This window comes from Euleptes europaea, chromosome 12 (genome assembly GCF_029931775.1).
Source record: "Euleptes europaea isolate rEulEur1 chromosome 12, rEulEur1.hap1, whole genome shotgun sequence".
Classification (NCBI taxonomy): domain Eukaryota; kingdom Metazoa; phylum Chordata; class Lepidosauria; order Squamata; family Sphaerodactylidae; genus Euleptes; species Euleptes europaea.
The window spans coordinates 42,549,245-42,692,471 of NC_079323.1; the positions used below are offsets into that span (position 1 = coordinate 42,549,245).

At 43.5% G+C, this 143,227-nt stretch overlaps 1 protein-coding gene across 1 annotated transcript; it reads left to right on the top strand.

Annotated features, from left to right (window-relative positions):
* The first annotated feature begins 40,267 nt into the window (after window positions 1-40,267).
* On the top strand, window positions 40,268-111,658 carry PTGFRN (prostaglandin F2 receptor inhibitor). The gene is made up of 9 exons (XM_056858193.1): window positions 40,268-41,246; window positions 45,982-46,359; window positions 47,942-48,355; window positions 50,460-50,843; window positions 55,032-55,457; window positions 82,980-83,399; window positions 96,881-96,988; window positions 109,111-109,416; window positions 111,286-111,658. Exons 1-9 carry the CDS (start codon window positions 40,268-40,270, stop codon window positions 111,450-111,452), a joined length of 3,582 nt encoding a protein of 1,193 aa, XP_056714171.1. The 3' UTR covers window positions 111,453-111,658.
* Window positions 111,659-143,227: the final 31,569 nt, after the last annotated feature.

A 143,227-nucleotide genomic window follows, 5' to 3' on the forward strand; every position in this document is an offset into this window, starting at 1 on the left:
TTCCCCATCCGGATTCTCAAAACTCTGCCCGGGGGCTTACTGGCCATTTATGCACGGGAGGTTTTGCCTTGGATTTGCCACTTTTATAGATGCACATTTTCCCCATCCGAATTCTCAAAACTCTGGGGGCTTACTGGCCATTTATGCACGGGAGGTTTTGCCTTGGATTTGCCACTTTTATAGATGCACATTTTCCCCATCCGAATTCTCAAAACTCTGGGGGCTTACTGGCCATTTATGCAGAGGAGGTTTTGCCTTGGATTTGCCACTTTTATAGATGCACATTTTCCCCATCCGAATTCTCAAAACTCTGGGGGCTTACTGGCCATTTATGCAGAGGAGGTTTTGCCTTGGATTTGCCGCTCTCTAGATGCACATTTTCCCCAACCGAGTTCTCCAAACTCTGCCTGGAGGCTTATTATTGAGCTCTGAGAATTTGGCTGGGGGAAATGTGCATTTGTGTGTGTGTGAAGTGCCGCCAAGTCGCTTCCGACTCATGGCGACCCTATGAATGAAAGTCCTCCAAAATGTCCTATCTTGGACAGCCCCGCTCAGATCTTGCAAATCGAGGGCCGTGGCTTCCTTCGTTGAGTCCGTCCATCTCTTGTTGGGGCTGCCTCTTTTCCTGCTGCCCACAGCTTTTCCAGCACGATGGTCTTCTCCAGTGACTGTTGCCTTCTCAGAATGGGACCAAAACACGACAGCCTCGTAGAAAAGGGCAAGAGTCCAGTAGCACCTTAAAGACCAACAAAAATATTTTCTGGCAGGGTATGAGCTTTGGTGAGCCACAGCTCACTTCCTCAGATGCAGCTAGAATGTGAATCTATCTTTAAGTAGAGGAGAGTGAATTCAGACAAGCATTAGTATGTAAATGTTAACAGTATGTAAATGTGAATAGGAGGCGTGATGGCATTAGGTGTGGTATGCAGAAGAGTCTGATGCCCTGGGGAGAGATGGGTGTGGAGAAACCCTCTACTTAAAGACCGACGGATTCACATTCTAGCTGTATCTGAAGAAGTGAGCTGTGGCTCACAAAAGCTCCTACCCTACCAGAAAATATTTGTGTTAGTCTTAAAGGTGCTACTGGATGCTTGCCCTTTTCTACTAAAAATATTTTCTGGCAGGGCATATTTTTGTTAGTGTTGAAGGTGCTACTGGACGCTTGCCCTTTTCTACTACTGCAGACAGACTCACACGGCTACCCACTGCGAATCACGACAGCCTCGGTTTAGCCATTTCAGCTTCTAGGGTCAGCTCCGGCTTGATTTGATCTAGAACCCACTGATTTGTGTGTGTGTTTTTTGGCCGTCCTCGGGATCCGTAGCACTCTCCTCCAACCCCCCATTTCAAAAGAACCCACTTTCTTCCTATCCGCTTCCCTCAATGTCCAGCGCTCACACCCATGCCCAGTATGCATACACAAGTCCATTGATGCACGGGAGGTTTCGCCTTGGATTCGCCGCTGTCTGGATGCACGTTTCCCCTACCCGAATTCGCAAAACTCTGCATGGGGGGGGGGGAGGAGAGGCTCATTGTTGAGTTTGGAGAATAGGGATGGGGCGGGGGGGGGACCGTGCATCTACAGAGCGGCGAGTGCGAGGCGGCCCCTCCCGCGCGCCTTCGCCCTAGGCGGCCGGGCGCCAGCCGGGCTTGGGCTGCAAGGGCTGCTCGCGGACGGCGCAGGGGGTTCCCGCGGGGAGCTGTCGGAGGCCGGGCAACCCCCCCCCCCGGCCACCAGTCCGGTCTCCGCCTCCCTTTGCAAGGGGAAGGGGGCCGGGCCAGGCTCTCCTCGGTACCTGCGGGAGGGGGAGCGGGGCGGGGGCAGGGAAAGTTTGTGGTTGGCTGCGCGGCCGGCTTGAGGAGGGGGACGGCGGCAAGGGGGGAGAGGCGGGCGGGCGGGCGGCTCCCACCCTCTTTCCCTCCGTCCCTCCCTCCCTCCCTCCCTGCCAGCGCCGGCGGGGAGCGAGCGAGCGAGCGAGGGCTGCTGCGGGTCTCGCTCGCGCTCCGGCCGCCTCTGCCCCTCCTCGGCCCAGGCGCCGGCTGACCCCCGGGGGGCCCCCTCCCTCCCCGCCCCGGGGCTGGAGCCGGCGGCATGGGGCGGAGCGCGCCCTGCCCGCTCCTCCTGCTCGTCTTCCTGGGACTGTCGGGTGAGTCCGTGGGGGGAAGGCCGGTAGGGGCCGAAGGTGGGGCGGCGGGGCTGCGGCGGGGTCGGGGGGGGGGACGCCCCCTGGCGACGGGGCCCGGGGGTTGTTAGTCCGCTGCCCTCAAGGCTGCTTTTGCCTTCGCCCTCCCGGCGCGCAGGGCTGTTGCGCTGGGAGTTGTGTCGGCTTCGCTTCCGAAAACAAAGGGGCGCTCCGGCTTCCTCGGGAGCCGGGTTCTCCCCCCCCCCCCGCCTTGCTCTTTCCTCTGGAAGATAGCCTGGGAGGGATGGTGTAGCGTTCTGCTTATGCTCAGAGGCTCGAGAGCCCGGGAGCCAATGAACGCCAGTCGGGGACTGGTGATTCCCCAAATGGGAAGACCAGACCTTTCGCCTCCAGTTCATCACCTCCCTCTCGTTGTGTATATGCATTCCTTGAACGATGCTTTGAACCTTCGCTTTCTAAGGATGTGCTAGAAGGGGGGGGGTTGGGGGGTGCGTGTGCTTTTTTTGCCCTCTTTAGCCTTCTAGCTGGATTCGAGATGACTAGCCGAGAGGTCTCTAGATCTTTCTTCCCAGTTGTGTTGGCTGTGGGTGAACGAGGCAGGTTCAGAATGAGTAGAAAGGAAGACTGGCTTATTTACTTGCCCTTTAGGGTGTGGGTGCATTACCTTTATTGTGAACTTTTCAGGCTGTAGTTTAGTACTGCCTTGCTTTGAATGCCGTGACTTCTTCTGTGGTTCATTTGTGGATCACAGTGCCTTGAGTAAACCATCTTTAGTTTCTGCTAATGTCTTTGATTGATTTGGTTGCTTTCAGAAGCTGCGCTGGCAGTCACCAGCAGTTGTTTTCACTTCTTTCTCTCCCCCCCCCTCCAATAGTATCTAGATCACTGGTTCCCAACCGGGGGTCCGTGGACCCCCAGGGGTCCACGAGAACTAAATTAAGGTCCGCGAAACAAAGTTATAAACCCATAATAAATTAATATTTTCAGTTAAAACTTCTCTATTATAAAAATATATATTCAAATATTATTCTAAGTTTAATGCTTAACTAACAGTTATGATTAAAGTTTATTTTCAAATTCTTGGAATTTTTATTTTGAACCTTGGGGTCCCTGCACCGAACAAAAAAGTCCTAGTGGTCCCTGGTCAAAAAAAGGTTGGGAACCACTGATCTAGATTAAAGGCACCGTAGGTTTCTGCTGGAATCCAGCAAGGTAACTCTTGAGCACTAAAGAGCTGTCAAAACAGGATTGAATTTCAATTTGCATGAGGCTTGGTGGTGCGCTGGCATTCAGAGGTGCTCTGGCACTAATTTTAGCTTTGTTAATTTGAGTTCTGAGTATACCCTACTAATTAATGCATGGCACCATCTATAATTGCTGAAAGTTTTAACAGCTGTATTGGTGTTGGTTCCGGTGCTAGACAAGACAAGGTGTGTTCCGTACTGGAGCGTTGGCCTTTTTAGAGCTTGGGGTACTCTTGTAACAACACTTTTTAAAATAAGATATATGTGTGAAAGTGCCAGTATCTAGAAAACATAATATGTAGGAGGGTTAAAAATAAATAAAATTGAGGTTGTTTCTTTACTTCAAAGATCCTGAGTTTAATCAGATGTAAAATATCAGATGTAAAGCATATTGTGTGTTTTGTGTGTGTAAAATTCAGCCAGTCTTTACAGGATTTAGAACAACTTCATTGGTTTCAGCTAAATCTATAGCAATGTAATGCTTTTGAGGCATGGAATAACTTCTAAGTATCGTCACAGGTATCTAAGAACATTGCTGGACTACTTTGATTTTCCATCAGTATAATATCGTGGCGTATTTTGAACACTTGGAAGTGCTACAAAAATATTAATTCTCATTTATTTCTGTACTAGCTATTTCCATGTGCAAGGTGCTGGACATACTGTGTTTAATCACCTGAACCTGCTTTGAAGATACTGTAGGTTTTTAAATCATTCTGTAATATAATATTTAGTGGAGTTAGTTTTAATGTTTAAGCACAAAAATAACAATTCTGTCCTTCAGAGAACACCGTCTCAGATGAACCTGTTCCAGTTGTACATAAATTGAGAGAGCAGGAATACTAAACCACCACCCTCTCCATGTTAGCCTCCATGTGGGGTCTCTGCCTCTGTCATTCTTTCAACCCCCTTGTCCACATCCCCCCTCCCCCCACCGAACTAAAAAGTGGAAACCTCCATAGTCACTTTGTAAATGCCCCAGTGGAACAAGGTTTAAATAAACGTCTTTATTTACAGTCAAGTACAGTTTGAGCTCAAGTGTAGAAATTCAAGCACTTGCATGTGCCTGTGGAACTCCTCACCTGATACTCCTCCATCCCAGGATGCTGTGAGGGATTGCTTGTTTGAAAGAGCCCTAATGCCAAAAATTTCCCTGTCCCTGAAAAACTAATATGTTAGGGAAATATGCTGCCTTTGAGTGTCAAAAAATGCTCTGTTTTCTTCATCTCATTTTGCATCCTTGTGCAGTGTGGACCTCATAAATAAGCCTCACCAACTTCAGTGAAAGTTGCTCTTCAGCAATCATGTTTAGAATTAGAGCATTAAAACTGTCAGAGGTTTTCAGTATGGTTGGGCCGGACTTGAGTCTATGAATATGAGGATATAGTGACTTTAGAAAGGTGCTTAATTAGAATGCCGTATACCTAGGTGCGATAATGCACATCCTGTGGTAAAGGTGGCCAAAACTTCCCCCCTGTTTCATTAGGAATAATTCTCTGGTTATTGATTTACTGGATCAGGAAAGTATTGAAGGAAATGCTTTTCACTTTTTCTGCTTCAGAAGAGCAGCTCTGCCAGGTATGGTTTCTCATGAAGAGGCCTCAGTTTGGTACTGAGGATTGAATTCCAGATACTGCATACTGGGATTGAATTCCGGATCACTGCATAATCAGATCCTCAGTGGTTGTCTTGCCAGTACCCTTTAGCAGCATGATATCATCTCCAAAATCAAATACCCACAACAGGGCAGAGTTTGCAAATCCACATGGAAAGTTACTTTGCAAGTTCTTATTGTTGTTAAAAGTGGAATGTGTTTAATCTGTAACCTGAGCAAATGTCAAGCTTTCCAGCCCTAATTAAGATAAGTACTGCTATTTAATTAAGAGGCTGTTTTTTTCTTTTGGTGGGAAAAGACTTCAGGGAATCTAGTGACTCATGTTCTTACTGAAGTATATTCCCAACCAACTTGCAGAATCCCCAGGTAATCAATATTTGCTTTTCATGCCTCAGAGGGCTTTGCATTGCTTTTTCTGTCTAATCGCCAGTTTTTGGCTAGCATTTGGGATCTTTCAGAGAGTGTAATTTCATGTCCATTGTTGTTATGCCGTGGCTCGCATTTCCAGCTGTTTGATTTCTTTGATGCTACAACAGTTAGTAATTTGAATCAAGGTTTAATTCAAACCCTGCAGTTAAAGGCTTCCAGTAATTAGTTGCTTGTCTGTTTATGATCATGAACCTCATGAAACAATGTTCTTTGCAATGCAATTATACCAGAAAGACAAAACAAGATGAAGTTTAAAGGGCTGTCCATTTGGTATAGTTTATACTTGATCAGTAATAGAATAAAATGGACAGAGGAAGACTATGGGGTATTGCTGTTGCTTGAGCTGAGTAGACAAGCGCTGAGTTACCTTTTCATTTCCAGCTTCCAGAACGCTGTTGATCTTTATCACAGAGGTATTAGGAGAAATGAATTTCTCTTCTGTTCTGCCATCACAAGGTGGGGTTTGTACAACTCGGCACAAAAAAGTATGGCTCCATTAGGGACCCTTTAGGATGACAATTTTTTCTTGCTCTTTCAATTGTCCCATATAATCACTTGCTTTCAGGAGTATTTCAAGTCTTTGCAAAGCAGCTCCATGCTGGCAGATGGCCACCATTTTTCTTTCTCAGTTGCGTGAGTAGTAAAGTCCTTACTTTGGACAGACAGTTGACAACCGTCTTACCTGGTCTTTTGGTGTCATTTGTGTTAGCTATGAGAGTAGAATGTATGTGAGAAAACCTGCTGTTTGAAGATAGAAGTATTGTTTGGGGTTGCATTGTAGAATTAGTGGATATTGTATACAGTTGCAAAGGCCCAGAAAAATTTAGTCAACATTTTTTTCAGAGGAGTTTTTTTAATTTTTCCAATGGAAAATTTAGAGCACAAAAAAAAAAAAACACCCTCCGATTTTTTTTCTTTTGGAATGTCAGAAATGCTTTTAAAGGTAACAACATGAAAGTCTGAGTACTTTGCTTTGAATAAAAAAAATGGGACACCATGTAGTATCATTAAAGCAATACATTGAGTATCCCATTAGCTACTCTTCAGAAGCAGTACAAGAAAAAAATATTTATATTTTCAGTATGTGGGCCTGTAAGGCTGGGTCTCAGACGGCAGCTGATTCTATGGGGCCAGAGCACAGGAGGTCCTGATCCAAGTTCTATCTTGTCCCTTGATTGAAAGGGACTTTGGACTGGGAGCTGCAAGAAACTTCCTTATTGGTTAATAACTTCTAGCTATTGGTTCTTGTAGGTTATCAGGGCTGTGTGACCGTTGTGGGCCTCTGCTCCGGCGGAGGCCTTCGTTGGCCTCCTAAGGGCTTTGGGTGCACCCACTGGTGCGCCTCAGGAATGGGCTGTTAGTGCCCGTGTCATTGAATTCACAGACCTGCTGGAGAACCCTTACTGCCAACTGGTCTTGGAACCCAGTTTGAGACTGTTAAAATAGGGAGGAGGTGGTAAATGGTTTCTTTCCTTGCTGGGAAACTCCTTTACACCAAGGGTTCCCTGAAAAATATATTGGCAACTGCCACCCCTTAGGACCTCCTGAGAACATCTAGACTAGGGGTGTCAAACTCATTTGTTACGAGGGCTGGGCCATGCCTCGCAATCCCTGATAGGGAGTGGGGATTTCTCCAGTCCCTCGCAAATCTCCATCTCAGAGGCTACTGTTACCAACTAGAGCCATATGAAATATAGTCCCACCTCCATCTAGCATTTGGTAATGGCTCAGAACTTCCATAACAAATAGGTGGTCTGGTCCAAACCAGATTGTCCTTTGTCCAAAAGGCATTATGTCTGCCAGGATGGTCCACTGTTGAATGGAAATGATTGGGGCATTCTAATGGAACCTCCAGGGGTCCAAGATCCCATAAACTCTTGCCCTAGTAAAGTGTTAGGGTTTCTGTCACAGAGATGCACTTCTCAGTTTAATGTGAAGCAGACACGTGATGAAGCTCTGGGGCCAAATGAGCCTCTTTGTGGCATGAACACAATTCAGATATTTTAGGTATGTGCAGTCAAGTCACTTCTGTCTCATAGCGACCCTTTGAATTAGTGACCCCCCCCCAAATGTCCTATTATTAACATCTTGCAACTGAGGCCTGTGACTACCTTTATTGAGTCACTCCGTCTCATGCTGGGTCTTCCTCTTTTCCTGCTGCCTTCAACTTTTCCTAGTGTTACTGTCTTTTTCTATGACTCTTGTTTTCTCATAATGTGACAAAGTACAATAGCTTCAGTTTAGTCAGCTTAGATGCCAGGGAGAGTTCAGGCTTGCTTTGATGTAGAACCCACTGCTTTGACTTTTTTGGTGGTTCATGGTATCTATAAAACTCTCCTCCAGCACCACATTTCAAAGGAATCAACTTTCTTCCTGTAAGCTTTCTTCATTGTTCAACTTTCATACTCACACTTAGTAATAGGGAATACTATTTGGATTCTGGCCATTCTCAATTAGGGCCCAAATCCCATGTCTCAGATATCTTAGAATAAGAGATAGAAAGTTACAAAAATGAAGCTGCAACAGTTTCTCAAGTACTGGATCATTACCAGCAGCTTAGTTCCTACTCACTATATGTCCTATCCCTGTCTTGAAGATTGAGCGGCTGACTACCAGCCATGAGCCAAGTTGAATACTAAGGACAGGCACATTGAAGAAGAGTGTTTGTATATGCCGACTTTCTCTACCACTTAGGGAAGAATCAAACAGGCTTACAATCACCTTCCCTTCCCCTCCCCACAACAGATACCCTGTGAGGTAGGTGGGGCTGAGAGATCTCTAAAAGAGCTATGACTAGCCCAAGGTCACTCAGTTGGCTTCATGTGTAGGAGTCGGAAACCAACCCGGTTCACCAGATTACCACCTGCCGCTCATGTAGAGGAGTGGGGTAATCAAACCCGGTTCTCCAGATTAGAGCCCACCTCTCCTAACCACCACTCATAACCACTACACCAGGGGTGGGGAACCTTTTTCCTGCCGAGGGCCATTTTCACATTTATAACATCGTTCGGGGGCCATACCAGGCATAGATCTCCCGGTGTGGGGGAGGGGGGGGAAAGAGGCTAGGGTTGCAAGATCTCCAGCCACCACCTGGAGGTTTGCAAGAAAGAGAGAAAGAGAGAGAGAAAGAGAGAGAGAGAGAAAGAAAGGAAGGAAAGAAAAGAAGGGAAGAAGGGAAAAGAAGGAAAGAAGGAAAGAAAGAGGGGGGAGGGGAAGGAAGGAAGGAAAGAAAAGAAGGTAAGGAAGGAGGGGAGAAGGAAGGAGGGAAGGGAGGAAAGTAAGAAGGGAAGGAAGGAAGGAAAGAAAAAAAGGAAGGAAGGAAAGAGGGTGGGAGGCTGGGGGAGGCTGCGGCAGCACAGCAAGAGCGCAGGCTGGGGGAATGAAGCACAGGGAGGGCTGGACCCTTTGGCGGCGGCGGGAAGGGAAAGGGGGAGGGGAGGGAAGGAAGGAAGGACAGAAAAGGGAGGGAAAGAAAGAAAGAAAGAGGGGGGAGGGGAAGGAAGGAAGGAAAGAAAAGAAGGGAAGGAAGGAGGGGAGAAGGAAGGAGGGAAGGGAGGAAAGTAAGAAGGGAAGGAAGGAAGGAAAGAAAAAAAGGAAGGAAGGAAAGAGGGTGGGAGGCTTCTCCCCCCCCCCACACACAAGCACTCACAGGCAGCCCGGGGATCTCCGCACACACACGGGGAGGGCTGGGGAGGGGATCCTCCGGCGGCAGCGCAGCAAGAGCGCAGGCCGGGGGAATGAAGCACAGGGAGGGCTGGACCCTGTGGCGGCTACGGCACGGGAAGGGAAGGGAAAGAAAGAGGGAGGGGAGGGAAGGAAGGAAGGAAAGAAAAGAAGAGAGGGAAAGAAAGAAAGAAAAGGGAGGGTGGGAGGCCTCCCCCCCACACACCCACACACTCACCAGCGGCCCGGGGATCTCGCGCGCACACGCACATACACAAGCGTGCAGGCCGGGGGAATGGAGCACGGGGAGGGCTGGCGGGGAACCCTTCGGCGGCGGCGCAGCAAGCGCGTTGGCCAGGGGCTCAAGCAGAGGGAGGGCTGGGCAGGGACCCTCAGCAAGTGGCACGGCAAGCACGCAGGCGGCGGGGGGGGGGGAGATGGAGGCAGGGGCCTCTGCCGCCCCAAGAACTCGAGGCCGTGGTGGGGCAAGCGCGCAGGCAGCGGGGGGGGGGGAATGGAGGCAGGGGCTTCGCCGCAGCAAGAACTCGAGGTAAGCCACTCACTCGCCTGGAAAAAGCTGGTAGGACACGGGTGAAGGGGAGGGGGCCAAGGAAACACAGTTGGGCTGCTGAGAGAGCTGGCCAGGCACGTGTTTTCTCTCGCGCGCAAGGAACAGGAAGGAGGGAGACTTGGAGGAAACGCCCCCACAATCACTCAATCAACCTCCAGCTTTGTGTGCACGCGCTCCGGCTTCCCAGTGAAGCCCAAAGTGCTGCGATGAGGGCCTGGCTAGCGATAGCTAGCTCCGTGGAGCTCCCCGGCCTCGGCAGGTGGGCCGTGGAGTTCCCGGCCTTGGCAGGCGGGCCGGGGGCCGGACAAAATGATCTCGCGGGCCGGATCCGGCCCGGGGGCCGGAGGTTCCCCACCCCTGCACTACACCATGCTCTGATTGCAGCTTAATTCTAGAATTTCTTCTTAGGTTCTCCAGAATCCAATCTTAAATTACTTTGGAAGATTATGTAGGATTCTTCCAGTTAAATAAAATGTTGCACAGCCTCATTTGGAATGCTGTAAAGGAGGAGCACACGTATTCTGAATCAAATTTATTCCAAAAAAGAGGATCAAATGTATTCAGCAGCTGTTAGCCATGGCAGCTAAAAAGAACCTGCACTCTACTCTCTGAGTGAGTATACCTCTTGACCTTGAGATGCTGGGGAAAACAGAAAAAAACTCTCCCCATTCATTACTTGAGAGTGTCCAGAGACAGGTGGCTGACCAGTTTTGGAAACGGAACTCCATACAAGATAGTCCTTCGGTCTGATTCCATCAGGTAGTCATGGCAGAACTATTTTTAGGGTTTAAACTGTACATTTTATATAATGCTGATATTCTTGCTTTCATTAAAGTTTTGTGTTTTAAAACCCAGTGGGTGGATGTCAATAAAATAATTCCTGCAATTTACATATTAACATGGGGTGTATAACATGGAATTTCTATGTCCTTAGGCTGCAAACCTGAGGACACCTTCCTGGGTTTAAGCACTACAGAATAATGTGGAGCTAAGTACTGAGTAGACCTTCTTATTTGCTCCGTAAATATAGATCCTTATTTTTCTCAGTGCCATCTAGAGAAGGATGGAGCTATTTAAAATAAAGCTAAGAATGGGAAAACAATGACTGCATAACAATAAAATTGATACAGTTTTTTTTTTGTAAGACTTTTGGAGAGGGCATGGTACTTCTAATGTGGAAGAAAGTTGAATAGAAACTATAAATTGATGAAATCTTATTCAGTTCAGAAGATCTCTGAATGGAATTATGGGATTACTAAACACAATTCACATTTTAACTTAGCTGTCTGGCAAGTAGGGGACTGGTCTGAAGTGTTATAGGAGAATTGGGTGGAGACAGAGATCTCCAGTGACCAGATAATAGATTTATCATTGATTAAGTTGAAGTGATGGGTTTAGGCTGTGGTCTCTTTTCACCATCTCAGTGGAACATCCAAGAATCTTTAAAACAAAACCACGCAAAAGCAATTACAGGCACTTAAAATTGCATTGAGTTATAGGATTGCTTGTATGTGCTAGGTAATACCTAGGAGACTATATGCACTCCTACAATCAGTTTGTTTGGAGTCAGCCACATTAAATAGAGTAGACCTGCCTAGGATTGCTGTTGAGATATATCCCCTGGTGTCTAAATCCTTACTCTGCCATCATTGTTGTGGTGAGTGAGCTGACCTGAATTCTTACCAACACCTTTGTCTATTCTTAGTGGTAAAAAATTGAATATAGAATATGCAGGAGTCCGTGGATATAATATAGAGTATGTATGTAATGACTGGTACTGGATTAGGACTAAGCAATATTAGATAAGTATTATTAATCTTTTGATATAACCATAGGTTTAAAAAGGTCAAGGTCCCCTGTGCAGGCACTGGGTCATTCCTGACCCAAGGGGTGACGTCACATCCTGACGTTTACTAGGCAGACTTTGTTTATGGGGTGGTTTCCCAGTGCCTTCCCCAGTCATCTTCCCTTTACCCCCAGCAAGCTGGGTACTAATTTTACCGACCTCATAAGGATGGAAGGCTGAGTCAATCTTGAGCCAGCTACCTGAAACTGACCTCCATCGGGATCGAACTCAGGTCGTGAGCAGAGTTTGGTCTGCAAACCATAGGTTTAGTAAATTAATAATAGATCAATAATAGATAGGAATTAACAAGTAGTGTTATAATGAGCTGGTTGAGATAAGAGTTGATGATGGATGCTCATATGTATTGTTTTAATGTTACTTGGACACAGATACAATGTTTTTATTAAAAAGGTAAAGGTCCCCTGTGCAAGCACCGGGTCATTCCTGACCCATGGGGTGACGTCACATCCCGACATTTCCAAGGCAGACTTTGTTTTATGGGTTGGTTTGCCAGTGCCTTTCCCAGTCATCTCCCCTTTACCCCCAGCAAGCTGGGTACTCATTTTACCGACCTCGGAAGGATAAAAGGTTGAGTCAACCTTGAGCAGGCTACCTGAAACTGGCTTCCGTCAGGATCGAACTCAAGTCGTGAGCAGAGCTTTTGACTGCAGTACTGCAGCTTAACACTCTGTGCCATGGATGTTTTTTTATCATCCCCTTTTCTTTTCCCTGTCTTTTTTCTGTACCCTAATTATAAAAGTAAAAATTATTTAAAGAAAAAAATGAATTAATATGAAAATTTATTGGTTACCTCATTTTGTGTGTGTGGTAGGTACACGTGTAGTTTTATTTAATTTATTTAGAGAATGTATAACAGCACTGGCAAAGCTGGCAGCACGAGTTGTTTCACAACACTGGAGTTGTGTGTTTCTCCAGGGCAAGAGAAAATGAAACTTTTCATTTTCCTAGTGGAGATTGAGAAGAAAAGCACAAAACCATGAATGGACTTTCTGGTAAAAGATATTGCAAATTTGTGTGAGTGTAGATTTGCATATAATTTGGTAAGGAGGTAATTTGTTCAGCAGGTAAGGAGGATATTGCCTAATTCAAAGGAAATATAAGGGCTGTGAGTCACCGCTGGTCGGATTTCAGTTGCAGTAAATTACAATGTAGACTATCCCATCTAATGAAATAGATATTGAGGAAGTGAGTCTAAAGAAATCGCAAAATTCTTTGTACTTGAGAATGAGGAAATAATTGTTTGAACAGGGAATGCTATCAATGAGGTGAGAATAGATACTGGAATACAGATAAATGGCTGGAGTGAGATGATTGTGTTCCCAGTGAAAGCCTAAAGCTTGAGTTTCCAAGATTTATCCTAAACCTTTGCTAGTTGGGGCAAAAATGTGTTTAATCTATCTAATCTACAGCTGCATTCAGATGTCAGGGCAAGAGAGGAACAAAACAGCTTGTTATTGTGGTCATGAGCTTCTCTCCTGCTGAAGTATGTGTCTGTGATCTTCCCTCCCCCCTGGATTGCTTGCTATCTGAATGCTCGGAAACTTGCTTTGTGTATTGGACCCGTGCCTGGAACTTGCATGGATATGTAGCTATAACCCTCTGTTTCGCCCTCTTGTGTTACCTTTCTGTTCTTTTGCCCTCCTTTGTACAGTGAGTTGGGGGTATTTGGAGGGCCTTCTCGGTTGTGACACCAAAACTGTGGATTCCCTCCCCATGGAGATTCATCTGTCCCCCTCTTTCATCTTCTTCTTTCAGCAGGTGAAGACTTTTTTGTTTTGTTTTGTGTTCTCTTATTGACCATCCTTCCTGCTTGTTTTAATTGCTGCTTTATATCATATGTATTGTTTTAAAGTGGATTTTAATGCTTTTTTAACTGTTCACTGCCTTGAGGGCCCTAATTGGTTGGAAAGGCAAGTACAAATGGTTTAAATAAATCTCAGTGTGAGCATTCAGATGTTTGTTGCTGTATGTGTGATATTATCATGGCTACTTGAATTTGCTAATTATGCTCCTTGCCTTCTCTGAGGCAATCAGAGGGTGCTGGAGACATAATAGAGGAATGGTCCTTTCTTGATCTCTTCCCTTCTTCTCTACTTCCTCATGTACCTGTAGATTGGTCTCTTCCATTCTCTGACAGCCATGTTCTTAAGAGCTAAACTCCACACTGTCTCCAGATAAATATAAATGGAGCATCTGACCGGACAGATATTTGGATGAATTTGGCATCAATAATGTTGCAGTGGCTGTTCTTGCTGTTAACTTTATCTATGAGCGCTCGGTTCACCATTGCCTTTATGAGGGCATTCTGAGGATGATTGGGACTTCTACAGTACAGCAATATACCTTGTATGACTGGGTCCCAAAGGAACTAAAGTTCCATATGAAATAAACTTGAAGACTGAATCATTCACCATTGTACCATTTTTTCCTTTAAATATTTATATAGTTTTTTGGAAACAAATGGCTTACAAAATGCAATGCATGACACTCATTAGCTATTTCTTTTATAATATCGAGGGACAAAATAGTAGTTTGAGTCTCTCCAAGTAAAAATGCCTAGAGTAGGTACCAACTGGGGTGCCTTGCAGCATTGTAGAACTGTGACATTATTCTGATGGTATAGACAAATCCATCTGAGGAAATGCTTGAGATGCTTTCAGACTGAGATCAGTTTGAGAAAATGTGAAAAAAAGACTTTGCTTTCTAACTTTGGAAGCTATCCTCTGGATCAAATATGTTAAGTAGTAAAGAAATACTTGATGAAGGGGTTTTGGAGCCTAATTAACTGATAAAATCATATTAGTGTGAAACATTTTATTGCTTTAAGAGATCTATCGAATGTGCAGTGATTTTTAGATTGGCAAAGGTAGTTATAAAGGATTCCAAAAGACCAAGGCATAATTTAAAAGCTAAATAGCAAAGTGATGGTATTAGTTCTACTGTACAAATATCAAACAGTATTCCTTGTTCAAGGGCTTTAAAAGAGTGATGCTGTGTGATCGGAACATAGTATTCTGATAAATTTGAACTACCACTGCTATTGCATTGGCTATAATTGATAGATGATGTAAGGCAAAGTGGATGAATGAAGAGGTGGTAAAAACACCTGAACAAGTGCTCTACGCAGCCGTCATATAAGTTTCTAAGTCTGTACTTTATCCTATACTGCTGCTTTATAATCAACAATAGCACAGTCCTGTTGCTGATGCAGGTTCAGCTAGTACATGGGCCAAGACCCTTTTAAATATTAAGTAAGAGTAAGTGCTCTTCAGTGTTTTTTATGAGGCTGCTGTCATGTTTATGCTGGCCTTGAGTTAACTAGAGGAAATGTCAATATTAATAAGTCACTAAAGTGGTACAACCAAGGAACCATCTATTAAGGTATCTGATTCTAAGAAATGGTAAATATGTACATTTCCTTCTGTCAATCAGATATTCCTTTCAGGTTCAATGTCCTTTTCACTAATGCTCAAAATGGCTAATGCAGGCCTGTACATTACTGCTTTGCCTGGCTGTCTGTGGCGATTAAGAATCTCCTCTAGGTGACCAAGGCAAGGGAATTTGCAAACATTGGCAGTTCTTTTTCAGGTCACAAATGACAACTATAGGCATGTGAGGACAGGCTGGTTACTAATAGTTTTTGTTGAATGTTGATGAATTCATAAGGCTGGGCTAATAGCACAGTGCTGTCAGATGTCCAGTTGTGGAAATAGTGGGTTTCTGATGGTTGGGTCAGTCCATGATATAGTTTCTCTCTCATTCACACACACAATTTTTTTTAATGGATTCCTATTTTGTAAAAGGTGTGAAAAACATCCCATGTAAGCTATGAGCAGCTGAGGTCACTAAAGAAATTTAAAATAATAAATGACAATAATTTTAAAATATATATTATGTGCTTTATTGGTCATTCCTGTTTGTTCCATAAAAAAGAAATATGATCTAACTTTAATCAAAGTTGTGTGATGCCTTTTAAAAATATTGCATTTTTACTTACAAGCAGAACCTCCATATCCAGGTATTAGGGCCAAATAAGATGGCTGTCTCCTTCATCCTGTTTGCAATTTTCTCGAGGATGTTAGGCTGCTACTGTTGAACAGAGAGAAGGGTTATGGCAGGGATGTTGAACTCAATTGCTACAAGGGCCAGATATGACATAAATGTCACTTAGTCAGGCCAGGGCATGCCTTGCCAGCCCAGATTTAGAGGGGAGGGGTGGTTGCCTTGGCTGGCTCACAGGCCAGATAAGAGCTCTCAAGGGGCTGGATCTGGTCCATGGGTCTTATGTTTGACACCCCTGGGTTAGAGGCTTCTTTGGTATGATCTAGCAAGTCTTTTCTTACATTCCTATGGCTGAAATTGGTGGATGGTGCCAGCAATTATATGTGAACCAGGGCTGTTCTTGAAGTCAGCTGAGGTTACGTGTGAGTATTTGAAACTGACTCCCTCCTGGAGCTTGTCCTTAAACTCGGGAGTGGGAAGGAGCTTTCCCCATATTTCTGTGAAATGCCATGTCTAGCTGTAAGATTCAGCATGCTTAAGAGTGAAATGGAAAAGTTCTGTTAGGTCTGAAATACTGTCACTGTGCATAACTTCATCTGGTGTGGTGTTTGTGCAAATCTGAAATGGACATTTGTGAAAATGTGAAGCGTCTTTAAGTATTTCAGTAAAAGTAAGGTCTGAGGTTGACAAATGATATATTTAAATCCTCAAATTGAATTACTAATTGTTTTTTAAAAATGATGCTTCCTCTAATAGTGTGGGTCAGATGACTAAGGACTCTTTGAGAGATGTAATTTGATGAGGCAACTGGATGATGGGTGTGGGAATAGAGACCGAGTTCAGATTATTGCTCGTTCTCTGTTTCACTGTTCAATAACTATTAAAAGATTTATATACCATGACTACTTCTTCATTGAGAGACTCAAGGTAGCTACTTGTAAGATTCTTGAGAATGAAATAGAAATTCTGATGTGACTGGTGGCCAGGCTCTTCTAATCTGCAATTGACATGAGTAATAATGTTTTTGAAATGGGGAGGTGGTGGTGTCTAAGCATTGTGTATTAATACCAGTGGTGTGTCAGGTGCTGAGCACAGCTTATGTGCCTTGCCCAGTTCAGAGTCTTAATGGCCTTTGTAAACAACTCTTTGCACCATAGAACAACGTTTGAAAAGTCTCCTCGTGCCATGGAATCCATTCCTCTGAAAAAAAGTTGACTCATTACTTTGCTGGTACCCAATACTTCACAAGTTGGTATTTTCATAGTGGTCGCCTAATTGTGAATAGTTTGCCGAATAGGTTTCTGGCCAGTGTGTCACCTTATGGTTTAAAGCAAGTAAGTAAAATGCTTCAATAGAGCTAAGAAAAAGTGATGTTTGGGCCAGGATTTCTAAAAAAATAAATGAGTTTGGATTAAGAAAGGGGCCTAAATCATACTGTTTTTTTTTGGGGGGGGGGGGCTTATGCTTGTGAAATGATTAACACATAGAGACTCCAAAATCCCTCTTTCTGTGTCATGTCCCAGTACCAGTGGTAGTATAAAATAGGATAAATGCTCCAATTATAGGTACTGTACCTTTGCATCCTGAGTTCATTCTTTGTAACACCCCTCTCAATTTTTGACTGGGACATAAGGACTCAGATCTCCATTCTGACTTGTATCAGTCAGCATTTACTCTTGAAAGCTTATACCATGAAAATCTTGTTCGTCTCTAAGGTGCTACTGGATTCAAGTCTAGCTGTTTTACTGCAGACCAATAGGGCTAACCCTCTGCAACTAGGCTCCTTTATGGAACTTTGACACAGCAGAAATTAAGAATAAAGAATAACTGATGTATCTGTCCCGGGACGGGCCTCCCGGCCGGCTCCCGGGCCGCTACCTCCCCGACCCCGAGCCCCCGGGCCCCGGGACACTCACCGGATGGGCGGGGGAGGCGCGCTGAGTCGGCCGAGCCTGGGGGGGGAGTCGGGGGGGGCCTCAACGCCGGTTCCCTTCTCTCCCCAGGCCACCAGCGGGACGAGGCGCAACGGCCCGGGGGAGAAGCGGCCCGGCCAGGAGCGGACAGCCCCGACGCGGCCGGAGCGACGCGGCTCGGCGAGCCCCGCCCCTCTCACCAGCTGATGGTCGGGAGGGCGCGGTCGAGCCGGGGGAGAGCCGCCGCAGCTGCGGGCGAGCTCGTTGGAGCCGCCAGGGGCGGCTACCCAGCGATGAGGTGGGAGGGGGGAGAAACGGGGGCGGGAGCGGGGAAGGGGCGGGGCCCCTCTGGCCTGAAGAGGTTAAGAGGCGAGAGGGGAGCCGAGGCCGAGGAGGAAGCCAGAGACAGGTTGCAGTGAGGCCGAAGGAGGTTTTTGGTCAGCAACCTGGCAACATCCGAGGGGGAAGAAAGTGTAGACGTCCCCTCGGACTGGTCTGAGGCCAGGAAGGCTCCTCCGCTTCCACCCCTCTCCCGGGCAGAGACCCCAGGGACTACTGGGGGCCAGACGCGGCGCGACAGTATCAATCTTGGAAATGTTGTTGCCAGAGCTTTATTTGTTCAGTATCCTGATTTTTGTCCTTAGTTTCTCCCACCGGACCACAATATTTATCCAGGCATTGGTGCGAGGAAAACTTGCTCACAGCAGCAAAACAAATAATTCAATATTTATGCTAATATGCGTTTATATATTGAGACAGAGGAGTGGTTTCCTGCGAAAGTCCTTCAACTAAATGTTTTTTTGTGAGCAAGTAAATAAAATTGCTTAAAAGGTTCTCTATTTTGTTCTGTCTATGTGTCTGGAAAGTGTGGGGAAGAAGCCTGTCTTAGTACATGGTCTTCCGATAGCAGTTCTGGATGTGTTGTATGCACTATTGATTAAGCCTAGGGTGTAGATAGACAATTATATTGACAGGTTCATGTCAGGCTTATAAAACAGCTGACCTGTGTGCACGTGTGTTTGTGTGTGAGAATGAAGACTGATAGCAGCAAAGCGTGGAAAGAAGAAATGGACTGTGGTAACCATAGGGCAGGTGTTAAAATCAGTTGAAAGGGTAGGGAAGTCATTCCTACCAATAATGATTTTGTATCTAAATGCTGAGAAGTGGCATGCTTTAAATATAGCTGTGTTACATTACATTATGGTAGGGGCTGTATGATCTATGCTAATTTAACTGGACTGGAGGCTAAGGCAACAATTCTTCCAAGTAAACATGTTTAGAATGTAAACGCTTCTTTGAATGTCAGTTTGTAGCTCAACCAATGTTACCTATTTGTTACACAGAATCAAGGTGTTTTTCCCTGAGGGTGGAACTTCTGTTGCAAATACACAGTTGGCCAGCGCTCAAAAGTACATTATCTGAGGTTGCAAAATCCAATTCTTCTTGCAGCAACCACATGTAAGGAACTAGGAAAGCACACATTTCATGAACCTTAAAAAAACAAAGACTCCAGCCCGCTTCTTATACTTGCACAACAGTATGTTATCCCTTGAAGCAATAGTACCTTTCCCATTCATTGTGATATGGGAAAGTTCCTTTCCCTTGACTGTTGAACCCTAGTTTGTTTGTGCCCGCGCCCTCTTTTATCTGTATAGCTAGTGTAGGTAATTATCTTACACAATGGTTTGGAATGTTCTGGGGGGGGGGGAACTTAGTTAATTTGGGGGGCAGTTTTCCCAAGTTGGACGACAGCCAGTAAGAAACTTCTCTGAATCTGCATTGCAGTTTACATGCTATAGAACCCAAATAATCTTGATAATCTGTCTATCTAATTCTCATGTTCTCCCGCCTGCTGATACTTATATCTGCAGATAGGGGGCACACTTCCCCCAACAGGTTTTTCTGCAGACTTCAGGGACGTCCTGGGTCTGCAGAAAAATCCGAAAAGCTTATATATATATATATATATATATATATATGTGTGTGTGTGTGTGTGTGTGTGTGTGTGTGTGTGTATGTGGCAGGCCTGTCCAGCTGCTGCAGCAGGGCTGGAAGTGAGTGAGGGGAAGGAGTAGATGGGACCCCCCCCTCCAGGTTTTGTGGGCTCCCACTTGCTATTGTGGAAGATTACAGAACTGTCAAATTGCAAGTTTTTGGGCTTGGATTCCTGTTTTCAAAGAGATAATCTAGAGTTGCTTAATTAACTGTTGCTTGATTTATTTATTTAGTCATTGTTGCCAATGGGAAATCATTTTTCAGCCTCTATTTACTGCTCTGTAGAGTAGCTGTGTTGATTCAAAGGGAAAACAAACAAACGAATGCTAGGCAATACCTTTTATTAGGACCAACCAAAAAATTCCATAATAGTATAATTCTTAATAACATGAAGGGACCTGTGTTGAGAAGAGAGGTCAGCTGTTTGAAGCCACAAATTCAATTCCAATTTCTTGCTTGACAGTAGGCCTTTAGCCACCTTTAAAGAAATTTCACACAGTGTAGCCACTGAGGCTCCATTCTGCCAGCAGAGGGAGGGATGATGACAGCAAGGGGGGAATTTCTGGGTCAGGAACAAGGGACTGAACAAAAAAGATAGGTGAATTCCCTTTGTAGCAGGTTTGAGCGTAGCATAGAATCATAAGAGTTGGAAGGATCCATGCAGGCCATCTAGTCCAACCCCCTGCTCAATGCAGGATCAGCCTAAAGCATCCCTGAAAAGTGTTCTTCCAGCTGCTGCTTGAAAACTACCAGTGAGGGGAAGCTCATCATCTACCTAGGCAGCTGATTCCACCGCTGAACTACTTTTACTTAATAAAATTGTCTTAATATCCAGCCAGTACCTTTCTGCCTGTAATTTATACCCATTATTGTGAGTCCCATCCTCTGCTGCCAACAGGAGCAGTTCCCTGCCCTCTAAGTGACAGCTTTTCAAATATTTAAAGAGAGCAATCATCCCCCCCCCCCAACCTCCTAGGGCTTGGTCTCCAGCCCCCTGATCGTCGCTTTCCTCTGCACCTGCTTTTTGAGTGAGGCCTCCAGAACTGCACGTGGCACTCCAGGTGCAGTCTGACCCATGTGGTGTACAGCAGGACCTGACATCCTGCAATTTGGATGTTATGCCTCTGTTGATACAACATAAGACTGCATTAGCTTTTTTTGCCGCTGCATCACAATGACTGCTCACATTTAGCATACTGGCCACCTGTACCCCAAGATCTTGTTCACACACACTGCTACCCGGAAGTGTGTCCCCCATCCAATATGGGTGCTTCTCATTTTTGCTACCCAGATGTAGAACTTTGCACTTATTCTTGTTGAATGGCATCTTGTTCACATTTGCCCACCCTACAATGCTCTTCAGCTCCATGAAGATGAAGCCGAATGGGTCAGAACCGAGACACAGCCTTGTATCCCAAGGCAGCACTCTGCAGCTTTGCACATTTGTTAACATTGCTAGGCAGCTGAATGCCTTGGGTAAGACAGGGATACTGTCAGTGTCAATAATAACCAGAATACAAGACTCGGAGTTCTCTTCTTGTTCCCTTAGGTCCCAGAAAGGTTATCTCCTCTTGAATGTTTATTGTGCAGAAAAGTGCACCCATTGTTTGTTATTGGGAATTATTATCATTGGCATGCTACTGGTGTAATGTATGGCTGGGATCCAAATAACTGCATATTAAGACAAAACTACATCATTATGTATAATTCTGGGATAATTTTATTAACGTAAAAAAACCTATAAAGAGCAACCACTCGAATTTATAAACTAGGTCAGTTTTGTCTACTCTGACTGGCAGTGGTTCTCCGGGGTATCAGATAAATCAAGGTTCTTCCCACCACCTACTGCCTCAGATGATGAAGAAGAGGAGTTGGTTTTTATATGCCGACTTTCTGTACCACTTAAGGGAGTCTCAAACCGGCTTACAATCACCTTCCCTCCCCGTCCCCACAACAGACACCCTGTGAGGTAGGTGAGGCTGAGGGAGCTCTAACAGAACTGTAACTTGCCCAAGGTCACCCAGCTGGCTTCGTGTGTAGGAGTGGGGAAACAAATCCAGTTCACCAGATTAGCCTCCACTGCTCATGTGGAGGAATGGGGAATCGAACCTGGTTCTCCAGATCAGACTCCACCGCTCCAAACCTCTGCTCTTAACCACTACACCATGCTGGCTCTCAATGTCCTCCATCACTGAAACATAGGGGACTGGTTTGGGTTAGGGCAGTACTGTGCTATTTAACTATTCCCCTTGCCCTATTTTCTCTGTGAAAATTGCTAACAGTGTGCTCTGCCCACATATTGGTTCTCCCCTTAAAATCAGAGCCACAGTGGCTACACTATGTGAAACTTCTTAAAAGGTGGCTAAAGGCCTACCATCAAGCAAGAAATTGGAATTAGCTTCAAATTTGTGGCTTCAAATAGCTGACTTCTATTCCCGTCAAACTGCTTTTGAAACCCCTCCCTGTTTCAAAAGGAAAAGCCTTTGGCATGATTCTTTGGCTTGTGATTAGGACAGATATGATCATAACATATTAGGTTATATTTGGAATATGAGCCCTACATCTGAACTGGCATATGGAGCAACTTTACGTCTGTTCAAAAAGATGATGGAAATCAAATAAATGGTTGTGTAAGTAGAGACTAGGAGCTCCTCGTCAGATATGACCTAATGTGGGCATCCTAAGGTACTATATATAGTGATCTTCTGAAGGAAAGCCATCTTGTCTTAGTTCTTGCTGGAGCTCCAGATAAACCGTCTTTCCTGGGTGTGTTTTGACTTCCTAGTTGAGCTCAGTCTGCCTTTCCTACTTGAAGCATTTCCCCAGATAGTGCTGGAAGAAGTGTGAAGTAAGTGGCTTTTATCAGTTAGTTCAGGGTTTGTGGTAGGACTTTCAGGCAATTGTAGTTGGCAGAAGCAGCAGAATTTTGACACTGTTTGATGTGGGAAGTCAGTTTTTTAAATGCTAATGTATTTAAGTTTAGGAATTAGGAGTAACTATATGGCTTTTATTCTTCTCTCTCCAGGTAAAAAGGGTGAGATTGCTTTGTTTTTGCATTTGGAGAAGTATGAAAGTTCTTGCTTGTTCTGGCACCAAGTGGATACAGAAGTGTGTCATGCAAATGCATGTTATTGATTCTTTGGTGCCAAATTTTTAAGAAGAGGAGCAGCTTTGCGGGTAGGAATTTTGGCTGAGGAAGTGGTCCTCAGCTCTTTCCCTGCTCACCTTGTTCATTTCCTCATTACCATTTTCCTCAAGTTGTAGGTCAAGTTGGAGCAGATAAATGAACAGGGAAAAGGTTGAACACTCTGTCCTTCCTGCTGCTCCTCGTTCGAATCCCCTCAGTTAAAGTCACACCCACTTGAGGCCCATGAAATGCTGTTTGGGGCCTTTTGCTCAGATCAGAGGTTGAGAACCACAGGGAGGGGACAGGATATGGTTATTTCCAGCTTGGTTGTATAACTCCCTGGAAAACAGACAGCCCATAATGCTATGGACACCCACCAAGCACCAAGGTATTTAGGCTGTTAATCAGGACTTCTCAATAGGGTTGCCAGGTCCCTCTTTGCCACCGGCGGGAGATTTTTGGGGCAGAGCCTGAGGAGGGCGGGGTTTGGGGAAGGACTTCAATGCCATAGAGTTAATTGCCAAAGCAGCCATTTTTCTCCAGGTGATCTCTATCAGCTGGAGATCAGTTATATTATCAGGAGATCTCCTGCTACCACCTGGCAGTTGGCAACCCTACTTCTCAACAATTAATCAAGGTACATCTTGACACACAAGCTCTTGTTACATTAACATTTCTTTCTAGCAAAAGGTTTTGGTTATATCAGTTTTGGTTATATCAGTGCTTTCAACTAATAAAGCTTTCTCCTCATGTGGCTTAGGAATGGACTGTTTGGGCCTACCTCTTGTGCTCCACTTATTGGTTATGTAATTAAGACCTCCTCCAGTATGCCTCCTTCCAACCCCAAGACTTTCTAGCCTTACCTTGTGTAGAGAAAGCTGCAAGAATCCAGGAACTCCCTCCACCTTGCCTCTCACCAGACAGGGAGCTCTCTTCTGAGCTCACCTAGAGCCAGCGTGGTATAGAGGTGAAGAGTGGCAGACTCTAATCTGGAGGACCAGGTTGGATTCCCCACTCCTCCATGTAAAGCCACCTGAGTGACCTTGGGCTAGTCACAGTTCTATCAGAACTCTCTCAGCCTCACTACCTTACAAGGTGCCTGTTGTGGGGAGGGGAAGGGAAGTTGATTGTAACTTTTGAGACTCCTTATGGTAGATAAAAGTGGAGTATGAAAACCAACCTTCTTCTATCATCCTTCCCTTCCTAAGTCTGCGAAAACAGAATATTTTATATCATATTCATTTCCTATTATTAAAGCCAGAATCTACACCCAAGTGTGCATTTCTGCTTGCTTCCTGTTCCTGGCAGGAAGCATAAAAAATGCAATATTTCTAATTTCCAGGGTAACATGTTAGTGTTTTTGAATACAATGCTGAAGGAAAGACAGCAGGAAACTTCTTTGTTTTTTCTATATTTAATGTAGCGTCTCTTCTCTATTTCTCAGTTGGATGATAGATGCAATTTTACAGCTTCCTTCTGAAGGGGCTATGCCAGTCTCATTTTCCCCAACAATACTGTAGAACAGCCTGTAGTGGTTATGCAGGGGAACGATACTGCACACCTGGGTAACTATAACCCTGCAGTGCAGGATTAGATGGGCGAGTGATGAAGACGTAGTGTACTAGCAGGACACAGTGTTATCTGCCCTTAATTTGAAAGCATTACCTTTTGCTTAAAGTTAAAAGAAAAAGTATGAAAGAGCAGCCACAGGGGGAAAAACAACAACAACAACAACAACAAATAAGAACCTTCAGTATAAACAAGCCTGGTATTTTCTATTAGCATTTTAATGGTGGTTATTATTATTTTTCTTGAGATTTTCTTCGGTACACTTTAGCAAGCCCCTGTAGCAACTTCCTGGAAGGGATGGAGAAGACCCTTGGGCCTGTATTTCATTGCTGAGCTTGCAATTTGAACCCAGTTGTTTTATTAAGGCTTTCCTAGTGGAAAGTTGCCCTGACCCAAGCTAGCCCAATCTTGTTAGCTCTCACAAGGTAAGTAGGGTTGGTCCTGGTTAGCATTTGGATGGGAGACTACCAAGGAAGACCAGGGTCGCAGTGCAGAGGCGGGCATTGGCAAACCACCTCTGAATGTCTCTTGCCTGAAAAACCGTATGGGCTTGCCGTAAGTCAGCTGTGACTTGACGGCACTTTTCAGCACCAGTGGAAAGTTGACATAATGGAGATAAGCCAGATTTGTACCTGGCTGTTGGGAAGGACTGATCATCTGTTTCTTTTGGAAAATAAAACTTGTACAAGGTTCCACTGATCAGGCATTTGAGGCTTGAGTGGTGAGGGGAACAGTCCTTGTCTAAATATTGTCGAAGGCTTTCACAGTCAGAGTTCATCGGTTCTTGTAGGTTATCCGGGCTGTGTGACCGTGGTCTTGGTATTTTCTTTCCTGATGTTTCGCCAGTGCTTGTCTAGTTTGAAACTGTGCAGTTTGCTTTCTTCTGGTACTGTGATACAAATAATGGCATTGGGATGGGGACCATCTGATAAAAAGGTGGGACATAAATCTTTACTGCAGAAAAAATCTTTGGTTTTGTGATTTTAACTTTTTTTGGTTTTGTGACTTGCCTTGAGCTGTCTTGGATATAAATGTTTAAATAAATAATTTTTTCCATGGTAGTACAATGTTAGTATAACTGCCTTGGGGTGGGGGAGGTTCTGTTCAGGGTCCTTGAGGACTTTTGAAAAAGCGAATTGAGTTTTTGCAGGCACTCCGGTCTGATAGATGTTAATGGCTGATTTTCAGCAGTTGGTTTATCTGCTGCTGCTATTTTTGAATTTATCATGTAATGAGTTGATGTTTGTAGTAACCTGCCTTGAATTCATCTTTCAAAAGGGAAGTGGGATATTAATGTCAAAAATAAAATGAAGATGCCTCTATTGACACATAAAACTCTTATATGTGTTCTTTGACTTTTGGAACAAGGATTAAAGCTAGTCATAATAGTGCTTGGTTTTCTATTCAATATTTCTTTGTTTGAAAATTGTGTTTGGTACAGTGTGACAAGGCTTTCTCATTCCCTTAGAGATCGAGCTCAGTGAGAACTACTAAGGAGAACTAGTAATACATTGAAGCTGGAATTCAGTGCTTGATCAATTAATTCACTAGAATGGCGAGCATATAATTTTTGTCTTGTAAAGAAATAGGGTATTGAAGATGTGAAACTTCTTGGTTAACGTTGGGCCTGCCAATGTTGGTTAACCTGACCTTTCTCACAGAATTGTTGAGAATATAAAATGGGAGTTAATACTGTATATGACTGTGTTCTTTCCCAGAAGACTGGGATAACTTTTTTGTTTTATTTGTTATTCCCTCAGTGATCCCTCCTTCCTGACTACTATTTTAATTGCTGCTTTGATGTCTTTGAACATATTTTAACATTCTTAATTGTTTTAATGATGTGTGTCTTTCTAGGGGGTTGATATTAGTGGTTTTAAACTATGATTTAATCTTCTATGTTTAAGTTGCTAGCTACCTTGGGGAGGGCAGAAAGGCACATAAATAAATGTGGTTTCTATTTCTTTGGTTATTTTTTTCAAATCATTACTCTATATTGATAGGCCTTTTGTGAAAGTCAGCAGTATTCTAAATAGTGGGTTCCTCTGCAGTAACTAAAGCCGTTATCTGTGCCCAAATAACCACGTTTTGTTCTTGTTAGAACTGGGAAAAATTGGGAATAAAAGAACTGGGAATAAACTTTATTTAGCTTCCTCTTTGGTTTATAAAACTTATCCCATAAAGCTAATAGGATCAGGCAGAAGTCTACCCACATGCATACTCTTCTCTAGTCATGGTAAATATGTGAGTCTCTCTTGCCAAGAGGAGCAAGCTTTCTCTTTGTCACATCTAGTGATTAATATGTTTGAGAGTGCCATTTGGTGTTGAATGACCTGAAACAGACTCCCGAAGAGCCGGTAGCAAGTTGGCTAATTGCAAGAGACTGCATCCAAAGCCAAAAAAAAAAAAAGTTACTTTGAAAGCATTCAGCATACAAAAGTTGCCGCATTTAGTTCCTCTTACTTCCTTAGAGATACAGTGTGAGAATAAGAGCTATCATGAAACAGACGGAATACACCATGAAGCTGAAATCTGAGTTGTTCACCAGGCTGATGAGTACACAGTTCTGGTCCTGTATAAAGAGGAAGGCTCTTGATTTACTAGATATGTCTGTTAATGCAAATCTAGAGTAGCCAATGATGATGTGTTAACAATCCTAAAGGGGGTGAAAACCCTTAGGAGGCGGCATGACCCCGGCGCCAGTGTAAATGCCACATGCAGCAGCGAAATGGACATTTAATGCCAGCGAGCAGCATGGCAGTGCATCTCTGGCATAGGACTCACACCAGAGCCAAAGGGGGCATTCCTGGGGGGGGGGGCTGACATTAGTGGGCTCCCTGAGCCCTTTTGCCCTGGGGACGCCCACTTTTGCTGGCACAAACACTGGCAAAATTGGTGGTGCAGCCTGTGGAACTGCATACAGCAGTTTCATGGGTGTTGGGGGAGCTCAGGAGGCAGCTGGGCTATGCCGTCCCCAGCTGCAGCGCAACTACTCCCCCCTTAGGATTGTGCTGTGAGACTTCTTGAAGGAACAGACTATTCTTCCCTTCTTGTGTCCCTATTGATGCCTCATGGAATTGGGGAGGGGAGAAAGGGAGCCATAGACAGGATTCTCAGTTCCTAAGGCCAGTTCCCAGTTCTACTAAAGAAAATGTGTGGTTGGGACAGATAGCTGCTGTTTATTAAAACAATGTGTGCAGTAATACTCAAGGGTAGAAGATCTCGGCATGTATTTACTCATGTCATAGAATGCAGTGCTGTGGTAGAATGTCATCATGCATGAAGAGGAGTATCCGAACTTTCTTAAGAGCAAAGTGGGGAAGCTGTCTTTACTGTGTGTGTGTTTTTAATATGCATTGTAATGGAGCTTCTGTTGTCTTTTTCATGGCAATGCGATCTTATTTATGGAAGTTCCCTATGAAATTGTCGTTGATATTTGGCACCTTAAGCTAATAATAGCAGTACTTGGCATTTATTAGAATGCAGGTCACAAGCTGAGAAATACATAGACAGTAATGATATTAATGACCCTGTATTATATTGCAGAATGAGAGCTACAAGAATGATACCTAAGGCTACCTACTGAGTTTATGATTAAGGTGATATTTCAACAGGGGACTTCACAGCTCTCATTCTCAGCTTGTGTTTAGAGAATGTGAGCAAACTGTAGTTTGCTCATGACAAGTACAAGCCTGGCTTAATTAATTAATTAATTTTTATAATCTGCCTTTCTCATTGAGGCTCAGGGTGATTACAGGAAACAGTGCTATCAAACAGACTAGGAGCGCAATAATGAACGAATAGTATGAACTAGGAATTATAACTAGGAATTAGAGAACAACAAGCTATGTAAGGCAAGGTAAACTAAGAACAATACATCCTATTCCATTCTGAAGGTGCCCTCCCGGACTATTCTACTACAGCTGTGATCTCTTTTTTAAAATGCCCTCCTGAACATTACTGTTGTTCTATCATTCTGAAGAATGTGAAGTGTGGGAGCCTTCCTGACTTTTTCAGGTAGGCCATTTCACAAGGTAGAAGCCACCACTGAGAATACACCTGACAAAGCAGTTGCTGATCCTTTCCCTTTTGCAAGGTGGCAACTTTAGTAGGCATTGCTCAGATGAGCGAAGCCTTCATAGTGGAGCATAATGGGGAGGAGGTCCTACAGGTATGTGGGTCCAAGGCCTTTAAGGGCTTTATAGGTAAAAGCCAAAATCTTGAATTAAACTCAGTAACTGATCTGCAACAAATGGAGTGACTGAATGGAAGAGACATGCATGTTCTGCTTAGTGACTGGTGGCAACTGGGCTGTGGCATTCTTCACCAGTTAGAGTTTCTGAGCTGTCTTTTAGGGGTAGACCCATGTAGTCTAGTCTCAAGGAAACCATAGCATGGATCCATATGGCCAGAGAGCCAAATCAAGGTAGGAACCTTCTTTTTGGGTTAAAAGAAGCTGGTAGAATGCTGTGTGTGTGTGTGTGTGTGTGTGTGTGTGTGTAGCTGCATTAACTTGCTTCTCCAGTTTTAGTGCTGGATCCAGTATAACCCCATGGCTCTTAAAAGAGTCAGTGAACACTAGCCAGACCCTGTCAGATGTGGGGAACACAGTGTCCCTCAAGAACTTAACCTTCCCAACTAGCATTACCTCCATCTTGAACCCATGAACACATGAAGTTGCCTTAATCAGACCCTTGGTCCATCAAGATGCTGGGGATTGAACCTGAGTCCTTTTGCGTGCCAAGAAGATGCTCTGCCACTGAGCCACAGCCCCTCCCCATTCTCAAGTTTCAGCTTCTTCAGCCTTAACCATAGCAGTGAGGCACTGGTTCAGGATACCTACAGCATCATCAGGTGACGAGCTTTCATCAGTCTATTGACCACATCGTATTCCTAATCTTCCAATGATTTCTCATAAAGGTTTTGCACTGAGCTTGAGTAGCATGGGGTAGCATTGAACCCTGAGGAACCTCACAGAATAAATCTCATACTGATGATAGTTGGTCTCCAGCAGCAATCCTCTGAGACCTGCCCATAGGGAATGATTTGAACTAATCCAGGGCAGAACCCTTAATCCCTACTTCTACCTCCAGACGTCTCAACAAGATAACTTGGTCCAAAGTGTCAAACACTGCTGATAGATCCAATGAAAATAACAGAGAGGTACTGCCCATCTACAAACAGGGATCATTGATTAAAGCCACCAGCACTGACTGTCTCCTGTATTCTGGCCTGAAGCCAGACTGAAAGAGATATAGAGCAGATGAGTCATCCAGGAGGTTTTGCCACTGCTGTCTCTATCATCTTGTGGTGGAAGGGCAAATTGAGGACTGAGCCGTAATTGGCCACGTTTGTCTCTAGTGAAGGTTTTCTCAGTTACCAGGATTCTAACCCATGGATTAATCCTCGTTACTGGGAAAAACCAGTAAGAAATCTTCAGTTTGTGGCTCTCTGCTTGGGGATGGTAGTGTATAAATATGAAATAAACTGTCTGTGTGTCCAGCCCTAGCAACTGCCCGGAACATATGTGAATAACCAGAATGTAGCCTAGTGCTACGTGGTTAGGGATGGATAAAGTGGGGAATGCAGTACCTGCTTCTCCATAATTGAAGTTGTGCTTGGATTAGAACAATCTAGCACATTTTTGAGGCTTTGCTTAAGACGCGATATGCATCCTTCCAGCCTGATGGTGATAATAGGTTTTAAGCAATTACACCCAGGCTAATTCCTTTGGATAAGCACTTCACATTATGAGTTTTTTTAAAAAAACCACAGCCTCCAGGGAGCAGCCAGTGTTTTTGTATTTAATATGTATTCTCCTGTTTGCCCTTTACCAACATTCTGGGATGATGATTCTGTAGATCTCTTGGGACATAAATCACCAAGCCTTGTTGGAAGGCAGCATCACAGTTGGAAGGCAGCCCTGTGCTGGGCAGGGGCATTTCGAGCATGGCATGAGCTGATGATGCTTTGCTGCTTCTAGGCTGAGTGAGGTTTAGCCATAAAGATTTTCCAGTTGGGCTCATCTAATGAAGTAGCATTCTCCCTGCACGGTCTCTCTTGATGATAAGGTGGCAGGTTTCAGTGCTGCTGTATCTTGGAAGGAGTGGAAAGGACCTGCCATTTCATTTAGGATACACTCCACCAGGTCTGCTGAAGGGAAGGGAATTAAAATTTAGGGCAAAAGAAGTGGGAGAAGAAACATGTGGGGTGAGGGCACTGCATATTTCCTCTAATTAGATTTACGTAATTGTATTTGAAATAGCTAGCAGAATTTGACACTCTGAAATTCCTTTCAGACTGCCTAACCTACTTCTTACACAGTAGGAAATAAAGGTTGTAATTGGATAGATCCTTTCTGTAAATGATACTGAGGGTGTAAACATGCCATTTTCAGCAATTTTAGAAAAACTTTTAAAAAGCTCTTGAACTTTTTCCTTTACGAAAAAGTGTCAAGGACTCAAATTAACCATTTCAGACTTTAGAAATAAGATTGCAATGCTAGTGGTCACCTGATAGAATTAGTGTTCAGTTTTATCCCAGTCTTGGTTTGCATGTACTTGTAACAGTCCAGAGTCCATTGTTTTCTGTGTGTGCATGGTTTGGCCTTGTGTGTACAAATACACGTCTTAGCTGTGTGCTTTTTGGATACTCCTGCAACACTTCTTGGCACTGAAAGAGGAATTGTAAGCATGATGTTCCGGTACATTTCTGAAGTGTTAAAAGTGTAGGCACGGCCTCCATCTTTGATTTTGGGGGTGTGCGTGACTACATTAAACTAGGGCTGTTGAAATTTTTTTTGGTTCGATTCAGAATTGGCTGAATTCGGCCCATTTTTATTCAGGAAATGCCGAATTCCGAACTTCCCCTGTTTGGATTCAGGGAATTCGGCTTGAAATTTGGCCTTCGCGAATAAATTTGGTCATTTAAAGACATTAAAAACACATTCACGCCTTTCTGCGGCTCTGGGGAAGGCATTTTTGGAGGTAGAGGTCCCAAACATTCAGGGTAGCTTGGAGGGACCCTACTTTCAAGAACCCCCAAGTTTGGTGAAGATTGGGTCAGGGGGTCTCGAGTTATGGGGTCTGGAAGGGGTCCTCCCATCTGCCCATTGGAATGAATGGGAGCCAGCAATCCTTAATGTGCATCTAGAGAGTGGCAAATCCAAGCCAAAACCTCCCATTGTTTCTCATTGGCTATTTATGCATGGGAGGTTTTGCTTTGGATTTGCTGCTCTCTAAATGCACATTTTCCCCCGCCAAATTCTCGAAACTCTGCAGGGGGGCTTATTGTTGAGATTTGAGAATTTGGATGGGGAAAATGTGCATCTAGAGAGCGGCAAATCCAAGGCAAAACCTCCCATTGTTGCGGACTGATAAAAGGTGTTGTTGTTTACAATTCGCTCTGCTTTACCATGGGAGCAAAGCCCCACCGTGGCTTTTATTTCCGAGTAAGCAGGCCGGAGGATCAGGACTGCCCACCCTTTCCTCTACATTTCGCTTCCTCCTGTCACTGCTTCCTCAGCCCCAGGGACACCAAAAACAACAAAGACGGGTGGGGGCTGAGCTGTCACTGTCAGGGGAAAGGAGAAATCCTGAGCAGGGACACCTATGGGGGACCAGGGAGGGGGGAATAAGCAGGATGCTGCATTGTACGGCACATGACACCACTGACACATACATACATGCACGCCCGCTACACGCCATTCCCTCCCCCCCATCGCTCAAAAGAAGGCAAAAGCTCAGATTCTATGGACACAGCCCGCAGAGGCAATCAACCCCCCAAGCAGAACAGCCCCCCCCCCGCAACAAGAAGATGCAAATTCCGAACGAAGGAGAATGGGGCAGCCAGAGAGAGAGACTCACCAACCCACACTGACCTCCAGGCAAAGGTGGCAACCAGTGAAAACAGCAAAAAAAACACTAGCACAGAGGCAATCACCCCCCCAAGCAGAACAGCCCCCCCCGCGACAAGAAGACACAAATTCCAAATGAAGGAGAACAATGGGGCAGCCAGAGAGAGAGAGAGACTCGCCAACCCACACTGTCCTCCAGGCAAAGGTGGCAACCAGTAAAAACAGCAAAAAAACAACACTAGCGCAGAGGCAATCAACCCCCACCAGCAGAACAGCCCCCCCTTTGGCTTCCCCCCTACACTCAGAGAATCTCACACACACACACACACAGGAAAAAAGTTATAGAGAAAAACCCCAAAATGAGTCAAACTGTGGATGTCTTCTTTTCCAGCAGAAGCAGGGGTCAGGAGGAGTAATCTAATCTGATTCCAGCAAGCAGCAGCAGGTCAGCTCAGCTCAGGATCTCTCATGATCAGCACAGGAGCAGCAGCAGCAATGGAAGGAATATAGACACACACACACACAGATTCTCTGGCCATTTATGCACAGGAGGTTTTGCTTCGGATTTGCTGCTCTCTAGATGCACATTTTCCCTGTCCAGATTCTCAAAACTCTGCATGGGAGTTTATTGTTGAGTTTTGAGAATTTGGATGGGGAAAATGTGCATCTAGAGAGCAGCAAATCCAAAGCAAAACCTCCCATGCATAAATGGCCTCTCCCCCCCACCCCCGGGCCGCACAGCAACCCGGGACCACGCACACGCACCCCCATGCACACACGGGGATCTCTCTTTCACACACACAGACTCTCTCTCCCTCTCTCTCCCTGGGCCGCACAGCAGCTGGGTTCACACACTCATCCACAACTGATTGGCCAGAAGAAGACCCAGCTTGGCCACGGGAGAATGCTGATTCGGGGTCGCCGAATTTGCACGAATTTATCCGGCGTCCGCCCAAACTCGCCGAGTTCGGCTCGTCATTTTTCTGCCTTTTTTGACTTTGGTTCTATCTGAACTAAAAACCGCCGAATCGGGGGAAATTCGGCTGTTTTTCAGTTCGGATAGAAGTGAATCGACAGGTCTACATTAAACACTTGGGAATTACTCTGGAAAGCAAAACAATAACTGGGGAAGGCAATTAAGAGCATTTCTCATAGGCTCCTGCAGATACCAATTGCAGGCTTAATGTGTTTCACATATTATTGTAATAATCTGATAGCAAATGCAATTATGGATGTTATTTTTGCGATGGCTAAAGGATAGGTAGTATTGTAAATAATGATGAGCACAAGACAGCAATCTATCCTAAATAATTGGTCCAAAGGGGCCTATTTCATGTACCTGTTATAACAAAATGAAATGCATGGTTGTAATTTCAGAAACAAAGCACATTGTTTACGGTTCTTGATAAGTAGCATTTTTGTAACTTGAAGAGTAGGGTGGGAAGTTTGCTGTTGGATAAAAATCAAAGGTTCCAATCTCTGTGTTACTGTAGAAAATGTGAAGGAAAATATTTGTTCTTGGTTTTAAGGAACATGTCATATACCCTACCTTGCCATTGGGGAGGAAAGGGGGATTGAGTCATCTAGTACTCCTTCCCATCTGTTGCATTCGGTCTGGCCTCTGCACATGGCAGGGAGCCCAACTGGAAGTGAATACATAGGAAAAGAGGACTTTGACTTGTTTCCTGTACCTGGAGTGGCAGTTGCTGACTCAGCCTTTTCTGCAGTCATCTACTTCTGGCTGGCTAGCTTTTGAAATATGGCCCTCCTGCCAAGGTCAGTGACCTTGTGTGTGTTGTGCTGGCAGGGCCTTATTGTCATTGTTTAGTGTGTGGGGATTGAGTGGTAGGAGACCTGTATCTGGATAGTTGTTGTTGTTGTTGTTATTTAGTTTGGGGGAGGGAAAACATCTTTGCTGGCTAGTGCGGGTTATTGCCTGATATAGGGGGTTGGACCCTGTTACTCAGTTCAGCAGAGTTTGAAGCCTTTCTTTCGCTTTCTTCCAACTTAAGTGGCTTACCATAGCAGTTTGGGCCTTCTGTGATCCAGGCGGTGCATGGGATAGGGAGTACGGTGGCGGAAATAATATAGGGAGATGCAAAGAGATGTGGAAGAGCTGGTTACACATCCAGTCTGTGTCTGCCCTGTCTGGAGAAATGTGTGTGGTGAGGTTTTTCTACTGGGCTGCTTTTCAGCCTTGGTGTTCTGCAATGATAGGCCTGTGAAAGATAAGATCTTTGTAATAGCTGACCTGTTGTATGAAAAGCAGGTAGACCTGGCATGTTTGATCAAAATGTGACTGGATTAATCTGATGGGGTTGTTTTTGTCACAGTTGCTGCCAGCTGGGTATTGAACTGGAGAACAGGGATGGTTAGCAGTTCTTTGCTGTATGTCATTTTTGATCAGTAGATAACTGGTGGAGGCAGAAGCTGGCCATGATTATGTGTATCTTGTGCTGGATATCATGGACAGGTTAGGGATCCTGCTGGTCTACCATCTGCCTAGCTTGCCAGCAAGCTCTCTAGCAGAGCTGGATGGAGTTGGTCTTGAAACTGGCGTTTAGGGCCCCCACGACAATAATCTTTGGAGATTTCAATATACATGCTGAGACCACCATGTCGGATCAAGCTTATGACTTCATGGCTGCCATAACAACCATGGGGCTGTCTCGGTTTATGAAAAAGGGAAAACTCCTCCTTTTCTGCATTAAGTGGGTTGCTGATGATCTAATTAGGAGCTTGGAGGTTCAACCCTTGTGATCAGATCACTATCATCTGAAGGCATGGTTGAACTTCCTACCTCCTTGCTGCAAGGACGGCAGGCCTATTAGGCTGGTCTCTCCCTGGAGACTAATGTATCCTATTGGACTCCAGGGGGCTCTGGCAAATTTTGAGAGCCTTACTGGTGGGAGGCTTTTTTGGCACAGGGCCTTAGACAAGATAGCTTCTTGGCATTCTGTCTTGCTCTCTGGTAGGCCAACCGCTCCAAGTGGATTGGGAGACAACTCGAACATTGTTGTAGAAGACTTACGATGAAGCAGCAGAGCATGTCATAGAATAAAGCTTCTTAAACTGTGGGTTGCGACCCCGTATGGGGTCACCTAACTGAATGTGGGGGTCGCGAAAAATTTGGCAACAGTAAAAGGTTTCTGAACCTTTTATCAGTAAATGTTTGATTTGTATACCTATTTTATATACCTATATACCCAGGTTGCATAAACCTTTCTCGGGCAAAAGGGGGTGGCGATTGGGGAAAGTTTACAAAGCCCTGTCATAGAGCACGTTTGCAGGTCTATGAAGTGAGCTGTGATAGGAGCAAAGGGCTCACCATTGCATCAGCTGAATCTCATCCAGCTCAGGTGTTTAAGGCCATTTGTAATTTGATGACACCTAATTCTGATCCTATAGTTTTATAAATTGCATTGGGATGTTTTTGTGAAGACTGGCATGTGAAGCTGAGTCTCGTGGGGGAGTACATATAGTCAAGTGCAGCCTTCTGGTGTTGCTAAGTCTTAGCTTCTTGTGAAAGCAGATAAAAAACAGTTAATCTGCTACACAGCTTTTAGATCAATAACTGACCTAGTGGTCAGCCACAACGTTGTTTTTGCTTTGGGGTTCAAGCCCTAATTGTAGTAGTTCAGGCTTGGTTTCAGATCAAATCATTAAAGGCTATGGCTTTGAACAACCTACCGGCTCAGTTCCTGTGGGAAATTCACACTGATGGTGAATAGATAAAGTATTGTCTAATGTAAGTGATGTTAATTAGGTATTAATAATGTAGTTGGTGACGTTGGGAGTAACACCATCATAACTTTTCAGTTGAACACATGTCTGAACTAGTAACCTTTTAATTTTGGAAAGTTTTGTTCTGATTTGTATACAACACTTTCAAATAATAGTTCTGATTATATTCCGGTTCTGTTTTTTTGTTTGTTTTGAGTAAATACCTGTGTGGTTTAGGATTCAGGTTGAGTTTGATTTCCTGTCACTTAACCCATGTTGTTGAAATATGGGTAGAGTGTATACTTAATGTAATGGACCACTGAACAAAATCACTGTACCATGAAGGTTGGATACATTTTATGGATGGTTAATTCATCTCTTTATTTGATTCATTTCAGAATAAATTTCTTTCAAATCCTTCAGAAAGTTCTTACAAGCAAACATTTCTCCCATTTCCTCTTCTGAAAGGTAGAATAACCTTTGACATTTCCCACCAGTGCTTCAGTTAATGCATGGACAAGAGCCATGTTGACCTTTAAAGGAAGGATGAGTTGAATAGAACCTGGTAATCTTTGTACAAATATGCAGACCTTGACAAAATAATCTCTTTTGATGACTTCATTTTGGATTATTGTAGCTTTGGGTATGAGCAACTAGATCTTTAGACCAAAGAAAAATATGACTTCCAGTTTGCTTAATGTGTGAATCTGCGGTGAGAGGTTATATTTTTCTCTGTACCATTTGTTTTAACTAAATGTATCTGTTCATCCGCTATTAGGATTGTGCTCGATTGCTACCCTTTTTTATATTGGATTTCTATTAGCAGGGCTGGTGAGGTTTTTTATCATTATTTTTTCCAAATTCTGCACACCACCTCAGCCAAGTACTGGCTTGGGGGAAGTTTTATAGTAAGTAGCTGAACTCCCCCCCCCCCCACCCGCCCAGTCTCTCCTGAACATTGTGAGGTTCCACGACAACTTCCATCTGACTGTTGGCTCTAGGGAGGCTGATAGGAAGAATCTGTGCTAGTTCTTCACTTGTGTGTCTCAAGTGATAGCTGCAGAGCCAAGGTTCTAAAATCTTATACCTGTCATTTTAGGGTGTTTGGATTGAGATTTGAAGTTGCATCTTTGGTCCTGTTTAATTTAGCTTTAATTAGATAAGGTGAAATATAGTTAGTTGTATCTGGAATAACTGTTTCTTAGGTATATCTAAGATGTCCCTGCTGCTTTTAACTAAATCCAGATAGGGATTCTTTACACAGGATGGACTTCCTACAGTATTACTTCTGCATAGAAACCTTACATGCCCTCTGCCTCATATGATGGCATAAACAGGCATATTCTGCATTTTGTAGTGGGCACCTGTGCCCAGTAGGTGACTGCTACCAGAGATAAATGAAGTGCAGCAAACACGTGTGTGTTGCCTGGTACAGTACATGTAATGTACATGGAGTGGATATTGTGTAGAAAGCCTGTATGTGTGAAATTGCCATAGAGGTATACTTGTGTTCTTGAGAGACAAATCTCAGAGTGCTAGAATTCTAGTGGTATCATAAGATATTCTAGAATTCTTTCAAGTTTGGGAGATTTCACTTTGAGCTTGTTAAAGTTAAAGGTTCCTTTTAAGTTTCATATCATCTTTTCCTTTTGAACGCATGCAAAGCACTTGGATTATTACATCAGCAAGGTTAAAAATATTATGGCTTATGAACTGGAAAGTCATCTCTGCTTCCCACAGCATTAATCCTGCAGCATTATGCAGATGCAAAACAGAAGTACATGTCTTTACAAAATGTATTTCTCTGTCTATCTGGATATGCCCTGAGGAAAGTGCATTACAAGAAATACTGTAGTAAAGATTATGTAACAATCTGTTCTCCTCCGAGGCAAGGGCATTTTCAGCTGTGGGTGTTTTCCCGCTCTTTCCAGGAGGCAGGACCAAACTTTACTTCCTGTCTCCTTGGCAGGAAGACTGCCCTTGATCCCCAGTTTCCGTTCTGTCTTTGATAGGAGAGCAGTGAAGAGTGGGAAAACCTGGCCTCAAGCAAACAAATCCCCACTGGCATTAAGAATCTCTACACCTTAGCACCCCACGCCATGGATCTTCTTAAGATGCCATTAGTGGAGGCCGCGATAATTGACTTGCAGACCCTTGGCTTGGCACCAGAGGACGGAGCGGGTTCCATAAGGGATCAATTGGACAGGAAAACCGAGTCCCTAACTAGGAAGGCTTATGAGGCGGCCGCACTGGCAATCCAGTCTAGCGCCACTATTTCCATTTTCGCCAGAGCCTCTTACCTCTGGGTTAAGAAGCTTATCCAGCTGGTACCAGAGGAGAACCGTAGGGTTTCCGCAGGCCTGGAAAGGGTTTTCAGAGCCACCACCTTGATGGTGGATCCCACCCTGGATTCTATATCCTTCACGGCAAAAATCCATGGCATCAGTTACCTTGGCAAGAAGAGCCCTATGGCTGAGGGCCTGGCCAGCCGATTTCAAAGCCAAAACAACCCTGATGGCCTACCCCATTCAGGAGGGGAGATTATTTGGGGATAAGATCAACAAAATTCTAGTGGAGACTAGAGACAAGAAGCATGTCATGCCCAGACAGCTACAAAAGGATAGTCGCTCAGCCTCATATCAGTCCTTTCGGCCCCCCAAAACACCCTTTAGATATAGGGCTGATTTCAGAAAGGGTACCTGGAATAATAACAGCCGACCCTTCCGCAAAGGTGGAAAGTTCAACAGACAGGGCCAACAGCCCAGGTCGGACAAGCCAGACAAGTTCTCAAAGCCCAGTGCCCAGTGACATCAAGTCACAACAGTTGGGGGGAAGGTTGCAGGCGTTCACAAACAGGTGGGAGGAGTCCAATCCGGACAGTTGGGTTTCTCAAATAATATCCAGGGGATACCTTCTGGAATTTGTTTCCCTACCACCTGACCAATTTGTGCCTTCCCCACTTCCCTCAAGTTGGAAAAAGCACTCCAGAACCCGCCAGGCCATCCTACACCTCCTACAGTGTCCGCGATAGAACCTGTACCACAGTTGGAAAGATTCCAGGGAGTCTACTCCACATTTTTCATGGTCCCCAAAAGAAATGGGGACTGGAGGGCCATCATCGACTTAAAATACGTCAACCAAAGGATGCAGAAAAAACACTTCCGAATGGAAACTCAGCGTTCCGTCATGGAATCCCTCCTCCCTGGAACCTTTATGACGGCAGTGGACCTCAAGGAGGCCTATCTGCATATACCGATACATACTCTACACAGGCAGTTCTTCTGCTTTGCTTATTCCCAGGAGCACTACCAATTCAGGGCCCTCCCTTTTGGACTATCATCAGCCCCACGAGTCTTTTCAAAGGTCTTGGTTACCATCATAGCAGTTCTCAGACAGGAGTCGATCCAGGTACATCCATACCTGGACAATATCCTGATCTGTTCCCATTCACGGGAACAGTCCCTGTCGCACACCGCAAGAGTAATTCAGCTATTGCGGGAGCACGGCTATCTGCTGAACCTAGAAAAGAGCTCTCTGGGACCCTCCCAGATTGTTACACACCTGGGAGTCCGGATAAATTCTTTAGAGAACTCCCTCTCCCTACCCCAAGAAAGGATCGGGAAAATAGTAGGCCCTAGCAAATTCAACAATACTATGCAGGAAATCTCGCCTTATGTCCCTGACTAAGCTCATGGGACTCATGGTGTCCTGTATTGCCATAGTCCCTTGGGCAAGGTTTCACTCAAGACCACTACAGTGGCTCCTCCGTCCCTTTCAGAGAGACATTACCCACAAAAGGGACAGGTTAATTCAGGTGACATTCAGAGTAAAACACAGCCTACGTTGGTGGGCCAGTCCCCTGAACCTTGGGAAGAGTCAGCAGTATATTCACGAGGACCCTCTACAATTATTCACGGATGCAAGCCTCGAAGGCTGGGGCGCCACCTTCAATGGGAAAGTAGCCCAGGGCCTCTGGTCCATGCAGGAGAGGAGGCTCCACATCAGTCTTCTGGAGCTCCGTGCTGTGAGGCTTGCTCTGCTGTCGTTTACCACAGACCTCCGGCGCCATCATGTGCTAGTGAGATCCAACAATATGATGACCAAGGCTTATCTAAACAAGCAGGGCAGCACCAGATCGTCTGCCCTTCATCTGGAGGCCTCGTGGATCTTTCGGTGGGCACAGCTCAATGTGAACTCGCTGAGGGCGGAACACATCAGGGGAGTTTTAAACATCCAGGCAGATTGGCTAAGCCGCCAGACCTTAGAGGAAGGCGAATGGGCCCTGGATCAACAGACCTTCCAGACCATCATGCGCAAATTCGGAGCCCAGCAGTCGACTTATTCGCATCAGCCACCAACCACAAGGTACCACGCTTTTTCACAAGGTACTTCCCTCCGCGGGCAGAGTGTGCAGACGCTATTCTAAACCCCTGGCCCCAGGAGTTACTGTATGCCTTCCCGCCACTGCCCATCCTCCCCAGAGTACTTCGCAAGATCCCACAAGAGAAGGCCAAAGTCCTGGTAGTAGCCCCATTCTGGCCCCGCAGACCATGGTTTACCACATTGCGCAGACTGTCAATTTAGGATCCATGGAGAATACCAATCACCGGGAACATGCTACAGCAGGGTCCACTAATACATCCGGAACCCCAGTGGTACTGTTTGACCGTCTGGGTCTTGAACGGAGGAGACTCCTAGATTGTGACTATTCAGAGAAGGTCATGAGCACCATCCTGGAGGTGTGCAAGCTGGTTACTAGACGCATCTATACCATGTCATGGAAGACCTTTGTACGATGGTCTCACAGGAAAAAAGTGGACCCCCTCAGCTCAGGAGTCAACAAGATCTTAGAGTTCCTCCAGGAGGGAGTACGCTTGAAGTTGTCTGCATCCACTCTCAGGCGCCAAGTGGCCGCCATATCCACCGTCATTCCCTTCTCGGAAGGTGTTCCTACCTCGCAACATCGAGACATCATCGCCTTCCTAAAAGGGGTCACTCAAATCAGACCACCTATGGTACACCGTTTCCCCACATGGAAACTTAATCTAGTCCTAAAGGCTTTTATCTCAGAACCCTTCGAGTCTCTGAGAACGATATCTTTAAGGTTCCTTCGCATGAAGGTCCTATTCTTGACTGCGATCACCTCAGCTCGCCACGTCTCAGAGCTACGAGCACTGTCAATCAACAAAGGTCTTTGTGTATTCCTCAAGGAGAAATTGGTCTTAAGACCAGACCCTACCTTTCTTCCGAAGGTGAATTCTACCTTCCACAGATCCCAAGAGATATCTTTGCCTTCATTTTGTCCAAAACCATCATCCCCAACTGAGAGAACCTGGCACTCATTGGATCTTAGACGGGCTATTCGAATTTTCATCACCAGAATGGCAGAGTTCAGAAAATCAGACTCTATGTTCATCAATATCTCCAACCCCAACAAGGGGTTAAGAATGTCAACAGCCTCCATCAGCTACACCCTGAGGCAGTGTATAGTGGAATATTATAAAGCCTCCAAGGTTCTGGTCTCTGGCGGTATTACCGCTCACTCATTACGTAGCTCAGCTACATCGGCAGCATTTAACAGACAGGCTCCAGTCAAGGAGATCTGTCGAGCTGCCACCTGGTCCTCCATTAATACCTTCGTTAAGCACTACAAAATTAATACCAGGTCTTGAACACAGGCGGCATTTGGGCGCAGGGTCTCCAACATGTTGTGGACGAAGGGAACTAACCCACCCAGATAGGGAGCTCTTGAAAGTCCCACAGCTGAAGATGCCCTTGCCTCGGAGGAGAATGGAGCCTTGGATACTCACTATGAAGGCTCCTTCTCTCCCGAGGCGAAGGGCATCTTGCCCACCCTTGCTAAAACGAACAACAGGAGGACCAGGACTCGTGATCATCTCAGTTTAACTGTTATCACCTCAATTTACCTGTCATGGTAGTAGTTTACCTGCCAACCTTACAGGTTCAGTCAGTGTATACGTTATGTATAATGCACATTGGTTCCTGTTTCCTAACCTTACCTTGTTTGTACAGTGTTCCGAGTTTAATGTTTTTACACTTGTACAGTGTTCCCAGTTTAATGTGTTTACACTTCTTTAAGTACCTGGGCAAGCCTGTAACTGGGGATCAAGGGCGGTCTTCCTGCCAAGGAGACAGGAAGTAAAGTTTGGTCCTGCCTCCTGGAAAGAGCGGGAAAACACCCACAGCTGAAGATGCCCTTCTCCTTGGGAGAGAAGGAGCCTTCACGGTGAGTATCCAAGGCTCTGTTTTATTGGTTATCCAAATTGTTAGAGAAAGTACTCATGGATGCTGTGTGCTTTTGTTTTAATATTGGCTAATGTTTCTGATGGCTAGCAAAATAAAATCCTGTTAATATGTTCAGAAGAAAAGAAATCTATTACTGGAGAAGAATGGATTTTGCAACATGCATTTAATAATGTTTGCAGTAGTTTGATTTTTCAGGTGAGCGTTTAGCAGGAAGGATTGACAGGAGAACAGCTGGAACTTATTTTAGGAAAAGAAAGATTTCTCTAGCTCACAGAGCCACACTGGGATGAGAACCAAACCCATTTTCCCATTAAAGTACTTGACAGTGCTTTGCTTTGGCATGAATTTATGGTTTCACAGTTCTCTTGCCTTTGCAGTAAGAAGAGGGTAAGCTTATACTTGCAGTGCTGAAGCACCTGGCCCTTGCTTCTGTCCCAGAGCACGAACAATGACCAGTAAAGCAACACGTACAGACATACTTTGATTAAAATGGCTTACTAGGCACAATAAAAGAAACATAAAAGCAAAACTGTAATACATGAAAAAGATGGAAAGTCTCATGGACAGAGGGAAGAAATTAAAGCAAAGAATAACAATAAGATACAGTAGCCCGTTCCTATAACCACTTACAGCCCATCTAGTTAAAAGCTAAACTAAGCCCTCAAAATTACTCTTAAATTCCAAACAGTTCATAGTTCAGTGATCCTAGTAGCTTAGGGGGAAGGGAGGGGAAAGAAAATCGAAAGCATTATTAAATAGGACCCAGGACTTAAAGGAGGGTAGCTATCCATTCATTTTCTTTGAAGTGGGAGAGGAACATGACCAGTATTGCCCACAAAAATTCTCTTCCTTGTCCATCTTGTTCTCATTAAAAGGAACTCTCTTAGTTGTCCGGCCTGTCTTTGGTCATTTATGCATGGTTGCTTTAACCTCCTTTGTTCCCTGTTTCAGCCAGGATCAAATTTTTCAGTATGCACGCTATCTCATTCCTTGAAAGTTCAATGCTGTTTCGATGCAAAACGAACCTGGCTTTTCCCATTCCTCTTCTGGCCTGAATTAAACCATTCATCCTGGCTCATTTCAGAGTCACAGAGTGTGCATACTGCATTAGGGGGAAACACAGAAGATTGGCTTCTCTCACAGCCAATCACTAAGCAGTGTGTAAAGAGGTGGGGATTCAAGTGCTTCCTGCTACCTCGGAGCTCTTTCTGAGCAAAAGAAAGGATTTTTAAAAACGAGGCTTGGATTCCCCCCCCCTTTTTCTTTCAGGTAACTCCATTTTTTGTTTTTTGTTTTGTTCTTAAAATGCTTTTTTATGTGGCAGTTAGGTTTGGGGGTTAAGGAAAACTTCTCTCATGGTAAGCCAATTACAGAGCAGCATTTAAAGGGGTGGGACTTGATTTGAATTTGAATTTAAGAGACTGCTTTTCTGTATTCATGGTTCGATTAGCACACAGTTTCGTCCCTGATCATTCAAGCCAATGCATACAGTTTTCCCCAACCTGGGTTACTTTAATGTGCAATGAACCCAGGTCCAAGCAGGGAGATCCAGCCCATGCATAAAAGACCTTTATCTACCTACCCAGGTGCATGTAAAAGTGTTCTGGTTCATTGAACAATCAACTCTTCAATTCTGGGTGTGTTTCAACTTTATTATATTTATGTCCCTTTAAATATAATCTGAACTATAGTCTTCACATGGCAATCTTCTTGCCCATCATAACTGGGCCTATAGCAAGCCAAACTTGGGGTTCTTAATTACAAATCAGATTTCTTCAGGGTTCAATGACCAGGTTTGGGGACCCGATTGACACAGCCTATTTGTGCTGGGATACACTTGGCTTTGGGGTATATTTTTCAATATTTGATCATGATCAAGTCACGTTTGATTAGCCAGTTGATAATGCATTTTTCCCACTGTGTAATAGTAGGCTGCAAGACTTTTACTGTATGGCTTCTCCAGCACTAATGGGGAAGTAAAGCAGCTTGTTACTGTTCTTCTCCCCACCCCGTCTTTGAGCTGACTTGAATTATGGTTTTAAGCATATGTTTGGGGAGGGAATAATGAATGCTGCCCCCCCCCTTTTTGTGGTGCTAAGAATTTGGGTTGTCCTGGAAAGAAAAAAGTCAGCATTCGGGGCTGCTGAGGTTGCACTACTGCAAAAAGTTAAACATATAATATACAGAGGGAGGGCAGGGTGGAGGGAGAATGGACTATGATGGAGCAGGGTTATACATTGTTTAAACAATTTTGTTTAGAGGTTGAAATTTGAAGAGCGTCTCTGCGTCTGAAACAGTTTTCCTTTTATGGAAAGTATTGAGCTGTGCATAAAGGCAGTGCTTGCTTAGCGTTCTTACTAAGTGAGAGGTCCTGCCAAAGCCAATTCATAGCTGCAGAAGTGATCTGTGCTCCTGAGCAAGCCCAGTGAAAGGCAGTGGCTAACTTTTCATTCTGGACCGTATGCTCCTTTCACATATTTATGAATATACCCACCTTCCTCCCAGGGCCCAAGGCAGGTGGTAAAAATGTTAAAACAATGCAAAGCAATTTAATAAACACTAGAAAACCACATTAAAAGCAAAGCTAAACTCAGCTTATGCTCCAGCCATGGAACTCCACAATTTTCTCTGCAACACACAAGTGTCCGTCAAGACCCCTGGTTTCAAGAGACTGTTCATATGTTCTGTGCTGTTTTTCTTGATTTAGTGGGCCTTCCCTCGTTTGAGACATTTTACTGTTGTGTTAAAAGCTAGAGCAAGGAAGCAGTGGTAGATTTTGCACATGGGATTTAAATTGCAGACATATGTGTCTTCACAGCTGAGAAGGCATACAAGTATGTACGTGTGTTGTGGGGCTCAGGGTAAGGAATAGGTAGCATTGATTTGAAATCACTTAATGAGTTACATTAATAGCCTTAAGATTAGTGTGATACTTGTATTTGGGTGTATATCTTATGAATGAAATCAAAGCTACCTTAGCATTGTCTGTGCTTTCTTGTTTCCTTCCTCTTAACTGTGCTGCATTGCTGGGTGTTTAACAAACCTGTCTAGGGAACTGTGTTGTGTTCCCACATCCTTCCATTTGGTGCCTTTGGAACCTTAATACACATAAGGCTGTAAGAAGGAGGCTCATTCCCAAAACAGAGGCTTGATGGTTGCCTTTCAAGGGTTGCAAGGAGCATTATGCTTTCCTACATGCTCTGTCTTTCTAGTCACATATCAGAAATTGACATGTTTGGAAAATCTAAAGTATGAATTATAATACTGCTATCCTATTATAGTTAATAATACTTCTTTGACTACATCAGTTTGAATTTTGTTTACTGTGAACGGAAGCAGGAAGCAGCAGTTCAGTGTCATAATTCGGTTGAATCTATGTTTCTATTGACATGAAATAATTGCTTGCATTTCTATCTTCACTACAGTCATGATGTTGCTAGAGATTGATCAAAATTGTCTAAAACCTAGTTGATAATTTTCTTTATAGTTTTTTTAAAATAACACAAAAGCTAGGGGGGGGGATCAAATCCCCATTTTTCCAATTTCCCCCCAAATAAGGCATATAGTAACTGCTTTACTGAGAAGGCATTATAATTTCAAACTGTTGTTGAATCTATAATTAGTAGCAATCATTTTTCTAGCAGAGTGATAGCTCAGGTTTACTTACTGTCAAGTTTAGGCACCACTCATCTAAGTTATATGAAGAAATAGGAAGAAGATTTACAAATTGGTTTGAGTTTACATGAATGGAAATGGATCTGGGAGAATGTTACTCTGAAATTAATCTCGATTAATTTGAGAGAGAAATGTTATAAAGTACTGTTACAATGGTATCTTACCCCTCACAAGTTAGCTGTTATACATAATCTATCAGATGCATGTTGGAGATAAGGCTTGCAACATGCAGATTCGATGTATGTGTTGTGGCCATGCCAAAAAATTAGTTTATTTTGGCAAAATATGATTCAATTTATTATTGTCTCTTTTTCTCATCCAGCTTCCACCATTGGGCGTATTGTGAAGGTGCCAGCTGGCCCCTTAGTACGAGTTGAGGGCACAGAAGTGAGGATTCCCTGCAACGTTACTCAGTATGATGGACCCAGTGAGCAGAACTTTGATTGGGAGTTCTCTACAAACCCTGCTCAGGGCTCTAATTTAGTAAATGTAGTAAGTACTTGGGATCCTACATTCACGTCTCAGGAATATCAAGACCGAGTGACTGGTGGAGACATCATGTTGAGGCGCAACAGCAACAATGCTGTGGAACTTGTGATTGGAAGCATTCGTCCTACAGACCAAGGGATGTATCGTTGCACTACACCCAGCACTGATTCTGTCTTTCATGGAAATTACAATGCTGTAGTCGAAGTCAAAGGTATTTCTACAGGGTGAGGGGTATTTACAATTGGCATTGGGTCTTAGCATAATTTTACAAGCATTACTTGGCCTGTCGGAGGAGACCTAACTTAGGTGTTTTATGCATGGTTGCTCTTACCTCCCTTATTCCCCATTTCTGCCAGGATCAAATTTTTCAGTATGCACGATATCTCATTCCTAGGAAGCTCAATGCTGTTTCGACGCAAAACGAACCCGGCTTTTCCCATTCCTCTTCTGGCCCGAATTAAACCATTCATCCTGCCTCATTCCGGAGTCACAGAGCGTGCATACTCCGTTCTCAGGTTGAGCTTCCCCATGCCATCATGCCCTACCCTTTTCCAACCCCCTCCTCAAAGCAGCATGCAGGGAAAACAGAAGATTGGCTTCTCTCACAGCCAATCACAAAACAGTGTGTAAAGAGGTGGGGATTCAAGTGCTTCCTGCTACCTCGGAGCTCTTTCTGAGCAAAAGAAAGGCTTTTTAAAAACGAGGCTTGGATTTCTCCCCTCCCCCTTCTTTCAGGTAGCTCAGTTTTTTGTTTTTTTGTTCTTAAAATGCTTTTTATGTGACAGTTGGGTCTGGGGGGGGGAGGAAATCTTCTCTCACATGGAGCTAATTACATAGCAGCATTTAAAGGGGTGGGACTTGATTTGAGCTTGGGAGACTGCTTTTCTGTATTCATGGTTCGATTAGCTCACAGTTTCGTCCCTGATCATTCAAGCCAATTCATACAGTTTCCCCCAACCCAGGTTATTTTATTGTGCAATGAACCCAGGTCCAAGCAGGGAGATCCAGCCCATGCATAAAAGACCACAGTCTGTCTTATGGTGTGCATTTTTTACTTCTTTCTTTGAAAGGAGGATTTTTTTCCCCATTCAGATCTACAAAATATGTTACAAATGTTTGGAAACTTGTTATCATTGAGTAGAAAATACTAACCTGTCCTCAGTCTAATACACTTTAAAGTAAGGTATTAAGATTTGGGGTGCACTCCTATTTATGCCTGTCAGGAAGTCCTGTTGAACTTCGTTATTCTTGATCCTGTGGAAATGTACATGAATTTTTGGAGGGAGTATGTAACAGCTGTACCTTGCCTTACACAGCTGCCTGCATATTTAGTAGTACATGTGCCCCAAGAATGGCATGTGCCTTAGCTTTGCATTGTGGTCAGCTATTCCTCATAGAGCCCGTGAAATTATTTGACAGGTTGAGTTTAAAATCATCTGGTTGAAAATGCCTCCTATTGCATTTGGGTGTTTTTTTTTTTCCTCAGTGATTTTGTGTTTGTATAAACATAGTGTAGTGGAAGGCAGGGGGGAAGCAATTTATACTTGTAAAACAGATGGTCCCTTATGGTGGTGGAACAGTTGATTGAGATATGAAGAGTGTGGTGTTAAGATTTGCTCGTGTTTTCTGACATGAGTGATTTTGTTTTGCCTCTGCATAGTCATTTGTGTAATTAGTCATCTTTTTTTTCATAACAGGCTACCACAGCTTGACTCAGTTCCAGCGTCACCTTTACTGTAAAATCATTTATTATTATGAACAGCAAGCCTGATAACTTTCTCTTCTCTAAATAGTGATTGCAGATGGCTTAACTGTGATTGGGTCAAAAGCACGGTCCGCTTGGAACTTATCAGAAGGAGATCCGTTTCAGTTGCGCTGCTCAGCTTCCACCAATTCCTCGGAACACACCCATCTTCATGTTTCTTGGGAATTCAAGAATGGCCTTGTGTGGCAAGAAATCCTTTCTTTGACGCATGAGAGCAAGTTGCAGCCTGGCCCAGAATATAACGAGCGCTATATCAGTGGCGACGTGCGTTTAGATGCCATGGCCAATGACATTTATCGCTTGTCTGTGTCTCAGGCTCTTCCATCAGATGAGGGTGCCTACAGGTGTCGAGTGAGTGAGTGGGTTAAAGATGCTGATGGTTCATGGCAAAAGATCCAAGAAAAAAGTGTGGCTGTAGCTAATGTTGTGGTGCAGCCAACAGGTGAGTGTGCATGAAATGATGACTGCCTTCAACCCTATCTATGACTTGATAACAAGGGGAGGGATATGAAGGGTTTGTGGAACATTTGTGTGCCATCATAGAGGGAAAACAACACCGTATGAAAGTTGTTAGTATTTGGATGGGAGACCCCCAAGAAATACCAGGGTTGCTGTGCAGAGGAAGGCACAGGCCAACCACCTCTGTTAGTCTGTTGCCATGAAAACCCCCAAAAGGGGTCACCATAAGTCAGCTGCGACTTGATGGCACTTTACACACACACACATGAAAGTTGCAAGCTCTGCTTCTCTGTAGCTCAGCATAATATAACATAGGGCGAAAACACATGGTCGCTTTAGCCTCCTTTATTCCCTGTTTCAGCCAGGATTCAGCCAGGATTGAATGCATGCGTTTCGCCAAACGTGCATTCGATCCTGGCTGAAGCCTGGCTGAAACAGGGAATAAAAGAGGCTAAAGCGACCATGCGTTTTCGCCCAGAGCTCCCACTCTCCTGGCTTTCCGCAAACTATGCACAACTGAACTATTCAGGAGGGCCTTTTTGTGCAGGTAATAGGGTTGCACTTGTCAAAATGGTTTTACAACTTGCTTGGATAAATTATTAGGGACTGTGGTCTATATTGCTGTGTGTAGCTTATTGTAAGTAGGATCCTATTTATGTAATTTCTGTACAGCTTAATGTGTCATGTGAATATCTATGCTTCAGTTCTTTCTGGTGGTCCCAGACTTCTAAAATCCTAATGCACTGGCTCCTGAATGTCCCATTTGGTTGATTATACTGACTCACACTGTGTAATCCACCTTGAGTCCCTGTGAGAAAGGCAGAATATAAATAATGGAAATAAATAGTGACACAGGGATTTGCTGTCTTAAATGTGTAATATATCACAAATTATCAACCCAGGTTTACTAGTGAATATGAAGATCCTCAATGGAAAAAAACACCCTACTGTATATTAGGATATTCTTGCATAACTATTTTTGGACTCCCCGGTGGTGGTACTTGTTTCCAATTTGATGTGTTATTGTTGATATCAGTTTTATAACTTCTTCCTAGAGGTCTCCTGTTTCAGTAGCCTTTGCCAGGGTATTTGTTCAGAACAGCTTTAGAGATTGTTCAGGGCTAAAAGATAAACAGAAATCTGTCTTTAAGTTGGTGATGTTCTCTTCATTTAGATGACATACCTTGTGTGCTGGTTATATGAGTGTCCAAGCACATAGACGGCAAAAGATATAAGCAGGCAGTTGTAATTTTGTGGAAAGAACAAGCAAGATGGCCCCTTGTCAAAGTAAAATTATGATCTCCTTTTGGTAGTGTTTTTTGACAAAGTCTAATATCCTTTTAATCACCATAGAGAGAATTTTTGTGAATACTACTAGGATAGGTAATTCCAGTGTTATTAGGTCTTGATCAACTTGGGAAATCTGAGCAGATCAACTTGCTCCTTCTTTGAAGGTATGTATCAGCAAGACAATAAAGTAGCCTTCTCTGTTTCTTCTGTGTGGTTATATTTCTTGCATTGCTTTGCCAAGTTCTTACGTTTATGGTGAAGCATGCTTTGTTACACCGTGGTGTTGGTTCAAAGCATTGATTGGAAACATTTATTTAAGAGAGAGGTAGGCCTGTGAACTCTTGTTGTGTCAGGAAGAAGAAACTATAGCAAGCCACACTATAGTCTTTAGTGCAGCACTTTCCAGTCAGAAAGGAATCATACGTATTTTGTAGCTGAAATCTAAGATATCTTTACGTTGGCCTGTTGATGAATTTCAGTAGAAAAGGTGCAAGTGGATTAGGCCTTTCATATCCTGACATAAGCAAAAGTAGGTTTTTAATTCCAAAGATCTGAAAAAAATACTGGAATCTCTCTAAGCTCAAGCAAGGAGGGATTAGTAGCACTTGAAAGAGTCTGTGTTTTGCTGCCTTTGGTTCTAATACTGAACAATATGCACCTGGAAGCACTTTGCATATGAATAGAAAGGTGTACATCTTAATAAGCAGACAGTGGGAACTGACAATCACATAACTTGCTAAATTATGAGGTTAAAAATAACGATGTTTTGATATTGAAATCTCCCCCACCCTCCACAGCTTTAGGCGTCTTCATCACCAGAACTAATGTGTCTGTGACAGAGAGAGACTCCCTCTACCTCACCTGCAACTTCACAACGGATAGAAGTGGGATTTACCAAGCAGAGGTCACATGGTACTACAGTGAGTCACCTGATGGCCCTATGGAAGATGCTCAGATTTTGCTGAGTGCAGACCGTGACTCTGTAATTAGTGACTCTACTCTCATCAGCCTCAGCCATGTAGACCGAAGTTCTTACCACCTGTTGGTACGCGACATGAGCATTGAAGATTCTGGCTACTACTTCTGCCAAGCAGCTCTGTGGGTGCCACAGTACAATGGCAGCTGGCACAAGGTAGCAGAGAGAACCTCTGTGCCAGTCCCTGTGGAAGTGACTGCATTAGGTAAGCATCCTGATAAACCATTGGTCTTATGGCTTTTTTAATGCTAGTGATCTCCAGCGTGGTGCCTGTGGGTGCCACTGCATTCATTGATGTGTGTTTTCGATGCCCATTTTCTTCTTTTCCAAAGCATAGAGCCAGTCCTGGCTTTGCTGCACTTCACTGGATTGGGATGGGCTTCTGACAGGTCTAGAATGGCACCATTGTGTCTCCATGGAGTTCCTGGCTCCCTTATAGCAAGACACTTGGCTCAGAGCCTCACAGTGTTTTGTGATTGGTCCCCTCCCCCCAACGATGGTAGCCATTTTGGTGTGGTACCCAGTGAATCATAGAACCATAGAGTTGGAAGGGACCACCAGGCTAATCTAGTCCAACCCCCTGCACAATGCAGGAAATTCCAAACCACCTCCCTCCCCACACCCCCAGTCACCCATACTCCATGCCCAGAAGATAGCCAAGGTGCCCTCCCTCTCATGATCTGCCTAAGGTAATAGAATCAGCATTTCTGACAGATGGCCATCTAGCCTCTTCTTAAAAACCCCCAGGGAAGGTGCACTTACCACCTCCCGAGGAAGCCTGTTCCACTGAGGAACCACTCTAACTGTTAGAAAATTCTTTCTAATGTCTAGACGGAAACTCTTTTGATTTAATTTCAACCCGTTGGCTCTGGTCCGACCTTCTTGAGCAACAGAAAACAACTCGGCACCCTCCTCTATATGACATGCATGCTCTCTAAACTCTAAAAGTCTCCAAATGTTGAACATAGTTGATGACTCCTGGTTTATATCATTTAAATACACAAGTGAATAGAATGTGTGTCTCACTGGGGATGCCTTTTCTTCTCTACCGAGTATTCCGCGAGCCCTGAGAAGTTTGACAGGTGACTCCTTTTTTCTTCCTAAAGCCCATACCGGGAGGGAAAAGGTCTTTCCTTTAACAAAATTAAACTGCAAGTTGCAAGCTCATAGTTACAAGCCTAGTCATTTTCACGATAGATTTCAAGAATGTCCTCTAGTGCCATCGTATCATTTCCACAATGTTAACAGGAGATCGAAAACAGAAGAGAAGCATTTTGGAACTGAATGTGAGTTCTAATCAATATGGCTCTTCCAGGAGAATTACAAACACACGGAGCTTCAGTGTTCTTAGTGTCACTTGTGAAGATGCCTTCTGCCTTTTGTAAAGCGGGGACACTCAGAAACTTTCCACAAGTGTGAGGGCTTTTGTGATACAACTTGTGCAAAATAATAAGGCTAAAAATGCCTTATTTGAGTAATGTGCATGAGTTCCCCCACAGGAACTCCCATGCTTTACTTTGAGTAACTTTTAGTGGTCCAGCCTTATTTAACAGTCAATCAGCTATACAAACTGCTAATAGAAAAGAGCAAGAGTCCAGTAGCACCTTAAAGACTAACAAAAATATTTTCTGGCTGGGTATGAACTTTGGTGAGCCACAGCTCACTTCTTCGGATACAGCTAGAATGTGAATCCATCTGTCTTTAAGTAGAGGAGAGTGAATTCAGACAAGCATTAGTATGTAAATGTTAACTATATGTAAATGTGAATAGCAGGCGTGATGGGATTAGGTGTGGTATGCAGAAGAGTCTGTGATGTCCAGGGGAGAGATGGGTGTGGAGAAATCAGCATTGATAATGAGCCATGAATGCTAGGTCTTTATTCAGCCCAGGTAAGCCCATCACGCCTGCTATTCACATTTACATATGGTTAACATTTACATACTAATGCTTGTCTGAATTCACTCTCCTCTACTTAAAGACAGATGGATTCACATTCTAGCTGTATCTGAAGAAGTGAGCTGTGGCTCACCAAAGCTCATACCCTGCCAGAAAATGAGGTTTAGCTAGATGTGCTTTTTCATTTTTTCCTTACTATGATATGCTGTGGTCTTATTATCATGGAGCACTGTGTCTTCAGTAACTCTTGCATTGTTTTCCTAGCTGAACTCTTTAGCTAGTGACATCCTGCTTTTTATGCACATATTCTGAAAAATGAGCATCCAGGCAGCATACGAAAAATTGAAACCCAAGCACAAATTTCTGAAGAACCATGTTGTTCTGTAGAATCTGCCTTGATGTGTCAGCATCTCTGAAAGGATAATTAAAAAAATCAAGTTTCTGGCTTTTGACTTCACAATTAGGAGCCAGATGATTTTTGACAGCTTTTCAAACAGTGGAAGCAAGCATTTTACTTACTCTTTGGTACAATTCCAGTGTTGGTGTGCATATGCTTATGAATGGCAAAGTCAGAGGCCAGGTAGGCAATGACTTAGTCCTTGTCTCTTAAAGTGAAGTGCAGGAAGCCTCTCGACAGGTAGTCAGCCACCTTGAGAGCTGAGAGAACTGCTAAATATATTTTTGTAATATTTGTGCAGGGTGATTTGAAGCATGTTTATTCAAAAGTGTCACTGAATTCAGTGAAACATGCTCTCCCTAGTAAGATAGCTTAGGATGATAGCTTTAGAGGACTGAGTGCGGGGGGGACCTTTTAAGATTTGATGAAAGAAATCAAAGAAGAAAATGGCATCATTATTAGCATCCCACTTTCTCCTGTTTTCCACTTGTATAACTATGGGAATGATCATGTCTCTATTGTCTAGATGTACCCACAGAGCTCATCGCTGAATTCTTGTTCCCAAACTGCCTGTGCTTGCATAGAGGGAAAAGCAACTGCTTTCCTAAACCTTTGTTTTGCATATAATCTTGATAGTATCCCCGGCCTCAGAAGCTGGCTTGAACAGGGTGCCCTTTTCTGCATTGAAAGCTTTTCATGAGCTGCTGGGAATTTCCTTCCCTTTATATTCCCAATTAGTAATTACTTTGGTGCAGGTGAAGAGGGGAGGATAAAAGTGTTCTTCAAATGATCTTGTGTTGCCTGGGGTGGTGGGGGTGGGAGGGTAAAGCAGAAGAGGCGTTCTCATCATCTGAGGTTCATAAACTGCATCCAGAATTCAACACCAACCCCCTCCCGCTTGATTGAAGCTTGAGAGCTGGCAGAGTATTAAGCCATTGAACTGGCAGCTAGGCGGTTCTTTGACAGCTGACAAAGTGCGGGAATGAGGCTTATCCAGCAAGCTTTTTATTCCTTCCTTCTAAATCCTCTGTCTGAGAGTTGGTGTGAAGAGCCTAGCTGGAGCGTTCTTGTCAAAGCCAAAACTTTCCCTAGCAAGCCACCTCATAGGGCCTTCCTCAAGCTGCAGTAATTAGCTGAATCCTCATTTCCCTTCAGCTTTCCTCTTTTAAAAAAAATCAAAGCAGAAAACAGTTATTCATGCTTCTCTTTTGGAAACTAGCAATAAAACTGCGTCATATCTACTACCTCACCAGTTCTGTGATTTTTTTAAAGATCCGGGATAGGACTTAATAAAGTATTCTAGGATCTCCATGTAGTTACAAAGTGCAGAGAGGGGTCCTTCAACCGTGTTTATGATATTGTCAGAAGAATTTAATAAGGTAACTTGAAGTTCATCGACAGTTTCTACCTCCAGTGCTGAATACTGGGAGCAAGTAAATGAGGGCTGCTCCAGTTGTAAATACTTTATTGGCATTTTCCTTAGCTTAACATCATTGGCCACAGAGTGTTAAAACAGTGAAAACACCAGGTATAGAGACCCAAAATCCTATGGCATGCTTTTGCAAAACATTGAACTTGGACAGTTGAAAATTCAGCAACTCAGTTTGCAATTTGAAATGTTTTCCATGACCCAGAATGCTGGGTGAAATCACTACAAAATAGCTCTACTTACTGTGTTTCTACCTTATTTGCCTTGCGTATTTTGTGGGAGATGCCAGTGGATAATGCTGTGAAGACGGCAAGATCCACTTATTGGAATTAGCTAGCCCATTGCTGCCCTGGCTAGCCTGAGTTGCTCTGTCTCAGGGTACACCTAGAAGGTAGAGGATACAGCAAACATATTGAAATTAAGCAGATATGGTCTGGTCTATGCCTGGATGGTAAATCTCTCAGGAGCTTATGAACACTGCCTTGAGCTTCATAAGAGAAGAGAGGCAGAGTATAATGTAATATGTTATGCCATGACTGGCAAGGTACTGCATGTATTCTGAAGTCATCAAATGATATGTGGATACATGGCTTACGCTTTATGTATGTCTTCATTTCACTCTTGTGATTCATTTTCTTGGTTTCCTTTCTTCTTTTCCAAATTCTGCGCAGAGCCGAATTACCATGTGTTTCTTAATGCTTCTAAAATGCCAAAGTTTGCAGAGGATCCCACAGAACTGGAGTGTAGGATCACTGAAGTGCAAAACGGAGAAGCAAATGTACGTTACACTGTATCTTGGTACTACAGACTGCCTTTACGTAGTGACGAGGTGGTGAAAGATGAACTTCTCGCCACCATGGATGCAGACTGGATGCTGGTAGTTGGGGAGAGGAGCAAACAGCGAGCCCAGAATGGGGAAATAATTTTCTCGAAGCCAGCCGTGGACACTTTCCGCTTGCGAATCCAGTGGACCTCAGAGGCAGATAGAGGAGAGTATTATTGTATAATATCTTCATGGAGCAGGCAGCGCAACAACAGCTGGATAAAGATCAAGGACGTGGCTTCTATGCCTGTAAGCATTTTATGGTCTACGCAAGGTAGGAATTTTGCCCTGTCTCACTTTAAACCTTGCGATGCAAATTACTGATGACTCAGTGGCTCGCCTTAATAGATACATTCAGATGGAAAAATTCTCAAGTTCCTCATAAAAACATATAGGACTGTCATAACCATATTTAGAAAGAGGAGAGGTGAAGTGGCTAAACAGGAATGAGATGTATGGTGTCATCTAGGCAAATATACAGGAAAAATAATATCGTATCCAGCACTAATGTTGGGTTAAGGTTGCTAGGAGCTGTGGGCAAAAAGAAACATTTTGAGTCAGTGTTGGGTATATGACTGTGGTTTTTTGGACATGGCACTCCAGGGATCACTTGGTAAGATACACATGTCTAGTGGCTCCATCTTTACATTGGGATTAAATGTACCCGCAAAAGAAGTAGCTGCTACCCTACTAGGTTACAGAGCAGCATCCAACTGCACTACAAAACAACCAGTTTTAACTTCCAGTTCCTAACAACCTGATTCCTTAAAGGGTGACTATATACTCTCTAGGTGACCTGAGAAATAACTACAGTTATTTCTAAAGCTAAGTATATATAGTTTCTATAGCGTTACTTGCATTATTATTATTCAGTTCCAATACTTTTATTGGCATATTGGTTACAATAGCAATTGTATAAAAATGGGTGTCCAATAAATAATACAACTAGTAAAATAAAGTTTAATTCATGGTTGCCTTCGGGTAAGTTGCGCTTAGTTCCTCAGATACTCGTGGCAGCTAAAAGAAACTTTGCTACCTTCTCCGTGGTACCAGAGTGCTGGCCAGCCAAAAGGAAAGCTGCTTTGTCTTTTACAGAGAGATATAAGATGCCTTTTATCAGCAGTACAATGTAAACTTCCTGTAAAGAAGCATAATAGGCACAATGGAGCAGCACATGGGTCATTGTCACCGGAAGGTTCTGTGGACATGGGCAAGTCCAATTGCAGACAGGGATGTTCTTAAATCTGCCCCACAGGATTTCAGATGGAAAGATGTGTGACAATGTGGTAGAAAGCAGCCAGCAGTGCATCTAAAGGGTGGGTGCAATGCCTGATCGAAATAGCAGCCTCGAATTAAGAAACTGATTCTGGCATCAGGAGTTGTCCAAATCACTGAACGTTTAGGCTGGCTGTTTTGAGATTTCATCAGGCACGGTCTGCACATTCCCAAGCCTTTTTCCATGCTAAGAAGGCAGGAAACTTTTATTTTAATTGACAGGGATAAGTAGGGCCACATGGGCGCAGGTTAGAGGGGCCTCTCATAGTTGTCCCAATGTAATGTCTCATGTAGCCTTGCTTATTAAAATGAGAGGGAAGGAATGAAATCAATTTAACTTTACATGTTGAAGAAAAGTGCTCTAGAGTTCTTGTCCTGAGAAACATATGTCCAGACAGCAGCTTCTGACGCTCCTGGTTGAGCACAACAGCACACAATGTGGAGTGCAGGAAATTACTTTTCCAAAGATGGCTGCCTTTCCCCCATGCCTTTGCATTTTGTACGAAATGAGTAGGGTTGCCACGTCCCTCTTCACCACCGGTGGGAGGTTTTTGAGGTGGAGCCTGAGGAGGGTGGGGTTTGGGGTGGGGAGGGACTTCAGTGCCATAGAGTCCAATTGCCAAAGCGGCCATTTTCTCCAGGTGAACTGATCTCTATCGGCTGGAGATCAGTTGTAATAGCAGGAAATCTCCAGCTAGTACCTGGAGGTTGGCAACCCTAGAAATGAGCACAGGGTTTATGAAAGCTCTGTCAGTCCATGCTGGCCACTGCTTAGAAGTACTTGCAAAGGGCTGGAAAACAAAACTGCACTTCTGTGCATTAAGAGCTGTCGTTATGTCTTTATGAGGTTTTTGCAGGATATAACTTTTTGCCTGCGGTGGTGATATTGTTAGATTGTACTTGAAGGGCTGACTTGAAAGTTAGTGTGGTGAGCAGATATTTTGAAGCCCAACTTCTACCATGAATTCAGAGAACGCCCTGGACTTAACCAGAGTTCCTTGTATCGATAAATGGTAAAACGTGACAAAATAACATGATGCAAATAGTAGACTTTCAGTACAATCCTGCACACCTACCCCAGTCTAAGTCCACTGAAGATAATGGTTTGTGCTGGTTTAATAATCAACCTTCATTGGGCTCAATTGTGAGTGGATTTGATTGACTGATATACCGTATTTTTCGCTCTATAGGACGCACCGCTCCATAAGACGCACCTAGTTTTTAGAGGAGGAAAACAAGAAAAAATCTTGTTTTCCTCCTCTAAAAACTTGTCTTATGGAGCGAATGCCAGCTGGGCGCGTGTGCATCGGGAGGGCGCAAGCCGGCGTTCCCCGCCCCGACGGCCAGCTGGGAGGCGGGCGGGGCGCACAGAGCCGGCTGGGCGCGCTGGAACAACACGAGCCGTCTTTCCCCGCCCCGATGGCCAGCTGGGAGGCGGGCGGGGCGCACAGAGCCGGCTGGGCTCACTGGAACGGGGCGCACAGAGTCGGCTCGCATCATTCCAGCGCTCCCAGCTGGCTCTGTGCGCTCATTCGCTCCATAAGACGCACAGACATTTCCCCTCACTTTTGAGGAGGAAAAAGTGTGTCTTATGGAGCGAAAAATACGGTACCTAAACACAGACAGGGTTTAATCCAAGCATTTGGCCAGAATTAGAAACTGCACAGAATCCAGCAGCCCCACGTCTCATTCTTTCACATATTTTGTTACACTTGCTTCCTTGTCCATCTAAGTGGCAGCCAAAAGCGGAGGAGGAGTGGTGAAATTTGGGACGTGATGACATTGCACCACGTTTTGTATTTTTGGCTGTTATGGTGAAGAGAAAGAAAAAGGTGGTGTTCTCAGCAGCAGACGTATATCTTATGTAGTACCTAGATTTTGCAGAAGATTAAATCAATGGAGTCTGTAGCTTACGTAGCTTGTGCACCTACAGTAATTCCTTTTTTTTTATGTCTAGATGATGCTTATTAAATCTAAACTTCTTATCAGGAGCATTATGTTTCTGGCAGGAACATTATGTGAAGTTTTGTTAAGTTCAATCTTGAACGCTTTAGTTGTTGTTGGACAATGTCCTTCTATGCAATGTTCTTCTATGCAATCCTTAGGAACATGTTTTGTCAAGGTTATGCTTTGGCCCACAGGCATCATTGTCTTCCACAGAAATAGAGAACCAAACCCATATGTATAGAGTGCATAATGCCAGACAAGCATGCTTAAATTAGCTGTCCGGACTTCCATCGCAAACTCTGCAACTGGTTCTCTGCACCCCTTTCAGGGTCACTGGGTTGGTATTTGTGGCATTTTTAAAACTGTTCATGGGCTGGCTGATAAACTTCAAAGTTGTTTGTAGCTGTACTAGTCCAAAATCCAAAAACAAACCACAGTCCACTTAATACCAGTATTGGGACCAGCTGCAACGACACAAAAGGGTACGCAAGTTTTCATGTTTGCACGAACTCTTCCTCAGGCTGGATGTTACAATAAAAAAAATAAAAAGGAGGTGGGGAGGAGAGAAAAGATGGCCTGGAACAGCTTTCTTTCCCTGCCTCGTTTTAATTTGTTGGGATTTTTAATATTGTAACATCTGGCCAGACCTGGGTGCCCCAGGCTAGCCCAATGTTGTCAGATCTTGGACGCTAAGAAGGGGCAGCCCTGGTTAGTACTTGGATGGGAGACCCCCAGTGATGGTCAGGGTTGCTGTGCAGAGGCAGTCAATGGCAAACCACCTCTGTTAGTTTCTTGCCTTGAAAACCCCATGAGGGGTTGCCATACGTTGGCTACAACTTGAGGGCGCTTTACACGGTCACCCTGAGGAAAAGTTCTAGCAAATTTGAAAGCTTGCATACACTTTTGTGACATTGTAGCTGGTTACATGGATTGTGGTCTGATAAACTGGAATTTGCTGCTCACTGAGGAAACATTGCCTCTCAGTGAATGCCTAACTGCGTCTGTACCATACTGTCTGTTGCTTACCAGAGAGCTGCGTGCGCTGCCTTGACTGTGCTGTTAATCCACTGCTGTAGCATTTCAGTGCATGAAGCACACCTAACAGTGCCGTCCTAAAAAGTTACACCCCTCCCTTTAAGTCAGTGGACTTAGAAGGATGCAACTCTGCTAAAGAACAAGTAGCTCTTTGCAAGAGCCATGCTGAAGGCATCTGTACTCCGCTTATGTGGTACTGAAACAGATGCTTGTAATGGAGCTCTATTCTAACCTCAAGTTATTTGTAGTGTATTCAAAAACTGATTCCCCGCTCCTCCACATGGTGAACCGGGTTTGATCCCCACTCCTACACATGAGACCTGCTGGGTGACCTTGGGCTAGTCACACTTCTCTCCGAACTCTCTCAGCCCCACCTACCTCACAAGGTGTCTGTTGTGGGGAGGGGAAGGGAAGGTGATTGTAAGCCTCTTTGAGACTCCTTAAAGGTAGAGAAAATCAGGGTATAAAAACCAATTCTTCCTCCTCCTCTTCCTCTTCTTCCTCTTCCTGCTGCTGTATGGCTGCTGTGGTAGTGGAGGAAAGGGTCCCAGCACAGGCAAAGGGAGCTTGGGACATGGACCTCCTTAATAATCTGTGTGCATTACATGTACCGGTAAGTTATTATATGAAAAGCTAAGTCTTTTAAAGGAAAATGATTTAAAAACCCTTATTACCCCAACGTAGATTTTTCTACAGTACCTATATTCCATGCATTAGGGTGCTTTAGAATAGATCATGTATGCTGTTATGATTTTTTTGGCAAAATGTCAGTTTTATCTTGGATCCTCCTCACGTTCCCAGAGTGTAACCATTTGTGAACCGGATTCACAAAGGATCAATTCAGAAATGTGCTGTGTCCCCTTCCATTTGTGGCTTGTTGTGACTGTAGCTTGTCATGACATCCATAGTGGGGCTAACTGTGGCTGGAGATAATCACGGTTGCCCAGAAACCCAACTTCAAACCTTGGTTTCCAGGCTATCCTTCTTCACTGTAACTATGGCTAGATCTCATTGAAGTATTATCATAAACTATGGGTACAGAGGGAAGGAGGAATCTAAGAGTAAGAAGGAAGTAAAGGAGCTCGTGAGATCTGACACATTTACAGCCTCCAGATTACAGTTTGGAGCTCATACATCAATTGAGTCTTTGTGTGTAGCCAGTTCACAAAACGGTTTGCGCATATGTATATTATTAAAATATTGAAATCCCACCTTTTCTGGTGGCTTGAGGTGGCTTACGAGTCCCAATGAAAACGTTACAAAACCTACATATGAATTTGGGGAGTGCTTCCATTAGTCTTCAAAAAAGTAAGATTTAAAATCTGCTGTAGAATACTTAAGCTAAGGGTTTTTCCCCCCTCTTCCAGGCTTATATAAAAGCTGTTTTTTGGTATGCAAAATATAATGGGGAACTTTCTTGCTTCTCATGTGAGGCTTTTTAGCTGCTGAGCCTCTTGAGGAAAAATGTAGCATAAACAATGTCAATGGCTGCTCAGACTTCAGTCTTATTTGTGAAAGATAGTCATTTGTTTTTTTTTTGTTGTTGTGAAAATCTGTTTATACTTCTTTTGGATCAGATTTGTGCAATCTGAAAGACAAAGTGGTGGCGGTGTGTGTGTGTTGAGGGAGGAAAATATTTCACCTTCTTAGTAACTGCAATTTATTTTTTAAAGTTCTGTGTGCTGCCAGATGTATGAAAGCTGGTGAACCTGTATTTTGACAGCTTGGCTTTGTTTTAATGGTGCTTTTTTGCATTTCAAATACTTTTTCATCTAACCAAGTGATAAGTTGGTCTTGGGTCTCATGTTCTGCCTCAGTGTTACTTCCAGTTTGAATCACACAATGCATAAATAGTTTATTAAAATGCAGATAGTTAACAGAATACATATATCTCTGTAGGCATTTTAATTTCATTTTGAAAGAGCTAGGCATTTAAACTAAGGCTTATTTATTGTGATCTTCAGTAGAACAACTTTCTGCAGGCTAGGCCTTGGCCTTGGGCAGGTGATGTGTACCAGATGGCAGAATTTGTTGTTTCCTTCCAGGTAGTCCTTACCTTAGGCGGACCCAATGGCTTTTGAGATTTGTTGCATGAGCAGATCCCTGTTGACTCACTGCTACCTTCTCTCAAGATCTCAGAGGACAGTAGTGTTGATAGGCTGTTTGCTGATGCGATCTCTGCTATGCAAGAACACAGTCCAGAGAATTATAGGAGCACTTCAATCCCATTGTAGTTAATATGATTTGGGTGTATAGGTGTGAAAGTGAATTGATCTTTTTTTTTTAATTGGACCCAATTTCCTTTGAATTACCCTCAGCTCTTAAAGCTAGACTGTGCTACTTCAGTGTTCTACAAATTCCAGACACCAGGTTGTCATTGTACCTAGGAATTTCGGCAATGATTTTATTGTAGCGTCTTTTGGCAGTCCTCAGTTTTTACCAAGCACAAAGTTCATTTCACATCTGAATATTTTGTTGTATGACATACACTTTTTTATGTGCATGAAGTTCTCATCATTGGTTGTTCGTATGTTAACTTTATACCCTTCCATGGTGGCAAATTAATTCATATCTTAACCAGTTGCTTTCTGTACTGCTCCAGTATTCAATTAAATGGAGCTTTTTAAAGCAGTAATAGAATTATCAAAAGTGGCTAGGATTAGGCTTTCTGGTAGCAATAATTAAAAAAATATGGTCATTAAAATACAAAACCCTGAAGGCTGAGAAATGGGTCTGGCTCCTAAATTTTTGTGGCCGGTTCCTCAAGCTAAAGAAAATTTGTCAAGGCCTGTGCTACTTAATTCTGTGGCGATGCTCATGCTGTTTTTTGTCGCTCTCCCCACCCGAACTGACAGGTAAATCAGCTGCCTATATTGGAATGGGGTTCCAGAGCTCAGTTCCAGCCTGTTGATGTCTGTTGCAAAATGCCCAACCTATGCTATTTCATTTCACTTCTACAGTGAGAAGAATAGTTTAGCTCTGTCTGTTTTCCTTGCTTATTGGTTTTAAGGTAGTTTTAAATTTTTGAATTCAGGTGGTGTGGTGTTCCCTACACATTCCAGCTCTTAGTAGTCCAGTTAATCTTTGGCTTCCTTTCTAATACCAAGATCATCTGTAATTTTGTGGATGGGTATGCTGATAACATGTAGCATATCTCATTGACTACGTCTCCAGAAGCTGCTGTCTGTGGCTAATGGATGGCAAGCTGAATCCATACAGGTCAGGGGAGATGCTAACTGGACAAGCTGCTAGTCTAGAATGAATTGCACTACTTAGTCTTACGTAAATAGCTTTATCTCTGGCAAATAGTGTGAAAAGTCAACTCAGTGCTGCTGCTAAAATGCCTTTGCTCTGGTTTGGTGACTACCTTTTCTCCTAGAATTTCCTCCTAGAACTTTGACCATTTCTGTTGTAAATCTGAGACTAATTATTGCAGTCTACTAAATGTTAGACTGCCCTTCAAAGGCAGTGCAGACACTTCATGTGGTTCAAAATGTAGTGGCCCATTTGCTTCTTCCATGTGATACCTGTCCTGGAATTGATTACATTGGCTACTGGTATGTTTCTGGACTTGGCATAAGGTGCTGATTTTGACCTTCTGAGCCTTCTGTGGCCTGGGACCCACATATCAGAAAGACTGTTTCTCTATGCCACTTAAATTCAAACCATTTCTCCCTGTTGGAGCCATTGCCCAAATATCTTCAAAACTACCGTATCTTCTTTTTGTTCCTTCGCATAGGGAAATTTGCCCTGACCTGGATAGCTTAGGCTAGCCCAGTCTCATCAGATCTCAGAAGCTAAGCAGGGTTCGTTTTTAGATGGGGGTCCCCCAAGGAAGTCCAAAGTTGCGATGTAGAGACAGGCAATGGCAAACCACCTCTGAACATTTCTTGCCTAGAAAACCCTACAGGTTGGCTGCGACTTGACAGCTATAGGGAACTTCCCACCACTATAGGGAAGTTCAAAGTATTGCTATGATGCTTTTTTACATTTTACCTGTTTTTACAGTTTACCTGATTTTTTTCTATTCTTCTGCAACATGAATCGTAACATTTTTAACTTGGATGTTTTAATAGTAATACCTTCTAATGAGTCGAGCTGGCGTAAAATTATCTAATAGCTAATGTAATCTGAGCCTGCAACAGTCTGTGTTTGAGAGAATGCCTGGGAGATACTGAAGATACTGAGACAATGATACTTAATATTTGAAAAGATGTAACAGGCAGCTAGTTAAAATGCAAATCTTGACCAAATATTTTCTCTTTTATGTGAAGATTTGCATCTAGAATTGAGAATTAAATTTGGCACTTATCTGATTTTAATGCTACCAGTGAAGACTTGTGAAATGAGCATTCTTTTAAAATAATAATTGTGATGGCTATACTCATTTTGAGTTCTTGCATGAGAATAATTGCCTCTGAGTGTCCATAAAAGTGGCTGCACTGTGGTGTGTACCCTTAGCAGGATCTCTTCTCTATATACATTGTGTCTCTAAACTGACATTTCCTTCCCCTAGGAATTAGGAAAGTATGGGAACTTATGGGAGTGAAGGCATCACCAAATAACTGAACTATTCTTGTGGTTTTCTCTATTCAATCCATTGTTGTTTATACTGTATGAAACAACTATGATAATTGTGTAAGACCACAGAACAGTCAGCCACCCCGAAGCTATTTGGAGTGACTGTTTCTAGGAATTGTTAACAATTCCACATGGGTACCTAAAGCAGGAGACCAGTGGCACCATAGACCAGTGATGGCGAACCTTTTAGAGACTGAGTGCCCAAACTGCAACCCAAAACCCTCTTATATATCGCAAAGTGCCAACACGGCAATTTAACCTGAAGAATCCCCCTGAAGGAACCATGCAAAATAACAGCGGCGGGTTAGCTATGCACATGCTAATGGCTATGCAAACAGGAACAAAGGAGCAGGCGAGTGGGAGGGGTGGAATTTCTCCTTTTGCTTCGAGACCGTGAATAGGCAGTTTTAAATTCACATTTTAAAAAAGAGCTTTTAGCGAACATCAAAACTGACCATGCATAAATGGCCAGGGTATCTGTTGTGGGGAGGGGAAGGTGATTTAAAGCCGGTTTGATTCTTCCTTAAGTGGTAGAGAAAGTCGGCATATAAAAACCAACTCTTCTTCAAAGTGAAACTTGATATTTGTAACTGAACCATCAGGAAAAGAGGTAAATGATTGGGGTAGAGACACCTGGCAACCCTAAGGCAAATATATGAAGCAAAACCTGCTCTATATTCAGAGGGTTCCGTCTGGAAAAAAAACTCTGCAGGGGGGCTTATTGTTGAGTTCTGAGGATCTGGATGGGGAAAATGTGCATCTGAGTGGCAAATCCAATGCAAAACCTCCCATTCATAAATGGCCAATAACCCCCCATGCAGAGTTTTGAATCAAACATTGCTTTCCCCACCCCCACCCCCGAGCCCCGACCTCCTCCTCGCCGCCCGCCTTGGCGCTGCCGGCCCTCGAGCGCGCATTCAAAACCCGGCCGCGCTGTGAGGGGAGGGGGAGGGGGAGGGTGGCGCTTTACCTCACACACCACCTCTCTTGTGTGTGTGGGGGGGAATAAACCAGAAATGGGGCGGTGAGGAGAGGCTTCGTGGTCGACATTTGGTGGGGGTGGAGCCTCCTCTGCCGGCACGCGGGTAAGTGGCTCGGGACGGGACCGAAAGTCCAGACGGGCGAGGCAGCGACGGATGGAAGAGGTGGAGAGAGAGCAAGCCCGCTTCCCGAGGGACAGGGCGAGGAACCGGCAAGCCGACAGAAGACGGAGCGCAGAGACGCGACGGAGCGCAGAGACGTGGCGGCGCGCCGCCGCACCCCAGCTGTAGCCCCGCCGCCCGGTCGCGCCTGCGCCAGTCAGAGGACTTGGCTGGGGGCGTGGGGAGGAGGGCAGGATGTTTCAGCCCTAATAAGGTCTTGGGGGCGGGACTAGAGGGAGGGCTGAAACATCCTGCCCTCCTCCCCACGCCCCCAGCCAAGTCCTCTGACTGGCGCAGGCGCGACCGGGCGGCGGGGCTACAGCTGGGGTGCGGCGGCGCGCCGCCACGTCTCTGCGCTCCGTCGCGTCTCTGCGCTCCGTCTTCTGTCGGCTTGCCGGTTCCTCGCCCCGTCCCTCGGAAAGCGGGCTGGCTCTCTCTCCACTTCTTCCATCCGTCACTGCCTCGCCCGTCTGGACTTTCGGTCCCGTCCCGGGCCACTTACCCGCGTGCCGGCAGAGAGGGCTACGCGTGCCAAGTCGGGCACGCGTGCCATAGGTTCGCCAACACGGCCATAGACTAACAATATATTCCAGCATAAGCATATTTCAATGGAAATTCACTTGATCAGATGCACCGAAGTGTACATCCGATAGGCTGATGCTTTTACATCTCTGATGAGGTGGGGCAGGCTGCTTTCAACTATGATCTGATAAAAATTCAGCAACGCATCCCATACACAGTGCACACAGAGTCCTTAACACCGTACTCTGAAAGGTATGTTTTTCTTCCCACTCCCCTTCTTCTTCTTCTTTCACACCCAGCCTGATGAAGAATTCTGGAAAACTCCAAAGCTTGCACAATCTGTTCTGGTGGTTTGTTTGATAATAAAGTGATTGCTGAAAAACTAAATGAATTCTTCTCATCTGTCTTCACAGTTGAAGATACAGGGCAGATTCCTTCTCCTGAACAGAGATTTTGGAGAGGGGAAAATGAGGAACTGAGCAAATAGTGGTAACAAGGCAGTAAGTCATAGAACGTCTAGACAAACTGCAAACTAACAAGTCACAGGGATCAGACGGTATTCATCCTAGAGTTCTTCAAGAACTCAAATGGGAAATTGCTGAACTTCTAACAAAGATATGTAATATGTCCCTTCGATCAGCCTCTGTACCAGAGGACTGGAGAATGGCCAATGTAACACCCATTTATAAAAAAGGTTCCAGGGGGGACCCAGGAAATTACAGGCCAGTTCTGGGTAAATTAGTGAAAAGCATTATTAAAGATAGAATTGTCAAGCATATAGAAGGGCAAGGTCTGCTGGGCAAAACCCAACATGGCTTCTGTAAGGGTAGGTCCTGTCTCACTAACCTATTAGAGTTTTTTGAAAGCGTCAATAAGCATGAGGACAGGAATGAGCCTGTGGATATTGTGTATTTGGATTTCCAAAAAGCTTTTGACAAAGTCCCCCACCAAAGACTGCTAACTTCATAGTCACGGGATAAGAGGACAAGTCCTCTTATGGATTGAGAGCTGGCTGAAAAATAGGAAGCAGAGAGTAGGAATCAGTGGTCAGTTCTCACAATGGCGGGATGTGAGCAGTGGGGTGCCTCAGGGATCTGTGTTGGGACCCGTGCTTTTCAACCTGTTCATCAGTGACCTGGAGTTGGGGTTAAACAGTGAAGTAGCCAAGTTTGCAGAAGACACCAAATTATTTAGGGTGGTTAAAACAAAATCGGACTGTGAAGAGCTCCAGAAGGATCTCTGCATACTGGAAGAATGGGCATTAAAATGGCAAATGAGATTCAGTGTGAGTAAGTGTAAAGTGATGCATATTGGGACAAAAAATCCCAACTTCACATCTACACTGATGGGATCTGTGCTGGCAGTGACAGACCAAGAAAGCGATCTTGGGGTGGTAGTGGATAGCTCAATGAAGATGACAGCCCAGTGTGCGGCTGCTGTAAAAAAGGCAAATTCCATGCTGGCTATAATTAGACGAAGAATAGAATAAAACTGCTGATATCATACTTCCCTTGTACAAATCTATGGTGAGATCACACTTGGAATACTGTGTACAGTTCTGGTCACCACACCTAAAAAAGGATATTACAGAGCTTGAGAAGGTGCAGAAAAGAGCAACCAAAATGATTAGGGGACTAGAGCAAGTGTCCTATGGGGAGCGGTTAAGACGCTTAGGGCTGTTTAGCTTAGAAAGAAGGCGGCTGAGGGGAGACATGATAGAGGTCTATAAAATTATGCACGGTTTTGAGAAAGTGGACAGGGAGAAGTTTTTCTCCCTCTCCCATAATACTAGAACACGGGGTCATCTGCTAAAGCTGGAGGGTGAGAGATTCAAAACAGAAAAAAGGAAGTATTTTTTCACACAACGCATAGTTAAATTGTGGAACTCCCTGCCCCAGGATGTGGTGATGGCTGCCAGCTTGGAGGGCTTTAAGAGGGGAGTGGACATATTCATGGAGGAGAGGGGTATTCATGGCTGTTAGTTAGAATGGATATTAGTCATGCTGCATACCTATTCTCTCTAGTATCAGAGGAGCATGCCTATTATTTTGGGTGTGGTGGAACACAGGCAGGATGGTGCTGCAGCACTCGTCTTGTTGGTGGCTTCCTAGACGCACCTGGTTGGCCACTGTGTGAACAGACTGCTGGACTTGATGGGCCTTGGTCTGATCCAGCAGGGCCTTTCTTATGTTCTTATGTTAAAATGTATCACATAAAGGTATTTTAAAATGTACTGCATAGATTCAGGTCAGTCAGAGTGGGTGAAAATGCTTCCTAACTGTTGATAGAATAGATATAACCTGGTGCAAGATAAGCAGATACAATAAAAAGATATATGTCATTTATGCACGGGAGATTTTGCCTTGGATTTGCTGCTCTCTAGATGCACGTTTTCTCCATCCACATTCTCAAAACTAAAAAAATAAGCTCCATGCAGTTTTGAGAATTTGGATGGGGAAAATGTGCATCTAGAGAGCATCAAATCCAAGGCAAAACCTCCCATGCATAAATGGCCATAGTTGAGCTAATTGATATCTGTAATGAATGTGACATGCAGAACATTTGCACCTGTAGTGAGAGTGAAATCCCAGTTCCCTGGAATCTTGGGGTTAAATATTCTTGAATTTGTTAATGAATTCTAAGTCAGCAATTTACTGTGGCTGCTTATCTTGTACAAGATTTTATGTGGGACCACTTTCTCCCATATGAACTTACCCATCCACTCTTGTTTACCTTTGGAGACCTTGCTTTGGGTGCTCCTGCTGGATGGGCTAGATGGGTGGTAACCCAAGAAAGGGCCTTTTCGGTCTTGGTGCCAAAACTTTGGAACCGCCTCCTCAGGGAGATTCGTCTACCTCCCTCTAGCTTTGTCTTCTGCCAGTGGGTGAAAACTTTTTTTGTTTTGTTTGGTATAGTCCCAATACCTGTTGTTGGCCCTCCTCCCTGGTTGTGTTCTCTGTGTTCTGTGTTTATAATATATTTTTTATCAATCTGTTTAAGTATTTTATGTGTACTCCATTTTAAATGCTGTTCTAATGTCTTAAAGGCTTTAATGTTGGAATGGTGTGATGTTCACTGCTTTGGGGAGACCCTATTTGGGTAGAAGAGTGGCATAAAATGCTTTAAATAAAGAAATGTTAATACTTATTGCCCATCTATAAACAGTTGGATGTTATCCTCATTAAATCTGGCCCAACTCTGTTTATTGTACCGCATTTAAATTTGTCTCTCTGTGTACATCCCCCCCCCCCACGGTTGTGAATTACTAAAGCATTGACCTAATGGATATAGACTTCAGCGCACCAGATGCTGTAAACTTTTGACTCATAAAACCTTATGTTGAAATAAATTGTGTTAGTCTTCAAGATGCCACTGGACTCCCGTTTCATTTAGGGAGTGTTAATAAAACTCATTCCTAAACTTTCAGACGCGATCTACTCTTAAGCTTTTATCTTATTTGTCTGCTAATTAAATTGGCTGAGCATCAGTAATATGGATTGAATTGCTGTTCTTTTACCATATATAGTAAAGATCAAAATAATGTTTAAAGAATTAGATTACCACATTGAATTTTCAGTTGGTGGGTCCGTCCCATACCAATTGTGTCAGTTTGTTAATTTAGAATATATTTTTTTAAACCAGGAGAATGATGGGAGGAAGGGGAGAAGGAAAGGAAGGAGAAAGAGTTAAGAAGGGTGAAATAGAGGAGGAGAGACTCTCAAACATGGGCAACACTGAAAGTGGATCCCATATTTCAATCTTGTGTTTTTGTAGGTTTCTAGGTCTGAAAAAGCAGAAGGCCACTGAATTACAAGAATTGACTATTTCAGATTCTAAACTATAGATTTGGACACAGTAGGAAGACAGATGCAATTTTAAGTAATAGTATGTCTATTAGCTTATAGGGGACTGAACTGTGGTAATATCTTAACCAATCTTATATGTAATTCCAGAAGGCAATTGTTCTCACTCCATGGCTTGTGGAGAGCCACATTCACAATTACCATCAACCAAAAGAGCCACATTTACTTCCATCCCTGGCATGAGCCTGCACTTCAAGGAAACACCTGCCAACCACAAGCCCAACAGGACAAGGGCCTTGCCCACTTTTCTGAAACATTATGCAGTTGCTGCATTGCAGAACGGGGGTCTGAAGAGCCACGTACAACTCCAGGGTCACTGAGTATCACTGTCATAAAACCAGTTCACTTCCACCTTTAAATATATTCCTTTTTCTTTTCAATGAGGGTCTTCACATCTTTGAAGAGCAACCCATCTCCATGTAGAGCGCTTTGGATTAAATTAAATGCAGAGTACTGTGCAGAACTAACACACTGAAGATAGATACAGTTCTTGTAAGGTGATCGATTATAAATGGAAGCTGAGAGCTAAGAGCAAAATCACGGAGTATTTCTTAAGATCATGTCTGCCTTTCTAAGACAACAATCAGTAGCTTTTTACTGACAAGCTTCTGCTATCTCTTATTTATATTTAATGGCCCTTGATCATCAAAGGCAAGTTTTTAGAATGGCAAAGAGGAGATGGAATAAGGAATCAGAGGCTGGTTTTGGAAGAAGTTCAATAAACAAGACACCATTAACAACCTCCCTTGTTGCTTATGTTGGTAACTTTGTTTTAGCAGTAGCTTTATTTGTCAGTTAAGGAAGCTGGTTTGATTTCACCTTAGGGCAAGTAAAAGGAAAGAGAAAATGGAAGATGTTAGGACTTAAAATTTAGTAACACTAAAATGCTTTTCACCACACACACAAAAATATGTATCTTTAACGTATTTAGCTTTTAACATCCCATAAAATATGAGCCCCAAATTTGATGGCAAATGGACAATATGTAACTATCTCATGAAAAAATATAATAAGTGCTAGCAGGGGTCTGACAGAACTGGTGGGAGGAGGTTGAGAGGAAATCTCATCACCCTGATATAGTCTACTTCGTATACTCTTCCTTAACTCCTTGGTGTCACCTTTTTCTCATCCCCTCTATAGTCTCTTATCTACCACCTTCTGTTTCTCCCCACAGCTACTTCTTGCTTAAAAAAACAAAAATGCTGCAGTTGAACAGGGTTGCTAGGCAGATCTCAGTCAGCATTTTAAAGTTTTGTCTCTCCCATATACTTCTGGGGTACCTGGGGGATACTTTTTCTGTACCTGGCCCCATTGTTTGTATTTTTTGATCAGCACACTAGGGCCAGATTCAGAAGCTTCTCTAAATCAAGCAGTTCCTAAAGCCAGGCTGTTTCTTTTGGGACATCTCTATTTGAGTAATCCAGTATATTCTTTGCTGCCATGATAACCATAAGAGTCCCTTTTGCCTTGAATAGGGCTGTTGAAAAAAAAATTCAGGAAAATTCAGGAAACAACTCTTGGTAAAATGGTCTGTTTAACATAAAAGACATTATGACAACTTCTTCTGCATTATCACACATGCCCTGGCACAGAATCTCACAACCTGATAGGTGGATTCCAAGATGGCGACCAGCACATAGCTGTGTTTTGATTTCATCCGGCTTTAAATTCAGGATTCCCAAAATATTCGGCCATTTAAACCCATTAAACCCATTTCGCAGCTTTCTGCAGCTCCTGGGGGGTGGCATTTTTGCAGATAGAGGTCCCGCATTTTCAGGGCAGCAGGAAGGGACTCTCCTTGCAAGAACCCCCAAGTTTGGTGAAGATTGGGTCAGGGGGTCTGGAGTTATGGGATCTAGAAGGGGTCACCCCATCCTCCTCCTTTGAAATGCATTGGCAAAGTGGCTGTGTTAAGAATCTTTAGTGTGATCTTTGCAAAGTTCGCCCTGTGCCTCCATAGAGATACAATGTAGAAATTTGGGACCTCTACCTGCAAAAATGCCCCCGCAGGAGCCGCGGAAAGGCATTCCTGATAAAGCCAAATTTTCGGGAATGGCAAATTCGGCTGTGCCAACCTCCTGGATTTTGCTGATTTGGTAAACCTGAACTAGAAATTTACAGAAATGGCATTTATTTGGTATTTTTTCGGTTCGGTTTTTACCGAATCAACACCCCTAGCCTTGAAGTCTTTATTGGAAGAACACCTAAAATACCATGACATTCAGTAGAATTCATGACTCCACCAGTAACCTGATTGAATTCAGTGATCTTAATCCATATTGCTCAATAGGCTGATGATTATATCTATATTCCCAGCTGGAAGCTAATTTTAAACAGGTGACCCTTTTATTTTAACTGAGAGGGCTAGCAATATTAGCCCACCATAGGAGTTACTTTAAAAAATGCTGAGCATCACAGCGTACCAATGTATTCAGTATAGTGGAATGTAACTAGAACTGCATTAGTACTGATACCAAGGCTTAATTTTCATTAGGTGATAAACTGGTGCCCAAGGTGTACTACTTTAGATTACAGATAGACTCACATGATTTAATGGTGCTCCATAAAAATTAGCATGCATAAGAAAACTAGAATTGGGAGGGGAAATTCTCGCCTAGTGACTTGTTGATTTTCGGCATGGAAGATTTTTTCCCCATGGGAAAGTGTCCAACCATGTGAGTTCTACATGCAATCTGAAGTGGTGCAGGTCAGACACAGGTTCACTACTTAAATGAGATCTAAGTCAATATTTTCGTGGAACTAGTGGATGTGATTCTCTGATTCAATGAAGGTACAACATTGCCAGTTGCTTACTAATGATCAATCATGAGTGTTCCTCATCAATGTGCTTTCTGTTCCACCAACCTTAACTATAGTTAAGCATTTCTTCAGCAACAGCTGTAATTACTGCTAGGATTAACCAGGGTTTCCATGTAACATGGAATGGCCTGAAACCAGTGCTGTTGGAATGAAAAAATAGAGGAGAAGAGAACAATATAAGCTGCTCTGGGTACCCATTGGGAAGAAAGGCAGGGTATAAATGGAGCTAAACAAATTTCAGATCCTGGGTTTAACCTTATGTCCTTCGATACAATCAGGATTAAATGTAGAAATGATCGGCATTGTTGCCTATTTGTCAACTGACTGCTGGCACAGGAGCCTGATGATGGCTTCTTCGTCTGATACAAGATGGTGTCTCTCTGTACCTTTGGCTGTGTAGGACATTGGAATCTTGGGGAGCTTCCGTGGGAATGGCTCTCAGCAGGGGACGGGTCTTTGGGGTCCCAAAGCTTACATGCTGTATTGATCTCCATGTAATGAGGGTTCAAAACAGGGCAGGCCTGTTCCTTTTGAAAAAATAGGGAGCATTCTATAATTATGTCTGCACTAATCATATTTTGGTGATGCAGACCCCCTTTTTAAGGGTTATTATTATTCTTTATGATCCTTCTCGTCATATGCATGGGAAGTATGCAATTGTGTCTGGTCTGAAATCTGTTTATGATGATGTTCTCAAAAAGGGCATAATAAACCTTTAGTGTATGCATGGTTTGTATTTTTACACATATGACTAAGATCCAGTCGTGTACTGTATGATTAAAAGACGCCAAGCAAGAGTTACCCATGCCATGACAATAACTGGCCGAATTCACAACTTTCAAGTCGCCATCCAAGTCGCATAGGGTTTTAGGAAACAATTTTAATGATCAGCTTAAGCTTGCTTGTTTGCTAGAATGCTTTGAATGGCTTTACCTCAGACCCATGTGTGGCTTCCTGAATTAAAATCAAAGCTTTTAAATTTGTGCTTAGAACCCAATTGGAAGCTAGTCAGGCCTATACAGAAAGTGCCTTTGTACTTTCCATTAGTCCGGCTGTAAGATGAGCTCATTGCTCCAATCTGAAAGGAGGTGACAGCAGTATGGATAGTGGTTGTGACATTCGCTTTTGAAGGAAGAAATATTTACACAGGCACGCACGCACACAGAGAGGGAGAGGACACAGTCTAAAGAGCCCTACTGTACTCCACATGCCGGTAAAACAAGGTACAGAAATTTAAGTTGTTATCCAAGAAGTGAATACTTTCTCTGAATTCAGTTTTAAAAAATCCAGTGTGTTATTTTAAATGGTATGATTTTCAGTTGCATTGTATCCATATCTTGCATTGACTTCTAATAATGTTCCAGGTTTTAAGTTTCTTTACACCTCCTGGGGAAGGCAATGGCAAACCACCCCGTAAACATAGTCTGCCTAGTAAACGTCGTTACCTTTTACACTCCCTACACACTGTTGGAAACTGCAGGTCCAATAAGGCCAGAAGTAAACTGGGAACAGTGTAGTGTGAGATGATGCTGGGTCAGCACTGTTCCATTCAGACACCAGTTTTGATCACACCTGTCTGTTGCAGGTCAGGCAGCATCTGAAGTACATAGGTGAGGTGGTTTGGTGCACATTCAGCTTGGTTGTATATCAGCAGTTCAGTGATGTTGAAAAATTAGTCTATATACCTGGGTTACTGCAGACATGGACTCAAGACAAAAGATCATCTAGATTAATAATTATATACTGTATGGGGAAATAAATTTAATCCTCCTATACTGTCACAATGTCCTGCTAGATGTCCCACATTCATGAACATGGGGGATATTTTTTAAGCTGCCATTGGTGACAGGTTCACCTGTCCTCTCTGTGTTACACAGAGACCCCAAGGATACTCCTGTACATGCTAGGAGCTAGTTGGAAAAAATATTTTAATGAACAACCACTGTTTTCCCCCACCCTCCCTCCTTGTTCAGGTAGTCTTGAGTGGGAGAATCCTCTTGTCCCATGAACTTTGTAAAACGTGTACTTGTATCTCATATTTATGTTGTCTTGGAGAAAAATATGAAGAAAAGAGCATATTAGGGAACGTCCTTAAAACTGCTTGCAAGTATAGAGCCTAAACTTAGAGTCATTGCTTCAAGAATGGCATTAAGGCAAGGAAGATAGAAGAGATAAGTAGTGGTCATGTAGCTTTGTCTTCCTGTGTATTATGTCATAATCGCATGCCTTTGTATTTGCAAAATGTGAAAAAAAAATCCACACATGGATGATGGTGGTCTGCTCCAATTATGTTGGATACAATTTATATCAGAGGAAGTAAATATGCTGCAGGAAAAGGCTATCACCTCCAACTTCATACAGTCCAGGAGTTTTAATGAAATAAATGGGGCTTTCTTTGGTGAGCAGTTTGAGGCTTTCTCCTACACAACACCATAAGCAGAAACAGGCAGCTAGTCCTGCCTCAAGTCAACATTCAGTGGTTGAAGTGCACTAAGAAAAATGTGTTCGAGTTATTCAACACTATAACTTAGTTGAGGTGATAAGACTTGGAAGCACACGCCAGTTTTTTCAGTACTTCCGTTCAGGAGTATTAGGCTAGAAAAAATTCACAATCAATCTTGGAACTTCACCTCCTGCTCTTAGGGTAACAATTAAAGCACTTAACACTAGTCTAGACTCAATAGAATAGATATGAAATGTGAGTGATCACATTTAAATTCTTCTTTATCAAGCGAAAATGGTCTTTAAGTGCAGCTATATTTTTCGCTTTAGCAAGCAGATACCAGTAAATTGGCATGATGTTTGCCTAATTGTAATTCTTCTGGCCTCATGGCAGTATAACACCTTGGCTGAATGTAGCTGGGATTATGTCAGCCATATCATGAATCTAGTTTGCCACTTGTGGTATGCTGCCTTGTCTGTGTTGGATTCTTCCCATGCCTTTCCCTCTGGACAATCAGAAGGAGACCAGTATACATTCTCTCTCTTTTTTAAAAAGAAATGTTGGTAGGTGATGTCACTGGGGGGGGGAATCTGTATAGTGACTTCTCTGTTGTAACTGGGTGAAAAGAACAGATCTGCCAGTAAGTATTGATGGTTCTTACAATGTACTGGATCCAGCGCAAGATTTCTAGTTCCACTAGAGCTCTTGCGCAAGCCTAAGAACATAAGGAAAGCCATGCTGGATCAGACCAAGTCCCATCAAGTCCAGCAGTCTGTTCACACAGTGGCCAACCAGGTGCCTCTAGGAAGCCCCCAAACAAGACAACTGCAGGAGCATTGCCCTGCCTCTGTTCCAAAGCACCTAATATAATAGGCATGTCCCTCTGATCCTGGATAAAATAGGTATGCATCATGACTAGTATCCATTTTTACTAGTAGCCATGGATAACCCTCTCCTCCATGAACATGTCCACTCCCCTCTTAAAGCCTTTCAAGTTGGCAGCCATCACCACAACCTGGGGCAGGGCGTTCCACAATTTAACAATGTGGTGTGTGAAGATATACTTCTTTTTATCTGTTTTGAATCTCTCATCCTCCAGCTTCAGCAGATGACCCCACATTCTAGTATTATGAGAGAGGGGAAAAAGCTTCTCCCTGTTCACTCTCTCCATACCATGCATAATTTTATAGACCTCTATCATATCTTCCCTTAACTGCCTTCTTTCCAAGCTGAACAGCCCTAAGCGCTTTAACCACTCCTCATAGGTGAGTTGCTCTAGACCCCTGATCATTTTGGTTGCTCTTTTCTGCACCTTCTCAAGCTCTGCAATATCCTTTTTTAGATGTGGTGACCAGAACTGTACATAGTATTCCAAGTGTGGTCTCACCATAGATTTGGACAAGTGAGGGGCCATGGCTCAGTGGTAGAGCATCTGGTTGGCACGCAGAAGGTCCCAGGTTCAATCCCCGGCATCTCCAGTTCAAGGGACTAGGCAGGTAGGTGATGTGAAAGATCCCTGCCTGGGTCCCTGGAGAGCCGCTGCCGGTCTGAGTAGACAATACTGACTTTGATGGACCAAGGGTCTGATTCAGTATAAGGCAGCTTCATGTGTTCAAGGGCAGTATGATAGCAGCAGTTTTATTCTCTATTCCTTGTCTAATTATGGCCAGCATGGAATTTGCCTTTTTCACAGCAGCCACACACTGGGTTGACATCTTCATCGATCTATCCACTACCACCCCAAGATCCCTTTCTTGGTCTGTAACTGCCAGCACAGATCCCATCAGTATATATGCAAACTTGAGATTTTTTGCCCCAATACGCATCACTTTGCACTTGCTCACAGTGAATCTCATTTGCCATTTTAATGCCCATTCCTCCAGTTTGAAGAGATCCTTTTGGAGCTCTTCACAGTCCAATATTGTTTTAACCACCCTAAATAATTTGGTATCATCTGTAAATTTGGTCACCTCGCTGTTCACCCCCTACTCCAGGTCATTGATGAACAGGTTGAAAAGCACTGGTCCCAACACAAATCCCTGAGGGACCCCACTGCTCATATCCCTCCATTGTGAGAACTGACCATTAATTCCTACTCTTCCTATTTTTCAGCCAGCTCTCAATCCATAAGAGGACTTGTCCTCCTATCCCATGACTATGAAGTTTGCTTAGCAGTCTTTGGTGGGGGAGTTTGTCAGAAGCCTTTTGGAAATCCAAATACACAATGTCCACAATCTTGTTCCTGTCCACATGTTTATTGACACTTTCAAAAAACTCTAAAAGGTTAGTGAGACAGGACCTACCTTTACAGAAGCCATGTTGGGTTTTGCTTAGCAGGGCTTGCCCTTCTCTACGCTTGACAATTCTATCTTTAATAATGCTTTCCATCAATTTACCTGGAACAGGCATTAAGCAAACTGTCCTGTAATTTCCATGGAACCTTTTTTAAAAAATATAAATGGGTGTTACATTGGCCAAAATGCAAGAAAGACTGTGATTGCCGCTTGTGCTTATTCAGACTTACTGTATCCCCGCTCATGTTTCCATTTGCACATGATCGCAATTTTCAAGCACTATAAAATATAGGGAGGAAAGTGTTAGGTGTTGCACAAAATCTTGCGCAAGTGGATTTGTGCTAAGTCCAAAGATGTTTCCACTTGTGCATTGCTGGATCCAAGCCAGTAGGGTAGAGATCCCTTTCTTTATGGTGGCTTTCATGCACAGAACCATTTCATTCCATCATCTTCTAGTTCTCTGTTCTTGCAGGGGTGGGTGGGTGGAAAGTTTTGGTTCCCTTCAGTCTTCTTTTCCAGGTAAGTGTGTGAAGTTTATTTGGAGAGGATTGTAACCATGCAAACATTGTCATTTAGAAAATTACCAGTGTACCATGATTGCTAAAGACTTATCCATAAAATTCAAATAGTCAAACAAACGACAAGTCCACAGGAATGATTAGTAGTCAATTACTTGCTGGCAATTTAGCTTTGCCCAAAGAAGACCTTTTTTGGCAATGGAGACAAAGTTTATAAAGTACAAATATCAAGAATCCTACATCTGGCGAAATCCTTGCTTCTTGGATTCTGTGGCCTCTGGGAATCCAAGCAGTAATTTTTCAGATCCCAGGATTCTTGAACTCTAAAGTACCAGGAAGTGAAGCTGATATTAAAAGCACAAAAGGAGTCTTCCTGGGATTTTGCATAAAGAGGTAGTGAACTGATCTCCCTTTTCATCTCTGTGACCTAAGAATCCTGGAGGAAGAAGCAGCTTGGGAGGTAACATTCTACTGTATTTAATCTTGTCTGCTCCTGCATATTGCAGAAGTAAAAGCGAGGCAAATGCATTTGCAACCTTTATAAATTTGCCTACTGTTCCTTCCTTGCAGAATTTAATTATAATGGTAATGATGTTCAGGAACTACTCGTGATTGTTTTCTCATTATTATATATCATGGCAAATCTACACTATTAGTGCTAAGCACAATAAAGTACTTTTCATTTAGCTAATAACCCATCCTAATGTTAGTTTATGGAATGTTTCGATGTTTTGCCTTTCTCCTATATAATTAGCAATAAAAAATCTTAATGGAACAAGTGAAAGCTGCATAAAAGAACGCAACTTGACTGAACAAGTTGCGGGTTGTGGACTTACCCGGGCTAGATCTGAAGGGAAAAGGGGGCGCCCTCAAGGCGGTGGGGGGGCTCCGCGCATCTCGCGAGGCCCCCCATCCCCACGGATTCCTGGCGATCAGGGGCGGCACAGGGGAGTGATGTCAGGCCGGCCGCCTGACCCCTGCGCCTATTAAAGCGGCGCGCAGCCCGGCCGCTGTCCTGTTTGTGTGCGGGACGGCAGCAAGAAGACCCACCCACCCTCCCTCTTTTATGGTTTTGTAGTTCCTTTTCGTCACAGCTTTTGGGCGGTTTTTGCATGGAGTCTGATCCAAGATGGGAAGAGGTGCCTTTCCTTCCCGTTTGTGGGGACCCCCATAAGGGGTCTTGGGATGGAGTACAACAGCGTTGCCCAGCTGGGCTTGTGTTCAGTGCTCCAATCCCAGGTGGCTCTGGCCTCACACAGAGATTTCCGTCCTGGTAGGGCCATCTAAGTGCTACTCTGGTGCTGTCCCAACAGGCGGTTGGGCCGTTTATCGATGCTTTCGATACATCGGATGACAGGATGGTGATCTGATACTTGGATCCGCACCCATGGTTTCCCGCCAATGCTCCATTCTGCTGTGATCAACAAAGCTGTGGCCAATTTTATTACCCAAAAAGTACAGTGTGTGTGTGTTTATTTTGCTGTTCCTCCCTCCCCCCTTTTTCCGGGGAGCCGTTCACCCATGGGGCCACAACAGCTCAGAGCTCTTTACACATTTAATAGCTTGAAATGCCTCCTTTTTCATTGAAAAAAGGCTGTTTTTATTATAAAATTAAAATAGTCAAGGACAGTTCATGTGGAATGAAGGGAATGCATTTCTATTTAAAAGATAGTCAAAATATTGTTACAAAAATGCACTTGTTATATCAACTTTCAGGGAACAATTTATGGCTCAGAGAGTAGATGAGTTCAGCTTGCATTGCATCTCATTTCTTGGTTTTGGACATTAGCAGTCATACTGTTAACACAAATGCATAATTTGTTTATGGACTGAGCTGGGAACTGCGAATTCTCTCTGGCAGGCCTTTGGTTAGACTTCATATTTCATGTGTGTGGCATTTTGTAATTGAAAATGAGATACATCTTTGTTTACCAAATTACTGTTTTTCTCCAGAAGGATCAAGGAAAAGCTATACAATAATGATTGGTGTCTTAAAGAGGGAATATTAAAGCACCTATAGTTTGCTTGATTGGTGTGCCACTCCAGTGTATATCAAAGCAAGAATCATGTCACAAGAGACGATGAATGAATTAAGAATTTAAAACTGTTTTATTTTTCTCTTTTGGGGAAATGGTAAAGTCCGGTTGTCAGGGTGAGTTTCAGGAACATAATTGGTAGGTAACTCAACAACAGGAATGAGGAAATGTAGGATAATTATATACAACACACATTGTGTATTCAGGATGTAGCTGATAGGTTTCACAGAGAGGTGTTTGTTACTTTTGAGAGATTGAACACCTGGCAGCCACTACTTAGTTTGAATCTAACATAAGCTTCTTTGAAACAATATTTCTAAAGTTGGTGGAGGCAGGAACAAAACACACCAGTTGCCAGTTTTCCTCTGGTTAGCGATCACCCCCCTCCCTTTTCTCTGGTTAGGGATCACCTCCCTTTCTTTGGAGTTGTTTCCCTTAGGGAAGGACACTGAATTCACTTCCCACAAACAGGATGCTGCTTGATCCAACACACCACTGTGTTCCTTCCGCTCTGGCTGCTAGCCTCCAACTGTCAACTGTCAATCTCCAATTGCCAACTGTAAAATTCTCTGGGTTCCTCCCCACCCCCAAACCTCTTGTCACTCAAGGCTCCATGACTGGGACAACATATCAGTATTTAGCTGTCTGTCACAGATGCATATTATGATGATAAAGCAGAAAAATAGGTTTACATTTGATAGGAAAGTAAATATTGCATAATTTCAGTTTTCCTCAAAATTTCTTGAAATTTTACATCCCTAAGTGGGGTGGGGTAGAAAATTAATCCTAACATGTCTTCTGTTGTCGCTGAACATTTATCTACAGGCAAAATTCTCAGATCTAATTTTAAGTGATGCTAGTTACTTAAAACAAAGTTACCTTTGTGGGGCTCAATGTAGGCAGTGAGCAGATGCTGCTAGTTCTATAAGATATTAAATGTACAGCAAAATGATTGTTAGTCCTGTTCATTTTTGGTAGTCTAATGACAGTAATGAATGGCCTTTTTTTTTTGGAAAAGACTGTACATCCCTGCCCTTCCAGAATGGAGCTGAGAGGTACTTATCTCAGGACTGTTGTAATCATTAGGCAATACCAATATGATCTGTGGGATAAATGGAACTGCAAGAGAAAAGGGTGGGAAAGGTTTGCAGGGAAGAAACGCTGTCCTTTCTGGGCTGTTTACCCTGCCAGCCTGTAGTCTCAGTGTTTAGATGGCCAGTGGGTTCCTTTTTTCATCAAGCGAAAATGGGAACCTGTCTGAGCAGTGCACTTTAATCTTATCTCATGCCCAGTGAGTTGTCCTTTTCTGGTTGTCAAAACCTTTCTGTAATATAGGCCGCATCCCTGGCCCAAGCTGCGTGTTCCTTCTGTGGGCATAAACTGACCATGCTGCTGTGCTGATCAACAGAAGGATGGGAAGCTTGCATGCTGGATTTCTTGCTATTGGGGGAAAGGGGGATAGAGGGAAGGGTTTAAGTAAAGTAAGTAAGGCAGGTTAGATCCTTGCCCCAGACTGTGCAGACAAAGGAAGTGATTTTCATAACAATCAAGCAATAAATTCTGCAACTGCTAACTCTGTGACACTTTTAATGTAGGATATTGAATGGTTTGGTACTCGGCCAAGTTGGCACACTGTTCTTTCTTGCTCTTGCCTTTATATAGTATTGCCCTGCGATCCTCTTTGTGTGATGCTTATATAGTTGTCATGCCCAGTTTTCTCATCTTCTAGGTGATGTTTACTCGTTGTGAAAACTGCTGCTTGAAGGCAGAATACTGTAAAATATAATCACGACAAATACCTTTCAGCTCTCCTGAGGGCAGACAAAAGTATTATTGTATGTAGTTTTAATTTTGGGAAGTGTGTGGCAAGCTCTGTATATCTTATTTCCCTGTGGCCTTGTAAAAGATTCACCTCCTGTTTAATATGCAGCCAGTTTTATTAGAAGAAAATGTATTGCTATACAAACAACTCTAAACACCAAGCTAGCAAAAGTCAATAAATAATAGGAATTCTGCCTCTCTTTTTTTTTCAATATATGGCATATCTGTGCAAACGGTGATCAGACTGAGTGAAAAGAGAAAATTAGGTAGCAAGTGGAGAGAGAAACCAGTGTTGGAATCTGGAACTGCATAAAATGGTAACTCAATTCCTAGTCCTTGCAGGTAATAGCTATAAGTTGCTGGATAGTAGACCAGTCACAGGAAATTGGGTACCATATTGATGATCACAGTAATTCCTTTCAGCCAGTTTGGGGGCACAGTGGAATTGTTATCTTCCTGAAAGCAATCTGCATATCAGTCTTGATCTAATGTCAATTCTTGAACTTTTGAATTCTTAAATGTGCTCATCTCTGGTATAGTATGTATATAGTATATTCTTGAAGTATATGGATTCATAAGCTGCTTATATTCCATTTCTATCATGCACACAAGAAATATGTAACCAAATATTCACATGTTCAGAGCCAGCGAGGTATGGTAATTAACAGCGGCGGACTTTGATCTGGTGAACCGGGTTGGTTTCCCCACTCCTACACATGAAGACAGCTGGGTGACCTTGGGCTAGTCACAATTCTCTCCGAACTTTCTCAGCCCCACTTAACTCACAGGGTGTCTGTTGTGAGGAGAGGGAGGGAGGGCAGAGTTTGGAGAAGTGGGGGGACCTCAGCAGGGTACAATGCCATAGAATCCACCCTCTAAAGCAGCCATTTTCTACAGGAGAACTAATCTGGAGATCAGTTGTAATAGAGGAAGATCTTCAGGCTCCATCTGGAGGCTGGCAACCTTCGATTTTACCCAGGCGCATTTGGGGTCCAAAGAAATCTCATTGGAAGAAGGACGAACAAACAGGAAGGGGAGGCTAGGTGCACAGAATTGGAAATAAGCCAGAGCAACTAGTTGTAAAATTACTTTCACTTGGATTCTGGGCGTTAAAGAGTCCTTCCCCCCCAAGTGTGTCTATATTCATTTGCGCAGACATTCCGTAATGTGGAATGGAAGCCTTGGTTTCTTGTTAAAGCTCATTTAAGACTTGAAGCATGGCGATAAAATTCTCAGCATGCAATTATTCTGCACACCTCCTTTTCCTTGCTGTTTCTTTTTCATTTATAACCGTAACATGCTGCTGCTGAATGCTGTCTCACATAGGGGCGTTCACTGTCATGTGGCTGTGCATGTAATAGACTGCCAAGCACTCCTGACCTTCTGACTTAAAATGTACTGCAAGAGTGGAAATGGCGGTTTTTAATCCCTTACCGCTGGCTTATGTTCATCTGTCCTTTGCTTGTTTCTTATATCTATGCCTTCTTTGCTCTTCTCAGATTATGCACTGACTGTAGAAGCTGTGAAGCTGAAGCCGTTCTTCATGGCCGGGCACACCTTTGAAATGACTTGCAAGGTGTCTTCCCGGAACATCAAAACGCCTCGTTACTCAGTCCTCATTACAGCGGAGAAGCCTCTGAATGACCATTCAAGCGCTAATGGAACCATGCGCATCATTTCCCTCAACCAAGATTCAGTGGTCAGACGGGAAGATTGGACGGACCAGGACCGGGTGGACGGCGTGGTCTTAGAGAAGGTCCAGGAGAATGAGTTCCGCTACAGAATGTACCAGACACAGATTTCTGACGCTGGGTTGTATCGTTGTGTGGTGACTGCATGGTCACCAGGGGGTGGAGGCATGTGGCGAGAGGCAGTCAATGGTTTATCCAACCCCATCCAGATAGACTTCCAGACCTCAGGTCAGTACACATCTCCCATATGGCAATGGTGGAAAGAACAGTGAAGACAATGCTTGTATAAGCGGTTGATAAGGGACGATGATTTCCTCAGTTCCTGCTGATGCATATTTTGTTGCTTTAGGAGACAGCTAGCATTTAAGGAACAGTGGAAAGAATTTTGATTCTGTTCCAGAACAAAATTCTACATTACTTGTAAGTCAGGAAATTTGTTTAATAACTAGGAGAAATCAGGACCTGGCTCTTGATATGCCTTTCCATATGAACACAATGATAGGGGACCAACTCTGTGTATATCTGAATTTCTATTAGTTGCCCAGTGCATGCATATTTTGTTACGCACAACTGCAGTCTCTCACAACTTTTTAACCTCTGCCCAGTCAGAATTGCATAAACTGGTAGTGCAGCATGTCGCTCTTTTCTCTGCCCCACTTCTACTCTTTGGAGTTTCACAGCTGCATTATGGGAGCAACAATAGCTGTGCCATCAATAGTTCTGTGAGGTCATTTAGAACCAAGTAACATAGAATCCTGACTGTGCTTTTGATCACATGACCTTTCTGTGTGGAAGGACAGGCAGGGCACGCTACATAGTACTCAGTGTAGGGAGTGTAAGCACTACATAGGGTTCAGCTTTTTTAAAAAAATTCCTAGTGTCCTGCATGCCAGTCTGAAAGTCTGTTATGGAAACAGTGATGTTCTGACTCTTTGTACATGCAGTAGTGAGAACCAGTCTATGTACCCATGCTATGCATGGGGCTATGTTGATCATACCTTCAAAGCTCATTGCTGTTTCAGTAGGTAACGAACCCTTTTTTCACCAAGCAGAAAGAAAGCATAGCATCCCATCTGGCAGCAAAATGCAAGGAGTAGTTCAGCTGTAGCAGACTTCTAAAAAGCAGATTTGTACACAGTATTGGTTTGTCTACTTATGGTGGAAATGGGGCTACACTGAGTAAAGGGCCATACTATTGTTACATTCCCCTTTGCTTCCCCCTCTCTCAGCCCCGTGGTACATTTTCTCCTCTTCATTGAGACATTGCTCTTGTGCAGATTTCCCCCAGATGTGGGGACAGAAGAGGTAATGATAGGTAATAGCCACTCCACGAAGCATAGATTCATTTCTGCTACGAACATTGAAAGTATGATGAAAAGACATAGTGGACGTGAGCCAAGGAGGCATGATCAGTCATAGAGTCCAGCGAGTGTACCTTGCGCGACCCCCAGAGTTTAGGGATACTCCGCTCCCCTTCAGGTGTGAAATATTCAGTTAAACTCTGTCATGCTCATGGTACTGTGTTTGGTGTGAAGCAATTCTAACACACTGCCTGGTCCTGGCTTAGACCATCAGTGCACCACATATTGCTTATTTCCCTGCTGTGGTTTTGTTCAAGGGAAAAAATCTGAAATGCTTCGTAACACTGGAAAATATCAGCCTTATTCAGTTTGAGATGTGCCCAATGTAGCCAGTATCCTGTGTGTACATCTTGGAAGCCAATAAAGATTGGAAGAACTATTGTTAAAGGAAATCCTTAAAAGATTTTCACATAAAAGCTTTTAGTGGTTGTTACAATAGACTTCAGCGTCTGTATTGATTTCTTTTAAAGCTGGAAGGACTTATTTGGATCGGAAGACCTCCGTAGTACTAGCTTGGCTTCCTGCCAGGGCTTTTCTTGGAGCATCATTTTGTCTGACTGGTTTCATGTTTCAAGGAAAGCTCTTCATTGTACATGCACATCACAAAGTGCAACCTAGCTGAACTGCAGGAGGTCTCTAAGACTACTTTTTATCCGTGCAGGTTGGTGGCTTTACATGTACTCTTGCTCCAGTGACTATTTTTTTAAAAAAATTGTTATTGCTACAGGAACCTTGGCATGCTATGTGGTTTAAAAAACATCTTTCCACAAACTTCTGCAGATAAATGTAGCACAAATTATTTCCAGTAGGTTTTGCCAGTTGGAGGGTTCCCTATTCATCCCATCTCACTTAGTGAAGATTTTTAAAATGTCCTGTGTAATCCTTTAACCCTTGTCACACCAAAAGTCCTGTCTTTTGCAGTGGCCAGCCAGTCAGCAAGGCAAATCAGGATCCTTCCCCCGTTGTGGGCCCCCATGAACTGGTATTTCATGGCATCCTGCTTGTGAACGTGGAGTTCTTTCTTGGTCTGTGCAGCCACACCTATGGGATGTGTGCCTCGGCAGACTGCTCCGAATCTTCTAAAGCAGCCATTTGGATGGCACCGACTCTGCCCCATCCAAGCCCAGCACCAGAGCACATGACTAGAGGAGAGAGCCGTGCCTTCCCACCCCTTTCCTTCTGACTGTCTCAACAGTAGTCTCGCTTGGATTGTTAAATCAGTAGTTGTGCTTTCTTCTCAGTTTTTCTCCTTCTTAAATTTCCCTACTCGTGGGTCTGCCTTCTGCCCCTCTTACTGGTCCACGGAATGGCAAAACATCTTTTTTTTAAAAAGTGTTTGCAGCATGATAGCAATTTTCCATCCACAGACAGACACAATCATTGCTTGTTCTGTCTGGGCAAGGTCGAATCCTTCTCCAGTTGCTGAAGATTCGTCAAATGGGCATGTTGCAATTGCTTCGCCCATTTGAGAGCCACTTTGTGGGAGCGTGCTTGACGAGCGTTGGTTTTGATGTTTTAGATTGGCCTGTTTGCTGCTGATGGGAAACGATTTGGTCACCCCCACTTGATACAAAGGTCTCTGCTTCAAGTAGCATCTCACTTGCGAACAGAGGCTTTGAACTTTAAGCATTGGGTGTGTATGCCTTTAGAGTGAAAGGGGGGGGGAAGAAAAACAAAAATTAGGACAGTGTGTCAGCAGTGGCACATCTACTTTTGACATTCACCATTTACGAGAGCACAAAACTTCAGAGCTCACCAGCAACACCTCCATCCTAAGCCCCAGCACCATCCTCTGTAGTGGCACTGGACAAGATTCGGTATTTGATTCGCATTCCCAGGCCACCCTCCCTAGAATGGGAATCATCCCCAAGGTGCAAGTAATAAGCTCATTTTTAAAAGATACGTCCCAGGATATGCACATTTCTAACAGTAACACTAGTACAAGTGGCTTCTGAGTTCTTCACTGTGACCATCCCTGAGTTTTTTTCCACAAGAAAAATTAGTCTTGAGGCTGGTTGTGATATTTCATTCCCAAGACTGTCTCCGGGTTCCACCTCAATCAGGACCTTATTCCTCCAAATGTGAGTGAATTCATGAGACTTTTGCCTTCTGTGCTGAGACAGGTCTGTTCCTTCTCAAAGTAACACAGGCCACTTACATTGCTGTGGTAGTACAAACAAGGGGCAAAGGGTATCCTTTTCCATATGATGAATAATTTGGTGCACCTCTGATATGCCCTGTCCTGGTTGGCTTTTTTGCAAACTAGAAAGCCCCCACGTACTTTGGCCTTTCCTCATAAAGAAGATGTTCCTTCTACCTGAGCATTTTGTTTGCCTTTTTCTGCACTTGTAGTCCTTTTTTGAGATGGGGCAGCCATAGCTGAACATAATATGCCAGGTGCACCTGTACCATAGATTCTGTAATGGCATTGTCTTATTTTCTGTCCCTTTCCTAATAACCCATACCATGGAATTTATCTGTTTTGACAAACACTGAGTAGATTTTTTTTCACGGAGCTGACCACAGCCAGAAGACCTTATGCCTGGTAATTGCTGTCAGTTTAGGCCTCCTTAGAGCACTTTATGTGATTAGGATTTTTTGTCCCAACAGGCATCACTTAACTGGAGCCAGTATGTGTAGTGGTTAGAGCTGGGGTGTCAAACATAAGGCCTGGGGGTCAGATCCGGCCCCTTGAGAGCTCTTACCTGGCCTGCGAGCCAGCTGGGATAGCCACCCCCCTTCGCTCTCAGTCTGGGCTGGGGAGGCATGGCCCAGCCTGACCAAGTGACATTTATGTCATATCCGGACCTCGTAACAATTGAGTTCGACACCCCTGGGCTAGAGTGTTGGACTAGGATATGGGAGACCCAGGTGCAAATCCCCATTCTTCCATGGAGCCTCACTGGGTGACCCTGGGCCACTCACGTGTTCTCAGTCTAACTTATGTCACATGGTTGTGAGAATAAAATGCAGGAGAGGAGAACAATGCAAGACAGGTCCCCACTGTGGGAAAAGGAGGGGTAGAAATAAAGCAATTTTAAAAAATTGTGTTGCCCATTCACCTCATTTGAACATAGGGTTTTTTTTTAGAACTTTTTAGTTGCTTGTATTTTTTTTTATCCTGAATAATTTACCCTCTGCAAACCTGGCCATCTCGCTACTCACCTCAACTCCACATCATTAAAATGGTACTGATCGTAGGGTGGCAGCTCTTTTCTTGCTTGATTGCTTGCTTATTTGCTTCTATTATGAGAAATGTTCTTTGACTTTCCTTTAATATTTAGTCAGAAGCAACTTCTATTTATAAGCTAACTTCTAGAGCTTATAAATGTTGAACAAAAATAATCTACTCGGTATACTTCCTCCTCTGTAGCTGTAGAGGGTAGTTCAGTTTACTGTATTCAGTCTCCTAAAATGGTTCTCACCAGTGCTCTTGAGACAATTTCACAGTCTAAAAGGTTTCATCCTCGCAAATGATCTTTCATTAGGAAGCTTGAAACATCCTCTTGGTTCATTCTATTAAACTGTGAAGACTTCGTGTATAGGCTAAACAAGCCATGGCCCACCTATAGATAATTCAGGGCTTTTAGTTGTTCTATTTTCTTTGCTTCATAGTTCATAATTAGTAGTCTGCTTCACATTCAGATCATTGCATTTTCCTCAAAATGTTTGAATTCATTTTTAAAACCTGATGCAAGAACACGAGGCATTGACTTCTACTCAAGGATGGTATGGTAATAAACATAAAACTAAAGGCACTGTACTTGATCAGTAAGATCTTTAAAGATGAAACCAAAAGTACATTATTCTATAGAGGAAGGGTGGAATAGTACCAATAATTTGCCCCTTTGTCATAATAATCTGGTATCGGAGCTTTTATGGAACTGGTGTAGTTTAAAACAGCAATAAGGGGTGGGGAGTATTCTTTACATTATACAATTCCTTTACTACTACAATATGTATATAAAGCTGCTAAGCAAAATGGTGAAGCCACGTTAAAAAGAATGATCTGCTTGTTAATAGCAAATTCTGCCTCTTTGGCTTCTGTAGCTTGGCTTCTGTAGGCTTCCGTACTTACTGTACTGATGTTCTGTGCAACTTGTTCAAGGTCTCTATGCATAATCGGGGATTATCAGCGTTGTTTTTCTTCTTCTCTGGTTGATCCAGTTATTGTGCAGGGCTGCAGATGGAACTTTATGTTGATCTTACAATGTTACATGGTAATTTTGACCTCTTGGCAGCACTGTAGGCTGTGATTGTCAGGGTTTTCTCTGAGACCCTCGCAGTTCCCTAAGCACACGCAGCAGCCATGCAATAGATCTGAGGGCTGGAAACATCATGTTGGCTCAAGTCTACCTCCTCTTGGGGGGGTGGGCGTAGATGTATGTGAGTAGAATGAGGCACAGCAATGAGCCAACCTTAGGACAGAGACTATGGAAGAGGGGATGGCTACATAATCTAGTTTAATTGTCTTGAAGCCCTCTTAAGACATGCCATTAACATCCTAGACATAGAACATGAGATGAGTCTGTGAAACAGCTGTGAGATCAAGAGGGCAACACACTTCTTGTCTGCCTTTCTTTATATTTAAAAAATGTGTGGGGGGGGAGGCTTTCAGTAACTGAGTAGTATGAGCCACTTTAGGGTTCTGGGTAATGTTCAAACACGACATCACATACTGATATGTGCTTTAGGAAAAACAGATATATGTGAGTTGTTGGTAATCTTTATTACCATCTGAGATCCAGTGTGGTGTAGTGGTTAAGAGTAGCTGGCTCTAATTTGGAGAACTGGGTTTGATACCCTACTCCTCCACTTGAAGCTTGCTGGGTGACCTTGGGCCAGTCACAGAAGAAGCAACATATTCCATATGTGTGCTAATCACATAAGACTTTTCCTGAAATATCACACTAGGCTTGGGCATTCAAATTGGACTACAAAATTTTGCTTTCTACACAGCAGCTACAGTTTTGATTAGTCCGCATAGCTCTCCAGCATCCCTGGCCAGCTTGAGCTCGAGCCCTTGCCAGTGATCCGCTCAGCCTGCTTCCTGTCGTCTGCTGAGACATGCATGCTCCTGTCCCAGTCATGCTGGGAATTGTACTTTCCACGCTCTGTATACTTAGCTGCCCACAGCCCAGCACTGACAGCCGACAAAAGGCCATTTAGAATAAACATTGTGAATGTGTGTGTTTGTTTTGAGATGGACACTCTTGGGCGCATACCTAGGACCCACAACCTGCCCACATATGTAGTGTAACTATTAGAAATTGTAGGTAGATTTGAGTTCAGCAGCACCTTAGAGACCCACAAGGTTTTTCGGAGTATAAGCTTTCAAGAATCAAAGCTCCCTTCATCAGAGACCACTCTCAAAAGCTTATACCCTGAAAATCTTGTTGGTCTCTAAGGTGCTAATGGGCCTTAATCTAGGTGTTCTACTGCAGATGAACATGGCTACCTTCTGAAGCTAATAGAAATGATGACATCGATTTGTAAATGCTGCTTTGTGTGACATTTACAGTGATCATGAAATACAGGTGATGCGCAGATTCATATTCCCCCTTTCACCGTGTGCTTTCACCAGCCTGCGTGGTGTAGCAGGTAAGAGCAGTGGTTTGGAGCGGTGGATTCTGATCTGGAGAACCGGGTTTGATTCCCCACTCCTCCACATGAGCGGCGGACGCTAATCTGGTGAATCGGGTTGGTTTCCCCACTCCTACACACAAAACCAGCTGGGTGACCTTGGGCTACTCACATCTCTCTTAGAGCTCTCTCAGTCCCACCTACCTCACACAGGGTCCTGTTGTGGGGAAGGGAAGGTGATTGTAAGCCAGTTTGATTCTTCCTTAAGTGGTAGATAAAACCAACTCTTCTCCTCCTCCTCCTCCTCCTGCTAATGTTCAAGCAGGATCTTCCTACAAAACTATTGCTCAGCATTTTGTTCCACTGAACTGACAAAAGAAAAAAATGTGCTTTTGTGAGTGATAAGTAGCTGCCCACCAATAACCCCCGCAAAAGAGAGGTAAAAGGTAAAATGGGCTGGAAAGATATCTCCCTAATCCTCTGAGGGGGGAGTGTGTTGCTACCTCAGAAGAAAGGAGAAAGGATAAAAGGCTAAAAGAGGGAGGCAACCTGAAACAAAATACTCCAGGAGTTTCCTTAATGTAATCTTCAAATCTGAGTTGCTGAGCTCACATCAGAGGAATGTTTTTCCCCATCAATTTGAAAGCAGCCAAATGTAGCAAAGTCTGATGTAATATGGGTTGAGACTTAAAAATATGAATGAAACAAAGTATTCTTAATGATGAAGGAAGATAATCATCATCTTTGCTTTTACCCTCCATTCTCTGATAAAGAGATTTGCTCAAGACAGCATAAAGAGCATTTTTTAACCATCCCAACCTTGAATTTTTTTTGGCCCTTATTGGATCGAAATGTGCTTTCTCATATGACTCTTGTCAATTGGTGGCTGGAAATGTGAGACACAGCTAAGAGGATTTTTTTTATAATAACTGGTTGCTGTGATAAAGAAAAAAAAACATTATATTAAAAAAAATAAGCGGCTGTGGTAGATGCCTGGAATTGTGTGTGGGGAAGGGATGGTTTGGTTAAATGAAAGGATGATAGTAGCTTCACTGTATTAGTGCCAAAGCTGATTCTGGGGTAGATATGTGTAATACTTTGGATTAGAAAAGGCTTGTGCATTGCATCAGTTTTTCCTCAAGTGGTTCATGTGATGGGGAAGGGAGTAATACTCAGTTCAATGTGGCATTGAAATGTCAACGTTCTTATCAACCTGGCATGACTAGATTATGTTCTCGTCTGTAAGTGGCTCTAGGAATGGATTGTGCCTTCTCCACGAATTAAGAAAATAGCCCTAACCAAGAACTCCAGATGTTTAAACGTTATTCTTTTACATATGATTAAATATGCCTCATTTCTTGATTTTTCTCTCCCACCCCTAGACAAAATGTGATATCAAGATATTGTTCATTAATTAAAATAGTCCGTTTCAAAGAGGGCAGCTTCTTTAGAGAGATTATACTGCAGTGATGGGCAGGGTTTAGTGATGTTGCCAAAGGTTATGGTTACTGGATATAGAATACAAACGTGTCTAGCTTGTAATGCTCCAAAGAGTTATTTTATGGATTGGAATATGAAAGGAACACTTGGGCGCCTTTCACGTTGTCGTATTAAAGCTGCTGTTGTCCGTAGCTGGCCTGATTCCATGTAAAGTGACATAGGGATGGAGGTGTCAGACAGCATTTTTACATCCGTTTATGAGCCGCATCTGAAGAGCTCTTCCCATTGCAAATCATGCCACTTTTCCCCCCACCATTTTTGCAGCACTTTTGTATTTTGGCTTCATTAAAAATGTTCTAACTTTTGCGCTATAGTGCTAGACCAATACAACAATTTAGTGCTATATTGCCAGCATTCAGATGTATCTGAATGCTGGCAATATAGCATTGACTTGCTAAATTGGTCTCATGCTATAGCCCAAAAACTATAATTTTTTTTAAAGCAAAAATACAACATGCCGCAAAAAGGGCGAGGGGAAAAGGTGGCACTTTCAGAAGTGCTGCAGACATTTCAAACACCACACTGCAGTGATTCAGAAGCACAAAGAACACCTGAGAACAGTAGAAATGAGTTGTTTTTTTAAGGCTGGGGCCTGTTTTTTAAATGGGACACAAGCGACTTTGTTTGAAAAGGTAAATAAAATCCATGAGCAGCCAGGAGCCAGAACGGTTGTATCTGAAATGACACAAAAAAATCTGTTAACAACTGGCAGCTAAAGCAGATTACAAAGGCTGTTTGAAAGGGGCCTCAGTCTGAGCTTACTGCGTTATAGGGGCATGTACAAGTTTTTTCATGCTACTCCGTTCTGGAGAAGTGTAAGTTTATTTTGTAACCTTTTTGTGACTTCTAATTTTTCTCTGCATGTAATTTTATTTAAAAACACAAATAATAATTACTGAAAATTCAAGTCCACTTAAATTTTATTTCTGTGCATTCTTTTTACAAGCATGTCTTAATTGATAAAAACAAATATTCTTCATTACATTCCCAGGAGGGTACGTGCATGTAGAAGAGAACTCCTAGGAAAAGATGAGTTATTTTGCAGGTGTTCTCCTTCAAAGCTTATTAATACTGAACTCTGAATTAAGTGGAAGGATAGTTTCATCCTCTTCCTCCTTTGCCAGGAAGGCATCTCACTCTGCATATCACCAGGACCGTTGCTTTTTGTGGCAGCTGCAGCCATTTTTAGGACAATCCCCAGGAGTATGGAGACAAAAATCGCCTCCTGTCTATGCAGGTGCATTGGGATTGTCAATAACTGTTACCACTGACAGGGAAAAATTATGCAGAGCATGCTGCATTTCCTCTATTCCAAAGGTGAGGTAGTTCATACAGGTGAGGCAGGCACTGTTGCCCTTGTTCATATCACCCCCCCAAAAGTCAACAAAATGGGAATCCCCCCATGCTTTCCCCCACTTTGTGTGTGTGTGTAAAGTGCCGTCAAGTCGCAGCCGACTTACGGCAACCACTTTTGGGGTTTTCATGGCAAGAGACTAACAGAGGTGGTTTGCCAGTGCCTTCCTCTGCACAGCAACCCTGGTATTCCTTGGTGGTCTCCCATCCAAATACTAACCAGGGCCGACCGTGCTTAGCTTCTGAGATCTGACGAGATCAGGCTAGCCTGGGCCGTTTGACTTAGCCTTAATTAATTCACTTTGTGAATATAAATATCTGCTTGTTAACATGTTGATGTATTCCTATGATGCCTGTACAAAATCATGGGGAGGGATTTCAATCCATTACCCTATTGAAGAAAAAGAAAACAGATTGTGTAGGTGTCTATGCTTTTTTGGAGCTCTTATGAAGGCCAGAGATCAGAGCAAATGTATGTTAAATGGGTTGAATTTTTTCTTTCTGACAGAGGTTTGATCTGTAAATATTGTAGGATTTTACAAGATCTGGTGTATTCCCCCACTCTCTCCTCTTTGTGAGTTTGCAAACATGAAGGCCTTTATGCACAGAAAATTCTCGAACTCTGAATAAGAATAATCTACCCCTCTTGCTTTTAACTATTGGCACTAACCTCAACAGAAGTGCTGTCATCAGGGACATAAGTTTTAGTTCTCTTCTCCATTTATAGGGTGATAACACATTGGATAAGGCAGTAATTCCCTCTTAACTTGATACAGAATTAATTTAATGCAGCTATTTTTGTCTGAACTGGGAAGCATGTAGAACAGATTTTTAGTATGACATTCTTCCTTTGCAGGAATTCGGTCTTCAGATGCAACTAAATTTCTTTATTGATGAAGATTTTACGCACACTCACACACACTTTATTGTCCACTCTCCTTCCCTCCCCCCCCCCAAATTACCTGGGTGAATTAGTTTGGCAGTGTACACCACAATTTAATTTAAGAGTGAAAATTAAGAATGCATGACTGGAATGAATGTGACTTGGGAAGAATTAAGTAAAGCAGTAATTGCTTCTACTTAAAAGTAGATTTTGGTTACAGCCTTGTAGCAAATGCCTTTGCTTTTGATGAAGGGGAAAAATAGTAAATCAGATTTTTCCTTTGCTTTTTATGTCTTAATAAAAAAAAGACAATTTCTCTTTGCAGTCTCTGACTTCAGTGGCTGAATCAGCATTGACCAAGAAAAAATATAGTTTGCAGCCACTAACATACCTCACCGAAGCTTGCCTGACTGTTGAATGTGTCCCTGGGGAACACTGACCTGACCTGAGTAGAAGTGAAGAAATGCTTACTGAAGTAGTAGAGCAATATAAGAAAGAGTTCAGGGATGTTCCCAAATGTTAAGGGCCAAACTACATGTTACATGAACAGCATCTCTCTCTCTCTCTCTCTCTCTCTCTCTCTGTCACCCTCTCCCTCAAACCTTCTGTCCTTTTCCCACTCAAAATCACTTTCTTTTCCCCAGCCATGCTTTACTCCACGGGGGAAAATATGAATTAATAGTTTTTCTTTTATCTATTCTTCAAATTTCAGTAACTTACATAGGGGTTTCTTAAAGAGTGGGCCAAGTCCCTCAACCCCAAAAATTTTGGTACAATTTCACTTGATATATAATGAATGGACCAAGGTGCCATGAGCAGATGTCTTAACACATCATCCCTAGGTATATACACACAATGCCACACATGGTGGTATAATTCTATGCATTTTGCCTTAATAAACCCTTTGTTGTTGAAGCCGGTAGGCCATGCCAGTACTAAAATTCACAAAACTCGCAGTGCTGCAAACCATATTATGGTGGTTCACAACATTTTGTATCTTACATCCCACCAATTATTCTCTCAAGGAACGTGGGTGCCACCATAATAGAAATAAAAAGCCCACTTTTTCAAGGAGGATGTTTATATGTTTACAGGCATTCTGTTATTACTATTCGCGTTCTAAAACATCAGAGATGAAAATTTGTGGCAGGTAGGGTTGGCAGGAGGTGGCACATCACACTTGCAGGTGGACATTGACATTGAGGGAGAGCAGATTCTTAGAATTGTTGTGAAAACCCTGCATCCCACCTAGACAACTTCTGCATCTCACTGGTGGTACATGGACCACTGGTTGAGCACCTCTGCCCTGTTGGATCATGTTTGCCCTCCATTAGCATACTACAGATGGAAGAATGCTGCATATGAACCAGGAACATGTGAATAATAATCCATGACATATTTTGATAGTGATTGGCGCATCAGTGGCTGTATGATGTTTAACTGCATCCATAATTTCCATGGTTCCATACTTGAAAATGAGGTACTGGTGGCAGGGTCAGCACAGCCATCTACGTTATGTCCTTGTGCTCCAGTATAAATCAGCATTGATTTATTATGTGTTTAGAAAAATGTTATGCAGCCTCTCCAGGAACCTGCCCAAGGCAGCTTACAAAGTAAAAATAATAAAAACAAAATGTGAAAATATGTTCATTAAAATCCAGCATTAATGAGTAGTGTAAAATATTGTGGAATTTGTGGAATAAGCAGCTTCAGTGTTATCATGCTCAAATATTCCTCAGTATTCCATATTCCCCCCATTTCCTGGCTCATCTAAGTTCCTATGATGAGTGCCTATGATATCTCAAGTATCACGCAGGATTGATTTCATCATATGACATCATTGTCTTTATATTCTCCTACTAAACTTATTTTAAATGAGCTAGTGGCAAGTAATGACATCTGTCTGTTTGTCAGTGGCTTGCAGTTCAGCCATACCATAATAATAATAATAGCTATGTAGCAGGCTTCCCATGCTTTTGATTCTTGGCATGGAACCTTTCATTATAGATAACAGTTGTTTCTAATGTACAAATCAATTTGCTTTTGTTATGACAGACACTTTGATCCCTTGTATGCAAATATAGTTTGAGAAATACTACATTTTCCCACTGTTTTGCACAAAGCAGCCTCTCCCTGGAACCGACAGATTGCTAACAGATGAGCCATTAATTATTACATTGTTCAAGCAGCTACAGAGGAATTCTAGTTCCATTATCAAATGTGCCAGTTGTTCAAATTGAGCAAAAAAAAAAAAAAAAAAGTGGGGGGAGGGAAGGGGAATGGAAGGGAAAAACAAATGTGGTTCTTTGGACTAGGAGATAAACCTCCCAGAAAGTTTCTTATAAGGTAACAAAAATTGTTTAACTGCTAGGACAAGTCATGTGCCCTCTTGTCAAAACTTATTTTGGCTTCACTGTGTTGAGTACTGTATGAAGAACCATCTTTGTTCAAGGAGGCAGAATATCTATGGTGGAACACTGCATGTCCAATACCCTCTTATATTATTAGAAATTGCTGCAGAATTGCATGTTCTGTGTAATCAACAGCCAGCTGCACAAAAGTGAATCAAGGTGACTTCTAGGAAGAAGCTGATGTGGTGGCATTTGGCACCGGATGACCAACATGGCAGCTGCCTGATTTAAATGTAGTTCTCAATGTCATATTTGTACCCTTTACATGGTTGCAGCAGTCACTGCAAGTTGACTCAATGGCTTATCAATGCTAGACACATTTAAAAGTTTCTGTAATTCATACGCCTACAAGGCTTTATAAGAGACCCCTATGATGCTGTGGCTACCTGGCTGTACTTGTTTGAAACTTCAGAAATCCTTGGAGCAGCCTGTGGTTTATCAGTGACATAAAACATACTTTGTTTCATAAACATGATGAATTAAGTCTTTAATCTGATACATGTTAGGAATACGAGCTGGATTCCATAGCCTCATATACTATCCTAGAGCAACGATATGTAGGCAGCGTAGGATGAACCCTACTGTAAAAATAATATTAAACAACTTTTCCCCCCTCAGGTCCTGTTTTTAATGCCTCGGTCCATTCGGATAATCCAACAGTTTATCGGGATGAGCTAGTGAATTTACTTTGCATCATAACCATTGAAGGAACAGCGCTCGATCCAGGTATGATTTGAATAGCTTTCAAATATGATTGAATTCCCCCTCCCTTTCTGTGTTTTAGTTGTCCTATGAGACAACTGAAGATGTGTTATTCTTTTAAATAGTTATTTGAATTAAGTGATCCCACAATTCAGTGGAACGGTTCTTGTAGGTTATCCAGACTGTGTGACCGTGGTCTTGGTATTTTATTTCCTGATGTTTCACCAGCAGCTGTGGCAGGCATCTTCAGAGGAGTTACTCCTCTGAAGATGCCTGCCACAGCTGCTGGCAAAAAGTCAGGAAAGAAAATACCAAGACCACGGTCACACACCCCGGATAACCTACAAGAACCGATGAACTCTGACCGTGAAAGCCTTCGACAATTCAGTGGAAGTTTTGGAGCCTGAGCCTTTAATCTACAGTGACAAGAGTCACTAGAAAAGACAGTCATGCTAGGAAAAGTTGAGGGCAGCAGGAAAAGATGAAGACCCAACAAGAGATGGGTGGACTCAATAAAGGAAGCCACAGCCCTCAATTTGCAAGATCTGAGCGAGGCTTTCAGAGATAGGGCATTGTGGAGGACTTTCATTCATGGGGCTGCCATGAGTCGGATGCGACTTGACGGCACTTAACACACACATACACACACACACACACACACACACACACACACTATAACTTGGTAGGTTTTCCCTTTATGAAGCTTCTTGTAACCTGAGTTATTTAGCATGAAGGTCTGAACATTTGACAGCTGCTCATGCACATTCCCGCAGTGGTTGGCGGTGCAGCAATTTCTCAGACATGCCTGGGAGCTTCTGACTGTGTTTTCTAGGTAAACACAGGGAATTGGTGGAACACCAGAATACCCAGTCTCTAGGAACACCCGCCTCAGTTCTACATTGGTTATCCCTCTTTATGTATGTTGTCCCTACAAGTCGAACTAGCGTTTGTCTGTTTGCCAAGTGAATGGAAGCAGTAGATGCATGTTTTACCATGGAGAGTTGGAAAAGGCTCCCAGCAAAGTCTGGTCTTTTGTTCAGGAAAATCTGTAGTGACTGCACATCTAATTCTATATGTTGTCCATTTATTTATAAAAACCATCTGGCAAAATGGTACACCTAAAACTGCCCATATGATAAAGATTCAGCCTTCCATGTGCTAATATAACCATTTACATCTCCCCTTTTGAAATCTATATGTTGTCCATTTATTTATAAAAACCATCTGGCAAAATGGTACACCTAAAACTGCCCATATGATAAAGATTCAGCCTTCCATGTGCTAATATAACCATTTACATCTCCCCTTTTGAAATCTGCTCCTGTTCCCTGTGCAAAGTTTCATTTTAATCATCATTGCACCTTCTGAGAACACACTCATTTCAGTTCATTTTAGAGGATGTTTATTTGAATGAGAACTCTGGTTGTTGTGTGGGTATTCGGCAAGCAAATCTGAGCTTAGCCATTGCAGCTCACCTATACAGATGTAATTCTGATGGGTGTTCCTATTTTTATGCAGTGTGCTGAAGACACATCTAGGGCAAATCACTGATTCCCTCTTAATCCTTAGTATTTGTGTGGATGTGTTCAAAGTGCTTACAGCAAATATTTTGAAAACCTTGCTATGCTGAGTCAAGCCAAAAGCCCCTTTTGTCTGTTAGTCTTTTTTTAGGGTTGATTTTGTTCACAAGCGTTGGCCCTAGGTTGAGATTTAATATGCAGGTGCAATGCTGTGACTGTTAACTTTCAGTATTGAAAGGAGTCCATTAAAGTGTGAGATCAATGAATAAAGTACTGTGCAAAGGTATAGCAAGCCTACACTTGACAGGCAGCAGTATAAATTCTGTGTCTCAGTTGCTCAGGATGTGGCTGCTAAACCTCACTCTCCTAGGATGGGCAGTTGCTATTGTGTTGCAGTGGGAAAACATAGTACAACTGTTGGTAGCATCATCTTTATGTTCCCAAGAGGAAACCAGGAGAGGCAGTTGCCATAGCTGTCTCTACTTCTCTTAGACCCAGCAGCCAAAGAGAAGTAGTCCCTGGGCTAGTCTCCCCCCCCCCTTTCCCCAATCCAGCTATATCTGTTGATTCTCAGCTGGCCAGGCATTGTCCCAGATACGCTGGTCATGTCCCTGGGAGCTATCGTGAAATGGATGAAGCAGAGTCAGCTGAAGTTGAATCCAACAAAGATGAAGGTTCTGTGGCTGGGTCGGGGAGGACTAGAATACGGGCCTGAACTCCTGACTCTTGATAGAGTTCAATTGGTACTAGCTTCCCCCTCCATCAGGAGCCTGGGCGTGGTTCCGAATGCCTCCCTTACGATGGAGGCCCAGGTCACAGATACTGCCAAGAGGGTATTTTTTTCACCTTTGCCAAATTAGGCCGCTGCCCCCCATCTGTCCTGCCCTGATCTAGCCGCAGTGATTCATGCGACTGTCATCTCCACATTAGACTACTGTAACTCACTCTACGCAGGGCTACCCTTGAGACTGCTCTGGAAGCTACAACTGGTCCAGAATGCGGCAGCTCAGGTCCTTACGGGGACCCTGTGGAGAGCGCATATTCAGCCTATGCTCCACCAGCTGCACTGGCTCCAGGTTGAGCACTGAATCAGGTTCAAGCTTTTGGTTTTGACTTCAAAGCCCTAAACGGTCCGGGACCATCATACCTACAGGACCATCTCTCCCATTGTATCCCCCAAAGAGCGCTGTGCTCATCTGGAACCAACCTGCTGGTGATCCCCAGCCCAAGACATATCCGGCTGTCCTTAACCAGAGCCTTTTCAGCCCTGGCACCAGACTGGTGGAACTCTTTCCTGAGTGAGACCCAAACCCAGCAGAATTTGACTCAGTTCCACAGGGCCTGTAAGATGGAAATATTCCACCGGGCCTATGTTTGAGGGCAGCGATGGTTGCACATTGGTTGGCCTGCCTGCTGAACCCTCTCAGGAAATGATCCCCTCTGGGTTATTTCTGCGCTGACCCGTTGCACTACTAAATTGACCATTGCTGCTACTGTCCAGTTTGTTAAGGGAGAATTGAGGACACCATCTTTTAACTATTTTTAGATATATGTTAATTTCTGTTTTTTGAGTTATTGTTCATACTGCTGAATGTTGTTATTTTATGATATAGAATGTTACCCGCTCTGAGCCCAACTTGTTTGAGAAGAGCAGGATAAAAATAGAACAAACATATAAATAAATTTATTATATTTTTATCCCGCCCTTCCTGACTAAGGCTGAGCTCAGGGCAACATTGAATTACAATTAAAATCATAAATATCATATACATAATTAAAGCATTTGATTATTAATAAACAATAATGGTGGTCTGATCATGGCTCTCAGATCATGACGTCATTTCCAGGTTCAGGGCGGGGAGCCACAAAGTGTTAATGGATGGGGATTAGATAGGGTTAGGAAGTGGGGAAGAGAGGCCAGCTATGAGAATCATTTTCAGGACTAATTCTGACCTCAGTCAATGTGTTCTCCATTGCCAGCAAGGTACTTAAGGAAATATTAATAAGCATACAGATGGGGCTCTTTGGACAAATCTGGATAGAATATTACCTGTAGCCTCTGCAAACTAAAGGGTATCACCATTTCTACCCTTAAGTACTACAGTTTAATGCTACAGGTTTTTATCTGGCCTTTTTTGATAAATAGATCCTGTTCTTTTGGAAAATGAACTGGAGCAGTTCTTATTTGCCTTTTTTAATTTACACTGAGACTTTCTCAGTGTAAATTTAATGCTACAGGTTTTTATCTGGCCTTTTTTGATAAATAGATCCTGTTCTTTTGGAAAATGAACTGGAGCAGTTCTTATTTGCCTTTTTTAATTTACACTGAGACTTTCTCAGCTTTCTTAATAGTATTCTTATAAGATCCTGGTAATCTTGGTTTAGAAGATATATAAAAGCACTCATTTCCATAGCTGGGTATTCTCAGGGTTAGTGGGGGCAATATTTTGGCTTACTCGGAGTCTTATTTGTTGCAGATACAACTAGCAAGTACACTGAAATTTTATTTATTTTGTTTTCAACTTAGTGAGAATCCTGAAGGTTGATATGACCTGGGAAAGTAGCTAAAAGCTGGACAGCTTAGGCCTGCGTGTCAAATTGAAAAGTGCATAAATACGTACTTTACATGTTGATAGGTTCAAATTTTCCCAGAGGAAGGAAGGCTAGCATCTTAGTTTATCCCATATATAAAAATCTAAGGCTTAATTTACCACAGTTCCACATGGCAACTCTCCCTCCCTTACACATTAGCATGAGTTATTCCAAAGCGTGACGGATACTGTAGCATTTCTTAGAATAGCAACTGCCTCCAGCCTTCTCTCTTTAAAGTCCATTAGCATTAGAATTATGCCAAACCCGGCCAGTGCTTCCATTTAGCTGAATATTGCCTCTGATGGATGCGTTCATTGCTGCTGCTACAGAGAGTACCTAGCAGTGGCCTTTTCCTCAGTGTTTTCCAAACTATCAGGATTCTCTATGGGCGTAGTTTCTATTATTTTTGAGGGGTTAGCTTCCCAAGGTAATTTTTAAAGACTTTTTCTGCAAAGTTGGGGCTGTTCTGTCTTGTCTGTCCTTGACTCCAGTCTCTGGATTTAAGTATCCACAGTTGAGGCCATGTTGAGTATTATATATATTGATTTCGACAACTTGCCCAGTTTTACTTACTGTTTCCAAGTGGTGTCTGAGGGGGCAAAGTATTCTATTCACAATCTGTATTCACAATCTTGTAAAAAATTTAATCTTATCTTCCTGCTTGCATGCTGAGGAACCAATTTACCCGTGTTCCACTTCCAGACCTTTATAAACATTTTTAAAATGGAGTTTTAGAGGTTGTTCCAGTGATTAGTACTCCTCTAGGTAAAAGCTTTTACAGGTATTCATGCATATATGTGTGTGTGTGTGTGTGTGTATAATAGCTATAAATGCTCTTAGCTAGAGGAATACTAATCACTGAAGCAGACTGTAAAACTTCTCTGTCTCTTAGGGAAAGAATGGTGGCAGTAGTTTTTGAGAGCAGTAGGTATATGCACAGATATACTAGGCTATGAGACCCCTTGTCTGCAAATCAGTTTTTCTAACTCTTTGACTCCATGTTTATTTTTGTTAGAGTACTTCTCCTAGGATCCTATTTCAATCCAGGACACCATTGTTGCAGAGATTTGGTAGCTCCCCTCTTCCCCACCTCACAGTACAAACAGAAGTTCGTTTTCTTTCAAACTTAGGTCTCAGAGGCTAGAAAGTGTGTGCATTTAAAAAAAATGTTCTAAAAGCTGTTATTGATTCTTCCTGTTGTGACTGTGGAGTGCTAGAATGAATGATGTTATTGCACCTATATTATGGGGAACATACCAACATGGGAACTGAAACACTGCAGGCTGTATAGGGGCGAAGGCTGGTATATAACAATGCTGTAGTATACTGTAGTCCTGCATTCACATCCTTATCCAGCAGACAGCAGAGGGTGTTGCACTCTTGTGCTACTACTATCCTGTACTATGAACTTTGCATTTCAGATGGGGGTTGATGGTGCCTTACAGCCGAAGTGTAATCGCAGCTTTTAAAGCAGTCACGTATTTGATCTTTATTCCTCGGTGAAAGCTGTGTTAGCCTGTGACAGCAGAACCAAAAAGAAGAGTTGTGGCATCTTAAAGACAGATTTATTCTGGCATAAACTTTTGTAGGCTAGAGCCCACCTTCGTCAGAAAAGAACTGTCAACAGTGAGGCCAAAAGGCCAGAAAGCACAAGAGTCTGTGACATTTCTTCATCAAGCTCAAATGTGATAGAGGTAGAGCTAGAGATCTATAAGCAGTCTGAATAGCTTTGACTAGCCCGATCTCATCAGAGATTGGAAGCTAAGCAGGGTCAGCCACAGTTAGTACTTGAGTGGCAGACCACCAAGGAAGACTGGGATTGCTATGCAGAGGAAAGCAATGGCAAATCACCCCTGTTCATCTTTTGCCTTGAAACCTACATGGTCCTGGGGTTGGTCGTGACTTGACAGCACACAGTTATAGATATATGATAATCTGTGTGAAATATAACACCATGACCAGTCACAACAGCAGTAACTGGTGAAATAAAATTACATAGAATAAATTATCCACTTAAATACTGCACAGTAAATTAAGATAAAGGTACACATTAACAGTTATAGGGTAAATTCGCTTTGCTAAAGGGGTCCAAGTAATAACTTGTCATGGTCAAAACAGTACAGCTAAAAATATCACTTGCACAACACCTCTTTGCAGAGGAGGTACAGCTAGTTAAATTGGCATAAGCATGCATACCCCAAGTCAGTGCTCAGTTAATTTCAGATGTCTTTTACTCCATTCTGCTGACCACAGATGAGTTGTACTCTTACCACTCTAATAGTGCAAAATGGAATTAACTGGTAAAACAGGAAACTGGGGTGTATGTGTCGCTCTTGTCTTTTTCTGCCTCTGTAGTACATATGAAGGGACCCCCCCTCCCCACAGGTTATCTGCCCCACCTTGACCATCGGAGTAACAGTGAAATAGGAACGACTGACTGCTGCTTCTCTTCCCTGCTGAAATCATCACTGGTCTTTGCTAATCTAATCTATGTAGCGGCATCACAAAATGTGGAGAGACAGAGCCATGTGGAAGTCCTCATAAAATATATGAACAAAACCAATTATACTGCAGCATGATCCCTTCAGGAAATTTTTAAAAACAAAGGGCTCTCAATGGCCTTTCCACCTTCTGCCTCATATAGATTCTTTGTGGATGTATTGACTTGCTTATTGCACACTCTATATACTCACTTAAATTTATTGGTTAATATTATCCCACAACACAAAATTTATTTTTTGTAATTAGAATTGCAGAATGACAGTGAGAAGCCTGTAAGTTTGGATATTACCTTCATAAGTGGAGGAAAGGAAGCTTCGAATACAAATGGCTAGAAAGCAGATATAAACCCTGCTTTAAAATCTGGATTCTGAGCTGCTTGGGGGGCGGGGGGAATCTTAATTGTGGATGAGAGGTAATGAACTAAGAGATGCTCATCTTCTCTGAGTTAATTCTCCTGCAATCTTCTGGTATAATTGGATTGAGCTAGTCAGAAATACAAAGCTTGAAATGAGATGGATAGATATGTAGGTAATGAATGGCTTTAGGGGTTGGGAATAAGGTATCTGGGACGCTTCCATCCCTCTGGTCATAGATTCTGTTGACCCATCTGGATCTAGATGGATAGTACCCATCTGCTGGATATCTCATTGATAGATATCAGACAGTAACACTAACTGGTTGTCCATGTGACTTAAAAAAAACCTTGCATATGTAGTTTACTTGGCTTCCCATCTATACCACATGTAGGGACAGCAACATGAATTAGGCTGCCCTATGAAATCTTTTTTTTAATTGGGGTGTTAACAACAACAACCAACCCAGAATGATAAATGGAGCACCTGTAACTTTAAGAAACAGATTGCCTCAGTGTCCATTGCTAGTCGACCACAACAGTTTGGCTAGCATTCCAGGCTTAGTTTCTACCAGTAAAAGGCAGGGGGACAGGGCCCTTTCTAGGGCTGTTATGGCCTTTGAAAGAGGAGTCACTTGGGACACGCCCAGCAGCAACCAATGAACAACTTACTATCACCCTACTTACATGACTCACCCAGGCCTGGCTGCTTCCTACTGTTCAACAGCAGCCACCCCATGCAAGACAGTGTAGCGTAGTGGTTAGATCTGGGAGACCCAGGTTTGAATCCCCACTCTGCTGTGGAAGCACACTGAGTGACTTTGAGCCAATCACACGCACTCAGCCTAACCTACTTCACAGGGTTGTTGTGAGAATTAAATGATGTAAGCTGCTTTGGTTCCCCATTGTGGAGAAAGGCAGGGTTTAATGAAGTAAATCAATATTAAATATAGCTGAAGATTAGGGTGCAGATAAGTGGTAGGTTATTTGGTGGGTGTGAAAGAGGGAAGGAAGCAGAGAGGTGTGAAATTATGAGGCATTCCAGGAGGAGGGAAAGAGAAAATAGTGTGAGGAGGGATACAGGGGAAAGTGAAGTACCTCCTGCAGTTCCATCTGGGTTCCCCCCAGTGCAACCTGGCCCATCTCAGAAGGCACCATACAACAGGACCATAGTTTCCCAGGGGAGAGGGCTGCCAGGGGGAGGCAAAGCTGAGGACAGGGGCAGATAAAGGTAGGTCGGCTGGAGAGTGGAAAGGTCAAAATGAAGAAGGAAAGGGGAAGAGGGTATGGGGGCTTTCAGGAAAGGGAAAGAAAACATAGGGCGAAAACGCATGGTCACTTTATCCTCCTTTAATCCCTGTTTTAGCCAGGATCGAACGCACATTAAGCGAAACGCATGCGTTCGATCCAGGCTGAATCCTGGTTGAATCAGGGATTAAAGGAGGATAAAGCGACCATGCGTTTTCGCCCATAGTGGGGGAGAGGGAAACAAGATCCCCCCCAAAAAAGTACTTGCAGGTTCCCCACTTGCATGTATTTATTTTACAAAATTGATACTCCAACTTGCTGCTTTCGTCAGGGCCCTTCTTCCTCTTCCTCCTCTTCGTCTAACAGATTAATAATAATAATAAAAACACATCATTCAAACAATTGAACCCAAGTTAAAATACACATTCACTTCAATAAAATACATAAAAACAATTTAAAAGGACCGGAAGTAGGGATCACTGAGGGGAACGCCAAATGGAAAAGGGAAAAAAATCTTCACCAGCTGGCGGAAGATGGCAACAGAAGGGGGCAGGCGAGGGACAACAATAGCAACCAATACATCGCTTCATGATAAACTACAATATCTCATTATTGCAAAAGAACATCTAAGCAACAGTTTGTGCTGAAGACCTTTAAAAGTATAGGTTTCTGTAGTGAGCAGAGTGTTTCAAACAGAAGCACCTTCTAAAACAGCATAGGTCCCAAACAATCATATTTTGACCGTACTCATGTTGCCCTTCAAGAACGTCTTATCCCCAGCATAGGGGATTATTTAAGGGGTTATTTTTATTTTTTAATTCTTCTTACAAAAATGTAGCTGGTGCAGCCAGATAAGCTTGATAAGTATAACGTACCACACACACAAACTTCTAGTACAGAGAAGTGGTTGTGGATGATAATAAGATAAGCAGTTTCCTGGTGGATTTTTTTGTTTTCTCTAGCATATGATTATATGCCACCTATGCACTTGGATACAGATGTGCCGAAGAAAGGTCACATATAAACACCTGTCACCATATTGAGATTTCTGATAAGACTCTGATCTGCAGCAATTAGGCAACTTTTAAGAGTCCTTCACCCACTGTGAACATACCCATTTTGCTCACAGATTGTGAGGTTGAACTTTGGCTCGCAGTTGGACTCTGGCAGATGCTGTAGGCGTTATATCTTTTGGTCCTCCTCATATATAATCGCTCTCAGCTGTGCGGGGAGGGGCCCAAGGCTATTCGCCCAAAGACAGTTGCAATGATTAAACTGCAACTACCACTACCAGTCTAATGAGGTTAAAAGTGCAGATCTGCTAATGGATTCAGTGTAATCTTGCACATTGCACAGAAGAATAGAGGATATACTGATGGACTGTGACTACCTGTCAGCCAGTGTTAGAGGTAGAAGGCGCAGCAAAGATATCTGAGACGATAGCCCCTTAGTGAAATTGGTGTAAGGCATTTGTTCCTAAAGATGTATAACTGCAGTACGTTTAAAGATAAAATGTGGCCTAAATTAGGAGCAGGGTATACTGGGGAATGAACCTTGCTATGTTGATTGCATTAGTGCCTGTAACAAATTTCAAGTTTATGCTTGAACTGCTTCTGGGTTAGGGAAATGTTGCTATTAGTTTTGTGGGTGTGCGCAAGTAGCAGAAGTTTGTAATTTTGCAGGGAGCCATTCAAGGATGTGCACACACACTCACACAGACCTCAGATGATTATTCATGTGGGGTGCCTGTAGCTCTGATTATTAAGACAAATTGAAAAGTAACTACAACAAATGCTCTTTTAAATTCACTGCTTTTTTACAGTGTAATCTTGACTAGCAGGGCTTTGAACCAGAATATTCCACCACCACACACTTAAAACCCTGCAGCTGTGCCAGGAGTAACTTCCATTTCTGAATACAGTATAGAACACATGTTATTGGCCTGTGCTCATGCTCCCTTTTATACTGTGACCAAAGGAAGTAACCGTGATCTAAGTTCATTCAGTGAGGTCTGATCTACAGAGATGAGACCACCAGAATAAAAATCCTTTTTCCAGTGTGACCAAACACAGGCCTTTTATGCATGAGTTTTTCTCGTAGCAGCCACCCCCCAACTACTTCAGGGCTTCATTTTAATTATGCATGTATTTTCCAATCTTTAGAAGTCGCCTCGCTCTCCCCTCGCATTTTCACCACATTTTCAGGATGCTGTTTTACCCTGAATTTAAAGTCTGCCTCAATTCCTGTGCATATTGTCCCTTTGAGTTTTTCTCTCCATGCCCATTCTTGCTTCTCCCTCCCATGTGTCTGTCCCCCTCATCCAACCCCTCCCCCTGAAGCCATTTGTGAGTGCACTAGCGAGATAATGCTGGAATACCATGAGGCTGCTTATTTGGTCAATTCCACAGTGAGCGTGGGTCAGTTTCAGATCCAACAGTTGAAAGAATGCTGAAATGATCACAAAGGACCTATGTGGCTGCTTTTGGTCAGTTTCACAGTGAGTGTGGGTCAGTTTCAGTTCTAGGCAGGATGGAACAGAACTGGGCTGATTTGCCACCCTCTTCTTATACCTGTCCTCTTATAGCCATGAAAAACTTTTTTTTTTTTGCAAGTGCAAGACTACCAATGGGATGATGAAATAATCGCAAATGACAGTGCGAGTGTTTTTATGTTCTTATGACCCCTGCATTGAGTTACACCAAAAAAATTGGTTGGGGGGGGGGGGTTTGTCCAGACCCTTCTCTGCTTTGGCTGTAAAATGGCAACTCAGTTCAGATCAAAAGAAAGAATCCCGCTGTGGGGTTGGCGGCTGGTGACGGATTTCAAAAAATACACTAAAGCCAATTACAAAGCAGCATTATCAGGGGAGGGGGGACTCACATGTGGTTCAGAAGCTCCGCGTTTTCACTGGGAATGCATAATTGATCATAAGGCACTCCTGGAATGTCTTCAGGGCAAAAAGCCCCCATACATAGTGTTTCGAGAATTCGACTGCAAATACTGTGCAGTTGGAGAACAGCAGATCCAGCAGAAACAGACCATGCATAAAAGGCCACAGTCAATTATCCATCACAGGTATGCTCACCTACCAGAAATTTGCAACTTCCTGCAAATCATTATGATCTTGTATTAGAGTAGCACTTGCCTTGTTAACCATGCCTTGAAAATATATTTGAGGTGTTGAGAAAACACTGTGAGGGAGCAGGAAAATGATACTGTGGATTTGCAAATCATAGCAATATTAATATGAAAATCCGAATGTTTAAGTTGGCAGGGTGCAGTAGTAACGTGTGACTTAATGGAATGAAAGTTGAGTTTGCGAGGGGCAAGTGTAAGTACAGGATGCCATGGCAATACCACTGAAAAAAGAAACATCAGAGAGTGCAAGAATGCCAGGGAAATGTTGAGGATTATGAGATCTGACAGGATGATGTGGAAGTAGCAGATCTCTGGAGAGGCAACGTATACGTCTTCAAAATAAATGCCCACAGTAGTTCAAGCCAGGGGATAGCGATAGGAAAAAAGAGAGAATTGGGCTTATAAAGAATGCTTACTGGGGGCAGTACGTATATGCCAGTACTGGGGGTTAAAAAGGGTCTCTGGGTTCCTTGTGTGATCCTCTTGTCTCATTTCTGTAGTAGAATAACTAGGTAGCAACACCCCAAATAACTAATGGTTGCAGATGGAACTCTATTAATTCTGCGTCTGACAAGCTTAAAATTCTTGCTTAGAAGGTTCCACAAATTAGGAACCACAAGTTGCTGGATGCAGTTAAGCCTGTGCCAGTTCTGTAACCTTAGCACTATGTAGGGCAAGAGGTATCTCTGTACATCTTGTTATCGTGTGCATCGCAGTAAGAGGTCCTGTTCTGACCAGTGTGGCATTTGATGTGCCATACCCCTGTCATTCCGTGTCTGTGCTTTCAATTTCAGATGACATGTCCTTTGATGTCTCCTGGTTTGCTGTGCGCTCTTATGCAATGGACAGACCCCCTGTTTTCCTCGCTTCCTTGGATCGGAAAGGAATTGCAACCCAGGCCAGAAGAAATGGGAGCAGTGACGTCAGCCTGGCAAGAATTGCCCCCCTGGAGTTTCAGTTTAGGATTCACGGCTGTGAGGATCAAGACTTTGGTAATCATTACTGTGTGGTAATCCCATGGGTGCGGTCAGCTGCGGGAGTCTGGCGACAGGAGATGGAGGTCAAATCCAAGCCCATCTTTGTGACAGTGAAAATGGATGGTAAGGATAGCTCTAACCAAGAGCAGGATTTGTCACTGAAAGATAATCAACACATTAGTCTCTTCAAGCATTTTATTTTAAAAGTCTATCTACTGGTCTATCTGGTGATATCAGATTTGAGATTTTTCCTGATTTCTCAGAGTGCAAACCCAGCTTGCTGGGGGTAAAGGGAAGATGACTGGGGAAGGCACTGGCAAACCACCCCGTAAACATAGTCTGTCTAGTAAACGTTGGGATGTGACGTCATCCCAGGGTCAGGAATGATCCGGTGCTTGCACAGGGGACCTTTACCTTTAAAGTCTTGTACAGGTTGAGTATCGCTTATCTGGACTGCTTGGGACCAGAAGTGATCCGTATTTTGGATCTTTCCTTATTTTGGAACATTTTGAATATCTTGGGGATATCTTGGGGATGGGACCCAAGTCTAACCTCGAAATTCATTTATGTTTTATATATGCTTTATACACATAGCCTGAATGTAATTTTAAACAATATTTTTAATAATATTGTGTACATTTGAACCATCAGTGGCACTGCTAAGGGCCTGTGAGTAATGCCTTGATGCTTCAAAGGTCTGGTTTTCAGATCAGTCCAGATATCGGATGTCCAGATAAGGGATACTCAACCTGAACCAGTAAAAAGCAGGTGCAGTTGTTGGAATGTGGTCTGTTGCTCGAATTCTAAGAATCGTGTTTTCTCCCATTTCACAAAACTATTTGTTGCAAAGCTATTAAAATACAAGAAATGCCGTTTCAGTTGCACAACTGGCCTGCAATCTTTACTGAGCATGGAATGTCTGGGGCACTTTGATTCCTGTTTTTGAAACAGATTGTCATTTGAGACAACTCTTTTCTTCTCACTGGCTCTTAGTGGTGCTGGATCAACACTTCATGGCGGTTGTATTGCTTACTTAGTTGCCTTTAAATGACTTTTAAATGGAAACTAGATGGCTGTCCAGACAGCTGCTCAACTGAAACTTTCCTTCTTCAAATACTGCTTTACAATTAGGATAAGAGGTAGGGTGTTTATGTAACCAGAGATAAGAATTTCTGACTAATACTGCTCTGGATATGCTGAGCTAATCCAGCATTCCTGGACTGAACATGAAACAGCTTGTGAATCTCTGTGCCTTCCTTCTTCCAGGTAAGATTAAAATAAGTAGGAAATAGAATAGATTTTAGCCCTTTTCAGACACTGCAACCATAAGTACCAGGAGCCCGCTAACTAGAGTGTGTGTTACCTGTGATTCTCCCAATATGTGCAATCACCAGCTTGTACGAACAGGGAAATGTGTCATTTTTTCCCTGCGTATACAGCTTCACTACATGAGCAATCACACAGACACAAACCTTTATTGGCATAATTACGATGCCATATGAGCAATCTGTTCACGTGTCCCAGAGTTGTACATGGAGGGAAAATCTGTACTTTGCTGTATTCACACAAAATGGCAACTGCATGTATCAAGAGCATTGCAGATAGATTTGCCAGTTCCGGGTTGGGAAATGTGTGGAGATTTTAGGGGTGAAGCCTGAGGAGGGAGCGGTTTGGAGAGGGGAGGGACTTCAGTGGAGTATAATGCCATAAGAATCCACCTTCCAAAGCGGCCATTTTCTCCAGGTGAAGTGATCTCACCTGGAGATCAGTTTCAATCTCAGGAGATCTCCAGCCACCGCCTGGAAGTTGGCAACCCTAATTGCAGATAACGTGTGCTCACATTGCTGGACTCTTGCTTGTAATGTGTGAGGAGGACTAATAAGTAAATAACATGTTTTACAAAGATAATATTTTTAATCTGCACATTATCAATAAAGAAATGTTCACCCTAACTACTCCTTTTCTTCCCCCCCCTCCTTCACCCATACTCAGTGCTGAATGCTTTCAAATTTCCACTGTTGATTGGCATCGGCCTGGCCACACTCATTGGACTCTTATCCTGTCTGATTGGCTACTGCAGTTCCCGCTGGTGTTGCAAGAAGGAAGTTCAAGAAACAAGGCGAGAGAGACGCCGGCTGATGTCTATGGAGATGGACTAAGCAGAACGATGAGAGGTGGTTGCAAACATTTCGGGAAGGATTTTTGGCAGGCCTAAGCCCGCCCTGCGACCTGAGCGTGTTGCATCAAAATGCCCCAGTAACAAAATTGTCTGATCTTGTCCTGGACTTAGGAGCTGCTCCTTTTCTCCCCGTTTCACGTTGAGAGCGCACGTCATGTTTGTCAGCCTTCCGCCCGTCTTCCAGTGGCACTTCTTATGGGGGATCGTTGTTTCTCACAGGTCAACTGTTCTTTCCACGGAGTTCTTCCAGCAGACTTTTAGGAAAGATTTGCTACCAAGATTTGCTTTTGAAATCTCTTTTCGCTGTTGGTTTAATGGTGATATGGGAAGATGGAATGGGAAGAGCTCAGAGAAAGTAAATGGCTCCCATGTAACTCCCAGCTGTAATCTCTAGAGAAGAAAGACAATCTTTCAGTGCTCTAGACATAGCTTATGGGTTAAAATCTCCTATTACTGGTGGGAGTTCATTCCAAGTTAGCACTTGGTTTATTGCTTGTTTTTAAAATGGTATTGGTTTAGCAGCCCTGAAGGCTAATTCCTCCGATATCCAACAGCAATAGAATCCTCCTTTTACAGTGTCCCATTTCACTGTACTTTATATAGTGCCCACCACTGTTACTCTAGTTAGAGGTGTTTGAGTCTCTGTGCCCTAATTGTTCCAACCTTGTCAGCAGAATCTGCTGCCAGATTTTCCACTTCTGCTTTACTGTGTTAATGGATTTTGTGTAATGGCCACTTTACACCTAGGATGGAGACTGCTAAACGTTCTTACTTTTTTCATAGGACCAAGTAACAAAAGGACCTAGAAAGTCTAGAACTGAGCATAAATCCTCCTAATCTAAACAATTTGATATCTGGGGGGGAGGGGCGCCACATTGGGTAGCATGCCATGAGCGAGGTGTACCACCACAGAGACCCCTGTAGGTCAGTGAACGTGTGACTAGATGCACAGCCAAGCTATCAGAGGATTTGCACACACCACTGGCATTGAAATCACCAAATAGAGTTTGATGTTGGAGCAATGGGTCAGTAGTCCACAGTTGTTACTCAGGGTAAGGAAGGGAATGGATTCATGTAGGAAAGAATGCCCTCTTCCTAGATGTTTCTTCATGTATGCCACAGTACAAGATTTAAGTATGTCCGTTGCCTACGGCCTAGGACTGGCAATTACTTATCACGGGGCTCTTTGCTTCTGCAGTAGAGAGACCAAGATCTTGTCTTCCATGTACTTTTTTATCCATGATCCCAAAGCTGCCCCTGTGATTTAACTGTGATTTAAGGCAGCTTCTTCCAGCACAACCAGTATTTCTAAGCAATAAGTCAGAACGTAGACATTTTACATACAATATTTGGCATAAGACCTATGTGGCTTCAGTCAGTGATTGAAAATTCGAGAAGACAGTGAGTAACCATTTTTCCCCTTTCTTTGTGAAATTGAGGAGTAAATGTCAGATGACCTTTGTTATCCAATGGGATTAAAACCTGCATTTCTTTGCATAGTCCTGTGAGCCTTAATTTGGGGATCTGCATCTGAGGCTCCTGAAATAGAACTGACCTTGCCAACAGGTCAAAACTCTCTGGAAACCATAACAAACTTGTAAAGTCCATAAAGTCAATATGATTGGAGTTGTATAGAAGGCTAGTATTGGTTGGCTGACAGCAGTATACCTGTTTGGTCAGCTTCCCCATCACAAGCTGTCCTGCATTGCCCCAATCCGCTTGTATTGTTCATTTGATATCTCACTCATCTAGATAAATCATGTGTCTTAATATTTTATATGATGAACTTTAGGGGCTTTTACCACATTGTCAGAAAGGATTTTTTTTTAAGTAGAGAAGAAATAATTATCTAAAGCACAAACTGCCCTATCTTGCATGTTTTAATGCCTTGTGACTTTTCTGTTCTTACATGTTTTGAGAAGCAACAGAAACATAATTTAAAAGCAATAATTGATCTCTCAGAAGTCCTGCTTCACTCAAAGGTGATTGTCTTGTGGAATTCACTGCCACATGATGTATTTGAATAGCTGGCCACTAGTTTAGCTGGTTTTAAAAGTGAATTGGACAAATTCATGGAGGATAGGGTCCATAAATGGCTAAGAGCCATGATGACTAAATGGAACACTGCATCTTCTGATCCAAGGCAATAATCATCTAAATACCAGTTCTGGGGGCAGCAGGAAGGAAAAGCTTTGGTCCTCATGCTCTCCTTAAGGGCCCTTCAGGGGCATCTGGTTGGCTACTGTGTGAAATGGGTTGCTGGACTAGGTGAACCATCGGTTTGATCCATCATAACGGCTGTTGTGTTGAAAAAAGGCTTAAGTTCCCTCGCGTACTTGTTGCACACCGACATTGTCTCTCTATGGAAAGAAACTCAGGGTTATTTTTGGTTCAGGGATTCCTTGCGTTTCATAGCAGGGCTCCTGTTCATCAAGCTGTTGCCCACTCCTCCTAGACCATAGGAAAAATAATTTTGCTTGTAGACAGAATTACTTGGCCAATACGTTCCCTCTGGTTTGAGGCAATGCTGCCTGCCTTGTACTAAACTGTACCTTAAAGTAGTAAAACACTCCAGCAGTCTCCTTCCAATTGTGCCAATTTTATACAACCCCCCCCCCCTTTTAACAGTAGAACTTCTATCTTCGGATAATTTTTTTTCTCTGTTTTGTCTTAACTTCCTCTGGTGTGTCTTCGGAGAGAAAGTTATATGGGATTCAGTTACGTGGTCAGCAATATGGTCAGAGTTGCAATGATGGAATGAACAGTCAAGTATTCTAAGGGCTTCCATTGATCCTGGTGTGTCTCTTTCCATGGTCCCATCTCACAGCTGGGAATTCAGGGAACTTGGGGACATGAATCGGGGAAGTTTTCAAAGAGAACTTGCGTAAAGGATGGGGAAGTATTTTTCAAAGAGGGGTTTTAGGCACAATTCTGGAAGCGTTTAAAGAAATGTGTTCAGCACGGCTCTGGAATGTAGGAATTGGGACAATTACAATGAAGTGTAATGTGTTTTTTACATTGAAAATAAATTGTCTTTTTATAAATCATTTTGTGTGGCCATTATTTTGAACTATAGATGGTGTATGAACTGCAGCTTTTAATTTCTGATGTTTTGGCTTAGCTGTCATTGGGTGCAACTGGACTAGTTCTATGGCTGTTTGATACTGGAGCTGATTAGATAAGCAATAGTTTGCTGAGCATATATTCTAGTACTCTGATCATGGCATAGGTCCCTGGCTCCTAGGACTTTGCATTGTCTGTATGCAAGAATGAAGGAGGACATGCTTAGTAGTCCTGATTCTTTAAGTCAAAAGACTCCGCACATATACTTCACTACTGCCCCAATGTCAGTATCCTCTGTTTTCTGGTGACTGGGTACATTGGAGGGCAGGACTCTTGAACTTGTAAAAGTCATATAGAAAAGGGAACTTGGCTAAGTGCAGGTTTTCTCACTTCTGGATGACCTGGCAGAAATCCCCTCTTTGAAGAAGAGGAGTTGGTTTTTGTACCCCGCTTTTTCTCTAGCTTTAAGGAGTCTCAAAGTGGCTTACAATTGCCCTCCCTTCTTCTTCCCACAACAGGCACCTTGTGAGGTAGGCGGGGCTGAGAGAGTTAGGAGAGAACTGTGACTAGCCCAAGGTCACCAAGCAAGCTTTAGGTGGAGGAGTGGTGAAACAAACCCAGTGCACCAGATTAGAATTGGCCCCTCTTAACCACTACACCCCGCTACACAGTTATTTAAAGAGCCCAGCCTTCCATCACCCCTGATCACCTGATGATCTTAGCGCTGGTGAACCAAAGAAGGAAAAAAGATGCTAAGTGACAACCTTATTATGATTCCTACACATTTTGCCGTAAAAGCTTTGTCAGGGGTATCAGAGCGCTCGCTTTGTACTAAACCTTTCCACAATAATTAAGTTCTATTGTGGTAATAGCTTTTACAGTGAAACGCATCGGGGGGCCTTGGTATAATAATAAAGTTGTCACCTAGCATCATTTCCCCCCCTTTTTTGGTTTGCTGGCATGTTGCTTGTTGGAGCCCTGTTTTCCTTTCTCCTCTGGATCTTAGAACTGAGCTATTTCAGAAGGCATAGGTAATATCATACTCAGGGGAGGGGGTGTGGCTCAGTGGTAGAGCATCTGCTTGGCATACAGAAGGTCCCAGGTTCAATCCCCAGCATCTCCAGTTAAAGGGACTAGGCAAGTAGGTGATGTGAGAGACCTCTGTCTGAGACCCTGGAGAGTCGCTGCCAGTCTGAGTAGACAATGCTGACTTTGATGGGCCAAGGGTCTGATTCAGTATAAGGCAGCTTCATGTTCATGACTTGGGGAAGGGAGAACTGTGTACCTGGTTAACTAAGTGCCCTAAGAACTGTCATTAGTACCTAGGATTTTGCCAAGGCTGGGAAAATCTCAAATACCATTGCCCCTTAGAGCTATATAGGTATTGTTGTGGTTGTTAGTATAAACTGACTCCATAGTTTTATGGCTGACAAAAATCTTCCAACATGGAATAAATCCATCACTTTTTCATAGGCAGAAGCTTCCTTTTCTGAAGGGAAGGGAAGGTTTAGTTTCTGGGGTGCTTGCCTAATCAGTTCCAAGGAGTCAAAGTAATTTAAGGCTAATTGAGGACTAGCCGATGTTAACCAGGCTTTCCACAGCCAGGTGGATATGGGGCGGTACTGCCTTTGAAGCTTAATTTAACTTAATATGCTAAAAAAAATAATGTCCAGCTGTTGTTCCTTTATAAAATGAGAGTCTAAACTTGCAGAATTTCACTTCAAAGGTGCAGATGGGCCATTAAGATGAAAATGTTTTTGCAAGGGAAGCATTTGACGGGCGCCTCGAGTAATTTCCAGACCAAAGACAAGGTGATAATTGCTTTTTAAGATCCGCATTTCTTAGGGTTAACACTTAAACAGGCAGGTGTAGAAAACCAGGGGTGGTGTGCGTGATTTGTCATCTCCTGCTGGTTTGTAAGTGGGGGAAAACGGCTCAAGAATGGACATCTTCCATACAGATAAGTTCAGCCTGTGTGGTCTTGACAATTTTTTTCAGAAACTGCGTTGACAACTTGCATCCTCTCTTAGTCTTGTTGGTGACACTGCAAAGCTGTGTTAATTACTGCAGTGTATGAGCCCTATGCTTGCGAAAGCTATACTGCATATATTGTCTTCCCTACAGCCATTCCCCTCCTTGGGAAGAGCTCTTGGGTAGAGGGATATTGTATGCCCCCCAATAGGTCTGGCAACAATAGAAAGTTGTGTGTGCGTTACTCCTAAAGTTTGGCCACGCAGGTTGAAGAATACCCACCTTAATGATGAGTAGAATGGCCTCTGGCCCCATATGGAATAGCTTGAAGCCTCTGATAGAGACTGGCCTTTGTCTTGTAGGGAAAGTAGTCACAGGCTATCCTTGTACTCAACAGATGACCTTAGAACAGTGATGGCGAACCTTTTAGAGACCGAGTGCCCAAACTGCAACCGAAAACCCACATATTTATCGCCGAGTGCCAATGCGGCAATTTAACCTGAATACCACCCCCAGAGGGGGCCCAGAGGGAAAGGCTAGGGTTGCCAAGTTCCTCTTCGCCATGAGTGGGAGGTTTTTGGGGTGGTGCCTGAGGAGGGCGGGGTTTGGGAAAGGACTTCAGTGCCATAGAGTCCAATTGCCAAAGTGGAAATTTTTTCCAGGGGAACTGATCTCTATTGGTTGGAGATCACCCAGGGCGGGGCAGAGCTGGAAAGGCCAGCGGCTTGGAGGAACTGCGCGTGCCGGCAGAGAGGGCTACGAGTGCCGGAAGTGGCACTCGTGCCATAGGTTCGCCAACACGGCCTTAGAAGCTGGCCCTTTTCTTTGACTTTCATTCTGCAGTATGAGACATGGGTGCTCCTTGCATATAGGAATTTTAGAGGCAGGTGGGGGTTAATTATTTGACTTTGTGCACCTTGCTACTTTGAGGGAATCGATGCTTTCAGTGTTTCATCCTTCAATGCCTCTCGGCTTCTGTGAGTCCCTAATGCATGTAAATGTGTGGAGCATGGGGGCTGGTGCTCTGGCTGAGTGGGAGAGCATTTGCTTTGCATGCAGAAGCTCCCAGGTTTAGTCCCCAACATCGCCAGTTAAAAGGATCAGATAGCTGGGGATATGAAAGACCCTACAGAGCTGTTGCCAATTATCTTGATAAACCCGTGGTTTGGCTCAATAGAAAGTAGCTTTGTGTGTGTGAAAGAGAGCAAGAATGTGCTTGAAAATGTGACCAAGTGAAATCCCAAAGTTGAGAAAAATGAAGATGAACACAAGGGTGTCTCTCCCCCCTCCCTCATAAACTTCTGGCTCTTTAATCTTCTGGTAGTATCTGAATCATTCTTTTTGAATGAAACTCATCCATACTGTGAGCTGAATAAGATCCGCTGAGCTATGATGAACAATTGAGTCCACAGTGGCAAGTCCTGCCTTTATTTCAGTAGGGTTTTGTACTTTATGAGCCGGTTTATACTTCTCGATCTGAATTTCAACAGCTGATGGCTTCCTGTATTTTATCACTCTGTGAGTCTCCACTGCCATTTCAGACACACAGAAATATGGAAAAGTGGAGTCCTGATATGAGGCATTATTATTTTTTAATTCCATACAAAGCTTTTCTGAAACTAATCGACCTTGTGAAATGGAAACTGTGATCTGTGGATAGTGCCTTCAAACAAGTAGAATTTCAAAGCAGCAGTGAGGGAAGAAGCTGGTTTGTGGGGTTCCATTAACTGTCTAAAACAAAGAAATTGCTTCTGGGTGCGCCATAGTAGTGGCAACGAATAGCAGCAGCTAAAATCAGGTTAATGACAGGGCGAATTGATGCATGCAGGTTATCTCTTGATTATTGCACATTAAGGAGAAGCCTTATGTATGTGCGACTGCTGAAAGGGATCTCGGTCTTGTAGCGTTTCCCCAAATATTTCTCAATGGAATCACCTTACGTCTACAACTACCACATGCAGAATAGTCACCTGCTGTGTGTGTAAGACAGATCATAGCCCACTGAGTACGTGTACAAGGTCTGCTCATCTGTGTTTCTGCAACCCTTGAAGCTGCTTTGCCATCAAACACAGCATCTCTATTAATGTTGCTGGATCTGTATATCGTGCAGGATTTCTTTATGGTGCATCCTCACGTTGTTCTAAAAGGCCATTGTGATACCTTTCTGTTCTAAAGTTTCCACTGCTGATAATCATGGCTCACCGTTTCTGCACACTTAAAAAGTTCTGATCCTGGGGCTTAATTCAAGCCAGTATTTGCAAGGGTACAGTCCAGGAACTAGTTTTCAGTGCAACAGTTTACACTGGAATAGTCAAGTGTTGTTGTTAACTTGAGCGTGATTTCCCAATGCCTGCTAGCATTTCCCCCCACAGTTCTGTATCAGTCAGCTCCCACACATCAGAATGTGCCATTTTCCCTTTGGGCTTATTTGAAGAGGCTGCTGTCACACTTCGAGAACAGGAATTAATTTTAGTGTTTACACTGAGCTCAGACTCACACCTCAGAATATCTCAGAAGTTGCTCACGATGGGTAGCCATGTTAGTCTGTCCGTAGCCATAGAAAAGAGCAAGAGTCCAGTAGCACCTTAAAAAGTAACCTGCCAGAAATTTTGTTAGTCAGAAGTTGCTGTGAGGCTTAGGAACACGAATGTCTCACATTATCAGTTGAGGACTGCCTTTGTCCTGTGCTCAGATGGAGTCCTGGTTCACATTGATGAATTCCTCCACATTTGCACATAGGGAAACTAGACTGCATAGAAGGAGCCAGGTTGAAAAAGAAGCAAGTGGTAAAGGTCTCAATTCTCACAACTGCATTTTGGGCATGTAAAGGCCAGTTCATGCTAACCCATCTCTGTGCAGAAACAGCTCAGAGTCAACATAGGCACCACCAGAGATGTGAAGGCCCAGAAAAAATCCTCAGATTAGGCCAATTTGGCTATTACTATATAGATGATGATATGATATGATGCTAGATCAGGGTTAAGTCACATGACAACTTCATATGGGACCTGCTTTTTCCTACACCATCCCTGATGTTTCTGGTACAGCAGCTTTCAGAAGTGTCATCAGGAAATCTCAGATGGTTTGCTACCACGCAAAACTTTTTGGGGTGGAATGGTTAGGGCCAGATTCAGCATCACCACACAGACGACTATATACCAGAGCAAGGGAGCCTCTTTAGCTGGTGGATGTGAGGACACTTTCAAGGGTGGCATATGTCAGCTATTTAATTTTTAATTTGCCATGGCCTATAGCTGAGACAAGTATAGTAAATTTTAACAAAAAGTATATTTTATAAACTTTATATTACTATAGGTGGAGGGGCACTATACTGACCTTCTGTCTTTGTGACAAAATGTCTTAGACATACCGTTGATCAGCCCAAATACAACAGTAACTTAACTGATAACCAATTCACCACCATGCAATTGGAGAAAGAGTTTCCCTGAACAAAATGTGTAGACTGGTCCTTGGAGTTTCTGTTGGAAACTGCTGAAGAAAAGCAATAGGTAAGCTTTGAAACTGAAATCTCGGGGGGGGGGGGGGGTTTACCGCACTTATATTCCCACCGATGTATTAAGAATTTGAAAACGTTACAAAAAATACTATTCACACTTTCTATGTATTCTCACCGATGTATTAAGAGTTTGAAAACGTTATAAAAAATACTGTTAGCACTTTGGCCCCTTTAGCTGTGAAGACGTCTTCCAACCATTTATAAGCCGTGGTATCCAAAAACCCTTTTAAAGCGGTGTTTATTATAACGTTTTCAAACTCTTAATACATCGCTGGAAATACAAAGTGCGGTAACCCCCAGCCTTATTAGAGCATAAATCCGTTGGCCAACTGGAGCAATAGAAAGTAAACTTCTATTTGTTTGTTTGTTTGTTTCATTTAAAACATTTTATGCCACCTTTCTACCCAATCAGGGTCCACAAGGAAGTGAATATATAAAACAAAACATTTAAACAATAAAAATATAGTCAAAATATAAAATGCAATTTAAAACATAAAAATAGTACAAGAAGGAGGGCCAATACCCCTCCTCCTTGGCGATATGCCAGACGAAACAAAAAAAGTCTTCACTTGCTAGCAAAAAACACTGAGAGTGGGAGACAGACAAATTTCCCTGGGGAGGGAATTCCAAAGATTTGGTGCCACAATGGAAAAGGCCTTTGCTCAGGCTGCCACCCATCTAGCCTCAGATGGCGGGGGCAGCTGAAACAGGGCCTCCAAGGATGACCGCAGTGAGCCGGTAGGTTCAGATGGGAGAAAGCGGTCTTTAAGGTATGTTGGTCCCAGGCCAGATGGGGCTTTAAAGGTCAATATCAACACATTGAATTGAAGTGAATTGGAAGCCAGTGTAGGTGGAACAAGACGGGACTGATTTGGTCCCTATGACCCACTCCAGTCAACCTTATCTGAAGAAGTGAGCTGTGGCTCACAAAAGCTCATACCATGCCAGAAATGTTGTTAGTCTTTAAGGTGCTACTGGACTCTTGCTCTTTTCTGCTGCTAGTGACAGACTAACATCATGATCCAGTCAATCTTGTTTAACAAGGTGCCTCATCAAAGAAGAAGAAGAAGAGTTGGTTTTTATATGCCGGCTTTCTCTACCACTTAAGGTAGAATCAAACCAGCTTACAATTATCTTCCTTTCTCCTCCCCACAACAGATACCCTGTGAGGTAGGTGGGGCTGAGAGATCTCTAACAGAGCTGTGACTAGCCCAAGGTCACCCAGCTGGCTTCATGTGTGGGGAAACAAATCCAGTTTACCAGATTAGTGTCCAACACTAATGTGGAGGATTGGGGAATCAAACCCGGTTCTCCAGATCAGAGTCCACCACTTCAAACCACTGCTCTTAACCTCTACACCATACTGGCTCCCAAAGACTTCTGAGTAAGTCATGGGACAAGAAGACACACATTCATTCACAGATTGGTAACTGTTTAATAAGAAGAACTAGAGGGTAGAAATAAACTGACAGTTTCTGAGGTTAAGGGGGGTGAGCCATGGAGCAATATTAGGGATAAATTTTGTTTGATCCAAAATGATCTGGACTGGAAGGTAACAGTGAGGGAGCAAAGTTTGCAGATGATACCCAGGTGTTCAAGATGGGAAAAATATGAACAGATTGTGAGTAGCTCCAAAATAACTTCTCCAAATTAGGTGAATGGGCAACAACATGACAGATGAAATTCAACATAAGGGCATAGGGTAATTTGTGTTGGACAAAAAGTCCTAATTTCACATATACACTAATAGGATCTGAAGTGGCAATGTCTGACCAAGAAAAAGACCTTGAGGTTGAAGGGAATACCTTGCTGCAAACATTGACTCAATGTGCAGCAGCAATTAAAAAAAAACAAACCCCAGACCAAATTCATGCTAGAGATCATCAGGAAAAGGACAGAGAATAAAACACTACAATAATGCCCTTATCCAAGTTCCTGGCGTGGCCCCATTTGGAATACTTTGCACCTCTGGTTTCGGCATCTGAAAAGGATATTGAAGAGCGGGAGCAGGCAAGGGATATCAAAATGACCACAGGTATTGAGAACTTGCCCTGTGAAGGAAGGCAAAGTAATTTGGAGCTCTTTGCTTTAGAAAATAGGTGAGTGTGATGTGACAAGAAAGAAAGCTACAAAATTATGCATGGTGTAAAGAGAGCAGACAGAGAAACATTTCCCATACTAGAACACAGGGGCAGCCTATGAAATTGACTGGCTGTAAGGTTGACAAAAGGAAGTACTGATTTACACAATTGGTACTTGACCTGTGGAACTCATTGCCACAAGGTATGGTGATGACCACTGGGTGAGATGGATTTTAAAAGGAGTGGAGTGGATTTATGGTCCAGCATTGGCTATGAGTAATGATAGTCAAATGGGGCCAGTGGGCTCAGAAGCATGATTGTCAAGAAGCAGTAAGGAGGTGAGGGCTCTTCTTTGTGGGCACTGTAGGAAACAGGATGCTGGGGAGGGGCTGTGGCTCAGTGGTAGAGCATCTGCTTGGCATGCAGAAGGTCCCAGGTTCAATCCCTGGCATCTCCAGTTAAAGGGACTAGGCAGGTAGGTGATGTGAAAGACCCCTGCCTGAGACCCTGGAGAGCCGCTGCCAGTCTTAGACAATACTGACTTTGATGGACCAAGGGTCTGATTCAGTATAAGGAAGCTTCACGTGTGTTCATTGATTTGAAACATAGCTTTTCCTGTAGGGAGGGAAGGTGGCATGGTGTAGCTGATCTCATCAGATCTCAGAAATTAAGCAAGGTCGGTACTTGGAAGGGAGACCACCAAGGAAGACTCTGCAAAGGAAGGTAATGGCAAATGTCCTCTGCTTCTCACTTGTCTTTAAAGCCCCTTGCCAGTGTTGCCATAAGTCAGCTGCGACTTGATGGCACTTTACACACACACACAGCTATTTCCAGGTTATGTCCTGCTCCTATAAGACAAAACCAAACTTCCCTAAAATCCTGGTCATTTGTTCCCACATTGTGACGATTGGATTTTGAAATACCACAATTGTATGAAATTTTCCTGTTCAAGCTGATGGCTTTTGTGCTCTTCTTTAAATGTGTAATAATCCGTGGCTGTGTACAGACTGTAAAAGTCTGTCTTAAATGCAAGCATTTAATGTTTTTTGTTTCCAAAAACCTTCTGCTTCTAGAACTCTTGTAATGGAACCGCAGCTTCTGTCGATCTAATTAGTTTTGAACTGCTCTGTCTCCAGAATGTAGAGGCCTAAATAAGCAGCTTAATATTAAAAGCCAGCTTCTTTCCCTAGCCCTTAATGCTTTTATAGCAAAAACTGTTTCAACAGTATTCTGCTAGGACTCGATTCCAACTTCTTTCATGACAGATACTGAAAGAATATAAACCATTAATGATCTTTCCGGAGGCTGGGAAAAGCGTGAGCAGTTACCAGTGACCATCTGGAAGATGATTTCTTAATAAGATGCTAATACAGCTTTAAATCCTAGCACAGGCCAGAGATATCCATGTTATGCAACAGATTCTAATACCATCCTACCATCTACTTAGGTCAGTCCAGCAACGAAAAAAGTGAGGCAGCCATATCTCTCTCTGTGTGCCTGTCTACAAACTTTGGCATAAAAAGGGATAGTTCATTGTGGCCCCAAATAATTTGTTGAAGCTCCTCAGAATCTGAGGCTCTCCCCTTGTGCTGCTTTCCACATAAGTGTGGGAGGGGGGTGCCGTTCTCTAATTTCCTTGAAAGTAGTGGGGTAGTAGTGAGTTCCAGCTTCTGGAAGAGAGCTCACAGTGGAGCTGGAGAGAGGGATGTGTGACTGCACAGATAACCCCTCAAAGATCAGTTACGGGTGAGTGTAACCATGTTTTCATGGTCATTGTGCAGGTCCCACATGGGGGAGTAGCAGGGTTGCCAACCTCCAGGTACTTGCTGGAGATCTCCTGCTATTACAACTGATCTCCAGCTGATAGAGATCAGTTCACCTGGAGAAACTGGCCGCTCTGGCAATTGGGCTCTATGGCATTGAAGTCCCTCCCCTCCCCAAACCTTGCCCTCCTCAGGCTCCGCCCCAAAAACCTCTCACTGGGGGTGAAGAAGGACCTGGCAACCCTAGAGAGTAGCAAGCTGACTTACCCAGAAGGGATGGTTGGTGGGGAGCTGTTTACATGTTTACATGACACATCCAATTTCTGATGCTAATTATTTTAAAAAATGATTTAGGGTGTTTCATTTCCTTCTGAATCTAAACAGTTTTCTTCTCTATTGGTTTAATGATGCATGAATTCATTAATTATCATAGGCCCTAATGCTTGAAAAATTGAACAAGACCCAGAAAGGTATGACTTTGCAGCGCCTCATTTATGCTTGTTAAATATCTTGTGGTTGTGACAGCATGGGATGTCAACATTATAGAAAGATTTTTGTTTCATGCCAAAAGAGCAGTGGCTGATGTATAGCCTGAGAGTGAAAGGCCACACACAAAAAAGCTCTCAGACATAATTTCCAAGATTATCACATCTGAAACACATGATCAGTGGTCTTAGACTGGAGTAACTCTGGAGAGGACTGCACTGTAAATGTGCTAGATGCTCATGATCAGGAATATCCCATATTTGGATGTATTTCCACAATGGAAAAAAACTATCCACGTCCAAGGCATCAGAGGATCTGATAATCTCAGCTAAGCACCCTCAGCTTCTCAGGAATGTCTCTCACCCGCCATTACCACCTCAACGTGCCCATAGCACTTCTCCTTTTTCCAGGTACCACCTCCTCTTGGGATTAATCCTGAGAAACTGGTGGAGCTTAGCTGCAATTATCAGATCCTTTTATGCCTTGGACATGGGTAGTTTTTTCCATTGTGCTATCAGGAAGCACCTACCCAGTGGCTTGTGAACTTTGACTTAAAATATTCTCAATACCATGTTGATGTGCTTATCCCCCCCCCCCCACCACCACCAATTTTACCAGGCTAGGTCAATTTCATACTCCATCAATGTCTACTGCTACCATTGCTGCTTTAATAGCAATCATCTCCTGGTTTTTCCACAGCAAGGTTTTTGGTTAATGAATTTGATCCTCCTGTTTTAGTACCTTTCCTTGTACTATTTGTTTTAACTACTCCAGAAATATCTCCTCCTCCATTATGTGAAGGCAAAATATAGTACTACCACTTTGTTAGCGGCTGCTTGGATGTACCACGCTAAAGTCAGTAGGCTTTGAGCATATGATAGGGCCTACAATATTAGGGAAAGCATGCTACACAAAGTCTGTGTGCTGAAACTGAATTGCCTTGGGCCTGTGTGGGTGCAAGACCTTGGCTGGATGAGTTTTGCAGTATGAGTATGTGAGGCAAAAGAGGTACCTACATCGTCATGGGTGGGGTATGTTTTCCAAGCAATGACATTAATTTTCTGTTGGATACAGTAATATGAAATCACTCCTACATAAAGTCTGGGGTGTTTTGGACAGATGCTTGCTCTGTAATAAGAATTAACCTACATATGAATTCTCTGCTCAGACTTATGGCCAATTTACACTAGATATGGCCAGTATTACTATTATGTTTTTGCCACGATAGATTACCATAAAAAAACAAAGAAGAGCTGCATCTCGGTAAAACACCATGTTGTACAACACCTGGTGGTGTACCAGCGAGCATTAGGGGTTGTCATGAGTCCCCATATCTAAAGGGACAGGACTCTTCCCTGAGCCCAGTCTGACTGGGAATGAGGGTGGGCTATAAATTTAAAAAAACCACAAAAAATATGTCATGGTATGTCTTGGTGTATGCATGACAGACATATCTGCAGTGTATTACCCCTAGCTAAGAGATTAGAGATAAGCATCAGGTTATGAAATCCAGCCAGAATTGAGTGTACCTGCCTGTGCCTTCCATGATCACAAAATGACGTCTAGTGAGCCATTCATTGTCTCATTTGCTTGGTTCTGTTCTCCCATTTTATGAGCTGTCTTCTGCAACCTTCCCAGCTGCTTAACAAGGCAGGCAATGCCAATTAAAGCTCTTTCAGGAAGACTCTGTGGTAATAACTGTGGTTGTGCTCCTGCTGCAGTTTCCTAATAGCACTTACACCTGTCCATTCCTATAATATTAAAAAGTCTCATAGTTTACGCTTTCCTCCCTGCAAAATATTTCTCCTGACCATTTGGGTTAAACATATTTATGGATGCTCTTGTCTTTTAAAAGCAACTGGCCTGATTCAAAGACAGGAATGCCAATGTTTTTTGCCGTGTCAGAGTATACGCCTTCTCACCAGAGGGTTTCCATCCATATTTGGGCATGTTTGGCTAATATAGACTGGTTTCTGCCTACTCAGTCTCCTGTATATCTCCCGGCAGTGGCAAATAATGACTACAGGAGAATTACACAACTTTTAAGGTTGACAATGAGGAAATTGAAATTGCTGAAGACTTTCTATTCCTTGGCTCCATCATCAACCAAAAGGGAGACTGCAGCTAAGAAATCAGAAGGAGATTGAGACTGGGAAAGGCAGCCATAAAGGGGCTAGAAAAGATTCTGAAGTGCAACGATGTGTCACTGGCCACCAAGATTAAGTTAATTCATGCCATCATATTCTCTATTACTATGTATGGGTGTGAAAGCTAGACAATGAAGAAAGCTGACAGGAAGAAAGTAGACTCCTTTGAAATGTGGTGTTGGAGGAGAGTGTTACGGATACCATGAACTGCCAAAAAAACAAATTAGTGGGTTATAGATCAAGCCGGAACTGACCCTAGAAGCTAAAATGACTCAACTGAGGCTATTGTATTTTGGTCACGTTATGAGAAGGCAAGAGTCACTAGAAAAGACGGTCACGCTAGGAAAAGTTAGGGGCAGCAGGAAAAGAGGAAGACCCAACAAGAGATGGATTGACTCAATAAAGGAAGCCACAGCCCTCAATTTACAAGACCTGAACAAGGCTGGCAAAGATAGGACATTTTGGAGGACACTGATTCATAGGGTCGCCATGAGTCGGAAGCGACTTGACGGCACTTAACACACACACACACACACACACACAGTGGCCTATGCACCAGTTAGGTTTGTGCACATGCAACTGCCTTCTATGGAGTCAACAACTGGTCAATATTTATTCTGACAGGCAGTGGTTCTCCAAGCTTGCAGTGGTCTTTCACACCATCTTACTTCCTGATCCTTTTAACTGGAGGTACCAGGCATTGAACCTGGGACCTTCTGCATGCCAGGCAGATGTTGTACTGCTGAGCCACTTCCCCACCAGGTGGGGACACTGGATCTGCAGGAGTAATGAAGGTACAAAGTTATCCAGGAACATTGCATGTCATGACTTTAAAAAGGAAAGATTTCTCTTTCAGCTGTTTGTAATAGGAACACAGTGTTTTATGGTAAGGACAGCATATACAAGCACTGAAGCTACAGAACCATTGACTCCTTTGTTTAATGATGGATTGATTGAACTGAGTTGTTGCTTCAGTTGTTAAGACTATTCAAGCTGCCTCAACCTTGCTACACTAGACAGTTAAATAAAAGGGACCTTGAGGAAAGCCTTGGCTTGATTTCCCCAAGTGCTTGGGTTATGTACACACAGGAGGCAGCTCATTGACTGCAACTGCCTGAATCACTTTAACTCTGTGTGAAGAAACAAAAGCTGAACAGCTTTGCATTGTGGCTAAGCGGTGCCTCTTCAAGTCTAGGCCCAGAAAGGCTAGAAAATGCTTACAGTAGTAGATGAATACTAAGTAGCACCCTGTCTCTTCATCATTGGCTCCAAGAGTTGCACAACCCCATGTTTTAAATGAAACACAATCCCTCTTGATTGAAAGGGGAATGGAAAAAAATAATATGAGTTCAGAGTAGGGCTGCCAGGTCCCTCTTCGCCACCAGCAGGAAGTTTTTGGGGTGGAGCCTGAGGAGGGCGGGGCTTGGGGAGGGGAGGGACTTCAATGCCATAGAATCCAATGGCCAAAGCAGCCATTTTCTCCAGGTGAACTGATCTCTATCAGCTGGAGATCAGTTGCAATAGCAGGAGATCTCCAGCTAGTACCTGGAGGTTGGCAATCCTAGTTCAGAGTCTTATTTTGAAGCTTAAAGAACCTCCTTCAAATCATAGCCTTGTGGCTTAATAGTTAGAGCAGGACCGGGAGACTCAGGTTCAAATCTCCCCTCTGCCATGAAGGTCACTGGGAAAGTTTGGGCTAGTCGCACATTCTTTACCTAACCTACCTTAGGATGCTATTACAGTCCTCCTGCTTGTGGGCTTCCTAGAGGCAGCTGGCTGGCCACTATGTGAACAGAATGCTGGATGATGGGCCTTTGGTCTGATCCAGCATGGCTCTTCTTATGTTATCATGTACTTCACAGGGTGGTTCTGAGGAACAAAGGAAGGGAGAACTAAGATTCCCTTTCCCCGGTGATTTATTACATCTATAGGCCTTTAGATGAGCCCTCAGTATAACTAGCTTTAGTCCCTTCAGCACTTGTACAGAAGGAGCCTCGCTAAGGTCATGTGGTTAGTGTTGAAGTATCTCATTGTATATATTAGTGTCCTCCATCAGTAAGTAGCATTTTAAAGGCCAACAAAATTTTCCAGAGTATAGGGTATCACAAGTCATAGCTCACCTCATCAGATATAGAACGATTGGTTTTTATATGCCAACTTTCTCTACCTTTTAAGAAGAATCAAACCAGCTTACAATTGCTTTCCCTTCCTCTCCCTACAACAGGCACCTTGTGAGGTAGGTGGGGCTGAGAGAGTTCTGAGAGAACTGTGACTAGCCCAAGGTCACCCAGTAGGCTTCATGTATAGGAGAGGGGAAACCAACCTGGTTCACCAGATTAGAGTCTGCTGCTCATGTGGAGGAGTGGGGAATCCAACCCGGTTCTCCAGCGTAGAGTCCACTGCTCTAACCACTACACCACACTGGCTCTCCGGTATCTGACGAAGTGAGTCTTAAATCACAAAATCATATACCCTGGAAAATTATGTTGCTCTTTACAGGACTTGAATCCCTCCCCCCCCCTCAAAATGAGCATACCTGGAGAGGGGGATTCTGGAGTCTTTGCTCCATACAGCTGTAGAACAAATTCTAGAAACCCCATTTACCATTTGTCCTAATAGGTTCTAAAACAGAAAAACAGCTTAAAAGAATCATCCAATTTTAATCCAATTTTTTTTAAAAGGGTCACCCGTGAGTAAGCCATACATATCAGTGATAGTTTTAAATTAGTGCAGCCTGTTATTATACTCCTATTCTACTCTTATAACCTAATGTTGTCCCTTTGGATCTGCTGCAAATTATTTGAATGCATCATTTTGTTTCCTAGGTTCTCCTAGGCTTCTATCATCCCCAGAGCAACAATCTTCTCACTGAGTCGATTTATTCTTCTAAATTGGCCTTGAAGATAAGTTGATTGGCCAATTGTTTTTAAGTAAAAGGTTTAAGAAACTTTAGGAAACCCATCTGATGTTACACCAAGAACTTACGAATTTTAATAACTTAAAATTCAGTAGTTCATGGCAGGAATACTGACAAGAGCCTCCAGAAATACTGAGCAAGCCCTTGTACCCCTAGAGGGCGGTAGAGTAACACTTGTTAATATATCACTTGTCATGATGGGTGGAGGGGAGGGATGAGCTGCTTATATGAAGCTAGAACTCCAATAATCAATATAGGACAGATCAAATGCAACCCTTGGGGAAACTCTGTAACTTTTCTCCTACAGTTTGTGGGGCTGCTTAATATCTTAAGCTTGTTCTCACATCTCCTCCTAGCATGACAGGATGCACAAGAGACCGTGCCCTTAGTAACTGCTTGAAAAGGAGAATTTCATATGCTGTAGCTTTGTTCCTTGCCAGCAATACTTGCCAGAATTTCTTCTTCTACGCAACTACTTAAAGGTATAGGTTCCCTTCGCCCCCCCCCCCTTTAACTGGGAGATGCAAACCTCTTTGACAGAAATTGGAGAGGTTTCTAAAGTCAGTTTTCAACCTCCTTTGTGAAACATTCTCCTATTTTGCAACTTCATCCTCTTTGCAAGGACTCCTCAAGGTTTTCCTCAGCATTTTCTTTCAGGAGAGAGGTTTAGTAAGGGTATTCTCACGGGCGTGTTAAAGTTCATGATTCATGTTCTTCAAAACCGTGTGATACAGCTCCTGATTTATTGGCAAAAGGAGCTTATGCTGAGGATAATTGCCCTCTTGTTTTGTTTAAAACCGTACATTCTTGCTCTGAGGGAAGGCCATCTTGCAGCAATGGGTTATTCCATTCCATTGTCAGGGGAGGCAGCATCAAATTCTTCAACCCCCTGTCTCACAATGGGATGACCTCAGCTTTCAGTTTTTCCTCCTGCCTTCGGGGAGAGCGGTCTTGCAGCAGAGTTGCTGTGCTATAGAGAGGCTTCTGTGTATCTATTTTACCCTTTTTCTCTCTACTTCTAAACCTATTCTAATCTAACACTTAAATTCTTAGTGTTTCCTCCGCCTTTCTGACTTCTGACTTTGATCTCACTTTTCCCCACCTTTTTGGAATCTTCCCCGTAAGACCGGAGAAGACTGGGCTGCCAAGATGGCCGCCTCCAATAGCAAAAGAGAGGAGGAGGAAGACTTCATGTCCGACGGAGACCATGATCCGTCCCTGCGTTCCCGGACACAACAGTCAACTTCTGATCCCTTCGATAGCCGCTTTCGCGTTCTTTCGGAGTGGAAGGACCCATCAGACCAGCCGCAACCAGACGCGGCGAAGAAGCAGCGGCTGGAGCCGCTCCCTAAAAAAGGCGCAAAAAAATCAAAGACAAACAAGAAGGCTCCCAAGGCTCCCAGATAAAGCTCTCAACACCAGGCGCTGCAGCCGATCGATGAAGGGATCAGCGCGCCAAAGACTGCGGTTGCCAACTCCCCCAAAGAGAAGACTTCAGAGGGTGATGTACCCCCCCCCTTCGGCTGAAGGTGGCGGCATAAGGCTCCCTACTCATGTGGAGTTCACTAATATGATAAGATCTGTTCTACAATCCTGGCAACCTCCCTTCCGGTTCTATCCACCGGGTTTTATGGGCTTTCATGGGGGATTTCCTGCTCCTCCCCAAATTCATGTGGGAATTCCGGCTTCTTCCCAATCATCCCTTTCAGAGGAACCTGGATGCAGCCAATCCTTTCCTAATGCGGTTCCCCCCCCCCCAACCATGGCTCACTAAAGCAGCCTTGAAGACAATTTTTTCTCAGACTCAACTAGGTACCGAGTCTGAGTTAGAATGCAGGGAGGAGGGGGATGCCAACTCAGAGATGGAAGTTCCCCTAGAAGAATCTGGGCAGCAGCCAAGACTGTTTTCCCCAGAGGATTATCAGGACCTTCTCTCTAAGGCCTTAACTGCTCTAGAACTCTATGAGGATGCCACCCCAGGAGAAGATCCCAAACCTAAGTCTGGTAGGAGGGGGGCAAAGGAATATTTTCCAAACTGTGAGATAGTTTCAAAGAAGGTCCCATTACTAGAGTATTTTGAGAAGGTGATCAGGACAGAATGGGATAAGCCCACTGCCAGTCGCTCCTTCCCTACCAGTATCAGAAAGCTTTATGACATGCCAGCATATGCCACGGACCTTCTGAAGGTGCCAGTGGTGGATGCACTCGTGGCTGCTATGCAGTCTTCCCACCTGGTGGCGGAAGATGGAGTGGGCTCCATTAAGGACCAACTAGACAGGAAGGTAGAGTCCCTGTCCAGAAAGGCCCATGAATCATCTGCCTTGGCCATCCAGGCCTCAACCACAGCCGCCATTTTTGCCAGAGTCTCCATGGCCTGGACTAGAAAGCTGATTCAGATGTTAACAGCAGATGATAGGAAGGTGGTGGTTGGCCTGGGGAGGGTTCTAAAAGCATCGGCCTTCCTAGCAGATGCTCCTTTAGTGCGCTCACATTCTCGGCTAGGGCAATGGCCGCTAACACAGCCATCAGACAAGCTACGTGGTTAAGGACCTGGCAAGTCGAGTTTAGTTCAAAGGTGGTGTTGATGGCTTACCCCTACCAGGGTGGTAAGCTTTTTGGACAACGTCTAGATAAGAAGCTAGAGGAGACTAAGGATTTCAAACGTACTATGCCAAGGCATAACAAAAAAGACAACAAGGGTTTCCATGGAAACCAGTCCTTTCGTTCCTTCCACAACTTGTCAAGTTTCCGATTTGACCAAAGATGAACCTCTTGGAACAACACGAGAGGCTCCTTTAAACGACAGGGCCGATTTAACCAGACCCCACAACATCAACAGCAGTTTTGGGGTGACAAGGATGACAAGTTCACAAAGAATGGAAAGCAATGACTCTCCTCCCATTGCGGTGGGGGGTCGCCTGCAGCACTTCCTGACCCACTGGATCCAATCCCATCCAGACCTGTGGGTGCTGCAGATCATACAATAGGGATATCTTATAGAGTTCAAAACCAGGCGCAAGGACTACATCCTTCATTCCCCCAGGACCTTCCGGGCGGAAAAACTGACATGGACCGTACAGGCCATAAGACACCTGACACAGATCGAAGCAATCGAACCTGTCCCAGCGGAAGAGATCTTTACCGGGGTCTTCTCGATATTTTTTACAGTCCCCAAGTCCAGTGGGGACTGCCGTGCTATTCTCGACCTCAAGTACGTAAACAAGCACATCGAGAACAAGCGCTTCCAGACTTCCGGTAACCAAGCTGGTCCCAGCACAATTTCCTTGGGAAGCTCCCAAGGGAATCCAAGAAACACTTTGAATTGGAGTGTTTTTTAGCACCCCAATCCGGTTCTAAATAGTGGACCGGGAAGCAGGAATTCCTCTGCAGCCCGAAGAAAGTGTTGTGACTCCCAAACTCTCCGAGGGAGTTTTTTTTAAGTCCCCCGGAGGTGTGGATGTTGTCCCACTGGCATCGAGGGGAGATTGCATCACCGCAAGCATCTCTTTGGCTTTAGGCTTGGACCTCTGTTACCTATAACCAACTTATGAACTATCTTAAGGAAGAAATACCTCACCCTCCAAAATCTAAGTGAGTAACAAGAACCCCTTTGATCTTATCAGGTATGGAAGGATGAATTGATGGGTAGAAAGGAATGGGAACTCCGCTCTCTCTCCCCACCCGTCATATAAAAATCTTTTTATAAAAGAAAGATATTAAATAAAGCGGCAAGGACTTTATCAAGCAGATCTGTGGGTAGACTAAACAAAAAACTTTTTGAGAGACGTGGCAACCACCAATCAGAAGGAGTGACGTTTGAGAGGAAAGGAGAAATAAAACCCTCCTACCCCTTGGTCACAATACCTTTTCCGGGCCGAGAAGGTCCACCAGCCACGTTTGCAAGATCCATTCGGAAGTACCGGAAGACCTCTAGGAAATAGCTTCACTGCATTGCAAAATGATTGCTGGCAACAGGGAGACAGGAAGGATAGAAGCACCACTGGACCGGAAGTGAGCTGCCTTGGTGCACCAATTAAAAGGTCTGACTCTAAAAACTACAGAAAGGGGACGACAGAAGGTCCACGGTCTTACAACTTCCAGCTGACTTCCTACTTCCTGTGTATCTGCTGACCTAGAGCGTCCAGAAAACTCAATGGTACTTCAAATTTTACAAGCTTATTTTTGAGCTAATTTTGAAAATCTGTGTTTAAATATCCTAGCAATTATGCTTAGCACAAAGTTCTAAACTACCCACACACTGGAAACAACATTTAAAAGACTGAAGACCTACCCTTAAATTGAGAACACTGCTAGATTATATGTCAGCTCCAAGGCAACGTTCTGGATCGCTGCATAGTCCTGCAATCTCTAAACCTTCTATAGATATAACAATGGAGAAACAAGATAAAAAGTCACAAGACCTATTAGCCAAACAAACTGATATTTTTACTAAAAAAATGGAAAAACAAATGAGCCAGCTAACTGAGATGCTAGTTGGAAAAATGGATACTGTGACAAAAGAAGTGATGGAGATGAAGACTCAGGTTACTTCAATGCAATCTAATATGATGACAATGGATGCTTCTATCAAGAAAATGACCGAAGAACATAAAGAAGTGAAGAAAAAAGTGGAAAGTCATGAAAAACAACTGGAAAAACTACAAACACAGGAGGAAACCACGAAAGATCAACTTGCTATGATGGACTTGAAAGTCAGAGAACCTAATCTACGCTTGAGAAATCTACCTAAGATTGTGGAACTACAAGAGAATCACTGGTGAAAACATTGGCAGGCTTATTCCACATTGAAGAACAAGAATTAGACTATGCAATCAACAGGATCTACAGGATGCCCTTGCCCCCTAAACTGAAGAGAGCAAAGGCAAGAGATATCATGATATCCTTCTATGATATCAGGATGAAAGATATAATAATGCAACAGCACTATAAAGATCCAATAGTCATGGATGGGAATGCATTAATACTCCTCAAAGATATACCAAGACACCTGATGTCAAAAAGGAATATTTTCAAATACTTTACAGCAACTTTGAGGAAAAGTGGAATAAGATATAGATGGTTACTTCCACTAGGATTAACATTCACCTACAAAGAAGTGAAATACACTATCACCACGATAGAAGATGTTGGAAAATTTCTGAGCAAATATAGAAGGGAACTCACAGACCTTACACCAGATCAGAAACAAGACTCAAGCCAAGAAGAAGAAGATGACTCAGAAAAAGGCGCAGTTAGTGGATTATAAAATTTATATATTAAGACTCTGACAATATAGCTAAAGTTATTTCGTGGAATGTGAACAGTTTAAATGAAAAGGTGAAAAGAGGACGGATTTTCAAATTTTTACAGAAACAAAAATATTCTCTAATATGTTTGCAGGAGACTCATATCTCCAGAAAAGACAAAAAGTACCTAGAAACAAACTCCTTGGGGCAAATCTTCATTTCTTCAGCAAATACAAAAACTAAAGGAGTAGTTATTTATGCACATGCCTCATATGCTCCAGAACTTGTATATAAAGATGAAGAGGGCAGAATACTAATAATTAGAGCCAAAATATTAGGCCAAAAAAACATTGGTGGTAGGGATCTACGCACCTAATGAAGGCAAGGCACAATTCTACAAGCAGCTTCATGACATCATACTGCAACATGCAGAAGAACCAATCCACCTATCTCATCAAAGGTTTCTTCAGTTTTACTCCAAAGAACAACACTTTCAGTTCAAGTCCCTCCCTTTTTGGTCTAGCATCCTCTCCTCAGGTGTTCTCCAAAATCCTGGTCACCCTGATGGCTCTGTTAAGACAGGATGGTATCCAAGTGCACCCCTACTTGGATGACATCCTGGTATGTGCCCCCTCCCGCTCGGACTCAATCCAGGTTACCCAGGTAGTCGTCTCCACCCTAACGAACCATGGGTACATCATCAATGGAGAAAAGAGCCATCTGCTTCCAAGTCAAAGACTCCATCATTTAGGGGTGCACATAGACACGGTGGCCAACACGCTGTTCCTACCAGAGGAGAAAGCAGTCAGGATTGGCACTCTAGCAAGATCCACCGCCAGATCCAGTACGGCATGCCTCAGGACACTAACCAGGTTACAAGGCCTGATGATCTCTTGTATCGGGACAGTACCTTGGGCCCGACTGCACTCCAGACTGCTGCAGTGGTTGCTCAGACCCCATAAGTGGAGCATTCTTCACAAAGCAGACAAGACAGTTTGGCTGACCATACAGGTGTGACACAGTCTAGCCTGGTGGACCAAAAAAGAAAACCTCACCAAGGGACAAGAATACCTCCACCAGGACACAGTGCAGGTCTTCACGGACGCCAGCCTGGAGTGCTGGGGAGCTACCTTCAAGGAGCAGTTCGTGCAAGGAGTATGGTCAACACAGGAAAAGCAACTCCACATAAATCTCCTTGAGTTGAGAGCGATTTACCGAGCACTATTGCACTTCACTCCATCCCTACAGGCAAGCCATGTTCTAATCAGGACTGACAATGTGTCAGCCAAGGCGCATATCAACCGACAGGGTGGCTCCAGATCCATGCTTCTCCACTTGGAGGTGGAGAAAATTCTCCTATGGGCAGAACACTCAAGTGGACTGGCTGAGCCGGCAGTTGGTAGTCGAGGGGGAATGGTCCCTCAGTCCAAAGGTCTTCCAGATGCTGTGCGATAGATTCGACGTACCCCAGGTGGATATGTTCGCCTCAAGCAAAAATCATCTTCTGCCACGATTTTGCACCAGGTACGCACATCCACAAGCGGGGAAGGTGGACGCCCTGTTATCCCCATGGCCCCCAGGCCTCCTGTATGCCTTTCCCTCACTCCCCATCTTACCCAGAGTTCTGAGGAAGATCCGGCGGGAAAGAGCCAAGGTGATCCTAACAGCCCCAGATTGGCCACGCCGGCCATGGTTTCCTACCTTAATGGATCTCTCAATCCAGGAACCATGGACCTTACCAGTGATACCGGATCTGCTCCATCAAGGCCCTATCCTGCATTCGTATCCAGGATGGTACAAGCTAACCGCCTGGAGGTTGAAAGGCAATGGCTGGTAGATCTAGGACTGTATTCAGATGTCATCACTACCATCTCGATGTCCCTCGACACAGAGGATATATGACTATACTTGGAGAGCCTTTGTGTGTTGGTGCAGGAGAAAGGACACAAATCCCCTGGCACCAGGCCTTCCCAAACTATTAGCTTTCCTGCAGGAAGGTGTCCGACAAAAGTTGTGTCCAAATACCTTAAGAAAACAAGTTTTGGTCATCTCTTCGGTGATTCCCTCGTTAGACGGTCATCCACTGACAAAGCATCCTCAGGTCAGGGCCTTCCTAGAAGGAGTTATGCAATCTAACCCTCCTACGGCGCATAGGTTTCCTACTTGGCGCCTCAACTTAGTGTTGACAGCCCTGACCAAGGCACCATTCAAGCCACTTCAAGAGGTGCCATTAAGCTTCCTGAGGGTGAAAGCCCTGTTCCTGGTAGCCGTCACATCCGCTCTGAGAGTTTCCGAGCTGGGAGCCCTCTCAATAAGAGAGGGCTTATGTGTATACCACAAGGAGAAGGTCGTACTGCAGCCTGACCCCACCTTCTGACCCAAAGTCAGCTCCTACTTCCATCTCCAGCAGGAACTACAATTGCCGTCCTTTTGTCCAGACCCTAAGAATAGCAAGGAACGACAATGGCACACTCTGGACATGCGAAGGGTCCTTAAGATATTTGTTAGCAGAACAGCTCTGTTTAGATCATCGGACTCCTCGTTCATCAATATATCAGCACCCAATAAAGGAAAGAAGATAGCAAGACCTACCATCAGCACCACCATCAGACCGTGCATCATACAGGCCTACAAAGCCAGTAAACGTCCGATGCCCACGGGAATCACCACTCACTCAGTCAGGAGCGCCGGTACAACTGCCGCATTCAACCAACAAGCATCAGTTGAGGACATCTGTAAGGGAGCAACGTGGGCCAACATCTCTACGTTTGTAAAGCATTAGAAGATCAACACGTTTGCCTCAGCTGAAGCAGCCTTCGGCCAAAGAGTCTTGCAGCAGGTTGTAACCGACCAAAATGATGAGTAATTCCCACCCATTGTAACGTAGCTCTTGGACGTCCCAACGCTGCATTCTCAGAGCGAGAATGTAACCATGTTTACTCACTGAGAGGGTTCATTCTGCTCTGGGGTAGAAGGCCATCTTGCCCACCCGAGAAGAGGGTGGCTATACTCTTTGCAATTTCAATCAAGAGAAGCCAGAGCTGTAAGAATTCACTACCCTTATAGGGCAAGCAAAAGAGAAAGAGAGAGAGAAAGGGGAGCCCTTTCTTCATTCTGTTTGTTTAACAATTCTTACACTAACTTACTGAGTAATTGTTCTTTCTCCTCGCAGTATGTCGAGACTAATGTTTTTATCTGCCTACTTAAGGCACTATTACTGTTCCTGCTTCTTACAGCATGTTACTATTACTGTTTTTTTATCTATCTGTTTGTACACTACTCCTGTCTACGTCCTTAGCTTGGTTAGAAAACTGGAAGCTGAGGTCATCCCATTCGAGAGACAGGGGGTTGAAGAATTTGATCCTGCCTCCCCTGACAATGGAATGGAATAACCCAATGCTGCAAGATGGCCTTCTATCTCAGAGCAGAATGAACCCTCTTGGTGAGTAAACATGGTTACATTCTCATCTTCAAGGATAACAACAATAACATGTAAATAATGTTTCCTGTCATAGATCTCCACAAAATTTCTACAGGCTTGTTCTGCGTAGTTAGCTACTATTTTGCTTTTAATGTCACTGAACTGTAAACTAAACCTCAGACTGTCTCAGAAGCTGACAGTGAAGAGAAATTTCCCTTCATGTGAAAATCCTGTTGCTGGGAAATATGTCATGAAGGAAGTGTAATGAAGAAATATACCGGTATATATTGGTGGGCCTGGGCCACAATGGGGAAATCAGCCCTTGATTTCATATATGCTATTTATATGGGACACTTCTGGTTCAAATAAGATTTACATGTTTTAAATTGGGTATGAATGAATGAGTTGCACCAAGGCATTGGTTAATGCATCTCTGTTTTTTTTGGTACCTTGTTTCTTATGAGTAAGAAAGGGCTTCGGAATTACGCTTTGGCCCATTTCTGCATGAAAACTTAAAAGGTGGACGTTTTAAGATCACATGCTTCTCATGGCATGTCTGTGAAGGCTTATATTACAATAAACCTGTTAGTCTTTAAAAGTCCTCAAGAGTCTTTGCTGCTCATAACAGACTAACATGGCTACCTCTTCTAGGGTTATAAATTTATGCATAATAATATAAGAACTGAAACAGCAAATCCAACATAAGGACAACGCATTCTTCCAGCCCACAGCAACTTCTATGGAAGTAAACTATATGAACATAGGCAGATTGTGAGAGGGAGGGCAGGAAGGGTTGTGTCAGTGCTTGGCTCTTGCGACCCTTTCTTACATGCCCAGGGAAATGCTAATCACCACTTTGTGGTCAAGAAGCAATTTTCCTCCAGACCAGGGATCCTGGAGGGTTCCCCCCACCAAGGGATCCTGGAGGGTTCCTCCCCCCATCTTCTGGGCATGGAGTAGGAATCACTGGGGGCATAGGGGGGAGGTAGTTATGATTTTCTTGCATTGTGCAGGGGGTTGGATTAGATGACCCTGGTGGTCCCTCCAACTCTATTTTTTTATGATTCTATAATATGATGCTACCTTGCTTTTCCACTTAAAAACACTCATGAATTTAGACTGCTATAAAATAAAATCTGCAAAAGGCATCTCCAGGTTTGGTTTGGTTTTGTTGTCTGTATATACATATATATAGGTGTCAGTATTAACTCGGGAGGGGGTGTACCCTCAAATCAGGATTTTTTTTTTAAAAAATAAGGTTTTTCTGCAAACCAGGTTTTTTTCTGAACCCTATACAATAGCTAAGACTGCTCTATTGTACAGATTTCCTTAGCCTGCCTTTGGCTATTACTACATAGTTTAATATATTACTAAATGTTGTGTTTTTAAAAATAATGCCACCGTTCATCATGAACAAACCGAGCACATCTTACTTCAGCTTAGAACATCTTAATTGTTAAAAACATGGGGGGTGGGTGAGATACAAATGAGAGAAATTCCAACAAGCAATAAAGAAAGGCGTCTGCAACTGTGAGCCAGAGCATCCCAGAAAGGGACACCAGAAAGCCAAGTGATAGCTGAGATTTAGCATCCCCAACAATGAAGCTTTAGAAATAGCTGTAAACGTCATGAGGCGCATAACAGCATTTCAGTCATACTAAGGCTATAAATATGGCTTTAGATAGTACAATCATCAGCAGAGAAAACTGTCATTTGCGCTTGCCCCTAAAGCACCATAGAAATATATGAATGCTGCCATGCAAGTTTATTAGTTGTGCTTTTCCCCCATTGCAAATGCAGAAGAATTCTGTTACACATCCCAGCAGTTAAAGATTCAAAGCCAATCGTCTGTTAAGACTGCCTGCCAGATGGTGGGTCACTTGGGCAAGGGAGCCTTGGAACAGTATGGACAAGGCTAAAGTTATTTCACTTCTGGACAGAGTTTGGAATTCACACACTGGCCCTCATAAGGCTTGTTGGTCCCATGACTGGGTAGCTAGGGAATGGTTGAGGTGGGCACTAGGCCAGAGTATGGGTCAGTCAGTGGTAGAAGAAGAAAAGTTGGTTTTTATATGCTGGCTTTCTCTACCACTTAAGGAAGAATCAAACCGGCTTACAATCACCTTCCCTTCCCCTCCCCACAACAGATACCCTGTGAGATAGGTGGGGTTGAGAGAGCTCTAAGAGAGCTGTGACTAGCCCAAGGTCATCCAGCTGGCTTCATATATAGGAGTGGGGAAACAAACCCAGTTCACTAGATTAGCTTCCGCTGCTCATGTGGAGGAGTGGGGAGTCAAACCTGGTTCTCCAGATCTGACTCCACCACTCTAAACCACGGTTCTTAACCACTACACCATGCTGGCTCTCTCACACCGCTCCTGATAGATGGGCTGTCTGAAATCCAAACAAGATTAGCTATGAAAGAGTGATGCAGAGACAAATCCAGATCCTGGCAACATTAGCTATCATCTGATCTCCAAGGCCAGCAAAGCACCTTCTCTACTGGCATGGAGCACCAGCATACAAAAAAATTAGAAATGTGTTATGAAAATATCTTCCAAATTAACCTTCCCTCCCCAATCCTACAGCTGACACTAGGACAAATGGGTCAAAACCAGAATAGGGAATAGGGAAGATGTTAAGTCTGTGAAAAAAGGAAGAAAGCTGAGCACAGAACGGCTACATGAGGATAAGATGCCGCATGATCCTGGAGCATTTGGGTTAATAAGCATCCGAAGTACAGTGGTATAGAGGAGATTATATGAATAGGAATGGAGCCAATCAGCAACTACTGAATTTGGTCTGTTGGCCAATAAGGAACGAGCGGGTGCAGCCCAAGCCAAGCAACTCAGCAGAAAGCATTTTCAAGACTGGCCATGGGTATGGCCTATGATATTCCTGAAGAAAGCCAGATGTTTGTTGGTGGGTTTCTCTACTAAACCATCATTGCAGCCTAAAGACAGTATTGTCTTTAATACTTAATGTAACCAATCCGGCGAGCAACACTTTTAACAAACAAAATGTACTGAATCCACACCAAGATATCTGTGCATTTCCCTAGGCATTTACAGAGATAAATTTGCTGTGCTGTGTCTGTAGCTTTGCTCCTGTATCCCTCTCTAGGGTTTTGCAGCAGAAGTCTTCTGCATCTGTGCAGGTACTTACCAACCCCCAGTCTCCAGGCTCAAGGAAGGGCTGATTCTGAAGTCTATGACCTATTTGGGGGAAAGGTCATCCGGGTCAAAGCATCACGGAGGACCAGTTCTGATAGTACATTCCCACATGCTTGCAGCAGGGCACATGCTCTCCTTCCCACCATTTCAGTTTCAGGTATCTCCAGTCATCTGTAGAGCACCGTAGAAGGCTATATTCACACACACCAATAATTCACTTTCAGTGCACTTTAGCAATTATTTGCAAGTGGGTTTTGCAATTTCACACAATAAAACCCAGTTCCAAAGTGGATTGAAAGTGTCTTCAAATAAATCTCTCCCCTCCCGTGTGACTTCTGCTGTGTCTAGGACTTTGCTTTACAATCTATGCTCCACTTTACAATCTGTGTTCCTATTTCAGCCAGTAGCTCCATCCCAGAGATGGTCTTGATGCTCTTCATCTAAGACAATATTCCTTTCAAAATCTGACATCGTTGTCTGTATTTGGGCAGATGCTAGGGAAGGAGGGAAAGGAATGTGCAGTGATGTGTCTTGGATTCAAACATCCCATCCCATTCTGTTCCATTGAGTACATTCAGTTTGAGCCAATAAGTGCGACCAGTAACCAGAAACAATGGCAGGGGAGCAGGGTGAAAATTGGCACCATAAGAGTGCTTTATCCTGTATCTGCCTATTAAACTAATGAGAGAGCAGCATTTGACTCCCAGGGAACTATAATACGACTGTCCCTAATTGCAATTCCAACCCTGCAACCACAGCTTAAAAAGGCAGGTGTTGCTACAGCTGTAACACCTTCTTTTCCCACTTGTTAAAGATCTCTAGTGTCCACAAGAAGGAAGGAAATGGGTTTGTGTTGGCATCTGGGGCTAGCTTTCTTCATTAATTGGTGGTGGGGGGTTTGTTTGTTGGGTGGGGTTAGGCCAGGAAGCTCTCTGGCTGTACACTGCAGCACCACCGTTCCTTCACCAAAGGACAATCCCAAAAGCTTATCCAAGTGAGACACCAGTTGAGAAGTTTGTAAGGCACGGCCATAAAAGTTAATTGAATCAGAATCCTATTTCAGGAGTGTGGACTCTAATGAGATAATAGATACTTCCGGCAAGGCTCTCTGCCTTTCCATTAACACTCCTTGCATTGTGAAAGCAGCCTGTTTGAATGGGTATTGTTTGATTTCACTAGGTGAGGAAGAGAAACAAAAAGTAGAGAGCTTCTTGGAAATCTTTCATTGATCAGGCCCCAGAACCCTGTCAGGGTGGAGCGCCACACTGAAGGACTGGGTGTGCTGGCACATGATAGCAAATGGCCTTAAATTCACCCAACACAAAAATACCAAGGCACAAGAAGATGTACATGTATTTAGGAAGCGCCCTTCCGAACAAGGTTGCACAAAAACCTCAACAATAATTTGGGGGTTAATTACCCATTGCTAGCAATATGTTTGTGCTGTAGTACTTGTGATTCATTTTCAAAAGGATTCCGACTATTAATGGGGCAGCAGTACAACAGAAGAGTATTTACTGTTTTCACTTTCCCATTACGTAGGGATGCCGGCCTCCAGGTGGGACTTGGGGATCACCCAGAATTACAGCTCATCTCCAGACTACAGAGATCTTTTCCCCTGGAAAAATTGATGGTTGGGAGGGTGGCCTCTATGGCATTGTAATCCCAGCAGCTATCATCCTGTGGTGGTAGGGGCAAGTGTCAAGTCACAGCTGACTCATGGCGACCCTGTAGGCTTTTCAAGGCAAGAGATTTTCAGAGGTGGTTTGCCATTGCCTGCCTCCTCCTGGGCTGAGAGAGTTCTGAGAGATCTGTGACTGGCCCAAGGTCACCCAGCAGGCTTCATGGGGAGGAGTGGGGAATGGAACCCACTTCTCAAGATTAGAGTCCACCATTCTTAACCACTACACCATGCTGCCTGTCAGGTATCATCCTGCCACGAGACAAGTACACAATTCACTGGTGGTGTT

What these genes read in the sequence shown, in the direction of transcription:
- PTGFRN (XM_056858193.1), top strand. Translation starts at nt 40,268, where the DNA reads ATGGTTTACCACATTGCGCAGACTGTCAATTTAGGATCCATGGAGAAT. An exon ending in TGTGGAAGTGACTGCATTAG is followed by an intron (nt 50,844 to 55,031) that starts GTAAGCATCCTG and finishes AATTCTGCGCAG; the next exon opens with AGCCGAATTACCATGTGTTT. An exon ending in TGTGACAGTGAAAATGGATG is followed by an intron (nt 109,417 to 111,285) that starts GTAAGGATAGCT and finishes ACCCATACTCAG; the next exon opens with TGCTGAATGCTTTCAAATTT.